Source organism: Gorilla gorilla, chromosome X, assembly GCF_029281585.2.
Source record: "Gorilla gorilla gorilla isolate KB3781 chromosome X, NHGRI_mGorGor1-v2.1_pri, whole genome shotgun sequence".
In the NCBI taxonomy this organism is placed as follows: Eukaryota; Metazoa; Chordata; class Mammalia; order Primates; family Hominidae; genus Gorilla; species Gorilla gorilla.
In genome coordinates this window covers 104,565,854-104,710,032 of record NC_073247.2, presented here as the reverse complement: position 1 = coordinate 104,710,032, position 144,179 = coordinate 104,565,854, and positions in this window count along the sequence as shown.

The window sequence follows — 144,179 nt, the reverse complement described above, 5'->3', positions numbered from 1 at the left end:
GTGTGTATTTTTGTTAGAATGATTTACTTTCTTTTGTGTATATACCCAGTAATGGGAATGCTGGGTTGAATGGCAATGTTGGAAGTTCTTTGAGAAATCTTCAAACTGCTTTCCTCAGCAGCTGATCTAATTTAAATTCCCACCAAAGCAGTGTGGAAGTGCTCTTTTTTTTCCACAACCTCACCATCATCTGGTATATTTTGTTAATTTAATAATGGCTGTTCTGAATGGTGTGAGATGCTATCTCCGTGTGCTTTTGATTTGCATTTCTGCAATTATTAGTGATCCTGAGCATTTTTAATAGGCTTGTTGGCCACATGTATATCTTATTTTGAAAAATATCTGTTCATGCCATTTTCCGACTTTTTAAAGGGGTTGTTTGTTTTTTCTTGAAAATTTGTATAATTTCCATATAAATGCTGAATATTAGACCTTTGTCAGATGCATAGTTTGCAATTTTTTTTTTCTCCCATTCTGTAGGTAGTCTGTTTACTCTATTGGCAGTTTCTTTTGCTGTTCAGAAGCTATTTAGTTTACTTAGGTCCCACTTGTCAATTTTGTTTTTGTTGTGATTGTTTTTTGGGAACTTAGCCAAAAATTATTTGCCAAGGCTGATGCTTGGAATGGAATTTCATAAGTTTTCTTTTAAGATTTTTATATTTTCAGGTCTCAAGTTTAAATTTTTAATCCATCTTGAGTTATTGTTTGAAATGTTGAAAGGTAGGGGTCCTATTTTATTCTTCAGCATTTGGCTAGCCAGTTATTCCAGCACCATTTATTGAACAGGGAGTTTTTTCCCTGTTGCTTGTTATTGTCTCTATACTGAGGATACAGTTTTTAAATCTATTTTCCCCTTTACTAAATTATGGCAGGAGTGTTTAGTCCACTTACATTTAACATAATTACTGAAAATACAACATCAAAATATGTGAATAGTGCTAAAGCAGTGTAGAGATAAAAAATTATAGCATTGAATTCTTTCATCAACAACAAGAAAATGTCTTAAATTAATAATTTAAGTTCTTATTAAGGAGCAAAATCAAATTAAATCAAGCAAGGGGATGGCTATATTAAAGATAAACACAGTTATCAGTAAATCTGAAAGAAGGAAAACAATAGAGAAAATCAATAAAATAAAATGTGTGTCTTTGACAAAATAAATAAAATTAATTAATGTCTCACAAGCCTGATAAAATATAAATGAGATACAAATCACCAATATCATGAATTTAGTAGGAGCTTTTACTAGAGATTGTATAATCATTAAAAGAATAATAGATGGAGCACTATGAAAACTCCATGGTCGTAAATTAACATCTTAGAAGAAATAGATCCTCTTCCTTAAAAATCACAAACTACTAGAACTTAACCGAGATTAGGTAGAAAATATGAGTAGTTCAGGAACATTTAAAAGATGGAATTAGTTAAAATTCAGGTTGAAAATTTCTAAAAAAATATATATATATATACATATAAAAATAAACCCAGCAATGTATAAAAAGATGAATATGCCATGACAACATGAGCTTTATTCCAGATACGCAAAGCTGTCACTGTGAATGATATCATTTGTGTTTCAATCAAAATAGTTCAACCTATCAAAAGGCTAGCAAGGACAAATTATATGATCATATTAATTGATGAAGAAAAAAGGATTTGACAAAATCCAACACCCAAACTCAGCAAATCAGGAGAGGAGAAAAACTTATATTTGATATAAGTATACAATTTTACACACACACACACACACACACACACATATATATATATATATATCTGTGTGTATATATAGAGAGAGAGAGAGAGTGAGAGAAAAGAGAACAACTGTGTATATATGTATATAGAGAGAGAGAGAGAGAGAGAGAGAGAAAGAGTGTGACTAAAGCTAACATTATTCTTAATGCTGACATTCTGAATGCTTTTGCCTTAAGTTCATCAGAAACAAAGGTAAAATTGCTTATTCTCATCACTCTTATTCAACATAGTCCTGGGAGTTCTAGCTACTTCAATGAGTCAAGAAAAGAAAATTAAAATCATGTAGATTGCAAAGAGAGATAAAACTGTTCCTGTCTGCATGTGATATTATTATTTACATAGAAAATCAGAAGAAATAAGCAATAAAAACAAACAAATCTCCTGGAACTAATAAGTGAGTTCCTCAAGGTTGCAGGATACATGATCAATACAAAAAAATCAATCCCATACTTGTATACTAACAATGAACTTGTGGAAACAAAAATTTAAGACATAATACCATTTGCAATCTCTCCAAAATATAACATATTTAGATACAAAACTTAACATGTTAAAAACCATATGCTAAAAATTATTAAAGGCCAATTAATAAAATAAGATCTAAATAAATGAAGAAACATATCTGATTCATGAATTGGCAGTCTCAACATAGTAAAGATATTATTTTTTACCAAATTGACTTCAAATTATGCTTATGTCAGTACATACAATACATTTTCTTTATTTTAAGCATTGCAGATTATAAAATAATCTTTTTTCTTTTTTTAATTAATAAATAAAATTTATTATTTATTTAATAAATAATATTATCATTTTTCTTTTTTCTTGTCGATAAACATGTAAGGAGTGTTCATATTTCTGCTGAATTAAGCAATGCTGTTTTGACCTCTCCTTATACAGATATATTTTCATATATGCACAAGTATACATTTACAAGTGCTATCTATAATTGAAATTGCTTGCCCAGTGAGTGTGTGCATTTAGAATTCTGATAGATACTGAATTATGTTCCAGAAAGGTAGCATGTGTAAGAGTGCATGTTAGTTCATGCCATACTGGACTTTGATATTAACTTTCAAATTGTTGTTTTATTATTTTAATTATTTCTAAATGATAGACTTGAAATTGTATCTCATTACTTTGATTGGCACTCCCCTAATTACTGCATGGTTGAGTATCTTTCATGTTTACCGGCCATTTGTGTTTTCTCTTATCTGAAATGCTTGTTGATTTTTAGACCATTATCTAAATTTTAGATGTTATCTAAAAATTCTTTAAGTATTTGTGTATAGTATCTTTTGACATACAGACTATTTTGTGTTGTTCATTTAAATTTTATGCAATTAACCTTGCCCATCATCCCTTTTATATCTCACAAAGTAGTAAAGATTTATCCTAAATATTGTCCTAATAATTGTATAGACTTTTAAATAAAGTTCAGATCTTTATCTCCAATTAACTTTTTTGAATTCTGGAATGTAGGCTCTGTTGTAAAGCCTGCGAAATTGGGACTGTATTGGTCCATTCTCACATTGCTATAAAGAACTACCTGAGACTAAGTAATCTATAAGGGAAAAAAAGTTTAATTGGCTCACAGTTCCACAGGCTTTACAGGAAGCATGGCTGGGGAGGCCTCAGTAAACTTATAGTCATGACAGAAGGCATAGGGGAAGCAGATACATCCTACGTGGCTGGGCCAGGAGAAAGAGAGAGCAAAGGGGGAGGAGCGACACACTTTTAAACAACCAGATCTCATGAGAACTTACTATCACAACAATAGCAAGAGGGAAATATGCCCCCACGATCCAGTCACCTCCCAGCAGGCCCCTCCTCTAACACTGGAGATTACAATTTGACATGAGATATGGACGGGGACACAAATCCAAGCCATATCAGGGACTATTTAATATTCATTTTTTATATGTAAATACACAGAATCCTGATTATATTCCAGAAGAATATAAGGAAGAGCAAAGGATTATTTTATCCAATCCCTCTCGCATCTAGGGATGGCCAATGATAAATAAGTGGAAGTCATTTGTTGGGGTTTCTTTAAAATCTCCTCAAAAAGCACTGACTTTGCTCATACATATATATTTTTTTCCCCCTTTCTTTTCCTATTTCCTTTTATCTGTCTTGAAAGTCCATGTGATAACTGCATCTCCTGCAGTCACTTGAGAATATGAAACATTCTGGAGGATCAGTGCTAGATTTAAAGCTAGTAGAATAGAATGGTAGCAGGAGTGAAGCCACCATATTGAGAGGTGAGGCCAGCTGGACTTCCTGGGTCAAGTGGAGACTTGGAGAACTTTACTGTCTAGCTAGAGGTTTGTAAATGCACCAATCAGCACTCGGTATACACGCACCAATCAGCACTCTGTGTCTAGCTAAAGGTTTGTAAACGCACCAATCAGCACTCTGTAAAAATGCACTAAATAGCACTCTGTGTCTAGCTAAAGGTTTGTAAACGCACCAATCAGCACTCTGTAAAAATGGACCAATCAGCACTCTGTAAAAATGGACCAATCAGCACTCTGTAAAATGGACCAATCAGCAGGTCTTGGGCGGGGCCAAATAAGGGAATAAAAGCTGGTCACTGGAGCCAGCAGCTGCAATCCACTCTGGTCCCCTTAAGTGAGGTGGTTGGTTTGTTCTTTCGCTCTTCACCGTAAATGTTGCTGCTGCTCGCTCTTTGGGTCCGCACTACCTTTATGAGCTGTAACACTCACAGCAAGGGTCTGCAAGAGTCTGGGGCTTCATTCCTGAAGTCAGTGAGACCAGGAACGTACCGGGAAGAACAAACAACTCCAGAGGCGCCACCTTTAAGAGCTGTAACAGTAACTGGGAAGGTCTGCCACTTCACTCCTGAAGTCAGCTAGACCAGGAACCCACTGGAAGGAAGAAACTCTGGACTCATCTGAACATCTGAAGGAACAAACTCCAGACACACCATCTTTAAGAACTGTAACATTCACAGTGGGCTTTATTCTTGAAGTCATTGAGACCAAGAACCCACTGGAAGGAACCAATTCTGGATACAATATCAGCCAAGGGCAGCCTGAGTTCTTAATTAAGAAAGAAAAAAAAATTATTTAAGCCACTGTTATTTTATATATATGCAAATCAAAGTAATGAGATGCAATTTCAATTTATAGATACACATACATATTTTATATATATATACCTTTATATGCATGAGTCAATTCTGTCTGATACAGATTTTATACTTGTAAGTGTGATGCTGAAATTAATAGAACCTAATTATAGAATTTGCTAAATGGAAGAAATCTGGAGCTGCATATTAATATTTCAGATATAGATAGCAGGCTGGAAAGCCTTGTTAGACAGTGACAAAGCATTTAGTTAAATAATTGCCTGCTTTACGTTAGAAAATAGACCTATGTGTCAACTGACATTGTAGTATTAAAGGAGATGGTAAGAAAAATTCATGATGTTTACATATGCTAGCCTCTTTCTTGCTATTTTTAGCAAAGTTCTTGCCTGACATAGTTGAACTCGCACTAGAACTAGCCACTCAAGTAGCTCTGTTAAGAAAGAAGCTGGATGGCAGTGGCTCATGCCTGTAGTCCCAGCACTTTGGGAGGCCAAGGCGAGTGGATCATGAGCTCAGGAGTTTGAGACCAGCCTGGCTAATATGGTGAAAGCCCGTCTCTACTAAAAATACAAAAATTAGCTGGGTATGGTGGCGTGGGCCCGTAGTCCCAGCTACTTGGGAGGCTGAGGCAGGAGAATCGCTTGAACCTGGGAGGTGGAGGTTGCAGTGAGCCAAGATGGCACCACCACACTCCAGCCTGGGGTGACAGAGAGAGACTCTGAAGAAAAAAAAGAAGGAAGGAAGGAAGGAAAGATAGATCTGTTAAAGGAAAATCTCTTGCTGATGCTTATGTGTAATTTAACAAAAAGTCTTGAGATTTGAAACTCTGCAGGTTGAAATGCCAATTGTGTCTGAAAATTTCTAAATGGTGGTTGCAACACAGTTGCTTTAGCAGGAGATAATACTGAGGCACCAAATTTTTTAAGAGCACCTTCCGTCAAGTGCTCTCTAGCAGAAGAAAGTGGGAACTAGCTGAGCAGCGAATATTAGAATATGGATTTCTTTCTAATGTAAACGGGATTTTGTATTGCAGTGAATTTTCTGGTTGGTAACTATAGGTAAATTGAAAGCTATTTCCTGTATGCTAACTTTATATTTGGCTAGCTTATATCTTTCTCTTTTTCTTTCCTTACTATCTTCATATTCACTTTGGTTACTTCTTTAACCAAGAGTAGCTTAAAATAATTATTGTTAATTTCTAAGTGTGTATGTGTGTGTGCGTTAAATATATCTTGTTGGTCATTCAAATGCTATAATTTTGTGTAACTTCTCGATTTACTGGATATTGGTTAGAGAATGTGATCTGTAAGATATTTTACCTTTGGGAATTTGCTGAGATTTTCTTTGTTGCTTTATATACTCATTAAAAAAATCTGTTGAGGTATTAACTTGTGCCAGGTATTGTGTGAGATGCTACAGAAAGGAGGATGAAAATTATATGGTTGCCAATGCTGTTTACTTTGCCTCGTCATGTGGCCTAAATTTTCGCTTTTCCCATATGTCTATGAGGGGCACTCCTCTTCATTCTTCAAAATCCATGTAATATCTAGAGTGCTCTCATTCTTCCAGGTGAAAATCAATAATAATGTTTCAACCTTTGAGGTCTCCATCACACCTTATCCATAGATTTGTTACAATGTCATATTCATTTTCAAATCTTGAGAGTTTAGTAAATACTTCTGAAAAGATGACTATGATTTCAAATGGTTCAGATTACAGTTTAGCAAGAGAAGAAATACGTAAACAATCAATGAAAATGTGAGTCTGTTACATTCCAAAACCAAGGTAGATACAAAGTGCTACGTAAATATAGATAAAAGAGAAAACAGAATTGATTCTGCTTGGGTAATGGATACAGAACCTCTCTTCCCAGAGGAAGCAGTATCTAAGCTGGCATTTCCTAGGTGGAGGAGAGGTATATTCTCTGCCAAAAGAATGAAATGAGAAAGATAAGCGTCATGCTCGTGTTCAAAGGAGATAGGGTAGTTGGGAAAAACTGTGTTTTAGGGATGTTTGAAAGGGGTACTAAGCCATGTCTCAAAAGGTATCTCTAAGGAATTTGGAGTTTATCCTATAAACAAAATAGTTCCATAAAAATTGTTTAAGATTGGTTGTTAAACTACATAGGCAAATGAATACTCAAGATTTAGTGTACCTGATTTAGTGTACCTGATTTTACATTGATGATTTTACAGAGTGTAACACTGTTGTGTTTTTCCTTCAGTGTGTGTTTAAAAAGTATTAATTTACTGTTAGGCATAGGAATCTGAGTTTCAAACCAGAGCTTAGCTTTAGTGATGATAGAAAATAAGAAGACACATATTGAAAAATGACAAGTTTATGTAGTAAAGAATATTGTCATGCACTCTAGTATATTTAGTGAAGAGGAAAGCCCCTTGTTTTTATTTTAATTTAGTAAAACACTTCAGCTTGTGTCATGTAACGTCACTAAAGTGGATTTGAGTGTGGTGTGTACTTCCCCCTGGGAATCCATCCATAAAATGCATGTTTAATGCTTCTTTCCTAGTTTTACAATATGAACTAGAGAAGTGCATTTTAAAAATCAAAAACATAGTATTGCAAAGGATATTTGTTCTGAAACAAATGTATATGAGGGAGACAATTAAAAACATCCCTTCTCTGCCATCTGGGCTGACTTCCTGCCAAAACATAAAATATATGACTTCTCCTTAATGGTTCCCTATCTCAACTATTGATATTTCAGAGCTTTCAAAAAAGCCTCCATATTGTCGATTTTTGCTAATTTATCTTCCATCTTCCACCATTCCTCATAAACAAAAATCTCCTTTCCCTGTGTTTCATTCTCTTACATTCTACTTTGTGAGAGTGGATGTTCCTAATAATGTGCTGATTATTATATCAGGATGCATTCAATTGCAAGAACAGACAATTTGACTTAAATAATAAGGTAACTTGCAATCTCTCATAACCAGAATTTCAGAGTTTCAGAGTGTGCTCAGTGTCAACAGAGACCTAGGTTCTAATTCTCAGTGGGCTTTGCTATACTATGGATAGCATATGTAGTGGAGCTGTATTGTCAACTTAGCTGCTAAGTTGGAATTATGTTTCTCAGAATTTCATTCCCTGTATAGCTCTGAGTTATCAAGGGTCACAAGAGTCATTTTGTGTGAGATTTGGAAGGCAGAAATGAAATAGCAGCCAAATTACTTTTATACTTGGAAGGTGGGTACAGGGGCACCAGGTTCACACATGTCGTCACTTATGACTGATCATTTTGGCATGGAGGAAGGAACAGGCCTTCAGGTTTTTCTCCTCCCCATGGATCCTCAAGGTTCTCTGGCTCCTGGGTCAGATGTTTTTAACTCCTTGATGAAAAATACCATCTTCCGCATGGCACCAACATCATTGAATTTAGAAGCAGTGAGAGACCAACAGGAAATCCAGTCCATCTTCATATCATCTGGCTTATTCTTTTTATTTCCCACTTCACATTTATCCCTTTCCCAACTGCCTATTCTGCAGACTTCAAGCTCCAGCACCAGATGCAAAATCAATATACTTAAAAGAAACTGTTCAACAAGGTCCCACAATTGCATATAGAGAGTGTCAAATATCTATTTAAATTATATGCATATATATATATATGTTTATCTTATCAAACCCAAATACAGCTTTTCTTTCAACTTAAAATCATTGTAATTGTAATTACAAGTGAAACAAGAGTGGCGGTTACACAAGATTTCTCAAACTGTGTTATGCAACTCTAAAGGAGTAAGTAATACATGTAAGACTAAGAATATACAATTAATTTTTTATTGGTATTTGCAAAAGCCTAAATGATGCTGGCAAAATCCAAAGAAGTTTGAAGTTAAAAAAGTAGAAGTACTCTGAGGTAAAAGATCAGGTATCATAGAAAAGAAGCAGTGTAGTATGGGGGCAAACTCATATGCTCTCGCGAAAAATTGCTTTGGCCCTAACTCTGCCTCCAACCCTAGGGGCTATGTTACCTGGGACACATTATTTAAACTCTCTGAGCCTTAGTTTTCTCATTTTACATATGGAAATAATGAGAATAACTTCTCATTAAACTGTTGTGAAGATCATGTGAGATAATACGCATGAGATGGAGAAAGTGTTCAATAAATGCTTAGCTATCGTAATTATAATGATGATGGTGATGTTATTAATAACCATAATAACATGTATCCATGATTATGTTGGCTTGAGCAACCCTGAATGTAAGGTTATTGGGAGAACTTCCCAATATTATTTCAAAAATTAAATTTGAGAAAATTTAAAACCAGAATTCAAATAAGTAAAAACTTAGAATATGAATTTACTATTTTTTAAAAAAAATTATTACTTTAGGCTGAATTCATGCTCATGAAGAAGGTAGAGTCTTAATCCTGTAAAAAATAATGTTTCTTTAATAAAAAGCACAACAGTCCAAGTTGGATGTGGATAGTTTGAGAGTTTAGATAAAAGAAAGTTCTAAAACTTGAAGGTAAGCTTCATATAGTTACAAAATACATTGTTTAATGTTGAACTTAGGCCAGATAAAGTTACATTTTTATCACCCACATTTTCATGAGTATAAAGCATTTCAAAACAGATGCTAGCTTTTTGCATTTTAGAGAGATCAGAACCTATGTGAACTGTAGAAGAAAAGAGCAAGAAACTTCATGCCAGCTGTTTTTTGACTCAAGATCAGGCTCTGGCACTTGCTACCAATAACATTGAAGGGAATCATTTAGTATTTCCAGGCCACTTTTTGCTTTACTGTGAAATAAAAAGATGATAGATTCTTCACAAGTTTGATCAGAGGACCATATGAACAAATGTATGTGAACTGCAAACACTACAGTTATGTAAACTGCAAAGTTAAATTAATATTGTCTACCTGTATCTCTCCCACAAGCTGTTGCTACTGAGACAACCTTCTGCACATAGACTTGTCTGTGGAAGTGGCACAAATAAACGAATCCAAGAGGTAATTGTAAAACAGTGGAGGCACAAACAAAAGGTACTTTATCCAAATACAAAACAAACAAAATGACCTTGAATATTTATTTATTTATTTTTTATTTTTTTGAAATGGAGTCTGGCTCTGTTACCCAGGCTGGAGTGCAATGGTGCAATCTCGGCTCACTGCAACCTCCGCCTCCCGGGTTCAAGTGATTCTCCTGCCTCAGCCTCCCGAGTAGCTGGGACTACAGGCATGCACTACCATGCCCAGCTAATTTTTGTATTTTTAGTAGAGACGGGGTTTCACCATTTTGGCCAGGATGGTTTCCATCTCTTGACCTCAAGATCCACCCACCTCAGCCTCCCAAAGTGAATGTTTATTTTTAAAGAGACGATGGGTTTATGTAAAGTTTTTATCACGTGCTTTCCCATGTTGCCCTGGGGATCAGTTCATGAGACTTAGTTTGAGTAAAGAATATGGAATATTTTCACGAAGAGATGTTTCTCTGTGGAAACCCACTGGACTTAAGGGGTTCAGAATTGCAAGCTTCGTCTTATTAGCTTTATGCTGGAACCAGTAGAGGAAAAATGCGGGTTGCAGAAAGAATATAAGACAAGTGTGCTTGGATTTCTGTGGAATAAAAAAAAAAAAAAAAAAAAAAAAAACAGAAAAAACTCCTTATTGATTAAATTTCACTCTAGGAACTTTGAAGCTTACATCTTTTGTCCAAATTGTAACAGTAGGAAATAAATAGCTGATGCTTTCTTCTATACTAATAAAGATAATGATCTGTTTCTAAAGTACATCTAAATTTCAGTTTAAAAAAAAAACAAACTTCTCTACCACTATCGTAAGGAAGAAGACACCTGGTATATAGAATAAGCTCCTGTTGAGGCTTTTTTTGCTGATAGAATGTGCAAATTAATAAATGTAATTGGGGAGATAATGGATGTACAAAAAGTTTGGCTAGAGAGACGAAGAAGAAATTTTGGGGTTTTAGGAAGAATGTACTGGTGGGTTGTTTCTTTCCTTTCCTAAACTTGACCTCAATTTCTCTTTTAATTTCTTCATTGAACCATGTGCTATTTAGTAGTCTGTGGCTTAATATACAAACATTTGGGAATTTTCTAGGTAAATGTTTGTTAAACATTAGTTTGGATGATTTCTATTGACGTGCGTTTATCTTTTATTCTGTTACATTTAATCTGTTATTAAATCCAGCCAGTTTTGTTTTGTTTTGTTTTTTACAGTCAGATATTGAATACTTTGTCCCTGGAAGTTTCAACCAGTACTTTTTATAGTTTTATGTGAAATCCCCTATTTGCATCCTCATTATACTTACATTTTCCTTTAAAAAGTCAACAAATTCATAATAGCTATTTTAAAGTCCACATCTGCTAATTGCATTATCTCTTTCATTTCTGGATCAGTTTCTTTTGATTAATTATTTTCTTCTTCAGATCACATTTTTTCTGCCTCTTTGTTATTTTTTTATTGTAAATGAAAAACATTATGGTTGTTATATCGTTGAGTGTCTGGGTTTTAGTCATTAATCGAGTATTAAGTTTGTTTTGGCAGAAAGTTAAATTACTTGCATATCCCCTGTACCCTTTTGAGGCTTTGTTTGTTTGTTTGGTTTGTTTGTTTGTTTTTTGAGACAGAGTCTTGGTCTGTCACCCAGACTGGAGTGCAGTGGCACCATCTAGGCTCACGGCAACCTCCACTGAGGCTTATTTTTAAGATACATTATGGTGAGGCTAGGGTGGCCTTTACTCTAGGACTAAATTAACTCTACTCATAAATTGTGGCCTTTTGAGGTATCTACTGAATTCTCAAAGTGTTAAAAAAAAAAAAAAAAACTCCATTCTTACTGGTCAAAAATCAACCACTTCCCAACCCTTTGGGAGCTCTAGTGATTGCTTACTTTATAGCTCCCTGGTAATTATTCTCGAATATCTCTTCTTTCCTCAGTTGAAGTTCTTACTCGCCTTGAGGACTCTGGGCACATGTACTGCACAACTATGTATTTGTACATAGTAAAAAGTGAAAAAAAAAGGTCAAAGACTCAAAAGGTCTTCTGTACAGGTTTCTAGAGCTCCTTATGTGCACAGCTCTCCTCTCGGACAAACTGCCCCGAGGTTTCTAGACAATTTTAGTAGACTAGAGCTCCAATCTCTGTCTCTTGGGTGACAACTGGATTGCCATCTTAAAAAAAGTTGAACTGTATCTCTACCTCAATTCTTTTAAATTTATTTTTATTTTGGGGGGTACCCAGTAGGGGTATATATTTATGGGGCACATGAGATGTTTTGATATAGGCACACAATGTGTAATAAACACATTATGAAGAATGGGGTATCCAACTTCTCAAGCATTTATCTTTTCTGCTACAAACAATCTATTTATACTGTTTTAGTTATTTTAAAATATACATTTAAATTATTATTGACTATAGTCACCTTGTGGTGCTATCAAATAATATCTTATTCATTCTTTCTAACTATTTTTTGTACGCATTAACCATGCCCATATTATCCTGACCCCCGCTCCTCTATCTTTCTCAGCCTCTGGTAACCATCTTTCTACTCTCTATGTCCGTAAGTTCAGTTGTTTTGATTTTAAATCCTACAAATAATTGAAAACATGTGATGTTTGTCTTTCTGCACCTGGCTTACTTTACTTAACATAATGATCTCCAGTTCCATCCATGTTGTTGCAAATGACAAGATTTCTTCTTTTTTTTTTCCAGTGGCTAAATTGTACCTCAATTCTAACACTAAATAAATTTCAGATGAATAAAAATTTAAATGTAAATATATATAAATGTAAATATGTACAATTTTAAAAGTAGCAAAAATGAAAGAAAAATACTTCATACTGTGAAATGTTATTTTGAAACATATTTTAATATGAAAAATTTTAATATACACAAAAGTAGAGAGAATAGAATAATAAACCACTGTGCATCTACATCTCAGCTTCAACACTTTGCAACCTATAGCCAATCTTGTTTCAGGTATATTATCCATCAACTTCCAACCCCCATCATATCTCCCACCACACAGAGAACAGATTATTTTGAAGCAAAATCAGAAACCATGTAATTTCACCCACAAAATAGTTCAGTTTGTGTGTGTAAAATATGCATATTTATTAAAAAATCAACCCTGAAACTTTAATGTACCTAAAAAATAAATGTATCTGTTTTACAATTTATTTGCTCAAATCAGGTTCCACACAATGTCATTTGGTTCACATGTCTCTAGTTTCCCCCTCCCTATTTTTTCTCTTGGAATTTACTTATTGAAACAGCTAGGTAATTCACCCTAAAGTGTTTCTTTTTATTTTACAATTTATTGATTACATTCCTGTGATGTTATTCAACTGGATCTTCAGTGCTTTGTATTTTCTGTAAACAGGTAACTACTTCTAGAGTCTTAATCAGTTTCAGGTTGGAATTTTTGGCAAAAAGAGGATATAGTTGGTGTACTTCACCAGAATGCAAAGAATTCCTGATGTTAAGATTGATACATAGGTTGAACTGTTATTGGTCTAATCCATCCAATATTAAGTCCCTCATCAGCTTTTTACTCAATGGTTTTAATAGCCATAAATCATAATCATCTAGATTTATTATTTTATTAAATATTGAAGAATGGTGGTATTCTATTTCTATCATTCCTACACTTATTATCTGTAAAACTTCTCTGAAAAAAAGTTTCCATCCTCAGCTATTTGTTAAGGCTGAGGGACTCTTTGTATCACAGATATGGGATAAAGGCTCAATTTCTCCACCCTTGTCACATCTCAGAATAAGAGGTTGGTTCCCTGAAATCCTCCAAAACTGATCAATAAGATTGTAACACTATAATTATAAAATCATACATATTAACATATTGGATGTGCTGTAATCATTGCAGTCATTTTTTATTTGATGCTCAAATTTTACATTATTTATTGTTACAGCCCTTTCAAATTGGCTCAAGTCATTTTGACATGACCAAATAGTAATTACTAGTTTCCCTGCTTTTCTATTATGAAAACATGTTTTAAACTCATTTTATACATTTCTTAAAGCAGACTTGGAATTAACTATTTTTCCAAAGATGGTGCTTTCTTTAAATGAAAATGGTATTTAGAGACCAGAATCTATGAGGTGATAATGCTGAATTGGTTAATGTTTCTCGAATTTTTAATGGAAGAAATTTAAGAATCATTTCTTGAGTAATATGTATCATCGAAGAAAAAATACATCATGACATACATATAGACATACTGTAACTCAAACTCAAATTTAGAATTGCAACAATTTTCAGTTTGTTTTACTTAACTTCTTCAATTCCATTTTTATGTCTTAAGCCAAAAACTCTAACAACATCACATAATTATTGTTTGCACTTGCAATAGCTAACATTTCAGAATAACAGTATCAACGCTATTACTAGCAGTCTGGTTGCTAAAAAATTAAAATTTACTTTTAGTTATTTTTGTCGTTAAGATATACTCTCACAGTTATACAGTCAAAATATTCCCTAAATATTCCTACAATCTGCAATTCCTAGGAATATCTGTGTGTGTATGTATGTATGTATGTTTAGCCTTACATTTTTAAACTTTCCATTTATTTATTTATTATAATTATTTCTTAATTATACTTTAAGTTCCAGGATACATGTGCAGAATGTGCATATTTATTACACAGTTATACACATGCCATGGTGGTCTGCTGCACCTATCAACCCATCATCTACATTAGGTTTTTCTCCTAATGCTATCCCTCCCCCAGCCCCCCATCCTCTGACAGGCCCCGGGGTGTGATGTTCCCCTCCCTGTGTCCATGTGTTCTCATTGTTCAACTCCCACTTGTGAGTGAGAACATGTGGTGTTTGCTTTTCTGTTCTTGTGTTAGTTTGCTGAGAATGATGGTTTCCAGTTTCATCCATGTCCCTGCAAAGAACATGAACTTATCCTTTTGTATGGCTGCATAGTATTCCATGGAGTATATGTGCCACATTTTGTTTATCCAGTCTATCATTGATAGACATTTGGGTTGGTTCCAAGTCTTTGCTATTGTGAACAGTGCCGCAGCAAACTTACATGTGCTTGTGTCTTTATAGTAGAATGATTTATAATCCTTTGGGTATGTACCCAGTAATGGGATCACTGGATCAAATGGTATTTCTGGTTCTAGATTCTTGAGAAATCGCCACACTGTCTTCCACAATGGTTGAACTAATTCACACTCCCACCAACAGTGTAAAAGTGTTCCTATTTCTCCACATCCTCTCCAGCATCTGTTGTTTTCTGACTTTTTAATGATTGCCATTCTAACTGGTGTGAGATGGTATCTCATTGTGGTTTTGATTTGCATTTCTCTAATGACCAGTGATGATGAGCTGTTTTTCATACATTTGTTGGCTGCATAAATGTCTTCTTTTGAGAAGTGCCTGTTCGTATTTGTTGCTCACTTTTTGATGGGGTTGTTTGTTTTTTTTCTTGTAAATTTAAGTTCTTTGTAGATTCTGGATATTAGCCCTTTTTTAGATGGATAGATTGCTAAGATTTTCTCCCATTCTGTAGGTTGCCTGTTCACTCTGATGATACTTTCTTTTGCTGTGCAGAAGCTCTTTAGTTTAATTAGATCCCATTTGTCAATTTTGACTTTTGTTGCCATTGCTTTTGGTGTTTTGGTCATGAAGTCTTTGTCCATGCCTATGTCCTGAATGGTATTGCCTTGGTTTTCTTCTAGAGTTTTTATGGTTTTAGGTCTTATGTTTAAAGCTTTAATCCATCTTGATTTAATTTTTGTATAATGTGTAATTAAGGGGTCCTTTTTCTGTTTTCTGCATATGGCTAGCCAGTTTTCCCAACACCATTTATTAAATAGGGAATCCTTTTCCCATTGTTTGTTTGTGTCAGGTTTGTCAAAGATCAGATTGTTTTAGATGTGTGATGTTACCTCTGAGGTCTCTGTTCTGTTCGATTGGTCCATATATCTGTTTTGGTACCAGTACCATGCTGTTTTGGTTACTGTAGCCTTGTAGTATAGTTTGAAGACAGGTAGCGTGATGCTTCCAGCTTTGTTCTTTTTGCTTGGGAATGTCTTGGCTTTGTGGGCTCTTTTTTGGTTTCATATGAAATTTAAAGTAGTTTCTTCCAGTACTGTGAAGAAAGTCAATGGTAGCTTGATGGGGATAGCATTGAATCTATAAATTACTTTGAGCAGTATGGTCATTTTCATGATATTGATTCTTCCTATCCATGAGCATAGAATGTTTTTTTCCATTTGTTTGTGTCTTCTCTTATTTCCTTGAGCAGTGATTTGTAGTTCTCCTTGAAGAGATCCTTCACATCCCTTTTAAGTTGCATTTCTAGGTATTTTATTCTCTTTGTAGCAATAGTGAATGGGAGTTCACTCATGATTTGGTTCTCTGTCTACTATTGGTGTATAGGAATCCTTATGATTTCTGCACATTGATTACGTATCCTGAGACTTTGCTGAAGTGGCTTATCAGCTTAAGGAGATTTTGGGCTGAGACAATGGTACAATCATGTCATCTGCAAACAGATTGGTGTACCATTTGTTTTTAATATAAGGTAGTTTGTGTGCATATGTGTATATATATGACTCCATATCCCCTTTTATTTAATGTATAGTAGCATACCATGTACAATCTTCTCTGTCTTTTTTTCTCTCCTAATAGTATTTCCTAAAGATCACTGCATAGCAGTATATAAAGATAATTCTTATTCATTTTTTTGCAGTGCCATAATAATTCATTGTGTAGATGAATAGTTTACTCAACTAAATTACTCTAGATTAATATTTGAGTTCTTTACAGTCTACATAAAATAGGGCTATGATAAAAAGTCTTTGAATACATTTTTTTTTGCCACAACACTTTTGGGATGCTAGAATTGAGATTGTTATATCTAAGGGTAAATGCATAGATGACTGTTCCATGTAAGAATGCTTTTCTATTCATGATAAATAAAACCTAAAAGTAATGAAAAGAAATGTTTATTATGGTTATTATTCAGGGTTCTTCAGAGAAACAGAACCAATAGGAGATACACACACACAGATTTATTATAGAAATTGACCCACACAATTATGTAGACCAAAAAGTTCCAGAATCTGCTGTCTCTAAGCTAGAGAACCAGGAAAGCCTGTGTTGTAATTCAGTCTGAGTCCAAAGACCTTAGAACCAGAGGGACTGATGCTATAACTGCCAGTCCAAGTCTAAAGACGTATAAACTGTTTGTGGGGAGATGGGGGGAACAGTGGTATAAGTTAGGCAGTTTTGTATACAGTCCAAAATCCAAAGGCCAAAGAACCAGGAGCTCTGAGATCTATGGGCAGGAGAAGATGGATATCTCAGCTCAAAAAGAGAGAGAGAGAGAATGAATTCATCTTCCTCAACCTTTTTGTTCCATCCAATCCCTCAGTGGATTGGATGATGCCCAAAACATTGGTGAGGGTAGATCTTGTTTACTCAGTCTACTGATTCAAATGCTAATTTATTCTGGAAACACCTACACTGTCACACCCAGAAATAATGTTTTACTATCTGAATGTCCTTTACCGGAGTCAAGTTGACAAGTAAAGGTAACTATTACAAATACTATGAATAAATAAAATTAAAACCAAAGTTTGGTATGGCAAAACCACCGGATACAAAACCAAAGAGCAAACTATAAACTCATAAAAATATGGGTAGCTGGCCGGGCGCGGTGGCTTACGCCTGTAATCCCAGCACTTTGTGAGGCCTAGGCGGGCGGATCACAAGGTCAGGAGATCGAGAGACCATCCTGGCCAGCATGGTGAAACCCCATCTCTACTAAAAATACAAAAATTAGCTGGGTGTGGTGGCATGCACCTCTAACCCCAGCTACTTGGGAGGCTGAGGCATGAGAATCGCTTGAACCCAGGAGGCAGAGGTTGCAGTGATCCGAGATCATGCCACTGCACTCCAGCAGGGAGACAGAGCGAGACTCGGTCTCAAAAAAAAAAAAAAAAAAAAAAAAAAAAGGGTAGCTAAAATAACAGTCAAAGGACAAATATCTGTTCTATTTTAAAAAGTATATATATAAATGAAAATTCTAGTAGAAAAATGAGCCAAGAGAGTGAGCACTTTACAGAAAAGTAAATACAAATGGTATATAAACTCTGGATGGATTTATGCATCTGAAATATGACAGATTAGGTAAATGCATATTAAAACTGCAATAGCATACCACTTTTTTTCTGATCAGAGGGGAAAATATAATTTAAAGATGTGATCATATACTCTGTTAGAATCTTGCAAAGTAAGCACTCTCATGTGTTGTCAGAGGGAATCAAAATGCTCATAACCTCTGTGGACAGCACATCTGTTTCATTTGTAAATGTTAAAACTATATATATTCAGTGGCATATACACTTTATTTTAGCCTATGTTTCCTAGAAAACAGAGCCTGAGGGAAGGAAAAATTGCTAATGCTTATGTGGGAAGTATTATACGGAGACACTGAGTGAGGGGAAATGAAAACGAGGAAAGGTAAAACGTAATGCAAGGTGATTAATTTCTATTCTGCCTTCTGCTCCACAACAGACTGTGAAGCAGGTTTCCTATCAATTACAACTGATTAGCCACAGAGGCTCTTTTCAGACAGTTTTCAGGGAGAAATCATACCTCTGTAAGTTCATCGAAATGAAAAAGGGAGATGGAATTTTTCTGCCAGGTTTTTCCTCATTTTATATCTTCCACTGGTAAAATGTCACCCCTATTTTCTAACCTCCCAGGTTACATTATTCAGCTCCTCAGAAGCCATTCAGGAAAACATACCCCGAACCCTAAGGCGTTGCATTTAATCTGAATTCAGAAAAGGTAAGTGGAACCAGAAACCGCAGGCTAATGGCTAATTATCCTCAAGCAAAGTAACTGAAAGGAACTGGTTTTATCTGGTGCTAGTTGAGACAGATCAAGAAGTTGGGAATCCAAGAGACACAAGAGGCCAAGAGAATCTGAGGATGTGAATAAGGTATGTTTAATAGAGCCCATTCTTGTGCCACTCAACTCTATTTGTAATCTGCCATTGTATCTGGCTTCTACACTTCATTTCTCAGACCCTCGTTGTATGTGTGTGTCGAAGGGTGGGAGGTAACAAGCTGCCTTCACTTGTTTTCTGAGAAAGAAAGTATAAGTCTAGTGAGTCACAGAGTCTACTTCACGTAGGTAAATAGACATGATCTGTTAAAAACAAAACAAAACAAAAAACAAAGCTCAGACAAAAATAAGATTAGTGAAAGAAGCTGCAGTCCCCACTGCTAATAACAGGTAAATGTGTGCTATAACATGTAAGAATCTTCCTAATATAATACAGAGACAAAAAAGCCACATGTGTGACCACATGCTGCATAATTTGTTTTATACAAAGTTTAAACGTAGGGAAATCCACCATATGGTTTCAGAAGCACAGATAATGATTATATTTGGTAAGCAAAGGGTTTGGGGCCTTTTAATTTCCTTACGAACTTTAGAATTTCCGTGTTAATTTTCACCAAAATAATTCACTGAATTTTTACTGTGATCTCATTACATCTTGTCAGTGGCCTGTTTGAATTGCTGGAAGGTGCTAAATATTTTCAGAGGTATGTTTATTTATAAATATTAGCTTTGTTATACAAACATACTTAAGTAGTTGCATTTTTGTCTTCAATTACAAATCTTTTGGGGCAGTGTGTTTGTTTTAATTTGAGGCAGGCACAGAAATTATGGCTGTAGAGATTTCTCAAAGCTCACTTGACATTCTGTTGTAAACATGTGTTTAGGCAAGAAAAAGAGATTATTTTTTTCATTCAACACATGACCCAGTTGGTGGGTAGATTCCCACCAACCATAGGGTCAATCGTAAAACTCATTTCTGTCACCCACTCTGTGTCAAATATATGTGGAATATGTGTGGAAGTATATACAGATACTATGTTAATATGGATAATACATATGTATATCTATATATTTATATGGATTCCATATACATACATGTAGATTTATTACTGGATTATATTTGAGTAGATCAATTTGACTAGATTAAATGGATTTGATATACCCACTATATATGGAAATATATATTTTTGTTATTAATTCATATATTTTTGATTGACAAATCATAATTGTATATATATACAGGGTACAATGTGATGCTTTGATCTACTTATAGAATGAAGAATGATGAAATCAAGCAAATTAACATATCTCTCTTCTCACTTATCATTATTTGTGATGAGACATTTACTCTTATTTACTTTGAAATATACATTATTATTGCAATAAAAATAAAAACTTATGCCTCCTGTCTAACTGAAACCTTGTGTCCCCTGACCATCAACTCCCAACTCCCTCCCACCATTCCCCAGCCTCTGGTAACCATCATTCTACCCCCTACTTCTATGAGTTCAAGTTTTACAGATTCTATATGTAAGTGAGATAATTCAGTATTTGTCTTTCTGTGACTGGATTATTTCACTTAGCATAATGTCCTCCAGGTTCAAGCATAATGTCTTAAATTACAAGACTGCTTTCTTTTTTTAAGGCTGAATAGCATTCTTTTGTGTGCTTATACCACATTTTCTTTATCTATTCTTCCACTGATGGACACTTAGGTGGATCCCATATCTTGTCTGCTGTGAATAATACTGCAGTGAATATGGGAATCCAGATAACCCTTCAAAATATTGATTTCAATTCATTTGCATAAATACTCAGCAGTGGGATTGCTGGATCATATGGTAGTTCTATTTTTAGTTTATTAAGGAATCTTCATACCTTTCATAGTAGCTGGACCAGTACCAGTACATTGCCGATTTTGGTCACTATAAACATGCAGTATAATGAAGCCAGATAATGTGATGATTCCAGGTTGTTCTTTTTGTCTAGGATTGCTCTGGCTATTTGCAATCTTTTTTGTTCTATATAAATTTTGGAATTTTTTTTCCTAATTCTGTGAAAAAGTGAAATTGGTAATTCCATAAGTGTTGCTTTGAATCTGTAAATTACATTAGACAGTATGGTCAGTTTAATAACATTGATTTATCCAATCTATGAACAAGTGATTTTTTTTCATTTGTTTGTTTCATCTCTGATTTCTTTTATTAGTGTTTTGTATTTTTCCTTGTAAATACCTTTCATTTCCTTGGTTACATTTCTTGAGGTATTTAATTTTTGTCATGTGACTATTGTAATTGAAATTGACTTATTGATTTAGTTCTCAGCATAAATATTATTGGTTTATAGAAATGTTACTAGAGTTTGTAAAGTCAAAATACAGCAGATGTTGGTGAGAATGTGGGGAAAAAGAAACACGTATACACTGTTGGTGGGAATGTAAAGTAATATGTCTATGGAAGACAAATTTCTCAAAGAACTAAAAATAGAACTACCATTAATTCCAATCATCCCACTACTGAGTACGCAAAGGAAAATAAAATCATATCAAAGATACCTGTACTCATGTGTTTATCACAGCATTAGTCACAGTAGCAAAGTAATGAAATTGACCTAAGTATCCATCAATGATTGATTTATGTACTGTGCACATGTACTCCTTGAATCTATAAAAATAAATTTTATATATGTGTGTGTGTGTGTGTATATATATATATATATATATATATATATGCATCAAACAATAGGGCTCCAAAATATGTGAAGCAAATATTGACAGAATGAAAAGGGGAGACAGAAAGCTCTGCAATAATAGTAGGAAAGTTCAATAACCCACTTTCAATAATTGATAGAAAATAAGACAGATGATCCGGAAGGAAGTCAGGAACTTGATCAACACTATAATACATGTAGGTATAACAAGCATTTACCAAACACTCCAGCAAGCAACAGTAGAATATGCATTTTTCTTAATTACTCATGAAACACTCTTCAGGATATACCATATGTTAAGCCACCAAACAAGTCTTGATAAATTCTGAAAGACTGAAATTATACAAATTATCTTTTCAAATCACAATGGAGTGAATATAGAAATCAATAACAGAAGAAAAACTGTAAAACTGGCAAGTAGATAAAAAGTAAGTGACATATCCTTAAATAACCAATAGATCAAGGAATAAATCAGAGGAGAAATTAGACAATATTTTAAAACAAATTAAATCCAAAACACAGCATACCAAAACATATGAATGCAGCAAAAGTAGTGCTCAGAAGGAAAATTAATAGCTGGAAACACATCAAAAAAAGAAAAAGGTTAACTAAAATAATTAATTATACCACTTAAAATGTTTTAAAAAGAACAAATTAAACCTACTGCTAGCAAAAGGAAGCAAATAATAAAGATTATAGCAGAGCTAACTAAAACAGAGAATACAAAAAAAAAAGAAAAATCAATAAAATCAAAAGTTGGTTCTTCAAAATGAACTACAAAATTTTAAAATTATAGCCAAAGACTACATTGACTAAAACAAACAAAAAAATGACTGAATTTACTAAAATCAGAAAAAAAACGGAATAATTCTAACAATCTTACAGAATAGGATCATAAGAGAGTACTATGAGCAAGTGTGCACCAAAAATTGGATTACCTAGATGAAATAAACAAATTCCTTGAAACACACAACTTGCCAAGACTGAATCATGAAGAAATAGAAAATCTGAACAGATTCATAAACAATGAGGAGAAGAATCAGTAATCAAAAATCTCACAACAAAAAAAGCCCTGGAACAGATGGCTTCATTAATGAATTCTTTTAAAAATATTGGTAAATGAATAAACAGCAATTCTTTTAAAACCTTTCCAAAATAATAAAGAGAATGAACACTTCTTAACTCATTCTATGAGGCCAACATTTTCTTAATGCCAAATCCAAAGACACTACATAAAAGAAAACTACAGGCTACTATACCTAGTGAATGTTGATGTAAAAAATTTCAACAACATACTAGTAAATGAAATTATGAAGTATAATAAAAGGATTATACACTATGACAAAGTGCAATTTTTCTTAAATGTGATGTATTATGATAGCATTCCAAGAAAATGAAGGAGAAGAAACAGTTGTCTTGATGCAGAAAAACATTTCACAAAATTAAACGTTCCTTATAATAAAAACACAGCAAATTAGGAATAGAAGGAAACAACCTCAATAAATAATGGCCATATATGAAATATCTTGAAATATCCATATTTAGCATCATACTCAATAATGAAAGACTAAAAGCTTTTCATCTAAATTCTGAAAGATTATCCTTAGCAAACTAACATAGGAACAGAAAACCAAACACCTCATGTTCTAACTTGTAAGTGGGAGCTAAATGACGAGAACACATGGACACAAAGACTAGAACAACAGACACTGGCGCCTACTTAAGGGTGGAGAGGTGGGGGAGAGAGAGGATTAGAAAAAATAACTATTGGGTGCTAGGCTTAGTGCCTAGGTAATGAAATAAACTGTACAACAAACCCCAATGACATGAGTTTACCTTTATGACAAACCTGCACACGAACCTCGAAATTAAAATTTTAAAAAAAGAATGCTTGATTTCACTGGGTGTATTCAACATAGAACTGGAAGTTCTAGCCAGGGCAGTTAGGTAAGAAAAAGAATTAAACGTAATTGAAATTGAAGAAGTAAAATTATTTCTGTTTGTATAAGACAGGATCTTTTTAATAGAAAACATTGAGGATGCTATAAAATACTATTGGATCAAATAAGAGAATTAAACAAAGTTGCAGAATACAAAATTAACACAAAAATATGTCTTGTTTCTACACATTCACAATAAATATTATGAAAACAAAATTAGAAAAACAATTCAGTTTATAATAGCACCAAAAAGAGTAAAGTATTTAGGATTAACCATATAAAGAAGACAAAAACATATACACTGAAAACTACAAAAATCACTGGAAGAAATTAAAGAATTTATAAGTATATGAAGAGACCTTTTGTGTTCATGGGTTGTCAGATTTAATATTGTGAAGATGTCAGTACCACCAAAGAGATGTACAGATTCAATGCAAACCCAATCAAAAATCCAAATGACATTCTACGGCAAAATTAGAAAAATCTACCCCAAAATTCATGTGGAATTTCAAAGGACTCTGAATAGCCAAGAAGTCATTTTAAAGAGAGAGAGATTTGGAGGTGCCACACTTCCTGATTTCAAAACTTATTACAAAGCTATGGTAATGAAAATAGTGTCATACTATCCTAAAGACAGACACATAAATGCATAGAATAGAGAGCCCAGAAATAAATCCTCACATTCATAGTCAAATGATTTTTGGCAAGATTCCAAGACAATTTAGTAAGAAATGAATAGTCTTTTCAATAAGTGGCCCTGGGGAAATTGGATATAAATATGCAAAAAAAATGAAGTCGGATTAATTAATTACTATGTAAAGAATTAATTCAAAGTGGATCAAAGTCCTAAAAATAAGAGCTAGAAGTAGTAAACTCTTAGATAAAAATATATGAGAATATTTTCATTACATTGGATTAGGCAAGATTTCTTGAATATGACACCAAATATAGACAATAAAAGAAAAAAATAGATGAAATGGACTTCACCAAAATTTAAAAACTGTTATACACCCAAGGACACTAACATAAGTGTGAAAAGGGAGAATATATTTGCAAATCATATATCTGATAAGGGATATGAGTATATAAAAACCTCACCTCTACAATTGAACTACAACAAAAACAATTGAAAAAATGGGCAAAGCATTCGAATAGACATTTCTCCAAAGTAGATATACAAATGGCCAATGAGCACATGAAAAGATACCCGACATCACTAATCATCAGGGAAATTCAAATCCAAAACTACTATCAGGGCCGGCGCGGTGGCTCATGCCTGTAATCCCAGCACTTTGGGAGGCCGAGGTGGGCGGGTCACAAGGTCAGGAGATGGAGACCATCCTGGCTACCACGGTGAAACCCCATCTCTACTAAAAATACAAAAATTTCGCCGGGCGTGGTGGGGGGGTGCCTGTAATCCCAGCTACTCAGGAGGCTGAGGCAGGAGAATGGCGTGAACCCGGGAGGCGGAGCTTACAGTGAGCCAAGACCGCGCCACTGCACTCCAGCCTGGGCGACAGAGCACGACTCGGTCTCAAAAACAAACAAACAACAACAAAAAAAGACGATCAGATACTCTTCACACACAGTAGGATGGTTCTTAAAACAAAACAAAACAAACAAAAACAACCAAACAGACAAACAAGAATACTAAGTAAGTAACAACTGTTGATAAGTATGCACAGAAATTGAAAGCCTGTGCACCGTTGGTGGAAATGTAAAATGGTGCAGCAGCTTTGGAAAACAGTGTGGCAGCTCCTTAAAAACTTAATGTACCATTGCTATGATTTAGAAATTCCACTTCTTGGCATATACCCAAAATAATTGAAAGCAGATACTTGAAGAGATATTTGTATATCAATGTTCATAGCGACATTATTTATAATAGCCAAATGTGGTTACAACCCAAATGTCCATTACCAATGAATGGATAATCAAAATTAGTATACACCTGCAGTGGAATATCATTCAACCTTGAAAAATTGAAATTTTGAAACATGCTACAACATAAATGAACCTTGAAAACATTATGCTAAGTGAAATAAATTATACAGAAAAGGACAATTATTGTACGATTTCACTTATATTAAGCACCTGGAATAATCAAATTCATAAAGACAGAAAGTACACAATAGTGGTTACCAGGGGTTGAGGGAAGGGGAGAATGAGGAGTTATTTATTAATAGGTATGTTGCTTCGGTTTGGGATGATGAGAAAATCTCGAGATGGATATTTACAATGTTTTCACAGCAATGTGAATACAATTCATGCTGCTGCTAGCTACACTTTAAATGGTTAAAAGGTGAATTTTTATATTATGCGTATTTTACCACAAGTAAAAACATATTAAGCACTTTCTATACCTGCTACCATATATTGTATTGGACAATACGGCCAAAGAGATTACAGTCTTTGCAATAAAGTAGAAGTGTATGTCTCTAATATACTTTCACGTATTATTTTTATGGTATCATCTTAAGAAATTGATGTTTAGAAAAGGATAAAAATGGTATGAAATGGTATGTATCAATTTGATTATTTCCTATTTTTTTCTGTTACTTATATTTTCTGACTGAAGGAGTTTTATGATAGAGCTACCTTTTGTTTACCATCAGGTTTATAGTTATTAGGTGCCCAGTCGGCTTTTTGTTTTCATTGGAAATATTCTTACTCTGAATTTTGTGTAGATGTTTCTTTGGGGAACTGGTGCTGAAGGAAAAACATAATAAACTTATTGGTCAAGCAATTAAAATATAGGTGTTTTTACTGCACACAGACCCAGCATATTTATACAGGTATATGAGACTATATTAAAGCAATACTTTCTCCATAGTATTTGGCACTAATCAAACTAATGTAAACATATTGTGAAGCTGTAACATTTACTATTCAAGATAGAACACTTATAAGCTGACATAGTCACACTACCACAATAATTAAATATTTTAGGAGATAATTGCATCTTAACAACTTAAATAGTACATTAATTAGAGCTAAAAATGTCATCAGATACAGAAAGGGCAGGTCTTAGGAAAAGCAATTATTTGAATAATACCTGACTAATTTGATAAATTTAGACAGTCTTCCCAAATCTGAACAAATCAACACCTTTGAAGTATGAATTAGCTGGTCTGGCTATCTACATTGATCAAACTAATCACTGTAGTCAGTGTAGACAAAGTCAATCACTCCTGCTCCAAGAGGAAAGAATGTAATTTTTAAATGACACTGAAAGTTAAATTCAACCGAATCCAGCAGATAAGGAGCAGAACAACTAAACAGATATATTACCAACCCGTTATACCATGAAAGAAGTCATAGAAGGATTTCAAAACTTGCCTTAGAGGATTTTTGAAATATAAGTTTCTGCTTTCTGCTTAATAACTACAAGTAGGCTCACAATACTGTAGTAATCAAGTTTTCCCCATAGTTTTATATTTTATAAATTAAATGATGTACTCTTTTATTTAGCAATTATAAATATTGTAAATAAATAATGAATTTGATGAGTGAGAATAAGCAGCAGCACATTTTACTTTGCAAATCTTAGTGCTGCACATTTATAACTTCTACTTGTGATTTCATAAATATGTATAGCTCCACAGGAATTGAGCTAACAGATGACACTGGGTCCTGGCATATTCATAAACATATGACATAATCTCTCTGTTGAACAATCAACTTGATTTTTTTATGAGTCGCAGGTGGGAAGTACTTTGTAACTTATACTCTACGATTTAAATTATCCTTCAAGTAATAGTATACACATATTATTATACATAAAAATGTTACAAAAAGTTTTTATTTGATGAAGTATATTCCTCAACCCAGTAGTTTTTACATTTTTAAAAACCTCTCTTGCCTCAAATGTGATTCCTAGCCTAAGAAATTCTTACCATTAGGAGAAAATAACATTGTCATCATGCCATAGGACTTTTTCTTCTAATACATGTGGTAAAAAAAAAAAATGCAAGCTTTATAGAAGTTATTCAACAAAAATAAAATCAGTTCCTTGGTTGGTTTCTTATATATTTATCTGGAGGTAGCCTATGCGTATACAAACGTATTAGAACATAGATTTTTCATTTATTTTACACAAATTGCAGCATATTACATATATTAGACTCATTGCCCTATGCTTGGCTTTTAAATTGATCCCAAATATCTTGAAAGTCTTTCTATGTCAGTAAATATAGGTCTCCGTCATTCCTTTCAAAAATAAATTAGAACCCTATTGTATTTACTACAATTTATTTAATGAGTCCTATAACCCTGTTTGTCAATGTTTAGGTGAGTTTGTTCAGTCATATCAGCAGAGGACAACATAAAACAATGTCAAGAGTACAGAACTTAGTATTAAAATAGTTGTGTTCAAATCTTTGCTAGATTACTTAATAACCATGTCACTTTGAAAAGTTCACGTACTATATAGTTACAGAGATGAGGACTTGTTTGACGTAATCCCTGTCCTAAATGACCTCTTCCAAACTACTGAGAAGAAAAAATAGTAGATAAATATAATGGCTAATAATACCATATTGTACTGCTAAGTAATAAATATATAAAAGCATATTTACTATGTAGATAAAACAATAAGGGTACTATATGTGGTTAACAATGATTATCACTGTTGGTTGAATTTATTTTTCCTGACGGAGATTAAATTTGAAATGGTACTTAAAATGAACCTGAAGAAAGAGGGGCTTTAAATAGATATGGAAGAGGAGAAAGACACTCACTCTGGGAAAGGTAATCAATCATTTACCATATTACATATTATGATATTTAAATAATTTACATTGTGAAATGTAGTTTCTTCCCCCTCTTTTTGAAGACTTTCACTTTAACATTTTTATTTGCAAGTAAGATATATTTCCAGTGTTTGACTCAGAAACTGATAGGCTGTTACCAAAATCCTCTCCCTCTCTCTTTATTAACCATTGCAAATGTCCTTACTTGGGACAGGAATCAAGTAACAATTCTAAAGTACAATTGGAAATGTTTACAAACTTTCTTTATTATTATACAAATCACACTGTTCTATGCATAATGTCATTATAAATAAAACCCCCTGAATAACAAAAATATTCAAACAGTCTAAGTAACATGATACATGCATATAAGGATAAATAAAACATTTATGATAGATTAACTGTAATGCAGCTACCTATTTATACTCAATTGTTGGTGATATTAGATACAACACTTTCAGTATTACATGCTGTTTCTAAAAATCACAGCCTTTCTCTAAGTCCTACAAAATCTCAGTTTTCTATATAGTGACTCAAAAATTAACCTAGGCATGAGCAGGTCTGCATATTATGTATGGTTATTTTGGCAATGGTCTTTGTTTTCTAGACTTTATTCCATTTTTATTATCTAAAATATAATAAAGTGTAGCTTTTTAAAAGATAATATGAACTACAGGAAATTAGTTATATGGAATATTTATATGACCATATCAGAAAAACAGGTGTTTTTTTTTTAGCTAAGGAAATTTTGGAAATTATGGGTTAGAAAATTATGGGTTAGAAAGTTAGAGTATTTATTACTTTTAATCCAACTTTTCACTATGAGATACTTAGAAATTGCATGCAGTCTTAAAATATAACACAGAGATCCCATGTACTCTTTATCCTACCCTGATGGTAATATTTACAAAACTACAGTACAATATCAACCAGAGTATTAACTTTGATACAGTCAAGATACATAACAGTTCACTCACTACAAGGCTTCCTCTTGGGTTTTTTTTTTTTTTGTCTGTTTGTTTTTGTTTTTGTTTTTGTTTTTTTTGAGATGGAGTCTCGCTCTGTCGCCCAGGCTGGGGTGCAGGGGCGCGATCTCGGCTCACTGCAAGCTCCACCTCCCAGGTTCACACCATTCTCCTGCCTCAGCCTCCCAAGTAGCTGGGACTACAGGCGCCTGCCACCACACCTGGCTAATTTTTTGTATTTTTTAGTAGAGAAGGGGTTTCACTGTGTTAGCCAGGATGGTCTTGATCTCCTGACCTCGTGATCCACCTGCCTCGGCCTCCCAAAGTGCTGAGATTACAGGCGTGAGCCACCCCACCTGGCCTTTTTTTTTTTTTTTTTTTTTTTTTTTTTTGAGACAGTCTCACTCTGTCACCCAGGCTGGAATGCAGTGGTGCAATCTCGGCTCACTGCAAGCTCCACCTCCTGGGTTCACACCATTCTCCCGCCTCAGCCTCCCGAGTAGCTGGTACTACAGGCGCCCGCCACCACACCTGGCTAATTTTTTGTATTTTTAGTAGAGACAGGGTTTCACCATTCACAGGATGGTCTCGATCTCCTGACCTTGTGATCCGCCTGCCTCGGCCTCCCAAAGTGCTGGGATTACAGGCGTGAGCCACCGCGCCCAGCCAAGACTTCCTCTTGTTGATCCTTGATAGCCAAACCCTCCTCCCTTTTGTCTGCCTCACCCCTTATCATCCCTGACTTTTGACAACCACTAATCTGTTCTTCATTTCTATAATCATATTTCAAGAAAGTTGTATCAATGGAACTATAGAGCATGTGACCTTTTAAGATTGCCTTTTTTTCCCCACTCAGTGTAATTCCCCAGAGATTCATCGAAGTTATTGTGTGCATAAATAATTTGTTCATTTTCATTGCTGAAGAGCATTCCACAGTATGCATGTACTACAATTTGTTTAAGCATTCACCCATTGAAAGAAATATATTTTATTGCTTCAAAGCTGGCAAGGATGCAATTGCATTACTGGGTATATACCCAAAGGAATATAAATCATTCTATTATAAAGATACATGCACATGTATGTTCATTGCAGCACTATTCACAATAGCAAAGACATGGAATCAACCTAAATGCCCATCAATGATAGACTGGATAAGGAAAATATGGTACAAATACACCATGGAATACTATGCAGCCATAAAATGGAATGAAATCATCTCCTTTGCAGGGACATGGATGGAGCTAGAGGCCATTATCCCCATCAAACTAACACAAGAACAGAAAACCAAATACCCCATGTTCTCACTTATAAGTGGGAGCAGAATGATGAGAACACGTGAACACAAGGTGGGGAATAACACATACTGGGGCCTGTCAGAGGGTTGACATGGGTGAGGGAGGGCATCAGGAAGAATAGCTAATGGATGCTGGGCTTAATACCTAGGTGATGGGATGATCTGTGCAGCAAATCACCATGGCACACATGTTTACTGTGTAACAAACCCTGGGAGTATAAATTAGTTCAACCATTATGGAAGACGATGTGGCGATTCCTCAAAGACCTAAAGACAGAAATTCCATTTGACCCAGCAATCCCATTACTGGGTATATACCCAAATGAATATAAATCATTCTATTATAAAAACAGATGCACACATATGTCTATTACAGCACTTTTACAATAGCAAAGACATGGAATCAACCTAAATGCCCATCAATGATAGAGTGGGTAAAGAAAATGTTGTACATATACACCCTGGAATATTATGCAACCATATAAAAAAACAAGATCATGTCGTTTGCAGGGATATGGATGGAGCTAAAGGCCATTAACTTTAGCAAACCAACACAGAAACAGAAACCCAAATACATGTTTTTGGTTATAAATCGGAGCTAAATTATGAGAACACATGGAAACATAGAGGAGAACAACACACACTGGAGTCTATTAGATGGTGGAGGGTGGGAGGAGAGGAGGTTCAGAAAAAATAACTAATGGGTACTAGGCTTCATACCTGGGTGATGAAATAATCGGTACAACAAACCCCCATGACACACGTTTACCTATGTAACAAACCTGCACCTGTAACCAGAACTTAAAATAAAAGTTAAACAAAAAAAGGAGAGAAAGAAAAGAAGAAAGACATCTAGATTGATTTTAGTGTTGGGTTATAATGAATAAAGCAGAAATAAACATTAATGTACAGGTATTTGTGTGAACATAAGTCTTCATTTCTTTGGGGTAAATGCTCTGGAGTGCAATTACTGAGTAACATAGTACTTGCAAAATTAGTTTGAAAGAAACTGCCATATTCCTTACCAGTGACTGTACCATACTGCATTTATGCCAGCCATATATGAATGGTCCAGTTTCTCTGCATCTTTGCTAGCACTTGGTGGTGTCATTATTTTCTATTTTAACCTTTATGATAGGTCTGTAGAGATATCTCGTTGTGGTTCCAATTTACATTTTCCTAATGGGAAATTATGCTGAATATATTTTCATGTACTTATCTGCCATCTGATTATTCTCTTTAGTAAAATGTCTGTGTGTATTTTGTCAATTTTCTATTTGATTGTTTTTTCACTGTTGGGTTATGAAGGTTTTGATAAGAGGCTTTTTTCTTACAAATTCTAGATACAAATCTTTGATAGATACATGGATTGCAAATACTGTGTCTCAATTTGTAGTTTGTATTTTCATGCCTTCAAGAGTCTTTTTTTGTAAAGCAATAATGTAGGAAAGTTCCTTGCTAGCCTGTAAGAATGCCATTCATTTTGTGTTTTGATCTTGTGTCCTGCAACCTGATGAAAACTGGAAAGAGTTTTAAAAAAAAAAATTATTAACACTTTCTATGTAGATGATCATACCATCTTCAAATAGGGACGGTATATTAGCTCTAATAGATTTTGCTGAATTTCTTAGGATTTTCTATATACAAGATCATGTCATCGCCATGAAGAGTTTTTTCTTCCTTTCCAATATGGATGTCTTTTACTTCTTACTTCTTGTTTTATTGCAGTGGTTAGAAATTCCAGTAGTATGTTGAACAAGAGTGGCAAAAGTGGACATCATGTTCTTCCTGATCTTAGGGGGAAAAAGCACTAGATTTTTCACCAATAAATATCATGTAACCTCTAGATGTTTTTTAGATACTCTTTATCAAGTTGAAGATGTTCCCTTGGTATTCCTAGTTTTCTGAGAATTCTTATCATAAATGGGTATTAGGTTTTGTCAAATGCTTTTTGTGTGTCAATTGATATAATAATACAGTATTCTTTCATAACCTATTCATTACATGGACAGCTTTTCATATTTTGAAACAGTCTTGACACGTAGAATAAATTCCTTTTGGTTATAGTGTATAAATATTTTGTACATTACTGTGTTCAATTTGGTAAATTTTTATTGAAGATTTTGCATTTATATTTATAACAGATATTGGTCTGTAGTTTTCTTCTTCTTTATACTTTCTTTGTTTGATTTTGGTAGCGGGGTAATAATGGCCTCATAAAATCAGCGAGAAAATGTTCCCTCCTTTTCTATTTTCTAGAAGAAATTCTATACAATTACCAATTAATGTCATGCCTGGTGATGTTTGACTCATAGCTGTGGAAGTTGTAGCAACTACACTTGGCTTCACGACCTTAGAAACAGCAAGAGCCGGCCGGGCGCAGTGGCTCACGCCTGTAATCCCAGCACTTTGGGAGGCTGAGGCAGGCAGATCACTAGGTCAGGAGATCGAGACCATCCTGGCTAACACAGTGAAACCCCGCCTCTACTAAAAATACCAAAAATTAGCTGGGCGTGGTGGTGGGCACCTGTAGTCCCAGCTACTCGGGAGGCTGAGGCAGGAGAATGGCATGAACCCGGGAGGTGGAGCTTGCAATGAGCCGAGATGGTGCCACTGCACTCCGGCCTGGGCGACAGAGCGAGACTCTGTCTCAAAAAAAGAAAAAGAAAGAAAGAAGAAAGAAAGAAACAGCAAGAGCCATTGCTAAGGCTATGCCAGACAAATTCATGGCTTTGGGATAATGCTTGAACTGAGTGTGTAACACGTGGTTTGTAAGGTTTTAACTGATTTGATCTCTGCCTTTTTCTTGACCCTCATTACAACTATTCACTTCACACAGTATACTTTGGCTACATGGTTCCTCAAAGTAGTAAAGTTTTTAACTTCTTTAGAATATTTGCATTTCTTTTTTTCTCTGCATAAAATATTTGCCAAATATGTGCAAGTCTAGCTCCTTTTGGTCTCTTACAACTCAGCTCACCTATCACCTCTTTAGAGATCATCTCTGATTCTATTAATAAAAACAGATTACAGGTAACTCTCCAGAACGTTGCCTTGGTTTGTTTTATCTGAAGTACTTATCACAATCTTGTTTACTTACTTGTTTACTTATTTGTGTTTTTTTCTTTCCAACTCTAGAACATAACTGCATGTAAGTAGTGATATGATTTTTCTTGTTTACTGCTGCATTTATACTACCTATAATGGGTCTGGCACATTGTAATTATTATCATAAACGTCTTTATTTTAAAATATTAGTAACGTATTTCCTAATGGACATGTGATGAGCAACTTAGATTTCCCTTCAAGACCATGACACTCAGGCTTTCAGCTGCTGGGCTTTCTCTGTGTCCCTCTCTGGGAATTGCCCTCTGCTAAAAGAAGATACCTCACCAAAGTCATGTCCCTTCCTTAGAGGTAGCTTGCATCTTCTCACAGGTCAATGCAGTAATGAAAAGGCCTCGCTCTATTGCCTCAATGCCACACATTTCTGAGGGGCCACACCAAGCTCAGAGCTGCTTTTAAGATGCGCTGAGGTCTCTGTTATAAAAGCATTGCAGTTTTATTTCGCCTTCTACCCAGTCCTGCTTCCTTCAGGGCCTTACAGAGTTGGTTCCAAGAGCTCTCCTCAACAATCTTTTGAATGCAAATTTCTATCTCAGAGACTGTTTCCTAGGGTACTTGACATAAAGCAGCTACTTCAGAAATATTTCTCAAATCTAACCTTTTCATCCAACTACCACTGACGTATTATCAGCCTTATTACTTATTATTTGGATTATTTCAACAGTCTTCTTTCGCATCTCTTGTCTACCAGTTTTAGAATTCTTAGTCCTGAATCCCTTAAACTTTATTGAGTCATGGCTCCCTCCGGAAATCTGATAAAGATTTGTCTTCTTCCTCTATCCCCATCAAATACATGTACTTTTGCACCTATATACAAATTGTTGCATATAATTTTCATGGGCTAGGACTTCTTGAAACTCATCTACAGAACCTAGTTGAAGAAGTTCTGTTTGAAAGGCTTAATTGGAACAACTGAGTAGGCAAAATATATAATTATTTACACACTTTTTTTTTAAGAAAAAATAGAATATAATTTTTATATATCTTTATTTGCTCTTACAAACTCTTAGAGGCTCTTTCTCTTTGAAGGGGTTTGGTTGTACAGTAGTAGTTCTAATATGAAGTAGTAAGTAGTTCTTACTTCACATGAGTAAGTAATCTGTCCCCATTAATTTTGTATAATATAAAATGAAGAGAATTTTTTGAATGCAAATGGACTACTAATATGCATCATTTTAAATTGCTGATTAAATTAGCTAAAATCAAGAGAGTCACGATAAACAGCAAGCCACATGTGCTTTCCAGAAATGTGAATGCAGAATAATTTATCTACTAAAGTTAAAATAATGATATTTAAAACACTGAAATATATGTCTGATTGACTCATGGTCATTAACTCGATACAAATGAAAATCTTCTAATTATTTTATAATGATATTGAGGCTCAATTTGTTATTTTTCTATGCAGAGGAATTTTTTAGACGACGAATTTCATTACAAAATCATTCATTTCATTACACACAGTCATTACAAAAAACATTTTTTAACATTCTGTGAAATTTTATTGGTAATGCAGATCTTAATAACTTCATGTTTATTCAGCATTTTTTAGGTATCAGGCAGTTTGTTACATACTTTAAATCAATTAGTCCATTTAACCTTCAAAACTACCTTAAAAATGATTTTGAACCCCATATTGCAAATGAAGAAAGACAGAGCAAGCTTGTCTCACCCAGGGCCTGCTGGCTGCATGCAGCTCAGGACAGCTTTGAATGTGGCCCAACACAAATTCGTAAACTTTCTTAAAATATTTTTTTTAACTCGTAAGCTATCATTAGTGTTAGTGTATTTTATGTGTGGCCCAAGACAATTCTTTCAGTTTGGCCCAGGGAAGCCAAAAAATTGGACACCCCTGACTTAGAGGTTCTGTCATTAGCCCAAGGTCACACAGGTAGTAAGTGAAGAACCAAGACTCAAACTCATGACTAGTGTATCTTTATAATGTAAAAATTACTTTAAAAGGATCTATATTTAAATTCATCCCCAGTAGTGTAATGTATATTTCTATTATCCCTATATTAGATAACTATTGCTGTATAGAAAACCACCTCAAAAATTAATGGCTTAAAACAATAATCATTCATTTGCTTGCAGCTCTGTGGGCCAGCAATTTGAGCTAGTCTCAGCCAGGATGGTTCATCTCTACTCTGTGAGGTGTTGGCTGGGGTCAGTGTTCAGTCTAAGGCCACAGTTTGCATAGATGGAAAGGCTGGGATTACCAGTCCTCTCTCACTACATGATCTCTCATCTCCCAACAGACTAACATGGTCTTAGTCAAATGGTGACAGCATTTCTAGGAGAGAATGGAGCTATTAGGCCTCCTGAGGCCTAAGTTTAGAAAATGCACCACATCAATTCTGTTTCATTCGGTTGGTCAAAGCAAGTCAAAAAGCCAGTCCAGGTACACAGACTTTAAAACTAGATTCCATCTTTTGATAAAGGGAGATGAAACTAATTTTTGATAATTTGAGATTTTTTTCTATTCCCATTAATAGTAATAATAAAGGCCTATTGTTTAATAATTACTTAATTGTTATTATTTACTAACTACTCTATCATATTTAATGTAGTAATCAAAATAAAGATTCTTGAAATTATCAAGATAAAAGTGAAAATACTGAAAAAATGGTATTATTATTGGTAAATTAATACGGTAGATTCAAGTGTAGTTAGTTTGTTCGGTAGAAGCAATAGAGGTTCTTTAGAATATACTGTAAAGTAAAATTCTTTTTTAAGTTTAGTGTCTTATTTTTGAAGCAACTCAGGAACATACATCTTTTGACTTTTTTTATTAATAAATAAGTAGTTTCTAATAGTTTAAAAGAGCCATAGAATTTAAATTTATCACTGTTTTCTGATAAAATCAAAGTTATTTAAAAATATTTTATCTTTGGAATACCTAAATGAATACATTGAAACATTCAGATAACAGAAGCAGAAAGATTCAACAACTGATGCAATTATCTTGTCAACAAGTTACAGAAAATTATGCCTCTAGCTAAACACATTAATGCTTGGAAATTCATTTTTCTTTTAAAACTTTCTAGTAGGTTAAAAATAGCGGTTGATGAAAATGTATTAAAAGAAATATAATTCATAATTATTTGCAGAATTATAAAATGGTTAAAATGTTAGTGCAAAAATATTATCAGCCTTTATTTTTGTTTTAGAATAATTTTCTCCTAAAATAAATGAAAACATTAGGTACTAAGTACTTTAGCAGTTGGCAAGGCAATATTGCTTTGTGTGTTTTCCAATGATTAAGACTAATCATTCAGACGATTTCTATTAGAACTTCTCTTTCTGTGTTAAAAAAGAACTTTGTTTATAAAGTCAAATACTGAGCTTTCTTTTCAACCTGAGTATTGACTTATTCCTTTGTCTAATGGAGAGCAGTAACTTCTACATTCCAGGAAGAATACCAAGCATAGGATACCCAAACTGATAAACTGCTGTACTATTCTTTATTTATTGACTGCCAAAGTCCAGTTAAGATCCAATTAAAGCCCAAGATAAAAGAAGAGGAAAAATTAACAATAGATCAGCAAACACACAAAACTTCTTGTGGAATAAAAGTAGAAATATTTGGTTCTAGAATCATGAGCTTAACTATTCCTGAAAAATATACAAGGTACCTTCCCACCTCACCTAATGAATAGGTTTTACTCTATAGAATGATTATTTCCTAAGCTTGATTAACATTGGTGATTTCTGACTAAAATCATCCATGCCCACAATACACATCCTCTCAGGTGGCAGACACCCTGATAATTTACCTTGTTTTTTGCTATCTTGTATAGTTGGCACGAAGGACATGAGAGGGCTAAATAAAGACTTGATGTAAACATTTTTTTCAGCGAACATAGCTTACCAAAAACCATCAGACATTTTCCAAACTTGGTCGTGGTAACAATCATAGTAAATGCAATGCAATTAACACTCATAGAATACCAGGCCTATAAAATTACATTTGATTTAATGTTTACAACTCTCCCTCTTATACATTACTATTTCTATTCCCCAGGCAAGTAAATTGAGGTTCCAAGAATTTAGTGGGGGATAGAGATAAGATTTAATTAATTCTTTTTCAAAACTTAGGAGTTCTGTGAACAGTAAATGAGATCAGAGTCTAGGAGATCTGAATTCACAAGGGGGCTTTATCCATAGAAAACATCATAAAGCAGGCTATGCCTATTCGTACTGACCTAAGTCTCAAAAGGGAATTGAGTTAAATGTAAGCTCCATACCTCACTGAGTTCTCAAAACTGACCAGCACACCGTCTAATTTTGAATGCACATTTCTATATATGTCTTTGTGCGCATACGTTGATTTCTTCTGATGGAGCAAAGTATTTCATTATCTACGTCTGAAGCATGCACAAAGAAAATGAAATGACTGGGATAAGAATCAGATCATATTTTTTAATTTGAATTCATTTAAGTTAATTAAAGATGTCATATCTTCGTATGAATTGGATTTAATTCATGTATTGAGTTCAAGCAGTTTCTTAAGGGAAAAAATTATTTCCTGAAGTATTCAGATAATAGTAGCAAAGGTCATTTAAAAGTTATAGTGATCTAATTTTTTGTGTTCACTGTTGTTTACATACATTAGTATATATTAAACTTAGGCACACAAATCTGCCTATAAAGTATTATTTTATAACTTTTCTCAACACATATAATTCTTAATGCTGACTTTGCATGTAGAACTTGCTTCGATATTAGTTATACTTTGATATTTTAAATGTCAGCAGTTCATCTTTGATGAGCAGCTTAACAATTCTAAAATAGCATGTATATTCTTTTAATGAAGGAGAACCAGTTTTCAAACTCGTGTCAACATTTTATTCTACTGCATACAAAGTGTCTATTGTTAAAAATGGTGAGTTGAAAATCAGCTAGCTGGTGTCCTTTTCAAACCCATAATGTCCTAGTAAATTTGACTGTAATATATTTAAGCTACTAAAGACTCACTTATACCCAAACATGAAAAGAATATTAATGTAGCACTGGAAGTCTGAATATGAGCATCAGAATGATGTTCTTTTCCTGTAGACATTATATCATATTAACAGATGGCTTGCTTTTTTGCAAAGGAGATTTTTTTTACTGCTACAAAAAACACTCATGGTATAACTGAAAAGACAGTTGGGCAGGGAGTGAGAAGATTGGGTTTTAGTCTAAGCTTTTTTATAATTCCACTTACATGACCTGAGATAAGTCAGTTTTAGAAACTGAAAAAATTTTTTAGAAGTTTATGCTAACACTGTGGATATTAAAGAGGAAATTTGAAATAGGCATTTAGTATCAACCTTAAAGAAGAGGAAGAGAGGACCACAAAATACCACTTTCTTTAAAGTACCATTAGAGGATCACAACCCATTAGAGAATTTTTAAATAAATTAAGTGGACCAAAGCATTTTTAAAGAAATAATTAAGAATACAGTAGAGTAGAAAATATTTGTGTCTCACAGATAGCAAGTGTACATACTCTGTGAGAGTTCTCTTTCAGTTATATAAATGTCTTGTGGTTTGCCATTAAATGTTAGATCAACTTTTCCCCAAATAAACTTAGTTTAAGTATTGAGATACCAAGAGGATATAGGAAAAGGCATATCGTTAACATAAAGAGGCTTCCTATGAAGAGCAAGGAAGGCACAAAAGTTGGTTCAAATGATTTGAGTGAAGGGATGGGGCCAGTGGCTTTATTTTTTATTATGATTTGGAAGTGGGGCTGGCTGGAGTGAGGGTTTTTAGAGTTTGAGTGGTTCGCACTTCTCTCTGGCACCAAAAAAGCGAACTAGAGAATGTACATGTCGTTTCATTAATTTTCTCAGCTTTGAGAAAAAGAGGAAAATGGAGTGGTTGAGGTTTGAAGCTTTCATGGTCAAACATCAAAAACGAATTCAGAATCTTTGTTATGAGAGATATGCATGTGTATAACTGGTCACTTCTTGAGAAGGGCTATCAAAAAAAATTAAAGTTTCTATCCTCATGCAGTTTTACCACTTAAAATTGAGGAAAATTAGGCTAAACACATTTCAAAATATTAGAAATTTGGAAGTTATCTTGTGAGGGAAGAGTTCCAGTTTATATGGTTTCTATCTACTTATTTATCCCCAGTGCAAGGGGACTTCTGCAAGTGGAAAGAGACCTTCTTTGCTAATAGATATATAGGTTGTACTTATACAAGAGTCATGGTGTGTTAGCCATCGCTTGAATTACAATCGATAATCTGAAACTATGTCCATTGGTAGGCCTGTAGGAGTATTCTATCCACTAGTGTCACAGGACAGTCAACCTATCAGAGAATATGTCAATATCTCTCAACGAGGCATTAGAGTCTCCTTAGAAATTTATACTCCTAGCCCTGGTGGATATCATTTTCCAGAAATATATTCCTGACTTGGAGCAACCCCAGCTGTTTTTGCACCTCACTTGTGCCCGTGGATGACAGCTTTGAAGTAAGTGGTATTTTGTGGCCCTTTCTTTCTTCATTTTTTAAAGTTAATACTAAATACATATTTCAAATTTCCTCTTTAATATTCACAGAATTAATATAAACAACCCATATCTCAGACTTTTAGCATTATTGTGTAATATGCCTTACCATGTAAGTTATAATTTTACTAATAAAATCATAATGTTTTATTTCTAATTTCTCTGTTTTGTGAAAGATTTAAAAGATTCTCCTTCCTAAAATATTTCTATACCCTAACTTATTGTATACCAAATATTAACTAAGGATTCATTGACCAGTAAAATCTGGTTAGAATGAACTTGAATCCCTTTTCAGGTCTTATGAAAGTGTCAAACTATTTCCAGGAGTTCCATGAATTCCTAGAAAAACCTAGGTTCTCATAGTCATCAAAGCTCTAGGTTTCTACTTCTGCTGAATTACTTCCGTTTATAGATAATTTCTCAAAGCTATATTTTTCCCATTCCTGTTTTGCCTTGCATTATATGAAGAAAGAAACAATTTGTGTGTGTGTGTGTGTGTGTGTGTGTGTGTGTGTGTGTGTGTGTGTGTGTGTGTGGAGTCGGAGTCCCACTCTGTCATTCAGGATGGAGTGCTGTGCCATGATTATAGCTCACTGCAGCCTCAAACACCAGGACTCAAGTGATTCTCCTACCTCAGCCTCCTAATTAGCTGGCAGTACAGGTGCATGTCACCATGCCTGGCTAATTGTTTTTGTAGAAATGGGGTCTCAGTATGTTGTCCAGACTGGTCTTGCATTCATGGCCTCAAGCCCTCCTCCTGCCTTAGCCTCCCAAAGTGCTGCAATTACAGGTATGAGCCACCTTGCCTGGTGTGATTAGCATGATTTACTTAAATTTTTTAATTTTAATTTTAGTGGGTACACAGTAGGTATATATATGTATGGGGTAAATATATATATATATATATAATGAGATGTTTTGATACAGGAATGCAATGCATAATGATCATATCATGTGAAATGGGGTATCTATACCTCAAGCATTTATCCTTCATATTGCAAATAATCCAATTATACTATTTAAGTTATTTTTAAGTGTAAAATTAAATTATTATATGGTTTGTGGAAAAGTGTTTTTTTAAATGTATTAAAACATTGCAAATATATATTAGTATTATCATTAACTAAACTCCATGATTTATTCAGGTTTCTTTGGTTTATTTTCCAGAGTTCCATCCTGGATCCTCTAGAATATAACAGTTTCTCAGATTTACCTTGGTTTTTTATAACATTAACAGTTTTAAGGCATACTGGCCAGGTGTTTTGTAGAATTTCCCGTGATTTTGGGGTGTCTTCTGTTTATCTCATAGTTAGATTGTGGTTATGAGTTTTGGGAGGTAAAGTGCTATTTTAATCATATGATATCAAGGGTAAATCCTACCAACATGACTTAATACTGATGATGCTAACCTTGATCAACAGTTGAGGTAGTTTTTGAAAATTTCTCCACTATAAAGTTACTTTTCCCTCCTTTCTTTTCCAGTCAGAAAGCCAGTTCCACACTTTAAGGGAAGGGGAGTCATGCTCCACTTTCTTGAAGTATATTTTATTGCTTAAATTACCCCAACTTTGGCCATTAGGAGCTCTTTCAGTTGGTTCTGGTGTCTCCTTGACAAATCTTCACCATTGTGGGCTTGATTTTTTTTAATCTCTCTCATTTTCCTGCCCTATAAACTTCTCCAGGCCAATCCTATATATTTTCTGCCTCAGGCCTAGTTCCATCCTTTTCTCCAAGAATCCTCAGTTCTTTTTGTTGAAGAATGGAATTAGACAACAACTCCTGGGCACCAGATGTGTTTGTTGTTACTGGCATCTCATTGTTTCTAAGGCCTTTCAACAGATAGTGCTAATATATACTAACCCCAGTATATACACAGGTTTATAATTATATATATGTATATGTATAATTATATATATATACACACAAATGTATTTATATTGAAATAAAAATGAATTGATACTTATATCTCCAACTCTAATCAGTACTGAAAGGTTCATTCTGGCCTCTCTCCTTGCTTATCTGTAATCTCGAACTCCCACAGTGAAAAAACCTAGTCCCCACCATCCATGAATCATTTCTATTTGTTCAATTTTATTATACCCATATAGATATAATAAGAGTGCATTGCTCATATATCACTTCTTTGTCTTTAGTCTTATAGATTCTATTCATTTCCAAAACTACTCAGGTCAGCATCTCTATCCCCTTCCCTGTTTCAGTGAGGTTATATTATACATTTATAATACAGTTAGGTTCTGTTGTCATAATCTACTTTTTATTCTTGGATATCCTTCCCTTCTAGTTGATGTTTTAAAATTTCCATACTTAAAGGTTTATTCTTCTGTTGTAAAGTTCTGTGAATTTGACAAAGGTGTAGTGTAATATATTCACCACTGGAGTACCATATGAAACTGTTTCACCATCCTGAAAAAAATAAAATTTCCTGTGTGTCATCTAGACCCCCGTTTCCCTTTCTCAAACCCTTGACAATTCTTGATCTGTTTACCATCTTTACTGTTTATTATTTTCCAGATTGTTATATAAATGGAATCATGCAGTATGTAGCCTCCTCATACTGGCTTCTTTCAATTAGCAATAGACATTTAAAATTTATCCATATTGGCAAGTGAATTAATAGCTTTTTCCTTTTAATCAGTGAAAATAGTATTATATACTATGGATGTACAAGTTTATTTATCTGCTCATCTATTGATGACATCTTTGTTGCTCCTAGTTTTTAGTGATCATGAATAAAAACTATAAGCATTCGCATGCAGGGTTTTCTATGGACATAAATTTTCAAATCACTTGTGTAAATACCTAAGAGTTTAATTGCTGCATGGTATGGTAAGGCTATGATTAATTTTGAAGAAACTGCCAGACTGTCTTACAAAGTAGCTGTACCATTTGCATTCCTACCAGGAATGAATGAGAGTTCTTGTTATTCCACATCCTTGATAAAACTTGGTATAGTTAGACATTTTGTATTTTAGTCATTTTAACAGGTGTTTAGTGATATCTCATTCTTGTAATTTGCATTTTCCTAATAGAAAATAATGTTAAGCATCTTTCTATGTCTTTATTTACTATCTATAAATCTTCTTTTGTGAGGTTTAAAATTATTTTCTCAGGTCTTAGAGGAAAGACTTTAAGGTTTTCCTGTTTTTAAATGGGTTGTTTTCCAGTCGTTGACTTTTACGAGTTCATTGTATATTTTGGATACAATTTCTTTATCAGATATGTATCTTCCAAATATTTTCTCCCAGTCTGTGATTTGTCTTTCCACCTGAGGAGAGGAGAGGGAAGAGTGGTGAGGATGTTGTATCATGGATACCAACTCAGGCACAGCAGGATAGAAAACCAGTCAGAATCATAAGGCCCTCCTTCCAGGCTCCCAACTAACATTTCTAGACATACCCTGGGCCAGAAGGGAACTTGCTTCCTTGAAGAAAAAAAAAAAATACAGTCCTGGAAGGATTAATCATCTGCTAATTGAAGAGCTTTTGGCCTTGAATTACCAGCAGTGATACAAAGGTATGACATTGAGGGCCTTGGGTGGGACTCTGAGACTTGCTGACTTCAAGTATCAGCTCAGCCGTGGGGAGGGTAGAGTAACAAGTGAACCCTTGAGATTGGCAATTTCAGGACTTGGCTCTTGGATGGAATTTCCAGAGATTCCCTGGGCCAGAGGGGAGCCCACTTCCCTGAAAGGTAAGTCCCAGGCCAGATAGCATCCACCACAAGCTGACTGAAGAGCCCTTGGGCATTGAGGGAACATTCATGGTAGTCTGGCCGTACTCCCCATGGGCCTGTTGTAGCAGTGATCACAGAGTGAGGTGCCTCTGCCTTTGGAAAGGGTAGGGAAGAGTGGAAAGGACTGCATATTGTGATTTGAGTGCCACCTCAGCCACAGTACAATAGAATACCAGGTAGACTTCTAAGGTATTTTACTCTTGCTGTTAGGAGTTGCCTCCTAAACAGCAACTCTGGACCCAGCAAGAGCTTGGAGGAACTCACTGTCCCAAAAGAAAAGAGACAGACCTTACTGGCTTTGTGTACTGCTGATTATAGAGTCCCAAGGCTTAGAACAAACATAGGCAGTAGGGTGGTTACAGGAGGCCTTTGATGAGACAGAGTGCTATGATGGCTTCAGGTCTGACCCAGTGCAGTCTTAGTGGTGATGGCCATGGGGTGCTTGTGTCACTCTACCTCAAGCCTCAGGTAGCTCAGAAAAGAGAGAGACTCCATTTGCTTGAGAGACCGAGAAGAGAACAAGAGTCTCTGCCTGGTAATCCAGAGAATTGTCTCAGATCTTGCCCAAGACCATCAAGAGGATACCTCTAAAATTCTGGAAGAACTACAGTGTTAATAGGCTTTGGGCACACCTTAAAGCAGATACAGCTTAGATAAAACACCCAAGTCCTTCCTAATATCTGAAAAGCCTTCCCAAGAAGGATGAGTACAAACAATCCCAGACGGGGAAGACTACAATTACCTAAGTCTTCAACGTCCAGATACAAATGAAGATCTATAAGTATCAAGATAACCCAGGAAAACATGACCTCATCATACGAAAGAAATAAGGCACTAAGGACTAATCCTGGAAAAACACTAATATGTGAACTTTGAGACAGAGAATTTAAAATAGCAGTTTTGAGGAAATGCAAAGATATTCAATATAATACAAAGAAAGAATTCAGAATTACATCAGAAAAATTTAACAAAGGGATTAAAATGATTACAAAGACTCAGGAAGAAACCCTGGAGTGAAAGAAATGCAATTGGAATACTGCAGAATGCATTAGATTTTTTTTTTTTTTTTTTTTTTGAGACGGAGTTTCACTCTTGGTCCCCAGGCTGGAGAGCAATGGCATGATCTCGGCTCACCGCAACCTCTGCCTCCTGGGTTCCAGCGATTCTCCTGCCTCAACCTTCCCAGTAGCTGGGATTACAGGCATGTGCCACCACGCCCGGCTAATTTTGTATTTTTAGGAGAGATGGGCTTTCTCCATGCTGGTCAGGCTGGTCTTGAACTCCTGACCTCAGGTGATCAGCCCGCCTCGGCCTCTCAAAGTGCTGAGATTACAGGCATGGGCCACCGTGCCTAGCAGCATCAGATACTTTTAATAGCAGAATTCATCAAGCAGAAGAATTAGTGAGCTTGAAGACATGCTATTTGAAAATACACAGAGGAGAGAAAAGAAAAAATAATAAAAATCAATGAAGCATGCCTGTAGGACCTAAAACATGACCTCAAAAGAGCAAATCTAAGAGTCCTTGTTCTTACAGAGGAGGTAGAGAGAGAAACAGGTAAGAGTACAAAGTTTACTCAAAGGAATACAGCAGAGAACTTCCCAAATCTAGAAAAAATTAATATCGAAGTGCAAGAAGGTTACAGAACATCAAGCATATTTAGCACAAAGACTATATCAAGACATTTAATAACCAAACCCCTGAAGTTCAAAAATAGAGAAAATATCTTAAACGCAGCAAGAGAAAAGAAATAACATAAAATGGACGTTAAATAATCAAACTTCCAAAAGTTTGCTCTTGCTAAAATCAACAAGAGAAAAAACAAACTACAAATAACAAGCAACGGAGCTTTAAAATGTCTAACAGCAGACTTTTTACTGGAAACTTTACAGGCTAGGAGAAAGTGCAATGACCTATGTAAAGTGCCGAAGGGAAAAAACAAACAAACAAACTAACTTCTACCCTAGAATCACATATCTGGTGAAAATATCCTTTGAACATGAAGGAGAAATAAAGACTTTGTCAGACAATCAAAAGCTGAGGGATTTCATCAACACTAGACTTGTCCTAAAAGAAATGGTAAAGGGAGCCTGGGTGCGGTGGCTCATGCCTGTAATCCCAGCACTTTGGGAGGCCAAGGCAGGTGGATCATGAGGCCAGGAGATCGAGACCATCCTGGCTAACACGGTGAAACCCCGTCTTTACTAAAAATACAAAAAATTAGGGCTTGGTGGTGGGCGCCTGTAGTCCTAGCTACTGGGGAGGCTGAAGCAGGAGAATGGTGTGAACCCGGGAAGCGGAGCTTGCAGTGAGCCAAAATTGCGCCACTGCACTCCAGCCTGGGCGACAGAGCAAGACTCTGTCTCAAAAAAAAAAAAAGAAAAAAAAAAAAGAAATGGTAAAGGCAGTACTTCAATCAAGAATAAAAGGATGTTAATGAGCAATAAGTAATCACATGCAAGTAGAAAACTCTCTGATGATAGTAAGTACACAGAAAAACAGAATATTATAACACAGTAATTGTGGTGTTTTAATTACTCTTTTGCTAAGTAGAAAACTAAACAATGAACCAATGAAAAATAATAACTACAACAACTTTTCAATATACAAACATGAAGTTTGTATAATTTATAAATAGAAACAACAAAAAGTTAAAAAAAATGGGTGGACAAAGTTAAGATGTAGTCATTTTGTTAGTTTTATTTTTGCTTTTTTTGTTTTTATGAACTAGTTATTAGGTTAAAATAATGGGTTATAAGATAGTATTTGCAAGTCTCCTGGTAACCTCAAACCAAAAACTATACAAGAGATACAAAAATAAAATAAAATTCAAGAAATAAAATCTTGCCACCAGAGAAAATCATTTTACCAAAAGGAAGACAGAAATGAAAGAAGGAAGAGAAGACCAGGAAACAAACAGAAAACAAATTAAAAAGTGGCAGAAATTGGTCCTTACCAATAATAGCATTTAAGGTAAATAAAATAAACTCTCCAATCAAAAGACATAGACAGGCTGAATGAATTATGAAACAAGGCCAATTAATACTTGGCCTACAAGAAGGATGCTTCACCTATAAATACACACATAGATTGAAATTAAAGAGATGGAAAAAGATATCTCATGAAAATGTAAACCAAAAAAGAGCAGGAGTCACTCTACTTATATAAGACAAAACAGATTTCAATGGCTAGATGTGGTGGCTCACACCTTGTAATCCTAACACTTTACGAGGCCAAGGCGGGCAGATTGTCTGAGCTCAGAAGTTTGAGACATGCCTGGGCAACAAGGTGAGAAACCCTGTCTCTACTAAAAATAAAAAATAATAAAAATTCAAAATAGATTTCAAGACAAAAACTATAAGCAGCGACAAAGAAGCTCACTATATAATGAAAAAGGGGTCAATTCAGCAAAAGGATGTAACAATTGTAAATATATATGCACCCAACAATGGAGCACCCAGATACATAATGCAAATATTATTAGAGCTAAAGTGAGAGATAGGCCTCATTACCATAATGCCCCACTTTCAGTATTGGACAGACCTTTCAAACAGAAAGTCAACCAAGAAACATTGGATTTAACATGCACTGTAGACCAATTAATATTTACAAAATTGAATACATATTTACAAAACGTTTTATCTAACAGCTGCAAAATATACATTCTTTTCTCAGCACTTAGATAATTCTGAAGAATAGACCATATGTTAGGTCACAAAACAAGTCTTAAAACTTTCAAAACAAATTAAAATAATATCAAGCATCTTCTCTGACCACATGAAATAAAACTAGCAATTAATACCAAGAAGAATTCAGAAACTGGGCAAATAAATGGACATTTAAAAAGATGTCCCTGAATGACCAGTGGGTCAATGAAGAAAATAAGCAGAAAATAGAAAAATTTCTAGAAACAAATGATAATGAAAACACAGCATACCAAACCTTATGGATGCAGGAAAAGCAGTACTAGGAGGGCAGTTCATAGCTATCAGTGCAAACATCAAAAAAGAAGAAAAACTTTAAGTAAATAACCTAATGATGCAGCTTAAAAAACTAGAAAAGCAAGAGCAAACCAAACCAAACCCAAAATTAGTGGAAGAAAGGAAATAATAAAGATCAAAGCAGAAATAAATGAATTTAAAATGAAGGAAACAATACAAAGCATGAATGAAACAAGAAGCTGATTTTTGGAAAAGCTAAACAAAATTGACAAACCTTTAGCAAGACAAAGACAAAAAGGTAAGATTCAAATAAACAAAATAAGAGATGAGAAAGAAGATATTACAACTGATACTGCAGAAATTCAAAGGATAATTTGTGGCTACTATGAGCAACTATATGCCAATGAATTGGGAAATCGAGAAGAAATGCACTAATTCCTAGACACATAAAACCTACTCAGATTGAACCATAAAGAAATAAAAAATCTAAGCAGCCCAATGACATGATACAAGATAGAAGCCATAATAAGAAGTCTCTTAGTAAAGAAAAGCTTGGAACACAATGGCTTCACTACTGAATTCTACCAAACATTTAGAAAATAATACCAATTCTACTCAAATGACTCTGAAAAATAGAGGAAGAAATACTTCCAAACTCCTTATACGAGGTCAGTATTACTCTGATACAAAAACCAAAGATACATAAAAGAAGAAAACTGTAGGCCAATATCTCTGATGAATATTGATGCAAATATCTTCAACAAAATGCTAGCAAATTAAATTCAACAATACATTAAAAAGATAGTTCATCATGACCAAGTCCAGTTTATCCCTGGAATGCAAGGATGGTTGAACACAAGCAAATCAATCAATGTGACACATCATATGAACAGAAAGACAGACAACAAATGTATTAGCATTAACATTGATACTGAAAAAGCATTTGATAAAATTTAGCATCTCTTCATGATAAAAACTCTCAAAAAACTGGGGATAGAAGGAACATACATCAACACAATAAAAGTCATATATTACAGAACCATAGTTATGCTTCTGTAACCATAACTAATGATATGGTTTGGGTCTGTGTAGGGAAAAATTGAAAGCCTTTCCTTCAAGATTGATATGGTTTAAGTCTGAATGGGGAAAAACTGAAAGCCTTTCCTCTTAGATTGGAAACACAATAAGGATGCCCACTTTCACCCTTGTTATTAAACATAGTACTGGAACCCCTAGCTAGAGCAATCAGACAAGAGAAAGATATAAAGGACATTGAAATTGCAAAGGATGAAGACAATTTTTTCTTGTTTGCAGATGTTATGATTTTATATTTGGAAAAACCCAAAGACTCCACAAAAACAATGATTAGAACTAATAAATTCAGTTAAGTTTCAGGATACAAAATCAATGTACAAAAATTAGTAGCATTTTTATATGCCAATGGTAAAAATTGTGAAAGAGAAAATAAAAAGTAATCCCAATTACAATAGTCACAAATAAAATTAAATACCTAGGAATTAACAAAAGATGTGAATGATCTCTATGATAATGAAAACTATAAAACACTGATGAAAGAAATTGAATAGGAAACCAAAGACATGAAAAAATATTCCATTTTCCTGGATTGGAAGAATCAATTTTATTAAAATGTCCATGCTATCCAAAAACAGCTACAGATTTAAAGCAACCCCTATCAAAATACCAAATACATTCTTCAAGAAAAAGAAAGCACCATCCTAAAATTTATATGCAGTCACAAAATATTCAGAATAGTCACAGCTAAGTAAGTGAAAAACAACATCAACAACAAACTAGAGGAATCAAATTACCTGATTTCAAATTATACTACGGAGCTTATAGTAACCAAAACAGAATGGTACTGGCATAAAAACAGACACATAGATCAATGGAACAGAATAGATAACCCAGAAACAAATCTACAAACCTGAAGTAAACTAATTTTTTACAAAGGTGCCAAGACCATGTGCTCGAGAAAAGATACTCTCTTCAATAAATGTGCTGGGAAAATTGGACATCCATATGGAGAAGAAGGAAACTTGAACCCCATCTCTCATGGTATACAAAAATAAAATTAAAATAGATTAAATACTTTAAGATCTCAAACTTTGAAACTACTACAAGAAAACTTCGGAAAAATTCTCCAACACATTAGTCTGTGCAAAGATTCACTGAGTAATCCACCACAAGCACCAGCAACCAAAGCAAGTGTAGACAAATTGGATGACATCAAGTTAAAAAGCTTCTGCATAGCAAAGGAAATAATCAACAAAGTGAAGAGACAACCCATAGAAAGGGAAAAAATATTTGCAAACTCCCCAACTGGCAATGGATTCATAACCAGTATATATATACTGGTTTTATGCTGTATATATACATACATATATATAAAAGGAACTCAAACAGCTTTATAGGAAAATATATAATAATTCAATCAAAAATGAGTAAAAGATTTAAATAGACATTTCTCAAAAGAAGACATACAAATGGCATGCAGGCATATGAAAACGTGCTCACCATCACTGATCATCAGAAAAATGCAAATCAAAACTACAATGAGGTATCATTTCACCCTAGGTAAAATGGCTTATATTCAAAAGACAGGCAGTAACAAATGCTGGCAAGGATGTGGAGAAAAGAGAATCCTCATACACTGTTGATTGGAATGTAAATTACCACAGCCACTATAAAGAAACAGCATGGAGGTTCCACAAAAAAGCTAAAAATAGAGCTACCATATGATCCAGCAATCTTGCTGCTGGGCATACATCCAAAAATAAGGAAAATCAATATGTAAAAGAGATATCTGCATTCCCATGTTTGTTGCAGTACCGTTCACAATAGCCAAGATTTGGAAGCAACCTAAGTGCCATCAAAAGATTAATGGATAATAAAATGGGGAACTTATAAAAAATGGTGCATAAAAAATGAGATTCAGGCATTTGTGAGAACATGGATGGATCTAGAGATAATTATGTTAAGTTGAGTAAGACAGGCATGGAAAGAAAATCATCTCATGTTCTCACTTATTTGCGTGATTTAAAAATAAAAATAATTGAACTCATGGGCAGAGAGGGTAGAAAGATGGTTAACAGATGCTAGAAATAGTGGCTGATGGATTTGATATTAGGTGTGTGATATGGTTTGGGTCTAGGTCTCCACCCAAATCTCATGTAGATTTGTAATCCTAAAGTTGGTAGAGGGGCCTAGTGGGAGATGATTGAATCATTGGAGTCTCTTTTCTCCTTGCTGTTCTCATGACAGTGAGTGAGTTCTCATGAGATCTGGTTGTTTAAAAGTTTGTAGCACTTCCTCCTGCTCCCTCTTTCTCCTGCTCTGGCCATGTAAGACATGTATCCTTCATCTTCACCTTCTGCCATGATTTTAAGTTCCCTGAGGCATCCCAAGCCATGCTTCCTGTACAGCCTAAAGAACCATGAGCCAATTAAATCTCTTTTCTTTATAAATTACCTGGTCTCAGTTTCTTATAGCAAAGCAAGAATGGACTCACATTGCTCAATACAGAAAATCAGAGGCAGAAAGTCAGGCATTCCTATAAAGATACCTGAAAATGCAGAGGCCACTTTGGAACCTAGTAATGGGCAGAGATTGAAACAGTTTGGAGGGCTCAGAAGAAGATAGAAAAATGAGGAAAATTTGGAACTTCCTTGAGACTTATTAAATTGTTGTGACCAAAATGCTGATAGTGATATGGACAAACAAGTCCAGGCTGAGGTGGTCTCAGATTAAGACGAGGATCATATTGGGAACTGGAGTAAAAGTCATCCTTTCTATGCTTTAGCAAAGAGCCTGGAAGCATCGTGCCCCTCTCTAGGTATCCGTGGAACTTTGAAGTTGACAGAGATGATTTATAGTATCTGGCAGAAGAAATTTCCAAGCTGCAAAGTGTTCATGAAGTGACTGGCAGCTTCTAACAACATGTGCTCATATGCATTAGCAATGAAATGATCTGAAACTGGAACATATATTTAAAAGGGAAGTACAACATAAAAGTTTGGAAAATTTGCAGTCTGAACAAATTGTCAGAGAGGAAAATTCATTTTCTGGGGAATAATTTAAGCCTGCTAGGGAAATTTGCATAAGTAAAGAGGAGCTGAATAAGAATAGCAAAGACAATGGGGAAAATACCTTGAAGGAACTTCAGAAACCTTCCTGGCAGCCCCTGCCATCTCAGGCCCAAAGGCCTAAGAGGAAACATTGGTTTTGTGGGCCAGGCCCAATGCTCTTCTGCATTGCACAACCTTGGGGCACTGCTGCCTCTATCCCAGTTCCTTCAGCTCCAGCTGTGGCTCAAAGGGCTCCAGGTACATCCAAGCCACTGCTTTAGAGGGTGCAAGTCATAAGCCTTGATGGCTTTCACGTGATGTTAAACCTGTGGGTGCACAGAGGGAAAAAGTTAAGGCTTGGAAGCCACTGCCTAGATTTCAGAGGATGTATAGAAATGCCTGGATGTCCAGGCAGAAGTCTGCTGAAGGGGCAGAGCCCTCATGGAGAACCTCTGCTAGAGCAGTGTGAAAAGGAAATGTGGGATTGGAGCCCACATATAGAGTCCCCACTGGAGCACTGCCTAGTGGAGCTATGAGAAGAGGGCAACCATCTTCCAGACCTCAGAATGGTAGAACTGCCAACAGCTTGCACTGTGCACCTGAAAAAGCCACAGACACTCAATGCCAGCCCAAGAAAGCAACCAAAGTGGCTTTACCCTGAAGAGCCACAGAAGTGGAGATGTCCAAGGCTTTGAGAGCCCATGCCTTGAATTAGTGTGGCCTGGATGTGAGACATGGAGTTAAAGGAGATCATTTTGGAGTTTTAAGATTTGATGATTGCCCTGCTGGGTTTCAGACTTGCATGGAACCTGTAGCCTCTTTGTTTTGGCCTATTTGTCCCTTTTGGAATAGGTGTATTTACCCAATGCCTGTACCCCCATTGTATCTAGGAAGTAGCTAAGTTGCTTTTGATTTTAGAGGCTCATAGGCTGAAGGGACTTGCTTTGTCTCAGATAAGACTTTAGACTTTGGACATTTGAGTTAATGCTGGAATAAGTTAAGACTTTGGGGGACTGTTGGGAAGGCATAATTGTGTTTTGAAATGTGAGAAGGACATGAGATTTGGGGAGAACCAGCGGTGGAATGATAGGGTTTGTGCCTGTGTTCCTGTCCATATCTCATGTCAAATTTTAATCATAATGTTGAAGGAGGGGCTGAGGGAAAGGTGATTGGATAATGGGGGTGGATATGCCCCTTGCTGTTTTTTTTTTTTTTATAGTGAGTGAGTTTTCACAATATCTGTCTGTTTAAAGATGTATATCCCTGTTCTACCCCCTCCTCCTGCTTTGACAATGTATGATGTACCTCTTTCATCTTCACCTTCCACCATGATGGCAAGTTTTTGGGGGCCTTCCAAGCCATGCTTCCTGCCTGCAGAACCGTGAGCCAATTAAACCTCTTTTCTTCATAAATTACCCAGATTCATTTTTTATAGCAATGAGAGAATGGACTAATACAATGTTACAGAAAGGCAGCAAGAATGGCTTTGAAGATTTTGGCCTGAACAGATGGGTGATTAGATGTTATTTACTATGCTGTACAATGCTTCAGGGTAAGAAAGTTTTTATTGTTGTTTTTTTTTTTTGTGTGTGTGTGTGTGATGGTGGAATAACAAATTTACAATGAGACTCTCCAATCCTTCTAAAATCTTTGTAAGTATTTTCCCATATTAAATCTCATATTTTTAAACAAAAAAAAAAAAACAAAAAGAATATTTATATTCCAAAAGTGTTAAGAGAATCATATAGATCTGCTTTCCTATTAAAATACTGTATGAAAACAAAACTATTTACCAAATTCTGGAATGGAGATTAAAAACAAATTAAGAACTAAAAAATATACACTAAACTCATACTACATAAATATGTAAAGTATATATATTTAGGTTGGGCTCCCTAAAAGCATATGCTGGAATTGGAGATTATTTTTTAAGGACTGCTTATAGGGGATACCTGTAAGGAAGTGAGGGAGGCAGGATAGGGAAATAAAAGAGGCTATGCAAAGATGTGTTTTCCAGATGAAGTCCAGCCTCAGTCTGATCCCACAGGGAAATCTGAAATGCAAATTTTACCTCACATTTGGCCCCATCATCTTTTGGGGCAAGGGAGTGAGTTTTGTTCTCCTGTTCCACTAATTAAGTGCTGATCTGGGTGGAAGACACAACTCAGTCACTTCTGCTGGAGTTGGCTCCAATCTTTCAAAGACAATCTTCCAGTTAGGGTTATAAATAAGAGTTGTTAGCAGCACAGGCAGTAGCTGTGAAAAGGTATTTCCAGGCTGTCAACAAAGGCTGCTACAAAAGCTAAAGATAATTCAGTAAAGAGAAAATATATGGAAAAAAATAACTCTACTAGAAAAAAGTTAATTAAAATGATAATGTAGTGTCTTTACTTTTCACCAATTACATTAGCATATATTTGAAAATGTTTATCTGCATTACTGAAATGTGGCAAAGCACGTGCACTTATACATTGCTGACATCATTGTAAATTATTAGAAATATTTTGGAACTATGTATATTTGGAATCCTAGAATGCTTAATACTTTCAATCTGACAGTACAACCTATGGCATTATTTATCAAACTATCATATGGATGAGGTTGTTCATCACAGTGTTATTTATGGTAAGACCAATTGGAAAGCATTTGAGTCTTTAACAACATAGAGTATCACTACATAAATTTTTTTTTGTACATTCACTGGACATACTATTTTTAATTATTAAAAACACAGTTTTGTAGGCTATATTGCAAAACAGAATAGTGCTTATTATACAAAATAAAATTAGAAAAAAAACAGCCTATAAAAGCACAAGTGCACTATGAGTTCCATAATATCAGTGGCTATGTTTGGGTGATTTTATTATGAGTGACTTGTTTTTGTTTCTCAAATTGTCTGTTATGTATTTCTATTTCTATGATATAAATAAGTGTATTTTGAAAGGAAACAAGAATTATCTTTTAAAAATAATATATGGTTCTTAGATGTTTAACCCCTGGGCCTATTAGTGAGCAATTAAAGATTTGTTTACAAAACTTTTCCAAAATAGTTTGCTCAAACTAGTTTTTTTATAAGCACTGTACTGCGTGATGATGAGAAATAGGATGCTTTCTAGGTTCAGTCTAGTACTTGGGAGTTCTCACTTCTCTGAATGTTCACATTACTCTGTTAATGCACCTTCATTCATTTAACCATTCAAAAACACTTCCACGGGTCTACCATGTGCAATATATTGTGGTCACTGTTGAAAACATAAAGCAAAATATGACGGACTTTACCTTGAGGAGCTCATAGATCAGTGGAGGAAAAACAACTAAATGGGGTAAGTGCTAGAGGAGAAATAAGACCAGATATTACTGGAACAAAGGAAAAAGAGCAAGGATGCTCAGGTGTCATGTCTTTGAATCTCTGCAATTCTGTTATCCAATGTCTCTATCATTGTATGTGTCTGATATAGCAGTTCTTTCAGGAATCTCACTTGGCAACTTTCTGGGTGCATGATTCCATAAGTAAGTTTTGTAATCAGATAATATTCTAATTCTTTAACTTTATAATTTTTAGGTTAATGAGTAAATTTTTCTAATATTCTATAACTGCTACCAGGTGATTCTCTCTATTTGTGTTTCTTGAAAATACTGTTGTCTTTCTATTAATATTATCTAAAGATACATGAAATGGCATTAAAATACTGTTAGATTAATAGCAAATGAAAGACTGAGACGCAAAGGGAAGGGTAGTTTCTTTGGTTTACAAGTCATAAAAGCGCAATTCAAAATTATTTTAAAAGTAATTATTATATATGGGTTTAGAGTTAGGACGGGATGCAGGATTGGTTGGATCCAGAGATGTGTGATACTACCAGGATTGTAGCTAGGTTTTTCTTAATTCTCTTGGCTCTTCCCTTCTCTCATGTGGGCTTTATTCTCAGGCTGACTACTCTCATTGCAGTGAGGTGTCAGACAGCAGCCCCCAGGTCTACATGCTTTCTTATGAAAGATGAGGGCACCTCTCCTCCAAATAATGAACAAAAAGTCTTATGATTAGATTTTCTCAGTCACGTTGTGATATGGTTAGGCTTTGTGCCTCACCTGAATCATATCTCGAATTATAATCTCCATAATCCCCGCATGTCAAGGGTGAAACGAGGTGGAGGTAATTGAATCATAGGGGCAGTTTCCCCCATGCTGTTCTTGTGATAGTGAGTGAGTTCTTATGAGATCTGATGGTTTTATAAGGGGCTCTTCCCCCTTCGCTCAGCACTTCTCCTTCCTACTGCCTTGTGAAGAAGGTGCCTTGCTTCTCCTTCACCTCCTGCCATGATTGTAAGTTTCCTGAGGCTTCCCCAGCCATGCTGAACTGTGAGTCAATTAAACCTCTTTGCTTCATAAATTACTTAGTCTCAGGCAGTTCTTTATAGCAGTATGAAAATGAACTAATACATACTGTAATCACCGAATGGGCTTACCTTCCCCACTGCTCAGATAAAGCTGATAACCAAGAAAGGGAAATTGCAATAGAGAAAGAGTTGAGCTAGCTGAGAGACCAGAGTTTTATTATTACTCAAATAATCCTCCCCCAAAATTCAAAGTTTGGTGGGCAGGGGGCTAGAAAATGGGGAATCCTGATTGGTTGGGTTGGGGATGAAATCACAGGGTGTTGAAGCTGTCCTCTTGCACTGAGTTGGTTCCTGAGGGTGGGGAGCATAAAACAAAACAACAAATGAGCCAGTTTACCATTCTGATTGACACCAACTTATCCAACAAAATGCAAGATCTGAAAACTACCTTAAACACAAATCTTAGATTTTATAATAGTAATGTTATCTATAGGATCAATCGTGAGGTTAGGAATCTTGTGGCCTCTGGCTGCATGACTCCTGAGCCATAATTTTTAGTCTTCTGGCTAATTTGTTGGTTTTATAAAGGCAGTTTTGTCCCCAAGTAAGGAGGGCATGTGTTTTGGGTAGGGACAGTTATATTTGTTTTGAAGTTAAACTATAAACTAAATTCCTCCCAAACTTAAGTCGGCCTACACCCAGGTATGAACAAGGGAAGTTTGGAGGTTGGAAGCCAGATGGAGTTGGATAGTCCAGACCTTCTTTCACTGCCATAATTTTTTCACTGTTAAAATCTTTGCAAAGACACTTTCTATGTACCCACACTGAACAAGTAATATTGGCAAAATAAATTACTTGAAAAAATAAGTTCCCACTGTTGTTACTGGGTATAGGGTTAATCCAATCTATATTAAATAGCTATGACAAAATGGAAAGGGACAAAACAAATGATAGAGTGGTGAGCAATCTGCCCAATAGAAGCTGACCTAGTATATGATACATATTATGTGCTCAATAAATATTTGTTTTACTTTATTTAGTTTTTCTTACATAGCTAATGCTTTCAATAGTAAGGGGGAAAAATCTACACAAAGGTTTTGATAGAAGGGAAAAAAAGATCTTCAAGGCAATGAAATTCTTTATACAATGATGCATAAATGCAAAATATTAGTTAAAACGCTATGGCTTGATTTATAAATGTTATGTTCACCTTGTATTTTAAAGCCAATACATTTTAAGTATAGAAGAAAAAGATTCTGAAAGAAGTGTGGAAAAATGGTGGGTGGCATAGTGTTTCCTAAGTGGAACATATTTTTAACCTGTTCTATCTACCATGTGTGGAAATTATATTTCTGACTAGAATTTCTCAATTTGCTTTTCAATGTATGCATTTAAGCAATATTCTTTCTACCTTTCTACATCAAATTGAGATTTGACATATTGAATTTTCTTTGTTAAGTTTTTTATATTATATAATGGTCAATAGAGTTGTGAACTCTAATGAACCATAGGAATGCCTGGCAACTCTCTGTATATGTGAGAATGCTTTTAATACCACATTATTACTCAACATTCATTTCCCTGGAGTTTCCTGCTAATTGACTCTCAAATCATTAAGAAAAGAATAGTCATTAGTTGATTGTACTTTTATTTTCTTGATATAATTGCTTAAATGTGTCACTTATTATTTGCTTAAGGCTAAGATCAAATAAAATATTTTTTTTCACTTTTCCTGATGACCCAGTTCTGAAAACTTCAAGTCTATGCAAATATAGTATTTATAACAAATTCTTTTAGACAAGCACCTTCTGAAAAAGATGCAATCAATTTCAGCCTTTAGGAATTTTGAGCTATTAGGAAGTCTGGCATAGCACTAATAAAATAGAACTACTTATAGTCAAATCTTATTTCCGATGCTGCTGAATGACAACTTACAGCTTAACATAATAGACAATTTAGCATATAAATGTTTCCCATAAAAGCAAGATGTTGGCAGTTCAAAACAGTAAATGCTAACCTTCAGGCAAGCTGTTAGTGAGGTGTTAAAGGCCCCTGAAATTGTAATGAATTAGCTTATACTAAGAATTTCCTATACCGACTATCTTTTCTGATTTTATCCGTTCCTGCTCTAATGCCCAACTACAGAAGGAGAAATTCAAAAAATTCATCCTGAATAATTGAACTTTTCATTGGATTATTTTCACAAGAGATTTAATGCATTCTTTTCCCCTTAACATTTGTGTTTGCACCTGTCATCTATTCTGATAACTCTCTAAGTTCTAGTGGCAGTCTATTCCCTAGGACCAAGAGGAGGAATGAATTATCTTTCTGAACTTGGAGAGCCACTTTCAGTAAAACCATAACACAGCATTTTTATAATCCAAATAGTACAAGGATGGCTGTATTTCCTCCTCATTTTTGTAAGCAGATATAGATCATGGTCACATCTACCCAGGAGAACTTTGCTAGTTGCTGTAAGCCTCAGGGGAGATAAAAACGTCTTGGTAGTGAACTTCATTGAAATGGAAACCCAGTTTAAAGTAGGCTTGATCAGGTCTCCAGAAGAGATTCTTGCATGTGGATAGAAGCTCTGAAAACTCAAGGGCTTCCAAAATATAAAGAAAAAAAAAAAAAGTCCATGCTCTCTGCAGCCATTCATACTGTTGTCTGACCTTTTCTTGTAAAATTCTTCTCTTGTTTGTCTGAGTCTTCATCATCCCGTTAGTTTTCTTAACAATTTTACTGATCTTTGTCTGTGTCTTCTTCTCCATGGTCTTCGACTTCATAAATTTAAATACTCTCTCAACTTTACCGTTTTCTCACTTTGCCCCTCCTTACTTTTTCTTTCTTTTCCTGTGTTTATTCCATTCACTGCTAGACTGCTTCAGTTATACCTGTAAAATTGACCCCAAATTGTATATCAAGCCCTTCTTATAATTTGAGCTTTGGAAACCATTTTTAACTCCTCATACCTGAATAATTAATAAACTCAACATTTTAAAATTTAAAATGTCATCTTTGATTTTTGTCTTTTTTTAAAATACATTTTTTCAACTTTTATTTTCTATTCAGGGGGTACATGTGTAGGTTTGTTACTCCGGTATATTGCCTATATTGCATAATGCTGAGGTGTGGTTATGTATGATCCCACCACCCAGGCACTGAACATAGTACCCAATAGATAGTTTTTCAACCCTTGCCCCTGCCTTGTAATCCTCATTTCTATTGTTGCCATCTTTATATCCATGAGTACTCAATGTTTACCTCCCACTTATAAGTAAGAACATGTGGTATTTGGTTTTCTGTTCCTGTGCTTAATATAACAGCCTCCAACTGCATCCATGTTTCTGCAAAGGACATAATTTTATTATTTTTATGGCTGCATAGCATTCCATGGTGTATATGTACCACATTTTCTTTATCCAGTCCACCATCATGGACAGGTTGATTGTACATGTTTGCTTTTGTGAAAAGTGTGACAATGAACATGCGAGTAAATGTGTGCTTTTTGTAGAACAATTTGTTTTCTTATGGATATATACCCAATAATGGGATTGCTGGGTTGAATGGTAGGTCTGTTTTAAGTTCTTTGAGAAATATCCAAATTGCTTTTCACAGTGACTGAACTAATTTATGTTTTCACTGATAGCATAAAAGCATTCCCTTTTCTCTGCAGTCTCACCAACATCTGTTTTGTTGTTGTTGTTGAGATGGAGACTCGCTCTGTTGCCCAGGCTGGAGTGCAGTGGCATGATCTCGGCTTGCTGTAACCTCCACCTCCCAGGTTCAAGCGATTCTCCTGCCTCAGCCTCCCGAGTATCTGGGATTACATACGTGTGCAGCCACACCTGGCAAATTTTTGCATTTTTAATAGAGACGGGCTTTCACCATGTTGGCCAGGCTGGTCTCAAACTCCCGACCTCAAGTGATCTGCACACCTTGGCATCCCAAAGTGCTGTGATTACAAGCATGAGCCACCGTGACTAGTCCTGTTGTTTTCTGACTTCTAATAGTAGCCATTCTGACTGGTGTGAAATAGTATCTTACTGAGGTTTTGATTTACGTATCTCTAATAATTATTGATATTGAGCATTTTTTCATGTCTGTTGGCTGCTCGTATGTCTTATTTTGAGAAATGTCTGTTCATGTCATTTCCCCAGTTATATTTTTTGTCTTTTGCTTGTTCAATTATATAAGTTCCTTATAAATTCTAGATATTAGACCATTGTCAGATACATAGTTTTTAAATATTTTCTCCCATTCTGTAGGTTGTCTGTTTACTCTGTTGGTAGTTTCTTTTGCTGTGCAGAAGCTGTTTAGTTTAATTACGTTTCATTTGTCATTGTTTGTTTTGGTTGCAAATACTTTACAGAACTTAATAATAAATTATTTCCCAAGGCTGGTACAGAATGGTGTTTCCTAAGCTTTCTTTGAGGATTCTTACAGTTTCAGTTCTTACATTTAAATATTTAATCCATCTTGAGTTATTTTTTGTATATGGTATAAGGAAGGGGTTGAGTCTCATTCTTCTGCATATGGCTAGCTAGTTAAACCAGCACAATTTATTGAATAGGGAGTCCTTATTCATCATTTATTCTTGTGGACTTTGTCAAACATCAGATGGTTGTAGGTGTGCAGCTTTATTTCTAGGTTCTCTATTCTGTCATTGGTCTATGTATCTGTTTTTGTAGCAATAGCATGCTGTTTTATTTACTGTAACCTTATAGTATAGTTTGGTAATGTAAAGTCTGGTAATGTGATGTCTCTGGCTTTGTTTTTTTTGCTCAGGATTCCTTTGGCTATACAGGCTCTCTTTTGGTTTCATATAAATTTTAGAACAGTTTTTTTCCTAATTCTAGTTCTACGAAAAATGACATTGGTAGTTTGATAAAAATAGTGTTCAATCTGTACATTCCTTTGGCGATATGGCCATTTTAATGATATTGATTTTTCTTATCCATGAGCATAAAATATTTTTCCATTCATTTGCATCATCTATGTTTTGTAGTTCTCCTTGTAGAGATATTTCACCTTAGATTGCAAGGGACTCAATAAGATCCAGGAGAAGTTTGAAAATCAACACAAAAAAAGTTCTAAAGCAATCAGGGAAATGAAGGAAATGAAGGAAAAAATAGACACTTTGAAAAGGAATTCATCAGAGCTTCTGGAATTGAAAAAACTAATGAAGAAATTTCAATATACAATTGAAAGCTTTACCAATAGACTATATTTTTTAGAGTTTTAGGTTCATGGCAAAATTAAGTGGAAGGTACAGAGAGTTCCCATATACTCTGTGTACCATATATGCACTCTCTCTACCATTATCAATATCCCCCATCACAGTGGTACATTTGTTACAATTGATGAACTTACATTAAAACATCATTATAACCAGAGTACATAGTTTAAATTAGGGTCAACTCTTGGTGAAGGGCATTCTATGGGTTTGGTCAAATTTATTATGACATGGTTCCACCATCATAGTATTATAATGAGTAGTTTTACTGCCCTAAAAATTATCTGTGCTCTACCTATTGATCCCTCCCTGCCCTCTAACTCCTTGAAACCACTAATATTTTTACCATCTCAGTAGTATTGCCTTTTTCACATGTTAGAATCATAAAATATGTGGGAATCATAGAATATGTAGCCTTTTCAGGTTGGCCTCTTTCACTTAGTATTACACATTTAGGTTTCCTCCATGTCTTCTCATGGCTTGATAGCTCATTTATTTTTAGCCTTGGACAATATTCCAATGTATGCATGTGTGGCAGTTTATTTATTCATCCATCTACTGAAGAACATCTTGGTTGCATCTAAGTTCTGGTAATCATAAACAAATCTACTTATAAACATCCATGGGCAGGTTTTTGTGTGGATACACATTTCCAACTCTTTGGGTAAATATCAAGGAGTGTGATTGATAGATCATATGATAAGAGTATGTTTACTTTGGTAAGAAACTGCCAAACTGTCTTCCTAAGTGGTTGCACAATTTTGCATTCCCATCAGCAATGAATGAGAGTTCCTTTTGGTCTCCATCCTCACCAGCATTTTGTGCTGTCAGTGTTCTGAATTTTGGCCAATCTAATAGTGTGTAGTGGTATCTCACTGTTGTTTTACTTTGCATTTCCCTGATGACATATGATGTGGAATATCTTTTCATGTGTTTATTTGTCATCTGTATTTTTTTATGGAGGTATCTGTTAAGATCTTCATCAGTTTTTAGTGAGGTCATCTTTCTTTAAAAACCAGTAAATAATAGTAAAGTGCCAAGCAGTGTTCTAGGTGCTTTACATAAATTAAGGTGTACATTCTTGCAACAACCTTCTGAAGATACTATTTCTTAAAATCATTCCTATTTTAGAGATGGGAAAACAGAGCCACAGAAAGTTTTGGTGGCTGTGATCACACAGCTGGCAAATAGTAGAGCCAGGATTTTAGATTGAGCAATCTAGTGCTACAGTTCTTGGCCTTAACTACTTTGCTTTGCTGTAGCTCACGATTTCCCTTACCATTTTTTTTAACTGATTTTATTGTCATTGTCCTCACACCAACCCTTATAATCATTTTTGATTTTTTTCACATCTCACCCCACTTCTCACATCAAATCAGTTGCAAGTAAACAAGTTTTTTACTTCTACCACTTCAGATTTGTTTTCATTTTTTTTTATTAGTAGCAGAACTCCTTTCCTGACTCCAATTTAGGACTGAAGAGATTAATGTTTCTACAGCACAGTTCTAATGCACTTTCTGCTTTTTATTTACCATAGGGTGGAAAAAGACTTTCAATCTTGAATTTATGGCTCTCCACAATATGGTCCCTAACTACTTTTCTAAGATTATTTATTATATTTCTAATACACTAGATCCATATATCAGCCATACTGAACTGAACTTTTCATTCCTGTGTGGAAACCTTCTCATTGAAGTCTATCCTAATCTCAGAGCTCTTCATTTTCTGGTCCTCATGCACAGAAGTATAATCTCTTTGTTAATTCTTGACTTTCTTAATTACAACTCAGCCACTAGCACTATTGATCACCAATATGCAGGGTCAATCATGATCATTTTAGGTGTCAAAATTAACAAACTAACTGATATATAAAGAGTGTTATTTTGTGATAAGAAATATAAATAATTAATAAAAAAGAAACATAAATGGTCATAAGCCAATGAAATATTCAACATTGTTTATAATAAAATAAATTTATGTTAAAACAATTGGCAAGGGTATATGAGATAGTCAGCCCCATAAGCATATGATAGTACTTACCATCTAAATTGCTTCAGCCTTTTGGAAATCAGTTTATGAATCTGAAACAAAAGATTATAATAACAAACAAAGAGGAAATGTGTAAATATCCAACACTATGACAGTCACCATATTAAACATGGTATATATATTTTATTCAGTGTTATATGATATTTAAAAATAACAAACTACATTTATACGTTCTGAAATTGAAAGGTCTCTGAGATAGACTGTCAAGTGGAAAAGGAGAATGATACACATCATATTTGTATCAATAGATACAGACAAAATACCTGGTACCCTGTTACTGTGACTACATAAATTGGCATATAAATACACCAAAAACTCTTGCATTGTTGAAATTATATTTTAAAATGCTTATGTACTTTTTTGTGGTTGATCCTCTTCTAGGATGACTTTTTGGGCAGATAATCAGGAAATATACAAAATTGCATATATGTTTATGGTTTAATTATAATATACTAACTTTAAGTCCCAATATTGGACCAATGTTGATATGGTTTGGCTGTGTCCCCATCCAAATCTCATCTTGAATTCCCACATGTTGTGAGAGGGACCCAGTGGAAGGTAATTGAATCATGGGGACAAGTCTTTCATGTGCTGTTCTCTTGATAATGAATAAGTCTCACTAGATTTGATGGTTTTAAAAAGAGGAGCTCCCCTGCACAAGCTCTCTCTGTTTGCTTGCTGCCATCCATGTAAGATGTGACTTGCTCTTCCTTACCTTGTGACATGATTGTGAGGCTTCCCCAGCTACACAGGACGGTAAGTCCAATTAAACCTCTCCCTTTTGTAAGTTGCCCAGTCTCAGGTATGTCTTTATCAGCAGTGTGAAAACGGACTAATACAAATGTTAAATGAATTTTAGTACATTCTTATTACGCTTTGAAAGTTATATTTTTTTAATTATTTAATAACAGTGTAAGTGCTTATAATATAATGCTATAAAACTATGGTTGTAGTTTTTATATCCACTGTCAAACATATGGCCTGGCACTGTTGAATAAAAATTGAGTGAATAAATTTGCATATATTATATTTTTAACTGGAAAAAGAAGAGAAAGTCTGCATGCTTAGAATTTAGAAGGAAGTTAGCTAAAAATTAAACAGTAGTCATTAATGGGTTTTGGACGTAAGAATATATTTTGAATATTGCCTCATTCATATACATGTTTCTTCCAGAAATGGCCATTTGTCATGGTAGGCAAAATAATAGTCGTACAAATATGTCCACATCCTAATTCTCAGAACCTGTTAATATCTATCTACATGGTAAAAGAAACTCTACAGATGTGATTATGGTTAAAAACATATTGGTGTGTAGATTATCCTGTATTATCCAGGTTAGCTCCACCTAATCATATGCATCTTTAAAAGTGAAGAACTTTCTCCTGCTATGCTGAAAGAGAAATTTGTGACAATGTAAAAAGGTTCAGAGACACATTAGATTCCTGGCTGTAAAGAAGGTGGAAGGGATCCTCAACTCAAGGAATGTGGATGGACTTCAGAAGCTGGGAATAGCAAAGAAATGGATTCTCTTCTGGAGCCTCCATAAAGGAATACAGCCATGCCAAGACCTTGATTTTAGCTCAGTCAGAACAGTATCAGACATCTGACCTAAAGAACTAGAAGATAATAAACTTATATTGTTTTAAGATAGTAAGTTCATGGTAATTTGTATGACTGTAATAAAAGCCAATGCATTTCTGAATAAAAATAATGCCAAATATAGATATGCAAAAAGAAAAAAATCTCTAATTCCACACATAGATGTAACTACTGTAACTGTATGATACATACATATACTTCAAGTCATTTTCATACATACATATATATGATACACATCTCAGTAGTTAAAGGCAACTTCATTCTTCTTCATGTTGTGCAGGTCAAATTCCCTAAAATGGTCAATGACTTTGTCTTCCCTTTTCAGATACCACATTCAATTAATCAGATATAACTTTGTAATAATCTGACCACTCTCATCATCTCCCTACACTACCTAGTCAAAACCACTATTATTCTCTCATTCAGATTATTTTTCAGTAGCCTCTTAATGCTTCTCCATGAATCCACACTTACTTTTTTACAGTCTATTCATCATATTGTCCCAGATTGATCCTTTACAGATATAGGTTAGTAACCTACCAAAAATGACCCCTCTCACTCAAAGTAAAAACTAAATTACTTACAGTGGCTTACAGGGCCCTGTAAAGATGACAGCCCTCAGCTGCTTTTCCTATCACATATTCTATTACTCTCACTGTTGGTCAGTCTCCTGCAACCATAATATGTTCCATGTTTTGTTATGCAAATATCGATCATGTTTGCAAAACAGGGAATTTTTACTTTTGATTCTTTTGCCTACAACATTTTCCTAAAGAATCTTTGTGAGTCACTCTCGTCTCTCAGGTACATGCTCAAGTATTATCCCGTCACAGTAGCCTCCTCTGACCTTCTTATATAAAATAACACCCCCTCTTTTGTTGGTGAGCCGGTTCAGGTTCTTGTCTTCACTGCACAAAAGAATTTGAGAATTAAATCAAAGTTAAGGTAAGCAAAGAAGCTTTATTGCAAGGCAAAAATAAATTCTGAAAGCAAAGTTAGAGTGGGCCGCTTGAGAATGAGACAGCACCAACTGGCACTAGGGAAACTCCATTTATGGGGGTCTTACATGATTATTTATACAGAGGTGGGAAAGAAGTGCTGCTATAATATTAAGCATGTTGCGGGTGGTTTTCAGGCCTGCATGTGCAGTGGTGGTACATAATAGTACATTATATCGTGTCTCATTAGCATCTTAATTCTCCATCCAGGGGTGTGCTTCTTACTATTAGAATGAGCACAAGTTAGCCCAAAGACGCTAATCATAGGTTACGATGCTTGCACAAATTTGGGAATTTTCCCTTCTGCTCCTCATCTTTCTCCTTGCTGCAGGATGTTCTAACCCCAAGACCTTGATGCAGTTTTTGCACTGTCAGGTGGTTTGTTTTCTCCATCAATTTGACATGTTTCTTGTTTTTGTCCAAGGGCAGCTAGGACCACCCTCTGTAATCTACCTCACCATCACCATAGTCTCCACCTGTTTACCCTGCTTTATTTTTCTTCACCACACCCACCATGCTGTGTAATATATTATGTATAATTTCAGGTATTTTGTATGAAATTATATTTTTTATGTATTTTATAAGCATATGCATGACTCTTTCTAGGATGTGCAATGTTGTCAACAACATAGATATTTGTCTCATGTTTTTGGAAGAAATTGTGAACATGTATATGAAATGGTCTCTTTCTAATATTTTTGTTATGTGTACTTTTTTGAGTTTGGGACTATTACATCAAATGCCACCATGAACACTCTTGTTTATGTCTTCTGATACACATAGTTATGTGTTTCTACTGCATATATACCTAGACTCACTCATTTACTTTACATACTGTGGCCTTCTTCTACATAGACTTTTTATCTTTAATACTTTTCCTACACAAAGTCTATTTTAGTACATAATGGTATATTTATTGTTTCACTATATATATTTGATATTATATATGTCATTTAAATTTCCATCCTATTTTATTTTTATTTGAATTTTTAATTTTCTGTTAGTGTTTTTTTTCTTAGACTTGTACCTCTATTCAAAATTATAAAACTTATTTTAAGTGTTGATAATCATATCAGTTACCTTCGTTGGCTGTAAAGAATAAAACTTGTGTCTCACTAGTTTGGACAGAATAAACAATTTTTGGGAAAGGTATCAGTGGGATCATAGGACTGATAGGAAGGCTACAGAACCAGAATCAGAAAAAAAAAATGTAGCTTCCAGGGAAGAAATAGGGGTCCAGGTATCAGAGAATATTCATCATGATACCACCAATAGAATAAATTAACTTAAAATGATTTTTCCGTTTTTTGTGTTTCAGGTATGAATTCACTAGTCTGGGACATACAACTACTCCTTGGCTAAGGAGAACAGGATGTTTTATTTACAGTCCTACAATGAATATATATGACTAGAAAGACAGAATTATTGTGTGTTCACCAATGTACATGTAATAGATATTGTGTGTAAAGACAAAAGCAATATTGGCAAAGAAACGTATTTATTCATATAAGGTCCTAATTTTAATTTTTAAATAATTCCTAAATCTATATTTACTTGATGATCAGCATTAGAATGAGACAGTAGTTATGTAAAATGAGAACATTTTTACACATCCTCCTATCTCCTAATTTGAGCTGGTATGATCCAGAGTCTATTATTTTAAATATGCTCTCCAAAAATATAATATACTCATAAGAAGTGTAATATATTCTGAGGCCATGTTTACCATTGCTTTTAGATTTTCAAAACTCTCTTCAATCCTTTTATATTCCAACATCCTCATCTATGAGTATTTTTATTGCTTTTAAATAACATGAAATATGTCGATAATTGTTTTCCACATCTTCAGTCTATGTACATGCAAGAAATTATTTTAAATACCTTCACACATAAATGAAAACTCCGGAGTATAAAATTCATGGGTGATACCTTTCACTCATCAAAACCCTGTAAGCATACACTATGCATCAAATATCTTTATTATTTTAAATAACCTAATTTCATAATTTTATAGCAATACTATACTGTTTTAATTATAGTGGCTTTCTGATACATTCTATAGCTACTAAGGCAAGTTCTATTTGCCTTTTCTACTATTTTATTGTATATACTCAGGCATTTATTATATAATCTTTTAAATTATTTTTAACCAATTTTAAGAATTCTAGCTCTCAGTAGTTGTATTCTAACTGAAAGTTCATTAAATTTGTAAATTAATTTTGGCATGGTTAATATTTTTATAATATGTACTTCATTTTTAAAAACTTTTTTTCAAGTTGTTCAGGTATTGTTTTATGTCCTTCACTTTGATTCTTTTGTAGCAGTTTTATTGAGACATAATTCACATACCAAACAATTTACCCACTGAAATTATACAATTCAATGGTTTTTAGTGTATTCCCAAAGTTGTGAAATCATTATCACAATCAATTTTAGAACATTATTATCATCCTAAAAAGAACCATGATACACTTAAAGTATTTCTCCCCAATCCTCATTCACCCCAGTCCTAGGCAACCATTAATACTTTATGTCTCTACACACTTGCCTATTCTGGATACTTAATATAAATAGAATCATATTATATGTGGTCTTTTGTGACTGGCTTCTTTCACTTAGCATAATGTTTTCAAGGTCCATCTGAGTTTAAACATCTGTTAACATTTCATTCTTTTTATTGCTGAATGATATTCCATTAAATGGATTTACCACATACTGATAATTCATTCATTGATAAACATTTGAGTTGTTTCCACTTTTTGGCTACTGTGAATATTATAAACATTCATGTACAAATTTTTGTGTGAACATATCTTTTTATTTCTCTTGGGCCTATATCTTGGAATAGAATTGCTGGGTCATATTATAAACCTATGTTTAAGCATTTTAGAAGCTTTAGACTATTTTCAAAGTGGCTACACCATTTTACATTCCTACCAGCAGTGTATGATGATTTCAATTTTTCCACATGCTTGTCAACACTTATCTTTTGGATTATAGCCATTCTATTTGTAATGAAGTGGTACCTCATTGTGGTTTTGATTTGCATTTTTCTAATGGCCACTGATATTAAGCATCTTTTCACATGCTTATTGTCCTCTTGTATATATTCTTTTGAGAAACATCTATTCAAATATTTTGCCCATATTTTAATCTGATTATTTGTCTTTGTATTATTAAGTTCTAGGAGTTATGATTTGCAAATATCTTCTCCCATACTTTTTCCCATTCCGTGGTCTATATTTTTCCTTACTTCATGGTATCATTTGTAGCACAAAAGTTTAATTTTGATGAAGTCCAATTTATCTATTTTTTCTATGCTCTTTCACAATAGGTACAGAAGAGTTCCAATTAGCAAAAGAGGGCTTGCTCTAATGTGCAAATACTTTTAAAGTCTCTGCTTGTATTATATTTAATAATATTCAAATAGCCAAAACAATTCACATGACCAAGGTGAAATTCAAAGGGTACAAATATAGATTTAACTTCTTAATGGGAGAAGCTACATAATATTGTGGCTGATTGTGATAATCTATCACATCCTTTAAAAAGTGAAATTTCCACTCTGATTTTTCATTCCATAACTGACAACCAGGAAATTGATGTTTCTTTTAGCCCAGTTCACTATGCCTTTTTGGAAACTAGAAATCATACTTTTGGCTTTTCACTCTCAAGAGTCAAAAGAACAGTTATATTGCCTTTGGCTCATCTATAACTAGCTTGTCCTATTACCTACCGCTAAGAATTCAGCATACTTTTAGAATGAACCACTTCAGATATAACATTTTCCTGTGACTATACCTTTTTAAGGATACCTATTTAGCTTGTCTTATAGTTATATATAAATACTTTCCTCTGCTATTAGATTATAAATAACTTTGAGGGAGGAGATCACATATTATTTCTCTTTCTATGACTTTCACAAGATCCTTTCTCTTGTACTTTTCCTATATTTGTGGAAAACACTTGTCTTTTTATTCAGGTATAAGGTTTGGGTATGCAGGTGTTTAATAATTATTCGTTCACCACAATTAAGTTTAGGTTAAGCTTGTGGGTGTTACTATAGATTTCTCATACCTGTGCAAACTCCATTAATTACCAACTTCTTTCAACAGACTGGTCTAGTAGGAAGATCCAACCAGTGATCTTGAATTGTATATACAGCTCTTCTGTATGTTTACTTGAAGCTGTCAACACATTGTAGCTATATTCAGATGAAGGGCATATGAAAAACATTAATGGGTTTCTAGTTTCTCCATTATTTCTTACTGATGACTCTCTCTTTCGCTTTCTCTCTCTACACAGTCATCCTCTGATATCCATCAGAGATTGGTTCTATAACCCATCCCCACAGATATGCTCCACAGATACAAATATCCACAGGTGCTCAAATTCCATATAAAATGATGAAATACTTGCATATAATCTATGCACATACTTCCATATGCTTTGAATCATTTCTAGATTACTTATAATACCTAATACAATATAAATACTATGTAAATAGTTGTTTTAGTGTATTGTTTAAAGAATAATGACAGGAATTAGTACAGATGCAATCATCTATTTTTTTTCCCAATGCTTCTTCAGCCACAGTTGGTTGTATCTATTAATTTGAAACCCACAGATAAGGAGGGTTGACCATGTGTGTGTGTGCATGCGTGTGTGCACGCACACGTATTAGATCAAGCTTATTAATTTTGTTGCTCCAATATTCCATATCCTTACTAATTTTAAATGTTCTCTGAATTATCCAATTAGAAAGAAAAAACAGGTAGAAGTAATATTTCTATACCTAAGGAAAAATATGTAACATGAGTCTTATTTATTAAAATGATATGAAGAGTCCTTCAAAAATCAGTAAGTAGGTGATTGGTGAGTGTGATATGGCATGTTTTAATTAATATTAAAGTTTTATGCAGTATAAAATGATATACAGTATTTATCACAATTTATTGCCTAAAGCTTATGCTAAAAATAATTACAGTATCATTATCATTATTACTGTTATCATCATCATTGACATGATTATCATCATAATCATTGATACCATTTATTGAGTTTTATTCTATAGTAGACACTGTGCTGAATATTTTATATATACTACATCATTAATTTCTATAAAAGTCCTCTGAAAAGGTACTAAGATAACAGCTATTTTTAGACGAGGAAACTAAAGCTAAGTGATTATGTGGCATGTTCTAACTCAAATAGCTTACTGTTCCAGAGCCAAGTCTGAAAATAAGTGTGTCTGATTTTAAAGCCTACACATACTTCTGTACCTAGCCAGGTTGGTTTTTACACATTTTCCCACAAAGATCATCCTTCCATTTATAGCAGTAGTGTCGCATGTGTGTGTGTGTTTGTGTGTGTGCTTGCATGTTTCTCCCTGTGACCATATTCTCAAGCCACAGACACCTTTCCTTTCTTTGATCCTCATACCTGAACCTGGTTCACACAGACCGGGCTGATCTATTCAATCTCTGCTTTTCTTTCACGGTTGCACACAGAGGTAAAACTGCAGAGAATGCAGTTTTTCTTGCTCCCTCTGTCTGTCTACCTGGAAGATTTCCTTCAGGCTATAGCCATTTCACTGGGGTCCAAATCCAGCAAAGAATCATGACCTGAAGTTACAACCTGAGAAGAAAACAAAGAAGGTCCAAATAAGGAATTTGTTTCAAAACTGTTCTTTCACACTTCTGCAAATAACCCCAAATAAGGAACTATTTATTTTTTCCCTCTAGGGCAGAATATCATTAATTCACAATATAGGCGAAAAGCAAGATTCTAACTGTATCAGGGTAGATAACCCTAACCTCATATCGAGGTTCCAACAAAAGGGTAAAAAGATCCAAACCTAGTATTTCTGGACCTCTCAGGCTTTGCGAGACATTTTTCTGCTGAATTTGACTTCTATGTGCTTTCTTAAGTTTAAGAACCTATTTTCCCCTAATATTGCATATGTTTTACTCAGTGTCATTATTACCCAGAACCTCTTTTGATCTATTTTTCTAACCCTAACAAATACATGCTCAATTAATTACATCATACGAAGATAAATTTATTCATAACTACTTGATGTATTTCCAACCCAAGTGTATCTGCATGTTAATAAAAATCAACATTCATTGCTTACAGGCAAATTACAAAATTTCAAGTGTTAGCCTCCCTGTAAGTATTAGTCTTCTTCCTGACCCTCAAATTGCATCATTTAACTGCATCGCTTCCAAAGTTTACTGACAAGACTATTCCATCATAACACACATAACATTTTTAGTTGCTCTTATATTTGTTCTTTTTTGCACCCTGCAAAGATTCTTACCATTCGATCACCAGAGATTAATTAATGTAGTTTTCTTTCATTATCTGTTTCATAGACATATCTATCTTTATGGAATGAACAGCTTTGCTCCAGGGCTAGTGGAAAATAAGGTTTTGTATATATTAATTTTGGTGAGTCTCTGTTATCACTATTTCTTCATGGAAAATGTAGGAAAGCCTCTTAGGAGACTGAGAATGAGATGCAGTCTAGTTTAGTAAACATATGCTTGGAGCTGGAAACCATCATTCTCAGCAAACTATCGCAAGGACAAAAAACCTTGCGATCTTTACCTGAGATCAGGTAAAGATTGAAACTATATCACTTGTTCTCATTAGAGGTATGGCATTAAATAAGTCAATTTAACTCTCCTATTCTCATATGATAGTTTAATAAAGTAATGTATGTACAGTGCTTGGCACACAATAAAAACTCAATAGTTGCTCACCAAAACAAAGCAAAAACAGCCACAATGAAAGGTTAGAGGGCACATGGATTTCATACCCTTATCGAAAACCAGATTGTGTCATCAACCAATTAAACTTCACTGTCCACAGCTAAAATTATATTTGTACATTAATTGTATTTTTAAAAAGTAAAAACTGAGATAATGACTAGAACAATTCAGATTCTAGATACAAGTTCTGTTGATTTTAAGTGTTTAAATTTTTCATATAAAATTTGTGCCAGAACTTTGCCAATGTTTGTGTAAATCACAAACTAGCCTTCATGGTTCAGTTTCCATTCTTGATCATTCATTCAATGAATATTTATATATCATTTACTATGCACCATGACTGTACCAGTTACAAGTAGTATAAGGTTGCACAGTACATTGCTCCTTCCTTCAAGGAATGCAAGATTTAGTAGAGGAGACACATACGTAAACAACTAATAAGAAAAAGTTGTGTGTATTCAAATTACTTGTTACAGAAAGTGCAAATGACAAATGTCATAAAACAGGTTGACCTGAGTCATGATAATGATTGTTGTGAAACAGAAAGATTCATAAAATTAGAGGCTGAGCAAGATGGTTGAAAGGAAAGCTTCACCGATTGTCCCCCACTGCAAAGAAAACTATTTAACAAATATCTACACAGAAAAATCACCTTCACAAGAACCAAATGTCAGATGAGCACTTACAGTAACTGGTTTTAACTTCATATAGCAGAAAGAGGCACTGAAGAGATAGAAAAAAACAGTCCTGAGTGGCCGGAGCCACCCCCACCCCCTGCAGCTTCAGCATGGTATGGAGAGCATCTCTGGGCACTGGGGGAGAGAGAACACAATCGTGAGGCGTGGAACTCAGTGCTGTCCTATTAGAACAGAAAGGAAAATCAGACCAAACTCAGATGATGCCTGGCTACCAAGGGAGAATTTCAACCAGCCTTAGCCACAGGGGAATTGCTGATTGCTGAGGTCTGAACTTGTATGCCTGCAAACCTTTCCACCAAGGGCTACAACACTCCAAGTAAACTTGAAAGGTAAGGTACTCTAGGCAATTCTTTTTTGGACTGCAAAAAAATAAGGACTGCAATTCTTTTTTTTTTTTTTTTTTTTGATTCCTCAGATTTTCTTTTCTTTCTTTTTTCTTTAATTATACTTTAAGTTCTAGAGTACATGTGCACAATGTGCAGGTTTGTTACATATGTATACATGTGCCATGTTGGTGTGCTGCACCCATTAACTCGTCATTTACATTAGGTATATCTCCTAATGCTATCCCTCTCCCCTCCCCCAACCCCACGACAGGCCCCAGTGTGTGATGTTCCCCTTCCTGTGTCCAAGTGTTCTCATTGTTCAATTCCCACCTATGAGTGAGAACATGCGGTGTTTGGTTTTTTGTCCTTGCGATAGTTTGCTGAGAATGATGGCTTCCAGCTTCATCCATGTCCCTACGAAGGACATGAACTCATCCTTTTTTATGACTGCATAGTATTCCATGGCGTATATGTGCCACATTTTCTTAATCCAGTCTATCATTGTTGGACATTTGGGTTGCTTCCAAGTCTTTGCTATTGTGAATAGTGCCGCAATAAACATACGTGTGCATGTGTCTTTATAGCAGCATGTTTTATAACACTTTGGTTATATACCCAGTAATGGGATGGCTGGGTCAAATGGTATCTCTAGTTCTAGATCCTTGAGGAATCGCCACACTATCTTCCACAATGGTTGAACTAGTTTACAGTCCCACCAACAGTGTAAAAGTGTTCCTATTTCTCCATATCCTCTCCAGCACCTGTTGTTTCCTGACTTTTTAATGATCGCCATTCTAACTGGTGTGAGATGGTATCTCATTGTGGTTTTGATTTGCATTTCTCTTGATGGCCAGTGATGATGAGCATTTTTTCATGTGTCTGTTGGCTGCATAAATGTCTTCTTTTGAGAAGTGTCTGTTCATATCCTTTGCCCACTTTTTGATAGGGTTGTTTGTTTTTTTCTTGTAAATTTGTTTGAGTTCTTTGTAGATTCTGGATATTAGCCCTTTGTCAGTGAGTAGACTGCAAAAATTTTCTCCCATTCTGTAGGTTGCCTGTTCACTGTGATGAGCATTTCTTTTGCTTTGCAGAAGCTCTTTAGTTTAATTAGATCCCATTTGTCTACTTTGGCTTTTGTTGCCATTGCTTTTGGTGTTTTAGACATGAAGTCCTTGCCCATGCCCAGAACAGAGCCCTCAGAAATAATACCACACATCTACAACCATCTGATCTTTGACAAACCTGACAAAAACAAGAAATGGGGAAAGGAGTCCCTATTTAATAAATGGTGCTGGGAAAACTGGCTAGCCATATGTAGAAAGCTCAAACTGGATCCCTTCCTTACACCTTATACAAAAATTAATTCAAGATAGATCAAAGGCTTAAATGTTAGACCTAAAACCATAAAAACCCTAGAAGAAAACCTAGGCAATACCATTCAGGACTGCAATTCTTAGGTGAGTCCTAGTGCTGAACTAGGCCCAGAGACAGTAAACTGGGGAGAAACACGACCTACTGAGACACAAGTTGGGGCAGCCCAAGGAGTGCTGTCATCACCCCTCCCCTAACCCCAGGCTGCATATCTAACAGCTCCAAAAGATATTCATTCCTTATACTTGAGGAGAGAAGAGGGGAGAATGGGGAGAATTTTGTCTTGCATCTTGGATACCAACTCAGCCATTACAGGACAGGGCACTGGTCAGAGTCATGAGACCCCTGTTATAGGCCCTGGTTCCCATATGCCATTTCTAGACACATCCTGGGCCAGAAGGAAACCCACTGCCTTGAAGGAAATGACTCATTCCTAGCAGCATTCATCTGCTAACTGAAAAGCCCTTGGACTCTGAATAACCACAAGTTTTACCTTGGTGTTACACCAAGGTCCTTGGATGAGCCTCTAAGACTTGCTGGCTTCAGGTGAGACTCAGCACTTTACCAGTTTTGGTGGTTATGGGCCAAAACTCTTTCTATTTGAGAAAAGCAGAGGGAAAAGTAAAGGGGACTTTGTCTTGCACTTTAGGTACCAGCACAACCACAGCGGGTAGAGGAATAAGCAGGCCCTTGGGATCTCTGATTCTAAGATGTGACACTTGGATGGCATTTCTGGACATGCCCTGGGCGAGAGGGGAGCCTACGACCATGCAGGGGAGTCCCAGGTCAGGCAAAATTCACCACAAGCTGACTTAAGAGACCTTGGACCTTAAGAGAATATCCAGGGTAATCTGAGAGTACTCCACATGGCCTGAGGTGGAGATGGCTTCAGGGTGAGGCTCCTGTGCCTTTGGAAAGGGGAAAAAAGTGTGGAAGAACTACATCGTATGGTTTGAGTGCTAGCTCAGCTGAGATACAATAGAATACCAGGTAGACTCCTAACATTTTTTACTCTAGCCCCTGATGCCAGGATGGTGCTTTTGGACTTACCTGGGGCCTGGGGATCTCACTTCCCAGAAGGGAGAGACACAGGCCTGGCTGGCTTTGTCACCTACTGATTATAGAGCCCCAGGGCCTTGAGGAAACATATGCAGTAGCTAGGGAGTGGTTACCACAGGCCTTGGGAGAGACTCCGTGCTGTGCTGGTTTCAGGTCTGACCCAGTACAGTCATAGTGTTGGTGGGCACAAGGGTACATGAGTAAGTTCACCCTCAGCTTTAGGAGGTTCAGAACAGAGAAAGACTATATGTTTGGGAGAAAGTAAGGGAAGAGAATAAAAGTTTCTTAGTGGTAATCCAGAGAATTCTCTTGGATATTGTCTAAGACCATCAAGAACCACAGCATTAGTGTGCTTGGTGCGCCCCCAAAAGCAGATAAAGCTTAGATCACAACATCCAAGTCCTTTTAAACATCTGAAAATCCCTCCCAAGAAGGAGGAGTACAAACATGTCTAGTAGTGAAGACTACAATAAATACATATCTCTTCAATGCCCAGATATTGAAGAACATCTATCAGCATTATCACCATCCAGGAAAACATGATCTCACCAAATGAACAAAGAAGGAATTCAGAATCCTATAAGACACATTTAACAAAAAGATAGAAACAATCAAAAATAATCAAGTGGAAATTCTAGAGCTGAAAAATGAAATTGGCATACTGAAGAATTCTTCGGCATCCTTTAATAGCAGAATTGATCAAGCAAAAGAAAGAATTACTGGGCCTAAAGACAGGCTGTTTGAAAACACACAGTAAGCGGAGATAAAAGAAAGAAAAAATGAAGCATGGCTACAGGATCTGGAATTCAGCCTTAAAACTGCAAACTTAAGAGCTATTGGCCTTATAGAGGAAGTAGAGAAAGTGATGGGGGAAGAAAGTTTGTTCAAAAAGATGATAACAGAGAATTTCCCAAACCTGGAGAAAGATATCCATATCCAAGTAGAAAAACATTATAGAACACCTAGCAGATTTAACACAAAAAGGACTGCATTAAGGCATTTGATAAACAAACTCAAATCTTGAGTTAATTTTTGTATAAGGTGTAAGGAAGGGGTCCAGTTTCTGTTTTCTGCATATGGCTAGACAGTTTTCCCAACACCATTTATTAAACAGGGAATCTTTTCCCCATTGCTTATTTTTGTCAAGTTTGTCAAAGATCAGATGGTTGTAGATGTGTGGTGTTATTTCTGAGGCCTCTGTTCTATTCCATTGGTCTATATGTCTGTTTTGGTACCAGTACCGTGCTGTTTTGGTTACTGTAGCCTTGCTGTGTTGTTTGAAGTCATGTAGCTTGAGGCCTCCAGCTTTGTTCTTTTTGCTTAGGATTGTCTTGGCTATATGGGCTCTTTTTTGATTCCATATGAAATTTAAAGTAGTTATTTCTAGTTCTGCAAAGAAAGTCAATGGTAGCTTGATGGGAATTGCATTGAATCTATAAATTACTTTGGGCAGTATGGCCATTTTCATGATATTGATTCTCCCTATCCATGAGCATGGATGTTTTTCCATTTTTTTGTGTCTTCTCTTATTTCCTTGAAGAGTGGTTTTGTAGTTCTCCTTGAAGAGGTCCTTCATGTCCCTTGTAAGTTGTATTGGTGGGTATTTTACTCCTTTGTAGCAATTGTGAATGGGAGTTCACTCATGATTTGACTCTTTGCTTACATATTATTAGTGTATAGGAATGCTTATGATCTTTGCACATTGATTTTGTATCCTGAGACTTTGCTGAAGTCGCTTATCAGCTTAAGGGATTTTTGGGCTGAGATGATGGGGTTTTCTAAATATACAATCATGTCATCTGCAAACAGAGACAATTTGACTTCCTTTCTTCCTATTTGAATACCCTTTATTTCTTTCTCTTGCCTGATTGCCCTAGCCAGAACTTTCAATATTATGTTGAATAGGAGTGGTGAGAGGGAGCATCCTTGTCTTGTGCCAGCTTTCAAAGGGAATGCTTCCAGCTTTTGCCCATTCAGTATGATATTGGCTATGGGTTTTTCATAAATAGCTCTTATTATTTTAAGATATGTTCCATCAATACCTAGTTTATTGAGAGTTTTTAGCATGAAAGGATGTTGAATTTTATCGAAGGCCTTTTCTGCATCTATTGAGATAATCACATGTTTTTTATCATTGGTTCTGTTCATGTGATGGATTATGTTTATTGATTTGTGTATGTTGAACCATGCTTGCACCCCAGGGATGAAGTCGACTTGATTATGGTGGGTAAGCTTTTTGATTTGCTTCTGGATTTGGTTTTCCAGTATTTTATTGAGAATTTACACATTGATGTTCATTAGGGATATTGGCCTGAACTTTCTTTTTTTGTTGTGTCTCTGCCAGGTTTTGGTATCAGGATGATGTTTCCCAGAACTTAAAGTAAAATAAAAATAAATACATAAAATAAATAAACAAACTCCCAAACACCAAAGATAAAGAAAGTATCCTAAAAGCAGCAGGAGAAAAAAAGAAGTACCATACAATGGAGCTCCAATATGACTGTCAGCAGACATTTCAGTGGAAACCTTACAGGCCAGAAGACAGTAGCATGACATATTTAAAGTACTAAAGAAAAAAAAAAAAAAAACAAAAAGAAACTTTTACTCTAGAGTAGTATATCTGGTGTAATTATTCTTCAAACATGAAGGAGAAATAAAGCATTTCCCAGACAAACAAAAGCTGAGGGATTTCATCAATACCAGACCTGTTCTACAAGAAATGCTAAAGGGAATATTTCAATCAGAAATACAAGGACATTAATGAGCAATAAATAATTACCTGATGGTACAAAAAATTACTGGTCATAGTAAGTACACAAAAAAACATAGAATGTTATAACACTGTAACTGTGGTATGTAAACTACTCTTATCCTAAGCAGAAAGAGTAAACAATGAAAAAAATAATAACTATAAAAATTTCAAGACATAGTACAATAGGATATAAATAGAAACAACAAAAAGTTAAAAAGCTGGGGGTGGGGGATGAAGTTAAGGCATAGAGTTATTATTAGTTTTTCTTTTGCTTGTTAATTTGTTTGCTTTTGCAAATAGTGCTAAGTTGTTATCAGTTTAAAATACCGGAGTTATAAAATAGCATTTGCAACCCTCGTGGTAATCTCAAAGCACAAAACAAACAATGGATACAAAAAATATAAAGCAAAAAACTAAATCAAATTACCAGATCAAATTACCTACACTAGAGGAAGACAGAAAGGAAAGAAAGAAGAAAGTGAAGACCATAAAAGAACCAGAAAACAAATAACAAAATGGCAAGAGTAAGTGTTCATTCGTCAATAATAACATTGAATGTAAATGGGTAAAACTCTCCAATCAAAAGCCATCAGCTGGCTGAATGGATGAAAAACAGGAAGTATTTATCTGTTGCCTACAATAAACACAGTTCACCTATAAAGACACATAGACTGAAAATAAAGGGATAGAAAAATTATTCTATACCATTGGAAACCAGAAATGAGCAGGACTCATGGCACTTATATCAGACAAAATAGATTTCAAAACAAAAACTATAAGAAGGGACAAAAATGGTCACCATATGATAATAAGGGAGTAAATTCAGCAAGAGAATATACAAATTTTAAATTTATATACACCCAACCCTGGAACACCCAGATGTGTAAAGTAAATGTTATTAGAGCTAAGGGGAAAGACAGACCTCAATACAATAATAGATGGAGACTTCAACAATCAACTTTCAGCATTTGACAGATCTTCCAGAGAGAAAATCAACAAACATTAGACTTAATTCATACTATAGACCAAGTGAATCTAATAGATATTTATAGAATATTTCATCCAAGAGCTGCAAAATATACATTCAACATCATTTGATTATAAGCTCTCATTATGTCTTCTGTAATTTTTGGGTAATAAAGTTTACACTTCAATGCTTGTTTTGATAACTTGTATAATCCAACAACTATTAAATTTTTAATCTGCCAGGCAATGTGGAAGGTACTGGATTAAATAAGACAATGTCAATAATGCATTTGATACATGGAAGGTCCTCAATATAAGCTATTTAAATGGGCCTCCTGTATTAATACTAAAGTAACAACAACAGTTAAAATGTATTAAACATTTTCTATGTGAGACATGTTATTTTACTTTGAATACTTGCAATGGGCCAAAGGATATGGTTAACAGATATATTTGATGTGCTAATCAAGCATTTATCTTTATTATCTGGAAATGGTTTCCCACAACTTCCAATAAAGGGACAGATTTATGTAGGGTCCTTTGTATGAGGTGACCCTGATGCCTAGTTACCACTGATTGAACAAATAACGGATTCTTAACTCAAAATAAGCCAATCAGATTATCTCTGTCATTGATTGAAATAAAAGTCAAAATTTATAAAAATTTTGGTAAATACTGGAGGTGTAAACTTATGAAGGCTGAACTGTCAGTTATTTTAGCTATATGCATCCACAGAAGTCAATTCAGTATAGAGTAGCAGGAAAAGCAATAGCTGCAGAGAGGGAATCAGTAAGAACACAATATGCGGCAGTTGGAAGACAGAATAGTGGTGAGGGGAGCTGGGAGAGGTATTCAAAGAAATTAGGTTGTGAAAATTCCTTATAGATTCCTATGATAATGTCTTTTCAATTGAAACTAGTTTGGTGCCTGTAACCAAACATGCTCTATTATAGGTAGGTTTACCTTGTTTTTATAGATAAAGAAAGAGGATAACAAAATTTAAGTCAAATTTCTCTAAGTCACAAAGCTAGCATATGACATATATATGACTCAAAGTAAGATTTGCCTGGCACCAAGACTTTTTTTCTTCTAACTCAATTGTACTGTTATCTGCCTTTTCTGTACTGTATTTTGCTATAAGCAAAATAAGAACATTTTCTATTTTGCATGTCTCTTTTGAGGATTAGACGTCATAATGTTTATAAACTGCATAGAAAAATGCCTGGCATTTAGTAGCTGCTTAATAAATGTTATTTCTCTTCTCACCTTTGAGATGGGTAAAACAGGTATGGATATTCTCCTTATACAAGTAAACTAACTGAAAGATATGTCTCCCTAAAGTAACATAAGGCTCAAACACTTGTTTAAGTTGAACTGAATGTTTCTCCTAATGAAGCATGCTGCTTTTGATTAATAAAATGTTTATCCTCTTAATTAAGAACAGAGACACTAGTATAAAGTTTAATTTCATGTTTAGAAGCATAAAACTTGGGATATTGTTTGTTGTAAATGCTTACTTATTTCTCCTTGAATCTATCACTTAAATGGATGATCTAGAGGAAAAGTAACTGAAAAATAATTTTACCCTATCAAATATTTCACTGTTTTTAGTGATTACTTTCTTGTTTAGTGGTTCCTTGCCTTTTTATTTTAAATATTTAATGGATGAATAAAGATTGTATTTGTTCAAGGTAAACAACATGATAATTTGATACAAATGCATTGTATGATTACCACACTCAAATTAATTAACACATCTATCATGCTGTACCTTAGACCCTCAGAACTTGTTCATCTTATAACTGAAAGTCTGTACCCTTGGACCAACATCTCACCATTTCCCCTTAATTTCCAGGCCCTGGCAATCACCATTCTTTCTGCTTCTGTAAGTTATATTTTTTTAGATTCCACATTTAAATGAAATGATATAGTATTTGCCTTTCTGTGTCTGGCTAATTTCACTTAGAATAATGTCTTCAAGGTTCATCCATGTTGTTGCAAATGGCAGGATTTCCTTCGTTTCCATGGCTGAATAATATTCCATTATGTGTACGTACCGTGATTTCTTCATTGATTCATTAGGCAGTAGATACTTAGGCTGTTTCCACATGTTGGCTGTTGCAAACAATTCTGCAATGAACATGAGGGTGCAGAAATCTCTTTGAGATACTGACTGCTTTTCCTTTGGGTATATACCCAGAAGTGAAATTGCTATATTATATGGTAGTTCTATTTCTAATTTTTCGAGAAATATCCATACTGTTTTCCATGACTGTATCAATTTACATTCCCACCAACAGTATACAAGGGTTCTCTTTCTCCACACCCTTACCAACATGTATCTCTTGTCTTTTTGATAATGGATAATGGATATAATAATACGTGTGAGGTGATACTGTGGTTTTGATTTGCATTTCCTTTTATAATTTTTTAAAATTTATTGTTTGTTGAGGTACATATATATACAGATAATTTGCAATGTTTACCAATTTTAAGTGTAAAGTTCAGTGGTGATAAATACATTTATGTTCTTCTGTTTCCCTTCATTCATCCCTCATCTTTTCCCTTCCAACCTCTAGTAACCACCAATCTACTTTATCTTCATGTGATACAGGTTTTTAGATCCCACATGAGTGATGACATGAAATATTTGTTTTCTGTGCTTGGCTTATTTCACTTCCACTTAATAGAATGACCCCTAGTTCTATCCATGTTGCTGCAAATGGCAGGATTTCCTTTATTTTATTACTGAATATTATTTTATTGTGTGTATATATACGTGTAAATATGTGTGTGTATATATACACACATATATACATATATACACATATGTAACATATATACACATATACACATATGTAATATATACACACATATACATATATGTATATATTACATATATACACACATATACATATGTGTATATATATTTTTTATATATATATACACACACACACATATATATACCCTGATTTATTTATTCATTTATTTGTTGATGGAAACAGGTTGTTTCTGTATCTTCGTTATTGCAAATACTGCCGCAATGAATGCATTTCCTTTGGGTACATACCAATAAGTGGGATTGCTGTATAGAATGGTAGCTTTATTTCTCATTTTTGAGAAACTTCCACACTGTTTTCAATGACTGTACTAATTTACATTCCCACCTACAGTGTACAAGGGTTCCCTTTTTTCACACCCTCATCAACACATCATCTCTTGTCTTTTTGATAATAGCCATTCTAACAGGCATGTTGTGATATCTCTGTGGTTTTTATTTGAATTTCCCTGATAATTAGTGATAGTGGGCACATTTTCATTTACCTGTTGTCATTTGTATGTCTTCTCAGTAAGGTTATTTGATTTTTTTTTTTTTTGCTATTGAGTTACTTGAGTTATTTATGTACTTTGGATATTAAATGCTTATCAGATATACGATTTGCAGAAGTTTTCTCTCATTCTGTAGGTTTCCTTTTCATTTTGCTGACTGTTTGCTTTGCTGTGTAGAAGCTTTTTAGTTTATTGTAGGACTACTTGCTTATTTTTGCTTTTGCTTCCTGTGCTTCTGGTGTCATTTTAAAGAAATCCATTGCTGAGAAAAATGTCAAGGAACTTTTTCTCTATGCTTTCTTCTAGGAGTTTTACAGTTTCTGACATTACATTTAAGCCTTTAATCAATTTCTAGTTAAATTTTGTATATGGTGTAAAAAAAATCACCCAATTGGGAAAATAAGTAATTAACTTCTGTTTGCAGATGAATGATGTTCTATATAAAAAACCCTACATACTCCACCACAGAACTGTCAGAATTAATAAGTGAATTCAGTAAAGTTGAAAAATATAAAACTAACCCACAAATATTTGTTATGTGTCTATTCACTAAAAAGAAACTGTCTGAAATTAAAAACCAAAAAAAAATCCCATTTATAACAGCATCGCTAAAGAGGTGAAAGATCTGTACATTGAAAACTATAAAGCATTGATAAAAGAAATGGAAGAAGGCATGAATAAATGGAAAGATAGTCTGCATTCATGAATTAGAAGAATTAATATTGTTGAAAAGTCTATACTACTAAAAGTGATCTACAGATTCAATACAATCCTTATCAAAAGTTCAATGTCTATTTTTTGCAGAAGTAGAAAAACAATTTTAAATCTTGTATGGAACCACAACAGATCCTGAATAGCCAAAGCAAATTCGAGAGGGAAAAACACAGATGGAGGCATCACACTTCATTTTTTCAAACTATATTACAAAGTAATCAAGGAGTATGGTACAGGCATAAACACAGACACATAGACCAATGGAACAGAATAGAGAGCCCAGAATTAAATCCAAAAAGGCATGTTTAACTAATCTTTCACAAAGGTGTCAAGGATACACGTGAGGAAGGGAAATTTTCTTCAATAAATGGTGTTGGAAAAACTTGATATCCACATGCAAAAAAGATAAAAGTGAACCCTTGTCTTATGCCATATACAATCATTAAATCATTTGCTTTTTCCACATACTTTTCAAGTAAGAAATTTAAACCAATTTTCAAACAGAATAGAGGCTATTTAGCATTAGAATTATCTATTTTTGCTGTTCTTAACTTCAAATATATTACTGCTAACTTTTTTTCTTGCCTGTAGGCAAATCAAGGCCTTACACAATATGTTCAATCTTTTAAAAAAATAAAAATGCTATTATTGCAATATATTCACATTGAGTTGTACAAGATAATTTAATTCAATTATAATTTCAAAATAAGCAAAAGAAAACATAAATTTCAAATATTTGCACAAGCAAAATTAAAGACTTCTAGGCTCTCTGAGGATTTCCTTCTTAATATTAAAACATTGTGCTGGAAATACAGTAATATCAAAGACAATTTTATTATGATTCCTCTAAAATCCACTGTTGCTGATTGTTTGTTATATTTAAGGAATCAAAATTAAATGGTGATACGAGACTAATTTTAAATCCCAATTATTACAAAAAACAGGTATCATCAATCAACTTCTAGCTTTAAAAATAAAATGTCATCACAAAATATTCAGTTTATTTGATTACGAACAGTGAAAACATTCATCATTTAGAGCAGGAGTTGGCAAACATTTTCTGTAAAGGGGATGATAGTAACTGTTTTAAGTTTTATAGACCACACTGTCTCTGTTGCAAACTATTATTCATCTCTGTCATTGTAGTGTGAAAGTAACCAGATACAATATATAAATGAATGGGCATGGATATGTTCTAATAAAATTAATTTATTGACATAAAATTTGAATTTCATCTAATTTTAATGTGTCAAAAAATTCTTTAAGAGCTTTTTCTTCAACCACTTAAAGATGTAACAATCATTCTTAGATTGAACACTGCAGAAAAATAAGTAGAAGGCCAGATTTATCCTGTGGCTATACTTTCCTGGCCCTTTATTTAGGTAACTTTTGCTACCCGTAGCTGCATATCCTCTATTAAGTGGAACAGTAGCTGATGGAAATTAATATAATCTCATACAATTAACTATAAAGAATAATTTATAACGATGCTAACATCTCATTAAGTTATAATAGTAAATAAAGTGGAGATACGACTACAGTCCCAGGGCTAGCAACATCTCCCTAATAAGAACACAAAAAAACCTAATTGTAAACTTCTGTTTTTCTAAGAAATAGCATGGGTAATAGAAATTTCTAGACCTTTTATATTTTTACTACAGCCAAAATTTAAAATCTTTTCCTGAAGACATTTTAGAGAAGCTGCCAACATATAGAGAAAGTAACTAATTCAAACACCATTTCTTCTTCCCAACTTTCATGAAAATGCCAATAAGTGATATACCTAATAAATGGGCAGTATAGAGAGAAATTGAATTAAATGCCCAGATATATTTATCATGAGGTCACTCAACTGATCAAAAGTGGGCTATGTATAAATATATCTGTAGCAAAACATTAAACCATTATGCAACATTTTTAGAAGATTTTTTTTATGCTGTGTGCTGATCAGGAATGACTGATTTTTGTTCCAATACCAAGCAATCTTAAGACCTCATTTACTTAAAGCAATAAAGGTTTATTTTTTCCTCATAGTACATGTGTTTCACAGGTTGGCTAGGAGCTGTGTTACATTTTGTCTACCCTGAGACCAAGGCTTAAAAGAGGAGCTACCGTTCAGGATGCTGCAAGCAATTGAGATGAAGGTAAAGAGAACATGGAAAAACGCACTACCTCCCAAAGATTTCACTAAGAGATAAAATGCAGCATGTCTCCTCACATTTCATTGGTTACAGCCAGTCTAGTGGCCATGATGAACTTTGCGGGGTTGAGGAAGTACAATCTCATTGTGTGACTGAACCTAATGAGGAGAGCCAAAGGTAAATGGTGAATAACAATAATGACTACCACAGTCTGCCCTTTTGGTCACAGAAAATTCAGTTCACTCCCTTTATTCACACAGAATATTATCACTTCTTGCCCAGGGAGAGCAACACAGAAATCTCATCTGGTGACTGTGTGGAGCTCAAAATCCAAGATCTCTGAGTCAGGCACAGGATTCCCGATATCAGATCCAGATATGACTCCTCCTTATCTGAAGACCTATGGAATATAAAGAGAAATGATCTACCTCCCACACATATACAATATACAGTGTTCAAAGAGACAAAATAATCCAAATAAATACCTTCATTAGGAAGGGGAAAGGATGGGAAACATACACATACTGGCTGTTAAAGCTTCTACCTATAACTGATATACATCAGTTCTGCTCATAGTTCATTGCCCAAGCCAAGTCACATGGCTTTACATAACTTAAAAGTATTTGAGAAAATGTATTTCTAACACAACCCTGGAAGTAAAAGAGTATGAAATAGTGAAGAACACTCATGATTACCATAAATGTACACATAGGGTTGTCTGAAACCACAACTATCCATGTTAAAAAAAAGCGACTATTTTCTTCTATGCTCTGAAATGCAAGCTTTGCTTGTCAAACTGTGAGTATATCCAATATTTTGTTCAGGCCACAGGGAGAGGTGACAAGTTTACTTTATTACTTAAGGGCAGACACTAATCAATTTTTACATCTTGTATTAGAGGCAATATTTACAAAAGATGAAGTGTTGTGATAATTACAACAAAGGAAACATCAAGTTTAAGATGTATCATAAATTTGTTTTTTGTGTTCAGAAGAACATCATATTATTCTGTATTTGATGCATCCTGTTTCTAACATGTCAGAGTTTTCAAATTTCATAAAGCATACAATTTCACTGTGCATAAAAATTACCATGAATCTTTAAAATGGAAGGGAGAGGGGAAGAAGAAAAAAAAATTACCATGGGTCCTTGTTAAATATTCAGTTAGCCCTGTTCCTTATTAGGTCTGTGGTGGATTTAAAGAAGCTACATATTTAAGAAGCATTTCTGATTCTTCTGAAGTAGGTGGTCTCTGAAAACATCATTTAAAAATGTATGAAATGGAGTAACAAGAAGGTGGTAATCAGGAATTTCTGAACTACTTTGCAATGAAAATCTATATTAGTAATATAATTTATATCTCATATACCTAAATAAATAACTTACAGAACACACTTCATGCTAAAATAGATAAATCAGTTATGAGTAATATTAATTACTCACTGGAAAAAATGAATCACATTTGATTCTGATATATTAGCTATTGAATTAAATATATCACCTTCTGTATCAGATTCATCGTGCACTGAGTGAGGTATATCATCTGCTGAATTAAGTCTCCTGCATAAATCTGATACTTCACCTCTCGAACCAAAAATCTAACCCTCTAAATTAGATACATAACTTGCTGAATCTAATATACCATCAATGAAATCAAAATTACCACCTACTAAGTCGTGAGTTTTGAAATGACTATTTTAGGTTGCATGTATCTATAAAGAAGTAGTACAATACCCTGCATCATTCTTAGTTTAGATTTTACTTGAGTAAACCCCTGGAGACCTTCATTTTGTTCTATAGAGTTTGATCAACTTTCTTCTACTTAGTGTATCTAAGGCCACCAGTAACCAGGAGAAAAGGGAAATATATCTCGGCATAAACTATGAAAATATATGTACAATATATATAATATACATAATAAAAATATAAGTATATATATTTAGCTAAGTAATCTAAACAAATACAATATTCACTGAGTTGTATTTACTGTTGCTACTTCTGCGTTATGCAAAGGCCATGGCTAAAATGAAGAAAAAGTTAGCAACTTGTCAGTTATCTGTTTATCAAGATCCATAGTGACATTCTAGTGGTCTGTAAAGATCTTCTCAGTAAGCTTGCGGTGGGTTTAAAACTCAAATTGAGTGAAACCGTTCTTATTATCTGATGAATGTATTTAAATTTATAAGTACAATTTTAATGTGAAAGTCATAAATGTAAACATAAATATGGTTGTAAACAAAGACCTACAATATAGGAGCTGAATATAATATATGAAATCATACCTCATGGCCTCTGTATATCACACTTAATTATTTTCCAATTATGTAAACTATTTAGGCTTAGCATGAAGTTCAGTAACATCTTGTTACTCTTGTGTGATCTTTGGTTATGTATAAAATTAGTTCATTTAAATAAAGTTATCATTCTAAATATTTTCCCAAATATATCACCTGCTATATAATTATTCTGTTACAGTCAACGTTTCCATGATTTTTAAATTTGTGAACTATTTTCAAATATCATTTTAAATAAGAAACAGGATCAACATTTTTATAAAAAATTAACTCAAGTGCAGTAATTTAATCGTTAATTACCCCCTTTTATTTTTGAAAAAAATTATTTTTTATAGAAAAATAGAAATACAAGTAAGAAACTTTAAAATTACCAAAAATCAAACGACTCTGAGATTACCATTGTCATTACTCAGATATTCCCTATACAAATATATGCATTGAACTCACATTCTTAAAGTCATTTTAACCGACATAGCAGTGTGCGGCTGATTTGAAGCATTAAAACTCAGCATATTTATATTTTGTTTGCTTAATTACTTCTCTTAGCAGTCTTGTAAGATAAGATAGAAAGGTCTCATACTGTCTTTTCCATTTTATAGATGAAGAAGAAATAGAGACACATTTTCATGTTGGCACATTGACAACATTTTAAATAGGCTGTTTGATCTGTTAAAATAAACTTTTATACATGATTAAACTATAAAAAGTCAAAATGAATCATTTATAATTGTATGTCAAGCCCAATATTCTTTGCCCTTCACCAGGTTTTGTGGCTTTAAAAATATTCTGTTTAGCTTATTTCTTTATGATAAGTGTAAGAATACTGACCTTCATTTCATCTTTCCTGAATTAACTCCATAGGCAAACCTTAATGTTACCATAGCTTTATGTCACTTTGTAGCCATTTTCTTCTAGTCTATGGGTTCTCTGAACCCCTCTTGTATTACCTGAGAAATGTAGCACTGGGTCTGTATCACGATTAGTGGAAACCAGTGGCATGAGATATTAGAATCCAAAGCACTAGTGGAAATATTCATCAACTCCTGTATGATTTTTTTTCAGGAATGGCAAGAAAAGGCAGTACATAATCTACCTATATAGAAAATAAATTGCAGAGAGGGCTGATATAGACAGACATGGATCAAAGTGAAGACAACCAAAGTCAAATCCATAGCAGCAATGACCTCTCTCTGTTAACCATTTTCCTGCACAAAAATAACCTGTTTTGATTGAATCAATTTGCTTTCTTATCCCATTTTTTAGTCCTCAAGATTAACATTGAAATTGCACATCAGCTGAGTGTTTGAAATGTCCCTGGATTCCCAGAAGATAAAATACTACAAAATATTTAAACATAATGCTGAGTCAGCTGGGAAGGTCACTAGAATGAGTTAGAGTACTTGGTTCCCTTTTTAACATGAAGGGATGTTAAATTTTACCGAAAGCCTTTTCTGCATCTACTGAGATGATCTTTTTGTTGCTCTTATTTTAAGTTTTGTGCATTTTGCTTTATGGGTTTTGGTGGGTTTTTTTGAGACAGGGTCTTACTCTGTCACCCAGGCTGGAGTGCTATGGCACAGTCTCGGATCACTGTAGCCTTAACCTCCTGGGCTCAAGTGATCCTCCCACCTCAGCCTCTGGAGTAGCTGGGATGACAGGCTCACACCACCACACCCGGCTAATTTTTGCATTTTTTGCAGAGACAGAGATTTGTCATGTTGCCCAGGGTGGTCTCTAATTCCTGAGCTCAAGCTATATGCCCACCTTGGCCTCCCAAAGTACTGGGATTACAGGCATGAACCACCATGGCTGACCTGAACATGTGGTCTTTGTCTTCAGTTCCGTTTATGTGATGAGTCACATTTACTGATTTGTGTATATTGAATGAGCCTTGCATTCCAAGGATAAAGCCTACTTGATTATGGTGGATTAGCTTTTTAATTTGCTGCTGAATTCCCTTTGCTAGTATTTTGTTAAAGATTTTCATGTCAATGTTCATCAAGGATATTGGCCTGAATTTTTCTTTTGTTGTTGTGTTTCTGCCAGATTTTGGTATCAGGATGATGCTGGCCTCATAGAAGAAATTGGAGAGGAGTCTCTCCTTCTCAGTTTTTTTGGAATAGTTTCAGTAGGAATGATACTAGCTCTTCTTCCTATGTCTGGTAGAATTCAGCTGTGAATCTATCTGGTCCTGGGCTTTTTTTTTTTTTTTTTTTGGTTGGTAGGCTATTTATTACTGATTCAATTTTAGAGCTTCTTGTTGGTCTGTTCAGAGAATCAATTTCTTTCTGGTTCAGTCTTGGAAGGATGTATGTTTCAAGGAATATATCCATTTCTTCTAGATTTTCTAGTTTGTGTGAATAGAGGTGTTCACAGCAGTTTCTGATATTTATTTGTGTTTCTGTGAGGCCAGTGGTAATATTCCCTTTGTCATTTCTAATTGTGTTTATTGGGATCCTCTCTCTTTTCTCCTTTATCAGTAGAGCTAGCAGTCTATCTATCTTATTATTTTTTTCAAAAAGCCAAATCCTGGATTTGTTGATCTTTGAATATATGTTGTGTCTCAGTCTCCTCCAGTTGAGCTCTAATTTTGGTTATTGCTTGTCTTCTGTTAGATTTGGGGTTAGTTTGCTCTTGCTTCTCTACTTCTTTTAGTTGTGATGTTAGGTGGTTAATTTGATATATTTTTTTAAATTTTGATGTGGGTGCTCAGTGCTATAAATTTCCCTCTTAAAACTGCCATAGCAGTGTCCCAGAGAATCTGTTATCTTTACCTTGTTCTCATTAGCTTCAAGTAACTTCATGATTTCTGTCTTAATTTCATTAATTATCCAAAAATCATTCAGGAGCAGTTTGCGTAATTTCCATGTAATTGTACAGTTTTGAGCTATTTTCTTAATGTTAATTGCCAATTTGATTACATTATGGTTTGAGAGAGTGGTTGGTGTGACTTTGGTTCTTTTGCATTTTCTGAGGATTGTTCCATGTCTGAATGTTTGGTTAATTTTAGAGTATGTGCCATGTGGTGATGAGAAAAATGTATATTCTGTGTTTTGTTGTTGTGGGGAGTTCTACAGATGTCTATCAGTTCCATTTGTCCAGTGTTGAGTTCAGATCCTTAATATCTACGTTAATTTTATGCCTCAATGATCCGTCTAATACTCAGAAAACTAGGTATTGAAGGAACATACATGAAAATAATAAGAGCCATCTATGACAGATCTACAACCAACATCATACTGAATGCACAAAAGCTGGAAGCATTCCTCTTGAAAACTAGCACAAGTCAAGGATGCCCTCTCTCACCACTCCTAGTCAATGTAATATTGGAAGACCTGACCAGAGCAATTAGGCAAGAGAAGGAAATAAATGGTCTCCAAATAGGAAGGGAGGAAGTCAAAATATCCTTGTTTGTGGATGGTATGAGTCTATGTCTAGAAACCCCATAGTTTCTGTCCAATAGCTCCTTGAGCAGGTAAGCAACATCAGCAAAATTTTATGATACAGAATCAGTGTATGAAAATCACTAGCATTTCTATACACCTACAACCAAACCAAGAGCCAAATCAGGAACATAATCCCATTCACAATTACCAAATAAATAAATAAATAAAAAATAATAAAATGCCTAGGCATACAGCTAACCAGAGAGGTGAAATATCTCTAAAGTGAGAATTACAAAACACTGCTGAAATAAGTAAGAGATGACACAAACAAATAGAAACATATTCTATGTTTATGGATAGGAAGAATCAATATAATTAAAATGGCCATATTACAGCAATTTACAGGTTCAATGTTATTCCTATCAAACTACCAATAACATTCTTTATGGAAGTAGTAAAAAACTATTTTTAAATTAACATTGAACCAAAAAGAGCTTGAATAGCTAAGACAATTGTAAGCAAAAAGAACAAAACAGGAAGCATCATGTTACCTGACTTCAAACTATGTGACAGGACTATGGTAACCAAAAGAACATGGGTACTCGTACAAAAACAGACACATAGACCAACGGAACAGAATATAGAGCTTAGAAATAAGGCTGCATACCTACAACCATCTAACTGTCAATAAAATTGACTTTATAAAACAACAATGGAGAAAGGATTCCCTATTCAGTAAATAGTGCTGGGATAACTGGCTAACCATATGCAGAAGATTGAAACTGGACGCCTTCCTTATACCATATACAAAAATCAACTAAAGATAGATTAAAGACCTACATGTTAAACCCAAAACTATAAATCCCTGGAAGACAACCTAGGCAACACCATTCAGGACATATAAACAAGCAAGGATTTTATGACAAAGATGCCAAAAGTAATTGCAACAAAAGCAGAAATGACAAATAGGTTCTAATTAAATGAAAGAACTTCTGTACAGCAAAAAAAAAAAAAAAAAAAAAAAAACCTATGAGTAGAAGAAACAGATGACCAACAGAATGGGAGAAAATGTTTGCAATCTATACATCTGAAAAACGTCTAATATCCACCATCTATAAGGAATTTAGACAAATTCACAAGAAAGAAACCAACAACCTCATTAAACAGTGGACAAAGGACTTGAACATTTTTTTAAAGAAGACATACATGTGGCCAAAGAAGCATATGAAAGAAACTCAATATCACTAATCATTAGAGAGTTGCAAATCAAAACCACAATGAGATACCATCTCACACCAGTCAGAATGGCTATTACTAAAATATCAAAAAATAACAGATGCTCGTGAGGTTGCAGAGAAAAGGGAATGCTTATACACCATTGGTGGGAGTGTAAATTAGTTCAACCCTTGTGGAAGACAATGTGATTCCTCAAGGACATAAAGACAGAAATACCATTTGACCCAGCCCATTACTGGATATATATCCAAAGGAATAGAAATTGTTCTATCATAGGGACACATGCACACATATGTTGATTGCAGCACTATTCACAAAAGCAAAGAAGTGGATTAAATCTAAATGCTAATCAGTGGTAGACTGGATAAAGAAAATGTAGTACTTATATACCCTGGAATACTATGCAGCCAAAAAAAGAGTGAGTTCATGTCCCTTGCAGGAACATGGATGAAGCTGGAGGCCATTATCCTCAGAAAACTTATGCAGTAACAGAAAACCAAACACTACATGTTCTCCCTTATAAGTGGAAGCTAAATGGTGAGAACACATGGACACAGAGAGAGGAACAACAGACACTGGGGCATACCTGATCGGGGAGGATGGGAGAAGGCAGAGGATCAGATAAAATAACTACTCGGTACTAGTATTAATACCTGGATAACAAAGTAATCTGTACAACCAACATGAGTTTACCTATATAACAAACCTGTGCATGTACCACTGAACCTAAAATAAAAGCTTTTCTAATAAAGAATATTTTGTTCCTAATGTGGAACCCATAACTATATAGTCTTAGGGACATCATATCACTTTTCCTGGCCTCATCTATTAAACACCATTACACATCTATTCATATCAAACATTATAGAATGTTATGAATGTTAATTATTTTCCATTAGGTAAAGATTTTGGAGTTCTTACAAAGAAAGGGAGGAGATATATAAGAACAAAAACTACTTTTATTGTATTTATACTTTTAATTTTGTTTCAAGACAGGGTCTTGCTCTGTTATCCACGCTGGAGTTCAGTGGTGCATTAGTAGCTCACTGCAATGTCGAGCTCCTGGGCTCTCAGCAGTACTTCCACCTCAGCTCCGCAAGTAGTTAGGACTATACTCATGCACCACCATGCGTGGCTATTCTTTTTTTACTTTTTGTAGATATAGGGTCTTGCCTTTTGTAGAGGCTTGTCTTAAATGTGAGCCTCAAGCAAACCTCCCATCTTGGCCTCCCTAGTGCTGGGATTACAGAAGTGAGGCATCATGTTTGGCCCCAAGAACAAGGACTACTTTTAAAATAACATGACAGAAAAAATAAAACAGCCTGACAAAGCTTTAGTTGAAAATCGAATTTTTATAAATTCTATTCTTCTATTTTTCTGAACTTCTATAACATTTCTCATCATAATTTATAACGGGAGGGAGCATTATTGAGAGAATGAAAAAACACCTGTGTGACTAGTGCTCAGAAAAAAAGAAAGTATGTATAAAAGACAAGGCTGGAGAAATAGAGAGGGACAAATCAAACAAGGGGTTGGGAGCCATGCTAAAGATATTGTTCTTTAGCCTAAGACACAATTGGAAGTAATTGAGAAGTTTGGTTTTTTTTTTTTTTTCTTTTTTTTTTTTGAGGTGGAGTCTCACTCTGTCGCCAGACTGGAGTGCAGTGACCCGATCTCGGCTCACTGCAACCTCCGCCTCCCAGGTTCAAGTGATTCCCCCGCCTCAGCCTCCTGAGTACCTAAGATTGCAGGCGTGTACCACCACACATAGCTTAATTTTTGTAATTTTAGTAGAGACAGGGTTTCACCATCTTGGTCAGGCTGGTCTCAAACGGCTGACCTCAAGTGATACGCCTGCCTCGGCCTCCCAAAGTGCTGGGATTATAGGCATGAGCCACCGCGCTCGGCCATAATTGAGAAGTTTTAACCTGAAAAATAAAATGATCAGACTTGTATTAGGTTGGTCACCGTTACTTTTAATGGCGAAAACCGCGATCACTTTTACACCAACCTAATATTTTATGAAGCTCACTCTGTTTGCAGTGTGGAAAGTTGATTTGCAGTGGACAAAAAGCAGATATAGTAAAACTAATGAGAAAATTACAGCAGTTGTTCAGGTAGGAGATGATAGGGAATTTGTCTTAGATGTTATTAATTGAAATGATACAAAGTGGGCCAAATCGTAGTTTCTTTAAATCCAGGGAGTTAGTAATGGAATATAGGAGAAATACAAAGAGATACATGAAATATCAACGTTCTTGGATTAGGGAGGTAGCTGATTTTTGTGTTTTATTTTATAAATTAGCAAATAAATTAAAATAGAACAATACATAGAACAATGGTGAATAGTTTTCATGAGGCAAAGATTGTGACTAATCTTATACTAAGCAACTGACACCCATAAGAAATAAGAAAGGAAACACAAAAAACTTTACTAAATAGAAAATGTGAATTTCATTGACAAACATGTCCTAATGTAACAGTAATTTCAATGCATGTAAATGGATTATAGTGATTAATGAAGCAAAGAAAATATACAGTTTTGAAAAAAAGAGAAAGAATAACCAGATGTTCTTTTAAAGGACACAGAATAATCAGAAATAGAGGAGAAGAAAAAGAAATACTAAGCAGTATGAATCAAAGAAAGCTAGGAGTAAGGCAGATATAATTTAGGGAAAAATAATGTTATGTTATGGCAAAAGGGACCATTGCACAAGGAGATAAAACTATTATAAATATATATTCCTAACAGTGCCAACTCTAAATGTGTTAATTAAAAAGAGACAGAACTTTAAGGAAACATAGATAAACAATTTTAATTAGAGACTTTAGCACACTCTTCTAGAGAACCAAAAATAAAGATTTTTTAATATATGCTCTCTGTGTGTTCACACATATAACTGTACAAACAACTGAAAATTATTTTCAATCACACATAGAACATTTAAAATAATAGACCATATATTTTGTCATATGGAAAGTCTGTAAATTCCAAAAGATCAGTAAAATGAAATAACATTGGACATCAATAGTAATGAAAGAATAGCTTAAAATCAGAAGTTAGAAAATAAAATAACATATTTATAAATAACCCATAGTTTTAAAAAAGAATCACAAAAAATTACAATAAAGAAATTTTTAGGTGAGTGATAAGACACCGATTGTCAGAAATTGTGGTTCACAGAGAAGCAATAATTAGTGGAGAATGTGTACTCTTTGTGTTTTATAAACAAATAAGGATAATTTTTAAATTACTAAGAACTTAGTTCAATATTTTGGAAACATTGAAACTAAAACCAATGAAACTAATAGAATAAAAATGATAATGGGCAGAAATAATAGTAATAGTAATAATGATAATAAAACTCAGAAACAACTTTCTTCAAATTACAATATTTTCTTAAAAGGAGTAACAAAATTGTTAGACTTCTCTCAAAAATGTTTAATAAACTAGAAAAAAATACAAAAATAAATACAATCATAAAAAAAGAAAATAGCTACAGACCTAACAGAATTCTAATAAATAATAAGGAACAAAATTAGCGACTATAACATCAATTTGAAAACCTAGATTAAATGAATACATTTACAAAATAATATAAAACAGCAAAATTGGAAGAAGAAAAAAGGGACTTAAGTATATCTAGAAGCATCAAACAATAGAAATAGTAGTCAAAACCTTTGTTCCTCAACTCACACGCCCAGTGATTTTACAAGTGAGTTCTATCCAACTTTCAAGTAACAGTTAATCTATATTTTAACATATTTTCCTGAAAATACTTTAAAAAACTGTACTTTCTCAGCTCTTTTCATAATGCAAGTGTAGTATTTATTCCTTAAACAGATGTGAACAATTCAAGATTGAAAGCATATTGAACATTTAACTTATGAAAGTAAATGCAATTAGCCAGGCTTCATGGCACATGCCTATAGTCTCAGCTACTCAGGAGGCTGAGGCAGGAGGGTCCCTTGAGCCCAGGATCTCCAAGCTGCAAGTGAGCTATAATCCCACCACTGTACTCCAGTCTGGGTAACAGAGCAAGACCCTCTCTCTAAAAACTAAATAATTAATTAAAAATAAAAAATAAAGTAAATGCAAACATTCAAAAACAACCTACTGAATCATAAAATATATTTTAAAAACTTTATGATTAATTATCATAAACGCAAGGATATAGCTACAGTAGAAAATTAATAAATGTTGAGGATGGCAGAATAACAAAATAGGCTACCCTGGGCCTCCAGCAGAATGCAACCACTATTCTGAACTGCTTTTGCTCAGATTGTTATTGGAGAGAAAACAAAGCTTCTGTCTTGTTAAGCCACTACATTTTTGTTGTTTGTTATGGAATCTAAACCTGTACCCTAACAATAGCACCACTGTCTCCCAAATTCTGTTTAAACTGTCCTCATTGCCAGCTGGCTGAAAAGTGACACAGTACCAAAATCCCATTTTAGAGTTTGCTTCCTAGGCTTACACCTGCCACCAATTATGTTAATTATTTTCCCTAGCAGACTGAGATGGGAATTAGCAAGCAGAAAATGTATTGAAAAGTGTTTCACTTGTAGTGAATTGAGATATCCAGGATTGAGTAGTGGGAGAAAGTTAGCACAATTCCCTCATAACTAAGTTCTCAACTGATATTCAGGTAGTGTATTCAAGAGATAGTAACTCTGGAGGTGGGATGGCCCTTCAGGGTTGCTCCAGTTGAAACAAAGGCCTGGGCTTTTGTGTCCCTGCATTGGCCAGTCATTTACTGCAGACTGCTTCCTTATAGAAGGTATAATTTTAAACGAAGCAATTCTCTAAGGGCAATTGCAATTTCCCATGAGAAATGCAGTTGTGGCAAGCAGGTAGGGGATGGATGCAGCAGGCCTGAAGAGGGAATCTGCTCAGGGGATCATAATATTCACTGTAATGCTCTATCATAATACCAGGCTTCCATTTAATTATCTTCTCAACTACAAAATATCTTACTTTGTTGGTGCAGAATTTAAAATGACCTGCAGAATTTAAAGGGATCTTTTGCTTTTAAACCTGTAAAAAAATCAAGTTCACTTATAATAAGATAAATGTAAAAGAAATTACAATGAGATATTTTCAGAACTTTTGACAACCTACGGCATTGGGTAGTATGTAGAGGTAAATTTACTCTAATATTCTGTGGAGGCTAAAGCAACTCCATCTTGGAAGTAATTTTACCATGTTGGCTTCTGATTAACCCCTGTTCTTGGAAGGGCTCTAAGATTTTCAAGTTATCTATTGTTTCTTGTGTAAGAGTGGAAACTTACCGTAAATCCTGCCCTTAGGCCAAACAACCTTGATGTTATCATACTTTAAATTGCCCTACACATGCTTTCTGAACCACCCCTCCCTTATGGTATAAACCCTGGGTCTGGGGGGTAATGCTGCAGGAATCCACCATCTTGTCTCTCTGTCACCCAAGACACAGACATAGCTTCTATTTGTAAGTCCCTATTAAATGTCTCTGTAAGAAATTGCATTTGTCATTCTCTTTCTTCAGCCTCTCAGCTTCCTCAAACTTTGGGGTATGTTTGCATAGAACTGCCTACCATGAAACATTATTTTGCTGGGACTATAAAATTTTACAGTTCTCTAGGCAGAATATCTGCATTGCTTTTACTCAGTAATTCATATAAAAATGTATTTAATAACTAAGTCATGATGTTAGACTCAGCAATGATTCTTGGATATCACATCAAAAACACAGGCAACAAAAGAAAAACAAAATTAGATTTCATCGAATATAAAAACTTTTGTGCCTCAAAACAATCAACAGGTGGAAAGGCAACTCACAGAATGGGAAAAATATTTTCAAATCATATATTTGATGAGGAATTAATATCTAGAATATGTAAAGAACTCCTATAACTCCACAACGGAAAAACAATTCAATTAAAAATGGTCTGAATAGATATTTCTCCAAAGAATATACACAAGTGGGCATACAGATTGCCATCAAAAACATAAAAGATGTTCAACATCACTAATTATTGGGGAAATGCAGATCAAAGCTACTATGAGATTCCACTTCACACCCATTAGGTTAACTATTATCCAAAAAACAGAAAATAGCAAGAGTTGTTGAAGATATGGGGAAATTAGAAGTCCTGTACATTTCTGGTGGTAATGTAAAATAATGCGGCTGTTGTGTAAAACAGTATGGTAGATCCTCAAAAAGCTAAATTAGAATTACAATAAGATGAAGCAATTTTAATTATAGATATGCACCCACAAAATTTGGAAGCAAGGACTAGAACAGACATTTGTACACCCATGGGCACCATTGCTGTTCACATTACAAATTATCCTTAAAATATAGTTAATATATTTTATTTCTTACTATGCCACTTAGCATTTCTCTTTTATTCAGTGAATTGTTATTTATATTGATTCACATATTAGCTCTTTTTTCTTAATATTCTTTCTCATATCCTTTCTACTCTCTGAGTTTAACTTCATTCTTTCTGAGGTATATTTATCAGCAGGACTTTAACCAAGGGTCTGTCTCAGTTTTTCTTTAGCTGAGTTTATAATTCTAAGTTAAATAATTTTACCTGGAGATTTTTTGTGTGTGTGTTTTGCTTTTGCTATTGAAAATGTTATTTTTGTTATCATTCTTCCTGTGTAGGCAATCTTTTGTCTATGTTTGCTGTTAAGATTTCCATTTTTTCTTTGATGTTGCACAGTTTCACTTTGCCATAATATTAAATTGGTATGTTAAATTATGTTCTCTTCCACAGAAATTTTTATGCTTTTTTAACCAGATTTGTGTCCTTTATCAGATCTTGAAAAAATTTAAAGTCATTATATCTATAAATCTTACTATTGCTCGAAAATCTATTCTAAATGATCTGTTTATTTGATTTCCCTTTGATTAACTGGTCTTTGAATTTCTCTGTCCTGCCTTATGGGTAATTTCCTCAAAACCATATTTCAGGTTACTAATATCTCTTTAGATGTGGCTAATATACTATTTAGATCATCATTAATTTTTCCATTTCAACAACTTTATTTTTTAAAGTAGGCCGGGTGTGCTGGCTCACACCTGTAATCCCAGCACTTTGGGAGGCTGAGGCGGGTGGATCATCTGGGTCAGGAATTCAAGACCGGCTGGCCAACATGGCGAAACCCTATCTCTACTGAAAATACAAAAACTTAGCCGGGCATGGTGGCGTGTGCCTGAAATCCCAACTACTCAGGAGTCTGAGGCAGGAGAATTGCTTGAACCAGGGAGGCAGAGGTTGCAGTGAGCCGAGACCACTCCACTGCCCTCTAGCCTGGGCAACACAGTGAGACTCCATCTCAAAAAATAACAATAATTTAAAAAGTAATGTTTCGCTTCAGTCTTTATTTTTATTTTCTTTTACGTACAGTGAAATTCACATTTTATGGCCTATAGTTTTATGAGTTTTAACAATTGCGTAGAGTCATGTAACCATCACAATAATCAAGGTACAGATCAGTCCCATAACTCCATGTTTTCATTTCACTGCTTCATTTGCTCGTTAATTTGTTCAAGTTTCCTAAAGATTCTGAATATTAGACTATTGTCAGATACATAGGTTGCAAATACTTTCTCCAATTCTGTAGGTTGTCTGTTTACTCTGTTGATAGTTTTGTCTGCTATGCAGAAGCTCTTTAGTTTAATTAGATCTCGTTTGTCAATTTTTGCTTTGGTTGCAATTGCTTTTGGCATCTTTGGCATGAAATCTTTGCTGCTTCCTGTGTCCAGAATGGTATTGCCTAAGTTGTCTTCTAGAGTTTTCATAGTTTTGGGTTTACATTTAAGTCTTTCATCCATCCTAAGTTGATTTTTGCAGATGGTAAAAGAAAGTATTCTAATTTTATTCTTCTGCATATGGCTAGCCAGTTATCTCAGCACCATTTATTGAATAGGGAGTCCTCTCCTCATTGATTGTTCTTGTCCACTTTGTTGAAGACCAGATGGTTGTAGGTGTGCAGGCTTATTTCTAAGCTCTATATTCTGTTCCATTGGTCTGTGTGTCTGTTTTTGTACCAATATGATGCTGTTTTTGTTAACTGTAGCGTTGTAGTATAGCTTGATGTCAGGTAGTATGACGTCTCTGGCTTTCTTCATTTTGCTTGGGATTGCTTTGACTGTGTAGGCTCTTTTTGGGTTCCATATGAATTTTAAAATTGTTTTTTTCAAATTCTATGAAATATGTCACTTGTAGTTTGATAGGAATAGCATTGAATCTGTAAATTGTGTTGGACAGTATTGCCATTTTAGTAATATTGCTTATTTCTATCCGTGAGCATGGAATGTCTTTCCATTTGTTTGTGTTGTCTGATTTATTTGAGCAGTATTTTGTAATTCTTCCAGAGATCTTTCACCTATCTGGTTAGTTGTGTTCCTAAGTATTTTATTCTTCTTGTGGCTATCGTGAAAGTGATTACATTCTTATTTTGGCTCTCAGCTTCGACATTGTTGTTGTGTAGAAATGCTACTGATTTTTGTCATTGATTTTGTGTCCTGAAACTTTGCTGGAGTTATTGATCAGATCTAGGGGCTTTTGTACAGGACCTGTGGGATTTTTTAGGTATAAAATAACATTGTCTACGAAGAGAGATAGTTTGACTTCCTCTCTTCTTATTTGGATGCCTTTTACTTCTTGCTCTGATCTGATTGCTCTCGCTAAGACTTCCAACACTATGTTGAATAGGAGTGGTGAGAGAGGGCATTCTTGTCTTGTTCAGGTTCTCAAGGGGAATGCTTCTAGATTTTGCTCATTCAGTATGATGTTGGCTTTGAGTTTGTCATAGATGACTGTTAATATTTTGAGTTATATTGCTTCAATGCCTAGTTCATTGAGAGTTTTTATCAAAAAGGGATGTTGAATTTTATCAAAAGCCTTTTGTGTGTCTATTGAGATGATCATGTGCCTTTTGTTTTTAGTTATATTTATGTGATTAATCAAATTTGATTTGCATGTGTTGAGCCAAACTTGCATCCCAGGAATAAAGCCTGCTTGATGGTGGTGGATTAGCTTTTTGATGTGTTTCTGGATTCAGTTTGCAAGTATTTTGTTAAGAATATTTGCATTTATTTTCATCAGGAATATTGGCCTAATTTTTTTTTCTATATCTGTCAGATTATGGTATCAGAATAATTCTGACCTCATAGAATGAGTTAGGTAGGACTCCCTCCTTCTCGAGTTTTTGGAATAGTTTCAGTAGGATTCGTGCCAGTTGTTCTTTTTACGTCTGGTAGATTTCAGGTATGAATCTGTCTGGTTGAGTGGTTTTTCTGATTGGTAAGCTTTTTATTACTGATTCCGTTTTGGAGGTTGCTATCGGTCTGTTCAGAGTTTCAGTTTATTCCTGGGAGATTGTATGCTTTCAGGAATTAATCCGTTTGTTCTTGGTTTTCTAGTTTCTGTGCCTAGAGGTGCTCCTAATAGTCTCTGAGGTTTTTTTTTTTTTTTTGTATATTTATATGTGGTTGTTGCTAATGTCGCCTTTGTGATTTCTGCTTGTCTTCCTTTGAATCTTCTTACTTTTTTATCAGTCTAGCTAGCAGTCTATCAGTTCTGTTAATTATTTCTAAGAACCAACTTTTGCTTTCATTGATCTTCTGTAAAGTTTATCACTTCTCAATTTCATTCAGTTCAGCTCCTATTTGTTTTGTTTTTTCTTTTTTTCTTCTTTTGCTAGCTTTGCCATTGGCTTTCTCTTATTTCCCTAGTTCCTCTAGGTGTAATATTAGGTTGTTAATTTTAGACCTTTCTAACTTTTTGATGTGGGCATTTAGTGCTATAAACTCTCCTCTTAACATTGTTTGAGCTGTATCCCAGAGATCTAGGTATGTTGCATATTTGTTTTCATTAGTTTCAAAGAGTTTCTTGATTTCTGCATTAATTTCATTGCTTGCCCAAAAGTCATTCATGGGGAGGTTGTTTAATTTCTATGTAGTTGTATGATTTTAAGAGACCTTTTTCATATTTATTTTTATTTTTATTGCATTGTGGTTCAAGGGTGTTGTTGGTATTTTTTTTTAATTTGTTGAAAATTGTTATATGACTGATTGTGCAGTCAATTACAGAGTATGTGCTATTTACAAATGAGAATAATATATATTCTGTTGTTCTTGGGTGGAGTGTTCTGTACTTGACTATTAGGTCCTTTTGGTCGTGTGTCGAGTTTAGGTCCCAAATATCTTTGTTAGTTTTCTGCCTTGATGATCTGTCAAATACCATCAGTGGGGCATTGAAGTCTCCCATTATTATTGTGGGATTATCTAAGTCTCTTTTTAGGACCCCAAAATCTTGCTTTATGAATCTGGTTGCTCTTGTCTTGGGTGCATATATATTTAGGATAATTAAGTCTTCTTGTTGATTTGATCCCTGTATCATTACGTTATTCCCATTTTTGTCTTTTTTGATCATTGTTGATTCAAAGTCTATTTTGTCTGAAATTAGAATTGGAATCTCTGCTTTTTGTTTGTTTGTTTTCCATTGGCTTGATAGATTTTTGTCCATTTTTTTTAAGTCTATGAGTGTCTTTTCATGTGAGATGAGTCACTTGAAGCATGCAGTCATGTCTTGCTTCTTTATCTAACTTGCCAGTCTGTGCCTTTTTTGTGGAGCATTTAGCCAGTTTATGTTCAGTGTTAATACTGATATGTGTAGATTTGATCCTTTCATTGTGTTGTTAGCTAGTTGTTATGCACATTGTGTCACTGCTTTATAGTGTCAATGGTATATGCACTTAAGTGTGTTTTTTGTGTTGGCCAGTAAAGTTTTCATTTACATGTTTAACACTCTTTATTGATCTCTTGTAAGGCAGATCTGGTGGTAATGAATTCCCTTAGCATTTATTTGTCTGAAAAGTATCTTATTTTTCATTCGCTTATGAAGCATAGTTTGGCTAGATATAAAATTCTTAGTTGGAATTTCTTTTATTTAAGAATGTTGAATATAGGCCCTCAGTCTCGTCTGGCTCTTAGAGTTTGTGCTAAGAAAAGTATGCTGTTAGCCTGATAAGGTTCTCTTTGTAGGTGAACTGCCCCTTCTCTCTAGCTGCCTTTAATATCTTTTCATTTATGATGACCTTATAGAATCTGATGACGATGTGTCTTGGGGATGGTCGTTTTGTATAGGATCTCACAGGGGTTCTTTGCATATGCTGAATTTGAATGTCAACCTCTTTAGTGAGGTTGAGGAAATTTTCATGGACAATATACTCAAATATGTTCTCCAAGTTGCGTGCTCTCTCTCTTTCTTTCAGGGATTCCAATGAGTTATTCGTTTGGTCTCTTTACATACTCTCATATTTCTCAAAAGTTTTGTTCTTTCTTTACTTCTTTTTTCTTTACTTTTGTCTGACTGAGTTAACTTGAAGAACCAGTCTTCAAGCTCTCAGATTCTTTCTTCATCTTGGTCTATTATCCTGTTAATATTTTTATTGTATTTAATATTATGAAATTATTGTAGTGAGTTTTTCAGCTCTATCAGACAAGTTTGTTTTTTTCATGCAATGGATAATTTATCTTTCAGCTCTTGTATCATTTTGCTGGATTCCTCAGATCCCTAGAGTTGGGTTTCAACTTTTTCCTGAATCTCAATGATTTTCATTCCTATCAAGATTTGTAATTCTACGTCTGTCCTTTCAGCCACATTAGCACTGTTAAGAACCGTGGCTGGGGAGTTAGTGTAATCATTTGGAGGTAAGAAGACATTCTGGCTTTTTGAGTTGTCAGAGTTCTTGCGCTGATTCTTTCTCATCTCTGTGGGCTAATATTCCTGTAATCTTTGAAGCTGCTGTCCCTTGGAAGATTTTTTTTGTCTGCTTTTATGTTATTTGATGCCCTTGAGGTTTTGATTGTGGTATAAACTGAGTTTAGTCAACTGGCTTTATTTCTGGAAGATTTCAGGGTGCCAAGTCTCAGTTCAGCACTCCTGGGCTGCATGCTCTAACCCTGGGGGGCTAATACCAGTCCCATGGCTTTGTTCTCTGACCCCTTGTGGTTAAGCACCTACTACACTGGAGGGCCCAATGTGCTCCCGGTCCACTGATAAAAACACTCCAATGGGAGCTGATGGCCAAAGTGCTTCACTGGGGTAGTGGAAACAGGGTCCATGCTCATGTGCACATGCCAGCAGCAGTGATGCAGTGGTGTCCACACCTGCGTGTGTATCAACAGTAGTGGTACAGCAGAGTACCTGAATGTCAGTAGGGTTTGGGTGCCAGCAGCGAGGTTCATTTTCACATGAGCTTGTGGCAATGGTGTGGTGAGGTCCACATCCATGTGTGTACTGACAAAGTGTGGTGGGGACTGTGTGCAAGTGTGTGATGGCAAAGTGGTGGGGAAGAGCTATGGATGGGTGAGTACGTGTTGGTGGGGTCCCCTCTACTAAGGTTCTCTGATGATTAGGCATGGTCTGCTGGTGAAGAAGCTATTGTGGTGGCTTCCATAAAGTGCTCCAGTTGGGCATCCCAGGCTGCACTACAAGCTGGCACAGTAAGGCAAGAACTCCAGGAAAAGCTGGCATCCAGTGGTGTGCTCAGTTCAGACTGTCCCTATCCCATGAGCAAGACTGTCCAGCCCTGTCCAGATCCAACAGTCAACAAAGACCAAGGCCACCTAGAGGATCACAGCAAGCCTTAGGGGATGGGCATTCCTGGCCAAGCTCCACTGCTGCCATTACCATGCCAAACCCTCTGGGCTGGAGTTTCGTCCCTGCCACCTCTCTGAGCAAGTCTCCCTGTAAGCTCAAGTGTCTGTGAGTGTCATTCAGTCTTCTGCAGCTAGGATTCTGTAGGTTCATGATGAGAGTGGGCCACTCCTTGCTTATTTAATTTACTCCTTACCCTGGAGTTACTGGAAGCCAGGAAAAAGTCTTGGTGCTCAGCAGCCCTGTGCTTGGTTCCTAGCTTCCTATCCCTTCAGCTCAGGGTCTGCATCCTCCCCCAATCCATTCTCAATGCCTTTCTTCTGAAGATCTGCTCAGAATTTGCCAGTCTTATTGATGGTCTGGTCTCTCAGTGGGAGATGCTCTTCCTGGCTGCATCTAGTTGGTCATCTTGGCTCTCCTCCCAACAAATCTGTCAATATTGTCTTCTTAAAAATATTAACTTTCCAATTCAAGAACATGAAACGTCTTTCCATTTATATGTGTTAACGTAAATATTTTTTCTGGAATATTTTGTAGAATTTAGTGCACAAGTCTTTCACTTCCTTAGTTGAGTTTATTATTTAGTAGTTCATTTTGATGTTATTATAAATGAAATGTTTTCACTGTTTCCTTTTTTAATTGTTCATCATTAGTTTATAAAAATGCAGCTGCCTTTTAAGTGTTGATTTTGTATCCTGCAACTTTGCTGAATTTGTTTATTTGTTCTAACCATTTTTTTTTTATTTTTGGTGACATATTTAGGGTTTTCTACATATAAGATTATGTCCTCTGTGGATAGATATAATTTTACTTTTTAATTTCTGACTTCAATTCCTTACTACCTTTTTCTGCCTAATTGACCTGACTAGGACTTTTAGTACTATTTTGAATAGAAGAGATGAAAGTGAGCATCCTTGTCTCATTCTTGGTATTAGAGGAAAACATTTCACTCTTTCACAATTGAGTATGATATTGGCTCCGGGATTTCCATATAGGACCTTTAATATATTAAGGTGGTTTTATTTTACTCCTAGTTTGTTGAGTGTTTTTATCATAAAAGTGAGTTGAATTTTGTCAACAGATTTCATTGAATCAAATGAGATGATAATGGGCTTTATTCCCTTCATTCTGTTTATATGGTGTATTGCAATGATTGACTTTTGAATGTTGAATCATCCTTGCACAACTGGAATTAATTTCACCTGATCATGATGTATAAATATTTTAATGTGCTGTTGAATTCACTTTGCTTGCATTTTGTTCAAAAGTTTTGCTTCAATACTAATCAGTGATATTGGTCTTGTAGTTTGTTTTTTCCTTGTAATGTCTTTGGCTATGGTATGCTAACTTCATAGAATAAGATTGTAAATTGCTATAGACTGAATGTTTATGTCTCCAAAATTTATATCTTAAATCCTTATCCACAATGGGATGGTATTTGGAATGGAAACTTTTGAAAAGTGATTAGGTCATGAGGTCAGAGTCTTCATAAATGAGATAAATACCTTTATAAAAGAGGCTTCAGAAACACTAGCTAGACTAATAAAGAAGAAAAGAGAGAAGAATCAAATAGACACTATAAAAAATGATAAAGGGGACATCACCACCTATTCCACGGAAATACAAACAACCATCAGAGAATACTATAAACACCTCTATGCAAGATAAAATAGAAAATTTAGAAGAAATGAATAAATTCCTGGACACATGCACCCTCCCAAGACTGATCCAGGAGGAAGTTGAATCACTGAATAGACCAATAACAAGTTCTGAAATTGAGGCAGTACTAAATAGCCTACCGACCTAAAAAAGCCCAGAACCAGATGGATTTACAGCTGAATTCTACCAGAGCTACAATGAGGAGCTGGTACCATTTCTTGTGTAATGATTCCAAACAATTGAAAAGGAGGGACTCCTCCCTAACTAGTTCTGTGAGGCCAGCATCATCCTGATACCAAAACCTGGCAGAGATACAACAAAAAAAGAAAACTTCAGGCCAGTAGCCGTTATGAACATTGATGCAAAAATCCTCAATAAAATACTGGCAAACTGAATCCAGAAGCATAACAAAAAGCTTATCTACCAAGACCAAGTCAACTTCATCCATGGGATGCAAGGCTGGTTCAACATACACAAATCAATAAACATAATTCATCACATAAACAGAACTAAAGACAAAAACCACATGATTATCTCAATAGATGCAGAAAAAGCCTTTGATAAAATTCAACATCCCTTCATGTCAAAAACTCTCAATAAGCTAGGTATTGAGGGAACATAACTCAAAATAATAAGAACCATTTATGAGAAATCCATAGCCAATACCATGCTGAAGGGGCAAAAGCTGGAAACATTCCCCTTGAAAACCAGCACAAGACAAGAATGCCCTCTCTCACCACTCCTACTCAACATAATATTGGGAATTCTGGCCAGATTAATCAGGCAAGAGAAAGAAAGAAAACATATTCAAATAGGAAGAGAGGAAGTCAAATTGTCTCTGTTTGCAGATTACATGATCCTATATCTAAAAAATCCCATTGTCTCAGCCCAAAAGCTTCTTAAGCTGATAAGCAACTTCAGCAAAGTCTCAGGGTATAAAATCAATATGCAAAAATCACAAGAATTCCTATACGTGAGTAACAGACAAGCAGAGAGCCAAATCGTGAATGAATTCTCATTCACAATTGCTACAAAGAGAATAAAATACCTAGGAATACAACTAACAAGGGAAGTAAAGGACCTCTTCGAGGAGAACTGCAAACCACTGCTCAAAGAAATCAGAGAGGACAAACAAATGAATATACATTCCGTATTCATGGATAGGAAGAATCAATATCGTCAAAATGGCCATACTGCCCAAAGTAATTTATAGAATCAATGCTATTCCCATTGAACTACCATTGACAGTCTTCACAGAATTAGAAAAAACTACTTTAAAATTAATATGGAACCAAAAAAAGAGCCCCATAGCCTAGACAATCCTAAGCAAAAAGAACAAAGCTGGAGGCATCATGCTAGCTGACTTCAAACTATACTACAAAGCTACAGTAACCAAAACAGTGTGGTACTAATACAAAGACAGACACATAGACCAATGGAACTTTATTCTCCATTCTAAGAATAGAGAACTTAGAAATAAGACCACAAATGAAGAACCACCTGATCTTCAACAAACCAGACAAAAAAAGAAATGGGAAAAGGATTCCCTACTTAATAAATGCTGCTGGGAGAATGGCTAGTCATATGCAGAAAACTGAAACTGGACCCCTTCCTTACACATTATACAAAAATTAATTCAAGGTGGATTAAAGACTTAAATGTAAAACCCAAAACTAGAAAAACCTTAGAAGAAAATCTAGGAAGTACTGTTCAGGACATAGGCACAGGCAAAGATTTCATGACAAAAATATTGAAAGCACTTGCAACAAAAGTAAAAATTGACAAATGGGATCTACTTAAAGAGTTTCTGCACAGCAAAAGAAACCATCATATTATCAGAGTGAACAAACAACCTACAGAATGGGAGAAAATATTTGCAACCTCTCCATTTGATAAATGTCTAATACTTGGAATCTGCCTTAATTTCAGAATTAAGTTCCTGTGTCCAAGAACTTATCCATTTCTTCTAGATTTTCTAGTTTATTTGCATAGAGGTGTTTATAGTATTCTCTGATGGTAGTTTGTATTCTGTGGGATCAGTGGTGATATCCCTTTTATCATTTTTTATTGTGTCTATTTGATTCTTCCCTCTTTTCTTTTTTATTAGTCTGGCTAGCAGTCTATATATTTAAAAAAAAAAAAGCTCCTGGATTCATTGATTTTTTTGAAGGGCCTTTCATGTCTCTATATCTCCTTCAGTTCTGCTCTGATCTTAGTTATTACTTTTCTTCTGCTAGCTTTTGCATTTGTTTTCTCTTGCTTCTCTAGTTATTTTAATTGTGATGTTAGGGTGTCGATTTTAGATCTTTCCTGCTTTCTCCCATGGGCATTTAATGCTATAAATTTCCCTCTAAACACTGCTTTAGCTGTGTCCCAGAGATTCAGGTACTTTGTGTCCTTGTTCTTGTTGGTTTTAAATAACTTATTTATTTCTGCCTTAAGTTTATTATCTATCCAGTAGTCCAGGAGCAGATTGTTCTGTCTCCATGTAGTTGTGTGGTTTTGAGTGAATTTCTTAATCCTGAGTTCTAATTTGATTGCACTGTGGTATGAAAGACTGTTTGTTATGATTTCCACTGTTTTGTATTTGCTGAGGAGTGTTTTACTTTCAATTATGTGGTCAATTTTAGAATAAGTGTGACATGGTGCTGAGAAGAATGTATATTCTATTGATTTAGGGTGGAGAGTTCTGTAGATGTCTATTAAGTCCACTTGGTCCAGAATTGAGTTCAAGTCCTGAATATCCTTTTTAATTTTCTGTCTCCTTGATCTGTCTAATATTGACGGTGGGGTGTTAAAGTCTCCCACTGTTATTGTGTGGGAGTCTAAGTCTCTTTGTAGGTCTCTAAGAACTTGCTTTATGAATCTGGGCACTCATGTATTGGGTGCATATATATTTAGGATAGTTAGCTCTTCTTGTTGCATTGATCCCTTTACCATTATGTAAAGGCCTTCTTTGTCTTTTATAATCTTTGTTGGTTTAAAGTCTGTTTAATCAGAGACTAGGATTGCAACCTCTGCTTTTAAAATTTAATTTTACTTATTTATTTATTTATTTATTTATTTATTTATTGCTTTCCGTTTGCTTGGTAAATCTTCTCCATCCCTTTATTTCGAGCCTATGTGTGTCTTTGCATGTGAGATGGCTCTCCTGAATACAGCACACTAACAGGTCTTGACTCTTTTTTTTTTTTTTTTTTCTTGAGACGGAGTCTCGCTCTGCTGCCCAGGCTGGAGTGCAGTGGCATGATCTTGGCTCACTGCAAGCTCCGCCTCCTGGCTTCATGCCATTCTTCTGCCTCAGCCTCCTGAGTAGCTGGGACTACAGGTGCCTGCCACCACGCTCGGCTAATTTTTTGTATTTTTAGTAGAGACGGGGTTTCACCATGTTAGCCAGGATGGTTTTGATCTCCTGACCTCGTGATCTGCCTGCCTCGGCCTCCCAAAGTGCTGGGATTACAGGCGTAAGCCACCGTGCCTGGCCAAGGGTCTTGACTCTTTATCCAATTTGCCAGTCTGTGTCTTTTAATTGGGGCATTTAGCCAATCTACATTTAAGATTAATATTGTTATGTGTGAATTTGATCCTGTCTTTATGATGCTAGCTGGCTATTTTGCCCATTAGTTGATACAGTTTCTTCATAGTGTTGATGGTCTTTATAATTTGGTATGTTTTTGCAGTGATGGGTACTGGTTTTTCCTTTCCATATTTAGTACTTCCTTCAGGAGCTCCTGTAAGGCAGGCCTGGTGGTAACAAAATCTCTCAGCATTTGCTTGTCTTTAAAGGATTTTATTTCTCCTGTTTGCCTGGATCACCAGTGGAGGCTGCAAAACAGCAAAGGTCACTGTCTGTTCCTTCCTCTGGAAGTTTCGTCCCAGAGGGGCCTCTGCCAGTTGCCTGCCAGAGCTCTCCTGTATGAGATGTCTGTTGACTCCTGCTTGGAGGTGTCTCCCAGTCAGGATGCATGGGAGTCAGGGACCCACTTGAGGAGGAAGTCTGTCCCTTAGCAGAGCTCGAGTGCTTTGCTTGGAGATCCTCTGCTGTCTTCAGAGCCAGCAGGCAGAAACCTTTAAGTCTGCTGAAGCTGTGCCCACAGCTGCCCCTTCCCCCAGGTGCTCTGTCCCAGGGAGTTGGGAGTTTTATCTATAAGCCCCTGACTGGGGCTGATGCCTTTCTTTCATAGATGCCCTGCCCAGAGAGGAAGAATCTAGAGAGGCAGTCTGGCTACAGTGGCTTTGCCAAGCTGTGGTGGGCTCCACCCAGTTTGATCTTCCCAGTGGCTTTGTTTACACTGTGAGGGGAAAACCTCCTACTCAAGCCTCAGTAATGGCATATGCCCCTCCCTCCACTAAGCTTGAGCATCCCAAGTGGACTTCAGACTACTGTGCAGGCAGCAAGAATTTCAACCCAGTGGATCTTAGCTTGCTGGGCTCCATGGGGGTGGGATCTGCTGAGCTAGACCACTTGGCTCCCTGGCTTCAGCCCCCTTTCCAGGGGAGTGAATGGTTCTGTCTAGCTGGCATTCCAGGCACCACTGTGCTATGAAGGAAAAAACAACTCCTGCAGCTAGATTGGTTTCTGCCCAAGCGGCCGCCCAGTTTTGTGCTTGAAACCCAGGGCCCTGGTGGCATAAGCACCAGAGGGAATCTCCTGGTCTGCAGGTTGCGAAGACCATGGGAAAAGCATAGTATCTGGGCTGGAGTGCGCTGTTCCTCACGGCACAGTCCCTCACAGCCTTCCTTGGTTAGAGGAGGGAGTTCCCTGACCCCTTGCACTTCTTGGGTGAGGTAATGCCCCACCCTGCTTCAGCTCACCCTCTGTGGGCTGCACCCACTGTCTAACCAGTCCCAATGAGATGAGCCTGCTACCTCAGTTGGAAATGCAGAAATTACCCACCTTCTGCATTGATCTTACTGGGAGCTGCAGACCAGAGCTGTTACTATTTGGCCATCTTGCCAGCCATCTAGAGGTTTCCATATATATCTTTTACATCCAATTGTTGTAGTGATATTTAAGTCCTCCCTTTTCTTATTGATCTTCTGTCTCATTTTCCATTATTGAAAGTGAAGTATTGAAGTCTCCTCCTATTCCTATTTCTCTGTTTGATTCTGTCAATATTTGCATCACATATTTTGGAGTTATGATATTTGGTGCATGTGATAATAATTGTTATATTTTCTAGGTGAATTGATTCATTTATCATGATTTAATGTCCTTCTTTGTCTCTTATAAAAGTTTGTGACTTAAAGCCTGTTTTGTCTGCTATTATTATAGCCACCCTAGTTTTCTTTCTCCACTATTTATTCAATGGAATATTTTTTCTCTCTGTTTTTTTTCTTTTTCTTTTTCAGAAACATGATCTCACCCTGTCACCCAGGCTATAGTGTAGTGCCATGGTCGTAACTCACTATAACCTCAAATTCCAAGGCTCAAGCACTCTCCATATCTCAGCCTCATATGTAGCTGGGATTATAGGCATTTTCCACCATGTCTGGCTTTTTGTTGCTGTTGTTTGTTTTTTAGAGACAGTGTCTCACTGTGTTGCTCAGGCTGCTCTCTAACTCCTGGCCTGGCCTCAAGTGATCCTCTTGCCTTGGCCTTGCAAAGTGCTGGAATTACAGGCATAAGCCACAGTACATTGTCTGGAATATATTTTTCGATCTTTTCACTTGCCCTGAGGTAAGTCCTTAGACCTAAAGTGAATCTCCTGTAGACAGCATAGTGGAATGGATTCCGGGTTTTTGTTTATTTTCCATTCTGGCAATCTGTCTTTTGATTGGCATTGAAAGTAATTTACATTCATGTTTAATGTACATGTAATGTAATTACTAATAGGAAAGTACTTACATGTAAAATAATTACTAATAGAAAAAGACTTACTAATGCCATTTGGTAATGGTTTTCTGTATGTCTTATGGTTTTTTTGTCCTTCACTTCCTCCCTTACCGTTTTTGTGAATATTTAGTTCATTTTTGTAGTGCCACATTTTGATTCCCTTCTTATTTTCCTTTGTGTATATTTTCTTTGTAAAAATTTTCTATTCTTTGTTTTTAACATAGATATTACATAAAATATTTAAGTTATAACAGTCAATTTTAAACATAACAACTTAACTTTAATTTCATACAGAATCTCTACTTGTTTACCACTCCACTTTCCATTTTGTTATTGATGTCACAAATTACATCTTTATAGATTGTATACCAATTAACATAGATTCATAAATGTTTCTTAGCTTGTGTTTTAAATTCTATTAAAAAAAGTGAAGTTATAAACCAAAATCTTAATAATATAGGTTTTAATATTGTTCATCTATTTATGTTTAGTGGGTTACTTTATATTTTTGTATTGCTTCAAGTTATCCTCTAGTGTCCTTTCATTCCAACTTGAAGGATTCCCTTTAGCATTCATTGTAGAGTAGGTCTAATGATAATGAATGAATGAATGCTATTCTTTGTTTATCTAGGAATGTCTTAATTTCTCCCTCAATTATGACGGACAGTTTTTCGAGATACAGAATTGTCCTTTGACTTTTTTTGTTCTTAATATCAGTACTTTAAAAATATAATCCAATTTCCTCCTAGCCTAAAATATTTCTGCTGAGAAATCTACTGATAATCCTACTGAGGAAAACTTGTCTCTATTTGCTTTAAAGATTCTTTCTTCTTCTTTGACATTCAACTCTTTTATTATTATCTCTCTTAGTGTGGGTGTCTTTGAACTTTTCATGTTTTGAGTTTTTTAGCCTCTTGAATTTGTATGTCTTTCTCCAAATTTGGGAGATTGTGGTAATTATTCCATCAAATAACCTCTCTTTCCCTTTCTTTGTATCTTCTTCTGAGACTTTGATAATGCATGTATTAATCTACTTGATGATGTCCCATAAGTCCCTTACTCCGTTTACTTCCTTATTTTTTCTTTCTTCTCCTCAGATCCATACTTTTAAATGATCTGTCTTCATGTGTGCTGATTATTTCTTTTACCTGTTCAGGTCTGCTGTTGAGTTTCTCTATTGTATTTTTCAATTCAGTTATTAAATTTTACAGCTCCAGAATATTCATTTGATTCTTTTTATTAATTTATATATTTTTATTAAAATTTTTATAATGCTAAGGTATTATTTTTCTAAGTTCCTTAATGCTTAGTCTGTGTTCTCCTTTAGCTTTTTGAGCATATTTAAGACATTTGTTTTAAAAACTTTGTCAAGTAACTTCTAAGACTGTTTACTTACGGATGGTTTCTGAAGATTTAGTTTGTTATTTGAAATGGGACATCATTTCCTGTGTCTTTTATGCATTGTGATCTTTTGTTGAAAATTGGATTTGAAAAAACAATCACTTCTTACAGTGCTTGTAGATTAACTCTGTAGAGAAGACACCTTCACTAACCACTCCTGCATGAAAGCTCAAGATCTTCTCTGGCCTTTTCTGAGGATACATGTTCATGGGGCCTGTGCATGTGCTCTATTACCCAATTCCCCATGTACATGGCTGATTTTAAATATCTTCATTCCTTTAAAAGCCTCATCTCTGTTTCTTCTCTGGTCCTTAGATGTTCTATTATTCTGTTTGTAATCTCTTGCCCTCAGGCATCCACAAGTCTGCAGTTTTCCTGTAGTTTTCACACACCACTGTGCCCACTATTGTTTTCAGTACCTTACAATCTGATATTACATCTAGGCCACTGTCCCCATCAGCGCTCCAGTTAAGACAAGACAGAAACCATTACCTTGGGTAGGCCCAAGACAAGCCACATTATTGTGAACAAGTTTTACTGTTTTTCTTCTGTATTGAGAAACTAGGAATTAAAGAGGCTTCCTCCCAACTATGCCACAACACAACAGGGAGGGGGTAGGGACATGGGCAAGAAAAAATGCCACAAAACATATCACCATTTTGAGTGTGGCTTTTTCTTGGCTGAGGGTTCTCTTAGATGCTGCAGATTCTTAACTGATTTCCAGAGTTGTCATAAAGCTACTTTGGTCCATATGTTGTGTACTTGGTGTTTCTACAGGGTAGTGAGCACTTGGCTCTTCCTAATTCACCATCTTGCTGACATCGCTCACTTATGCTTGTTTTGAGTTATGAACATTGCATGATAGAAGTTGTCTTCTGTGTTTTGCTTTTTGAAGCAGAAATTATGTCTTTAATATTTATCATAGTTGTAAAATATAGTCGTAGATCCTCAAGTATCACAGTTGGATAATATTATGTAGGGTGAATATGCCAATGCATATATATCCATTATACTACTACAACCTTTATATTAGTCTATGTTTCTGCTATTACAAAATTGTTGCCATATACATTGTATTCTAGAAATGTTGAAGAAATATTTCCCAGTGTAATCTTTTTTAATTTTTATTTAAATAGGTTTTGGGGGAACAGGTGTTGTTGAGTCTCATGGACAAGTTATTTAGTGGTGACTTCTGAGATATTGATGTACCCATCACTGGAACAGGGTACACTGTACCCAATGTGTAGTCTTTTATGTTATGAATACCTTATAGTAGAATTGCTGGATCAAAAACAATATCAATATTCAACTTAAAAAAAAATACCAATTGTTTTCCAAAGTAAATTTGCTTGTTTAAACTATTATGAGCATGATATAACATTGGAGTTCCCACTGATCCACATTCTTGCTAACATTTCTTTAATATTTGCCAAATTAATGAATGTAAAATGATATAACTTCCTAGATTTAATATGCATTTCTCTGATTAATAATGAAATCTAGCACATTTTTCTAATCACATTTATTCCTGTGGTGTTCAGGCTGGTCCGTTGTTTTATCCTGTCTATGTGTCATTGATTTGGTTTGCAAAAACAAGCATCTCTTTCTTAATGTCAGTAATTTGATCCTGCATATCAGATGTTCTATGTAAAAATGCTAATTGAAAACCATTCTTTAAAATCAGAAATTTTACAGTTTGTTACAAATCAATCTCAAAACCTAAATTTAAAACAGTGAAATCTCTATTTATGTGTAAAAATCTTTCTTCTTAAGACATAAAATGCTTTAGATATTATTTCTCTTTTACCAACCAATTAATATAGTTTTTAGCAACAGTTGCTAAATATTGTCTCTCTTAGTTCTAAAAACAACTTCATGTATATATATATATATGTGTTCAAAAAATTTTAATATTGATAAAACCAAGCTACCTTCTCTTAGATAGTGTTAACCAAAAACGAACATTCTGCAGGCTATATTTTAGTATTGTTGAAATATTTTTGTAGATTTTTATAGGAATATAGTATAATTGTATTTTATTTATCTTTTTATTGTAGCTACTTTCAAAATCTTATCTTTATCTTAGAACTTCAATAGCTTTACTACAATGAGCTTATAAGTGAATTTATTTTTTTGTGTGTGTTTACATTTCCTCTTATTTCTGAGGCTTTAGTCATTTATTCTGCAAATATTTATTAATATTTATTACATATCTAATTTATGCCTGGAAGGGTTCTACATAATGACAGTAATGTAATAAATTAATAGACAAAAATCCTTGTTCTTTTGAAATTTAAGCTTTTCATCTCTCTCATAATTTCTGAAAAATTCTCAACTGTAGTATTTTTATAGATTGGTTCTCATTCATCCTCTCAGTTTTCTCATTTTGAGACTCTGATTAGATATATTTTAGACCTTTTCATTCTATCTTTCACTTGTATTATCCTCTCATATTTTCCAATTCTTTGACTTTCTGTACTACATTCTATTTATTCAGATCTATCTTTAGGTTTACAAATTTCTATTCAACTGTGTTTAATCCAACTTTCGTTAGTTCCTTAGAATTTGATATATTAAAAAGCATGTTATTGAGATAAAATTTACCTAAAATAAAATCTATAAAGGTTTATTTGTTTATTCAGATACATTTTGACAATTGTTTATATTTGTGTAACCCCCTCTCAAGGTCAGTTATAAAACATTCCCATACCTCAGGAAGTTTCTTTACACATCTTTCCAGTCAAGTTCTCCCTGAGAAGCATTATCATAGATTAGTCTCACCTATTCTTATATTTTACATAAATAGAATAATACAGCGTGTATTTGAGGGAAGGGAGTTTGGGAGTGGTGAGTATACATTGGATGTGGTGGGATATAAATAACTTATAATCAAAGAGCAGAATACGGCAAATTAAAAATGGCTACTGATACATTTTCACAACTGTCATCATGATATAAAGCCTAGTATAGCTCCATTTTAATATAGTCTGGTCCTGACACTTACTTGACCAATAAATTGCAGCAAAAAAGACATGGCATATCTTCAGAGGCCAAGGGTTAAGTAGCTTTTCTGACTTTTTGATGTATCAGCTTGGCTAAGCTGAACTACAATTTCAATAATTTCCATTCTGGTTTGATTTTGTTTCGGGAAGATGACAAGGGATTTTTCTTTAGGAGATTTGGAGAACTAAGGGAAGGCAATGGCCGTTTCGTAGCAAACACATAACTTCAGTTCTTCCATCAAACATTAATCTAGCTGTTGCTAGGTATGGATTTTTCAATCACAAATTTTTTGTAGGGTGATTAATATTCCTAATATTTTGACTTTAATCTATTGACTTTAAATTCATCAAAAGAGAGATTATCCAGGGTAGAATTTACTTAATCAGTCCGAAATATTTAAAGGTTTTCATAGATCTCCTGTATGAGTGAGATTTTAGACACTGAGTCTAGAATTTCTCCCTTACTCTAGAACTTTCTTTCCAACTGCCATCTATGGACCAAAAACTTCAACCCATGCCTATGGAATTTCATCCTGAGTTTGATCTTCCCTTCTTGACTGCTTGTTCAATGGACTTCAGACATGCTTAGTCAATTCCCTCAATTGAATAAGATCCCTTTTAAGAAATACATATAAATGCATACATAATCTACCAGTTCAGCTTCTCTGGTAACCTGAATAATACAGAATTTAAGTAGCAATAGATAGCTAATACAAATTTTGTTATCTTTATTGCAGTGCTGCTTATGAGAAAAGCAATGGGCAGAATCTGGAAGATTTATTAAGGGCATGACACAGCAAAATTAAATCACTCTTAATAGTTAGAAACTTGGACTTGGAGGACGCTAGGGGTGAGAGCTCAAAAAGTAGGGAAGGATATATTAATGGAAATTGGAGGAAGAAGGACCATTGTTTTATAGTGTTGGTGAACTTAGCAGAAATGTGACTTTCAGTTATGTGGAATAAAATGTAAATGATCACCTTAGATATTTAGATGAGATCTCCAAACAAAGTGTTGAATGCATGGCATAGTTTTGTCGCTTATTAGTAAAATGTGAGAGGAAAGATATAAATTGAAGAAAGCAGTGTTATATGAAAAGCAAGCAAGACTTGATAATTTTGGAAATTTTCAGCTTATCAAGTTGCCCAAAGAAACTGAATTAGGAGATTCACTGTTAGAAAATTGTGTTCTAGAGAAAAGGCTGTGGGTGACTCTACAACTATTGGGAACAGGCCCCCAAAATCTGGTCATAAACTGGCCCCAAAACTGGCCATAAACAAAATCTCTGCAGCACTGTGACATGTTTGTGATGGCCCTGACGCCCACGCTGAAGGTTGTGGGTTTGCCGGAATGTGGGCAAGGAACACCTGGCCCACCAGGGCGGAAAACCGCTTAAGGCATTCTTAAACCACAAACACTAGCATGAGCAATCTGCCCCTTAAGACATGTTGCTGCTGCAAATATCTAGCCAGGCCCATCCCTTTATTTCGGCCCGTCCCTTTGTTTCCCTGTAAGGAATACTTTTAGTTAATCTATAATCTATAGAAACAATGTTTATCACTGGCTTTCTGTCAATAAATATGTGGGTAAACCTCTGTTAGAGGCTCTCAGCTCTGAAGGTTGTGAGACCCCTGATTTCCCACTCCACACGCTATATTTCTGTGTGTGTGTCTTTAATTCTTCTAGCGCTGCTGGGTTGGGGTCGTGGGGGTTAGGGTCTCCACTACCGAGCTGGTCTCGGCATACAACCCTTTCCTGAAACCTCAGAAAGATAAAAACATTACAGTATCAGTCTCACAAAAGTTTATTTGAAAAGATTTTTTACCTCATTGATCTCTTAACCAAATCAGAAAATTACTTGGAACTGTAAGGGCATTTTCCCTCATCCAACTTAGCAGGAGCCAGAAAGAATTAGAGAAGCAGTTATCTTGAAAAGATCAGTGGGTTTGTCTTTTGTCTAATGAAATGAATCCCTATTAAATACATGAAGGCTCACTAGCTTCTTAAGAAATGTATTTTAGCAGAAATGCTGTCAGCTTGGACTAAAAAAAAGACACAGAACTGAAAACAAAACATGTTTCTTGGATTTCCAAAATTCTACTGGCAGGAAGCAGACTGAGCTGCAAACACAAGCTACTTTCCGTGAAAAAGGAAGAATGATTTGAAGGGCAGAAACAAAAAAACTCATAGAGCAGAGCTAAATGTTCCAAAGATTATTCCTTATCATTGAAACCCGATCAAGGAGCTTTGGTTAGAGTTTGCCTGTCTAGATTTCATAACTTCCATGAACCAGTGACTTAATTTCACCTTTCATTTTCTCCCTCATTCAAACTGAGATGTCTATAGCTATTATCTTGTATCTATCGTACTACAGTATGTTGAGTGTTGTATTAGTCTGGGTTGGCTCATGTGATTATGGAGGCTGAGAAATTCAAGATATGCAGCTGGCAAGCTAGAGATCCAGGAGAGTTGATGGAGTTGTTGTTTGAGTCCAAAGGCCTGAGAACCAGGAGAATAGATTGTGTAACTTCCAGTCTGAGTTTGAGTCTGAAGGTAAGATAAGACCAATGCCCCAGTTTAAAGTCAATCAGGCAGAGAGAAAGAATTCTTTTTTACTCGTATTTTTTTCTATCCAGGCCTTCAATGGATTGGATAGAGCCCACTCACACCGGGAGGGTAATCTGCTTTACTCAGTCTACTGATTCAAATGTTAATCTCATCCAGAAACACCCTCACAAACACACCCAGAAATAATATTTAACCAAATTCCTGATTACCACGTGACCCAGTCAAGTCAGTACCTAAAATTAACCATCATAGTACACTTTGTGTACTATGCAGATAACTTGTCTCTTTACTTTCACAAATCCACAATACAAAGAAATATTTTGCCTCACAAGAAAAATTGATTAAATCTATAAGTGTCACTTGCACCTGGTCCATATATAGTTGATGATATTTTGAAATTTGAGCTGATGCTGTAATGGAATATGAGATTTGGGTGGTATTGGGGTGGGATGAGTATATATTGAATATAAAAGAGACATAGATCACTGGGGAATCAGAGGGTAGCCTTTTGTGAGAACTTCCTAAGGTGACTCTCCCCACCAATGATTTATGCCTTTTATAATCCCTTCCCATGAAGTGTGGTCAAACCTTACTTGCTTCTAGCCAATAGCATATAGCATAGCTGATGTGGCAGTCACTCCCGTGATTATGCTATATAAGACTACCTTAGCTGAGCAGAAAGAAATATTCTCCTGCTGCCTTTTTAGTATAAGAGTTTGGTATATAGCAACATATTACTGATATTCAGATATACATAGATAAACATGTACTTTTTGAAAAGTATTTTGCATTTATCCATATAGTTAATCTTTCCACATTTCTTCTTGAAGATCTGGAATTCCATATGTTTCCATCTGGTAGCTTTAGCCTGACAAATCTCTTAGAATTTCCTATAGGGAAGATCAGCTGGAGACAAATTGTCTTATATTTCATCTGTCTGAAAATGCCTTTACTTTTTCATTTTATAAAAATAAACTATAATAAAGTATAATTTTATTTTATAAAATGCACATATTTAGTTTATGGTTTGGTGATTTTAACATATGTGTACGACCATGTAATGTATGACTGTAATCAAGATATATTTTTTAATCATCTCAAAAGTTGCCCATATGACCCTTCCCAGCATATCCCTGCTCCCTCTCCCAGGACGTAGGCAACATTGATTTGTTTTCTATCATTGGATTACAGTCATATTTCCTGGAGTTTAATATAAATGAAATCTCATGGCATATTCTCTTTTGTGACTAGTCCATAGTGATCCTGAGTTTCATACATGTTGTTGTGCATATCAGAGGTTTGCTGACTTTTATTACTGTGTAGTGTTCCTTTGTGTGGACATCTCACAATTTGTTTATGTATTCTCTTATTGATGGATGTTTAGGTAGTTTCTAGCTTTTACTTATTATCAATAAAACTACTATTGCCATTTGTGAACAAGTCCATTGTGGACATATGTTCTATATACCTTGGGTAAGCATGTAAGAATAACATTTCTGGGTCATTGGTAAGTGTATATTTGAACTAAGAAGTCAGTAAACCATTTTTCAAAATAGTTGTATTATTTTCTGTTCTCCCCAGCATTATTGTAAGGCCCAGTTCCTATATATCCTTGTTAACGTACGGTGCAGTACTGTATTTACAATTTTAGCTCTTCTAGTGGGTACATAGTGTCATCTCATTTTTATTTTAATTTATTTTTTTGATAACTAATAATGTTGAGCATTGTGATAGGCAGAATAATGTTCTTCCAAAGATGTCCACATTTTAATACCTAGAACCTATGAATATGTTACCTTACATAGCAAAAGGGACTGTAGAAATGTGATTAAACTTTAAGGACTTTCAGATGAGTTTATCCTGGATTAGCTATGTGGATCCAACCTAATCTCATGAGTCTTTAAGGATGTCAAATCTTTCCCAGATAAGCCAAGGGTCAAGGGAGATGTGGCTATGGAAGAATGATCAGAGAGAGGCAAAGGTGCTAGCCTTGAAGATGGATGAAGGGGGTCATGATCCAAGGAATGTGGGAGTTCTTTAGAACCTGAAAAAAGAACAATAAATGACTCTTTTCTAGAGTCTCCAGAAAGAAATGCACTCCTGCAGACAATTTAATTTTAGCCCAGGTAGAGCCATGTAATTTCTATCCTAAAGAACTGTAAGATGATAAATTTTGTTGCTTTAAACCACTAGATTCTTGGTAATTTGATATAGCAGCAATAGAAAATTATTATAAACATATTTTATTGTGCTCACCATTAATATATCATTTTTGGTCAAGTGTCTGTTCAAATATTTCATCCAGATCTTTGATTGCTTGTGTTTATATGGTTGAATTGTAGAAATTGTTTATAATTTCTAAGTCTTTTGTCAAAAATATTGTATTCATTTTCTATTCCTGCATAATGATGTATCACAAAGCTAGCAACTTAATACAAATTCATTATCTTACAACACAGACTTACTCTTCTACAATGGGCCAGGAATCTGTGGATGGCTTTAAAATAAATCCACTGATCACGCTATAATGAAGATTATATAATGGCACTGTGATTTGCGTCTGAGGCTGAGTGTTCTCTTCCAAGCTCATTGATTATTGGTATAACTCATTTCCTTGTGGCTATATGACTGAAGTCCCTGTTTTCCTGCTAACCATTTGCTGAGGAATACTCTCTGTGCCTAGAGACCACCCATATTTCCTTGCTATATGGCATTCATAGGCAGTTGTAAACATATATGGTTGTTTTCTTTGAGGCCAGGAGTAGCATATTTGGTGCTGCTTTTTGTTTCTTGTTAGGCTAGACCCACCCAGTATAGTCTCCCTTTTGTTTAACTCAAAATTCACTGATTAGTAATCTAATCAAAGGAATAATATCGTATCCTATTTGCTTGTCTTTCCCACACTTAAGGGAAAGAGATAATACAAAGTGTGTACACCAGAGAGCAGAAATCTTGGGGGAGGCACCTTAGAATTCTACCTATTACATATATGTATTGCAAAAACTTTCCCCCCAATCTATGGCTTCTCTTTTCATTTTAAATTGGTATTTTTCTAAGAGAAGACACTTCTAATTTTCTAGAGTACATCTTTTTTTCATTTATGGTTTATGTTTATGTGTCCAATCTATAAAATCTTTACATATCTTTTGTCATAAATATTTTTTGTTTTCTTTTAGAAATCTTAGAATGTTAACACTTAGTTTAGATCTATGAATCATTTCAATTTGGCTTTTTCTGTATGGTGTGAGGTAAGGATTGAGTTATATTCTTAAAAATATGAATAATCTGTTATCCAGGACTAGTTATTGAAGAGACAATAATTTTCTCATTGAATTATCTATACTTCTTTGTGGAAAATTAATTAACTTTTTTTTGAGATGGAGTCTCGCTCTGTCACCCAGGCTAGAGTGCAGTGGTGTGATCTTGGCTCACTGCAAGCTCTGCCTCCTGGGTTCACGCCATTCTCCTGCCTCAGCCTCCCGAGTAGCTGGGACTACAGTTGCCCATCACCACTCACAGCTAATTTTTATGTATTTTTTAGTAGAGATGGGTTTTTGCCATGTTAGCCAGGATGGTCTCAATCTCCTGACCTCATGATCCCCCTGCTTCGGCCTCCCAAAGTGCTGGGATTACAGGCATGCACCACTGCACCTGGGCAATTGATTTTTTTAATAAATGCTAAGCAAAAAACAGCCAATCTGAAAAGGCTACATATATTTCTACTATATGACATTCAATAAAAGACAAAGAGAGAGAAACAAAAAGAAAAACAAAAACAAATGCCAGGGTTTAGGAAGAGGACAGAGTGAGAAATTAATAGGTTTAGGACATTAAAACTATTCTGTATAATACCATAATGGTGAATACATGTATATTAACCATGTGTTTCTGGTGCTTTGACATGTGGATCCTTACTAACACTGGAGAGATTGCCCTTCCAGAGCCAGCCAATTCCTAGAGAGAGTAAATATCTCACTTATAAGCACACTTTCCATATGCCAACTAATTAATCCAGAGCTCATACCCTAACACCACCTTTGTCAGTCTTTCACAAGATTCTCACACTCCAGGCAATTATTTATCTGCCCTAATCACACCAGAGCCAGGTACCAGACAACTAGGGATAGCCACTATGTCTCAGAGCCAGCTGAAGTTATTCAAATTAGTCAATCCTAAATCTGCTTACCCTGCCTCATGTGTTTCTTCTCATGGAAACCACAATAAAGGCTCTTGTCTATGTTTTCCTCCATTCTCTCTGCCTCCTGACTGAATCTGCTGATTTTTTTTTTCTTGAGATGGAGTCTCGCTCTGTCACCCAAGCTGGAGTGCAGTGGCACCATCTCTGCTCACTGCAAGCTCTGCCTCCTGGGTTCACACCATTCTCCTGCTTCAGCCTCCAGAGTAGCTGGGACTACAGGTGCCTGCCAGCATACCCGGCTAATTTTTTGTATTTTTTAGTAGGGACGAGGTTTCACTATGTTAACCAGGATGGTCTCAATCTCCTGACCTTGTGATCTTTCCACCTCAGCCTCCCAAAGTGCTGGGATTACAGACATGAGCCACTGCACCCAGGCGAATCTGATGCTTTTTAGTGTAGCTCCCCTGTGTACCCTCCTCTTGAAAACTCCTCTTTAGTGTACCCTCCTCTTTAGTGTACTCTCCTCTTAAAAACTATGAGTTACAAACAACCTTTTCAATGGCAGATAGTAACCTCAGGAGACCTGTTGACATCACCATACCTGCATAATAATTAAAAACTACATTTTGAAATATGTCATAATACATGTCATAATACATTTGTCAAAGCCAAATGTCAACACAGAGTGAACTCTAAGGTAGAGACTTTGGTTAATAATATTGTGTCAATATTGACTCATCAATTGTAATAAATATATTACACTAATGCAACATGTAAATAACAGGAAACTGTGTGCAGGAAGCAAGTGAGTATGTGGGAACTCTATATTTTTACACTAAATTTTTCTGTAAACCTAAAACTGCTCTAAAAATAAACTCTATTAATATTTAAAAATAGGTTTATTTCAGCATCTTTCATCTGTTTCATGGATATATATGTCTCTCCTTAAGCTAATGCCACCTTATGTTGGTTAAAATAGTTATTTAGTAATTTATGTAATTAGTTATTCCAAGTGTTCTAACTTTGTTCTTCCTTTTCAAAACTGCTTTTGCTTTGTTGCTTCTTGTATCAAATTTTAGAATCAGCTTGATGATTTAAAAGAATTAAATATAAAATGTTGAATGCAATTGTATCATATAAATTGTTCAATATGGAAATAATTGGTATCATAAAAAACATTGCATCTTCCAATCAATTAATATGGCATACCTGACCATATATATAGGCCCCCACACTTCCTGGATTTTTTTTAGATTTCTTTGTGTCCTCAGCAATCTGATGGGTTGAAAAAGTAAAACTTTCATTTTGTAACTTATTTGGATTTTTCTCATTGTTTTTTGAAAGCAATAATTTCTCAACTTTTTACATAGTACCAGAAGTAGAAGAACCTATTGAGTTCAAAATTTCAACAAATACATATGGGTGCTTATGTGTATATACACACTTTTCTAACCTTTTTATTTGGCTGTTTTTAAAATACCACTCTATTTTTCACAGACTTGTATTGCTTGTTCCTTTTCCAAAGTCCATATTTTATTTTGTTTAACATTTAATGAATAATTTACAGTCTGTTTTTAATAATTCCAATTTAAGTATTAGGTATATAAATCCCTTGCTGTTGTTTATTGCCTGCAGAGTCTCACTTCTGTCAATTCATTTGCTTCACTGTTCAGTAAATTTATATCTCTGATTTTTGGCTGTGGTAATATAAAGGCCTACATAGGACATGTTTTGAATGCAGCTGTCTCAATATCCTTGATAAAATGGTCTCAGGTTTATCTCCCTTCTTTGAGACTTTTTCATGTTTTAATCCATGGACTGCAATGCTGAATTTGGCAGTTGTTTCTAGAGTAACTACATTTTTTTTTCTTTCAATGGCTGCTCAGAACTCGCTTTTCTGGTTTCATTTCAAACTCAGTACTTTGTCATTTTTGGTGATGGCGGTTGTGCTTAGAGGTTTCTTTTTTCTTTGCTAGTCTAGAAATGCACTAAAATGTGTATTTTATGGAATTTTCCTCTGTTTTATAGAGAGAGGTCTTTTGAAGTGTCTATTCTACCTTACTGCTCAACAATACATTATTTTACCACCTCTCCAAAAGGCTGCAGAAGCCTTATGCCAATAGGATAATAAGGCCCTTGGTGACCTATCCCAATGTCTTAGTACTTTATGTTGTGTATAACAGAATACCAAAAGTGAGAAATTTATATAGAAAAGATAATTTTTTATTGTAGTTATGGAGGTGGAGAAGTCAAGGTTAAGGAGTTGCATCTGGTGAGAGTTTTCTTGCTAGTGGAGATTCTCATAAAAGTTCTAAGGCATTACTTCTCTACGCAAGTTCACAGAAAGAAAGAAAGAAACAAAGTGAGTCCCACAGCAGTGCATGATATCATGGTAAGGGGGCTGTGAATGCATACTTGCTCAAGTCTTTCTTCTTCTTCTTTTAAAGCCACTAGCCCCACCTTCGATGAAAACCCAGTAATCCATTAACCCATTAATTTTTGAATGAATTAATATGTTCATTAGGACAGAACATTCATGAACCAATTACCTCTTTCAGGCCCTACCTCTCAATATTGTCATAGTGGGGATTACATTTCAACATGAGTTTTGGAGGGTACAAATATTCAAACCATAGTGCCCAATTGTATTAATCCATTCTCATGCTGCTATAAAGAACTGCCTGAGACTGGGTAATTTACAAAGAAAATAGATTTAATTGACTCACAGTTCTGTATTACTGGGGAGGCCTCAAGAAACTTACAATCATGGTGGAAGGCAAAGGAGAAGCAGGCACCTTCTTCACCGGGTGGCAGAGTGGAGTGAGTGAAAGTAGGGGAAATGCCAGACTCTCGTAAAACCATTAGATCTTCTGAGACTCACTCTCTATCATGAGAACAGCATGGGGAAAACTGCCTCCGTAATCCAATTACCTCCACCTTGTCCCACCCTTGACATGTGGGGATTATGGGGATCACACTTCAAAATGAGATTTTGAGTGGGGACACAGCCAAACCGTATCACCAATACTCCATGGGTTTTTTTGTGTATATGCATATATTAGATGCTCATCATGATCCCTGTTTATATATATAAATGACAATGAATTTTATTAGATTTGAATTTTAAGTCATCATATTACACATTATCATTACCAACTTCTAGAAATGAAATGCTGCAGGAATAGTTTGCTTATAGTTTTTGCCTCAATTTTTTAGCAATATAAACTAAACAATAAAAATATGGAATACTCATATTTCAATTGTGTGTATTTAATGTAATTTAAGTGTGCTAAATTTGGCCCAAATATTTTTGAGAAACAAAACAGAATATAGTTATTTGAGGGCTCGCCACACTGTTTTTCACAATGGTTGAACTAATTGACACTTGCTAGCAGTGTATAAGTGTTCTTTTTTCTCTGCAGTCTTGTCAGCATCAGTAATTTTTTGATTTTTTAGTAATAGCCATTCTGACTGTTGTGAGATAGTATCTTATGTGTTTTCCTGGTTTCCTATGTATTATTAGTTGACGGATTGTATTATTAGTTATTTATACTTTTTTATGACAGTTTCTTCTAAATATCATTTATTTAGGCATGCTGTTCTTCACTGCTAAATCATACACTGTATCAGGCTCCTAAATAAAATGATAAATGAATTAATAAATGATTATCCTGTAAAAAAAGAATATAAATACAGAAAATGTAATATAACTGTCATAATGGATGGAAAATTGAAAAATTCTCCCTACATATTTGTATATCCTATTGAAAGAATGAAATGTAATTATATTAGTCTGTATGTCTCTGTAGTGCTCCATGAGTAACATCAGAAATAGCTCTACTGGCTCTTGTATCTAGTGCAAAGATATGGAGAACCTGAATAAACTAAACTGGGCTTCAAAGGTTATCAACACCAAAAGTAATATATTTCCTCACCTGTACACTCTGTTGATTTTTGTTTTCTGTTTAGTTACTTTCTATACCCTTCTTTCACAGAATTGTCACTGTTTCCTTACACAAATTTCTTTGTCAGGAAGGGTGAATTCATATTAGAATTTTTAGAAACCAATGATTTCTGCCACTGTTCTTCTACTCATTTCACATTTCCAATAAATTGAAATTCAGGAAGAATTTAAAGAGAAAGAAACTTATTTATTGCCATTTCCAACCTTATGCATCTCCTTTTCCCAGCAGTATAAATTTATATTGAAGTAATTTTCCATTAGGTGAGATTGCACTTCGCAAAGTCTCCATGGAAGTTCTAAGATACTATAAATTTTGTGTACAAGGCATAAATTGTAGAAAAATGCTAACTAAACTTTTTACAGATATGGAGTGTTCAGTGAAACTGAATATATAGAAATCAATTACTAGGAATGGTTGAGACATAGTTCTAGTACAATGAGGATAAAGAAATATATTATAATATCCATACAAATATTTCATCACCATGAAGTGATACACCTTATAAAACTAGAAAGAAGGGTATTACATTCTTTGGATAATTGGCCTTGGGAATAAATATTAATTATTGGTAAATGAAATTGCATTTTCTAAAAAAATGTAAATAAGCATTCTTAGTGAAGTACTGAAATAAAAAGTTATTGTATTACATTTGCTTAAGCCTGTTTTAAGGACATAAAGTGCTATGTTAAATATATATTTATTGATAAATTGAAATATGAGAACAATTTTTAGATATGTGGACAGTTTGGAAATAAGATATAATAAACCTGGTTTTCCACAGATTTCCTAACATGGAAATAGTACTAAGTGAATAGGAGTCTTCTCTTTACACACCCAGATCCTGTCCTAGGTCAGAACTGAAGTTTAGGACAGAAATGTCGATCTGAGAGCCAGCAATCTATTTGTTTCAAAGACGCACTAGAAAAACACACTGTAACTTGTCATTAGGGACAATTATTTTGTCCCAAAAGGGGAATACTAATTATAATTAATTATAGGAAATGAGGCTGGAGAAGGTATAAGGAGCAGACAAATTTAACCCCTGTGTTAGATCCATAGAGTAGTCTCTCTACACTTCTCTCAGTCTAATCTGATTCATTGTAAAGACTAAATTTCTCCAAGGTGTAAAATGTGATGATTTTATATACATATACATTGTGTAATAATTATTAAGAAGGGAAAATTCTTTGAGGCGAGACTATAATAGAAAAAGTTTCTAAAGGAAGACACATTAGACTGAGCCTTGTATAATGAGTAGGTATCTAAAACATATCTAAATGATTGATGAAAATAAAAAGAAGACTGAACAATAATATGGATGTAATGTATCAGTTAACTATTAACATAAAAATACGACATGTAACAAAGCACTCCAAAATTCAGTGGCTTAAAACAGCAACAATAATTTATTCTCACTCAAGGATCCAGGGGTCAGCTGGGGGTGGGCTGATTTTAGCTGAGCTCGACTGGACTTGGTTTGGCTTTACTTGCCTTGGTCATAAGCTGCATCTTCCTTATACCAGCAGGAAAATTAAATTGTCATGGTATTGGTTGAAGCACAAGAGGAAATTCTAAATCTTGCAAGAACATTTGAAGTCTCTGCTGACGTCAAGTCTGCTTAAGTCACATCTAACATCTCTTAGCCAAAGCTAGTTATATGACCAAGCCCAAAGTCAAGTGGTAGGCAAGTATACGCTGAATGTAATGTGAGGAACTGCAAAAGTTACATGTTAAAGACATGGATTCAGGGTGGGTAAAAAGTAGAGCCACTTAGTCAATCTACTACAGGTAAGAATGCATAACTTATTTGGAGGCTTGTGATTTTTTAGAACATTTTGTATAATGCCAAAGATTCTTATAAGGAAGTATTTGGAAAACCATTTTGAATGATAAGTTGAGGCTGCAAGGTGAAAATCTATGGATAGAAGGCTAAGGAATTCATATCTTTTAAATAATAGAGAACTAATGAAGATTTATGAGCATTGTAAGGGCTCTGTGAAGGTGATGTTTTATGAAGATTACCCCAGATGTGTTATTTAGACATGTTTAGAATGGAAAGAGACAATGACATTGGACATGAGATAGGAATCAGCAAACCTAATTGTTAGAAATCTGGAGTGGATATATTGATATCTGAGAAAGTAGATTTCAGGACAATACACATGAAAATAAAGAAAGAGAAATATTTGACAATGATAAAACCATAAATCATCAATAAAACAAGCATCCTAAAAGTGTATTAAACAAAAGAGTTTCAAAATACGTGAAACAAAATATAATTTAAGTAAGGCGAGACATAAACAAATCTGCCATTAAATTTCAAAATTCCCACATTCTTGTCTCAGAAATTGACAGAACAAGTAGAAAGAAAATCATAAACATATAGAGGACTTGAGCAACACAATCACCCACTTCAAACTAATTTTTATTTATAGAACAATAATCCCAATGAAAGAAAATATGCATTCTTTTCAAGGAAACATGGAGTATTCATCAAGATAGACCATGTAATTCACCATAAACTAGGTTAATTTTAAAGGATTGCAATCATGAAGACTCTGTTTGCTGAACAAAATTTAACTAAATTAGAAATCAAATCACAACAAAACGTCAGTAGAAAACATGAATATTTTGAAATTAAGTAACATACTTTCAAATAACCCATGTATCAAACAAGAAATTAAAAGATACATTAGAGAAAAATCTGAATTGAGTGATTATGAAAACACCACATATCAAAATGTATACAGTGCAACTGGAGCAATAATTAGAGTTCTTCATGCTTACATTAGAAAAAAAATGTTTTTTATTTCAATTGTTTTCGGGGTACAAGTGATTTTTGATTATATGGATAAGTTCTTCAGTGGTTACTTCTGAGATTTTGGTGCACCCATCACCAGAGCAGTCTACACCATACCGAATATCTAGAATTTTGCAACTCATTCCCTCCCATCCTTACCTCCCTGAGTCCCCAAAGTTTATTATATCATTCTTATGCCTTTTCATCCCCATAGCTTAGTTCCCACTTATAAGTGAGAACATACAATATTTGTTTCCTGACTTCACTTAGAGTAATGACATCCAGCTCCATCCAAGTTGGTGCAAAATACATTATTTTATTCATTTTTATGGCTGAATAGTATTCCATAGTGTATATATACCACGTTTTCTTTATCCACTCATTGGTTGCTGGGCACTTAGCTTGGTTCTATATTTTTTCAATTGAAAATTGTGCTGCTATAAACATGCTTGTGCATGTATCTTTTTCATATAATTACTTATTTTTATTTGTGTAGATATCCAGTAGTGAGATTTCTTAATCAAATACTAGTTCTACTTTTAGTACTTTAAGAAATATTGATACTGGTTTCCCCTAATGGTTGTACTAGTTTATCTTCCCATCAGCAGTGCAAAAGTGTCCCCTTTTCGCCACAGCCATGCCAATGTCTCCTATTTTTTGAGTTTTAAAGTATAGCCATTCTTGCAGGAGTAAGGTGGTATCTCATTGTGGTTTTAATTTGCATTTCCCTGATAATTAGTGATATTGAGCATTTTTTCATAAGTTTATTGGCCATTTGTATATTCTCTTTTGAGAATTGTCTAGTCATGTGATTGCCCACTTTTTTATGAGATTATTTGTTTTTTTCTTGCTGATTTGTTTGAGTGCCTCTGGATATTAGTCCTTTGTCAGATGCATAATTTGTGAATATTTTCTCCCACTTTGTTGGTTGTCTGTTTCCTCTGCTGATTATTTATTTTGTTATGTATAAGCTTTTTAGTTTAATTAGGTCCTAACAATTTATTTTTGTTTTTGTTGCATTTGCTTTTGGTTCTAGGACATGAAGTCTTTGCCTAAGCCAATGTCTAGAAGAGTTTTTCTGATGTTATCTTCTAGAATTTTTTTGGTTTCAGGTCTTAGATTTAAGCCTTTGATTCATCTTTAGTGGATTTTTGTATAAGGTGGGAGATGAAGATCCATTTTCATTCTTCTACATTTGGTTTGCAAATTTTCCCATCACCATTCATTGAATACGGTGTTCTTTCCTCACTTTAGGTTTTCATTTGTTTTGTCAAAGATCAATTGGCCGTAAGTATTTGGCTTTTTTTCTGGGTTATCTATTCAGTTCCATTGGTCTATGTGCCTATTTTTTATACCAGCACCATGTTGTTTTGGTAACTATAGCCTTGTAGTATAATTTGAAGTTAGGTAAGGTGTTGTCTCCAGTTTGGTTCTTTTTGCTTAGTTGCTTTGCCTATGTGGGCTCTTTTTTTGTACCATATGAATTTTAGGATTGTTTTTTCTAGTTCTGTGAAGAATGATGATGGTATTTTGATAAAAATTACCTTCAATCTGTACGTTGCTTTGGGCAATGTAGTCATTTTTACAATATTGATTCTATCGATTCATGAGCATGGGATGTGTTTCCATTTGTTTGTGTCATCTATGATTTCTTTCAGCAGTGTTTTGTTGTTTTTCTTGTAGAGATCTTTCACCTCCTTGGTTAAATACATTCCTAGTTTTTTTTTGTTTTTGTTTTTGTTTTTTTTTCAGCTGTTGCAAAAAGAATTGAGTTCTTGATTTGATTTTCAGCTTAGTTGTTGTTGGTGTATAGCAGTGCTACTGATTTGTGTAGATTGATTTTGTAACCTGAGACTTTACTGAATTCATTTTTTCAGATCTAGGAGCTTTTTGAATAAGTCTTTAGGGTTTTCTAAGTATACAATCATATTATTGGTGAACAGTGACAGTTCAACTTTTTCTTTTGCAATTTGGATGCCCTTTATTTCTTTCTCTTCTCTGATAGCTCTGGCTAGGACTTCCAGTACTATATTGAATAGAAGTGGTGAAAATGGGCATCCTTGTCTTATTACAGTTCTCAGGGGAGGATGCATTCAAGTTTTCCCCCTTCAATATGATGTTGGCTATGAGTTTGTCATGTATGACTCTTATTACTTTGAGGTAAATCTCTTCTATACCTATTTTTTTAGGGTTTTTATAATAAAGGGATGATGGATTTTATCAAATGTTTTTTCTGCATCTATTAAGATGATGATATGGTTTTTGTTTTTAATTCTATTTATGTGATGTATCACATTTATTGACCTGTGTATGTTAAATCATCACCGTATCCCAGGGATGAAACCCACTTAATCATGCTGTATTATCTTTTTGATATGCTTTTATATTCTGTTAGCTAGAATATTTTTGAGGGTTTTTTTTATTATTATACTTTAAGTTCTGGGATACATGTGCACAACGTGCAGGTTTGTTACATAAGTATACACGTATCATGGTGGTTTGCTGCACATATCAACCCATCATCTACATTAGGTATTTATCCTAATGCTATCCCTCCCCTAGCCCCCCACCCACCAACAGGCCCTGGTGTGTGATGTTCCCCTCCCTGTGTCCATGTGTTCTCATTGTTCAACTGCCACTTATGAGTGAGAACATACAGTGTTTAATTTTCTGTTCCTACGTTAGTTGGCTGAGAATGAAGGTTTCCAGCTCCATTCATGTCCTTCATAGGACATGAACTCATCGTTTTTTATGGCTGCATAGTATTCCATGGCACATAAGTGCAACATTTTCTTTATCCAGTCTATCATTGATGAGCATTTGGGTTGGTTCCAAGTCTTTGCTATTGTGAATAGTGCTACAGTGAACATATGTGTGCATGTGTCTTTATAGTAGAATGATGTATAATCCTTTGGGTATATATCCAGTAATGGGATTGCTGGGTCAATATTGGTCTGTAGTTTCCCTTTTTTATTAAGTCCTTTCCTGGTTTTGGTATTAAGGTGATACTGGCTTCATAGAATGATCTAGGGAGGATTCCCTTTTTCTATATCTTTTGAAATAGTTTCAGTAGGATTGACACCAATTATTTGAATATCTGATAGAATTCACTGTAACTCCATCTGGTCTTGAGATTTTTTTTAGGCAATGTTATTATTACTGATTCAATCTTGCTGCTTGTTATTAGTCTTTTCAGGGTTTCTGTTTCTTCCTGATTTAACCTAAAAGTGTTGTATATTTCCAGGAATTTATCTATCTCTTCTAGATTTTCTAGATCGTGTGCATATAAGTATTCAAAGTAGCCATAAATTATCTTTTACTTATATGGTATTGGCTGTGGTATCTCCAGTTTTATTTCTATGTGAGCTTATTTGGATCTTCTATCTTCTTTTTTTGGTTAATCTCAATAATGGTCTATCAATTTTGTTTATATTTTCAAAGAATTACCTTTTGATTTCATTTATCTTTCATACTGTCTTCTTTGTTTCCATTTCATTTAGTTCTGCTTAGATCTTTCTTATTTTTTTTTCTAATAGGTTTAGGATTCATTTGTTCTTGTTTCTCTAGTTCATTGAGGTGTGACATTAGGTTGTCTATTTGTGCTCTTTCAGAGTTTTTGATGAAGGCATTTAATGCTATGAACTTTTCTCTTAGCATCACTTTTGCTGTATCCCAGAGCCTTTGATAACTTATGTCACTATTATTATTCATTTCAAAGAATTTTCAAATTTCCATGTTGATTTCATTGTTAAACCCCAAATTATTCAAGAGTAGATTATTTCATTTCCATGTATTTGTATAGTTTTCAGAGTTCTTTTGTAATTGATTTCCATTTCTATTCCACTGTGGTGTGAGAAGATATTTGATATGATTTTGATTTTTTTTAAATTTCTTGAGAAGTGTTTTGTGACCTATCATATGGTCTACCTTGGAGACTATACCATGTGCTGATGAGAAGAATGTATATTCTGAGGTTGTTGGGAAGAATGTTCTGTAAATATCTCTTAAGTCCTTTTGTTCTAGGGTATAATTTAAGTCCATTGTTTATTTGTTGACTTTCTTTCTTGATGATCTGTCTAGTACTGTCAATGGAGTATTAAAGTCCCCCACAATTACTGTGTTGCCATCTGTCTCATTTCTTAGGTGTAGTAGTAATTGTTTTATAAATTTGGGAGCTCCAGTGTTAGATGCATATAAATTTAGGATTGTAATATCTTTCTTTTGAACTGATCCTTTTATCATGATATAATGGCCTTCTTTGTTTTTGTTTTTGTTTTCATTTTTTTCTGCTGTTGCTTTAATGTCTCTTTTGTCTGAAATAAGAAATAGCTACCCTTGCTCACTTTTGGTTTCCATTTGCATGAAATATGTTTTTCCACCCCTTTACTTTAAGTTCATACGAGCTCTTATGTGTTAAGTGAGTCTCTTGAAGACAGCAGATATTTTATTGGTGGTTCTTTATCCATTCTGCCATTGTGTATCTTTTAAGTAAAGCATTTAGGCCACTGACATTCTACATTAATATTGAGATTCAAGATACTGTTCTATTCATCATGTTAGTTGTTGCCTAGATACTTTATTTTTTCATTGTGTTGTTGTTTTATAGGTCCTGTGAGATTTATGCTTTAAGAAGGTTCTATTTTGGTGAATATTGAGCTTTTGTGTCAAGATTTAGAACTCCTTTCAGCATTTCTTGTAGGGCTGGTTTGGTAGTAGCTAGTTCACTCAGCATTTGCTTGCCTCAGCATTTGTTTGTGCTTCATTTATGAAGCTTAGTTTTGCAGGATACCAAATTATTTGGTGACAGTTATTGTTTATGGAGGCTAAAGATAGAACCCCAATCCCTTCTGGCTTGTGAGGCTTCTGCTGAGAAATCTGATGTTAACCTGACTGGTTTTCTTTTATAGTTTACCTTATGCTTTTGTCTCACAGCTGTTAAGATTCTTTCCTTCACCTTGACTTCAGATAGTCTAATGACTATGTGTCTTTGTGATGATCTTTTTGTGATGAATTTCTCAGAAATTTTTTTAGCTTCTTGTATTTGGGTGTCTAGGTCTCTAGCAAGGCCGGGAAAGCTTTCCTTAATTATTCTCTCAAATAAGTTTTCTCAACATTTATACTTGACTTCTCCCTCAGGAACACCAATTATTCTTAGGGTTGGCTGTTTTACATAATCCCACATTTCTTAGAGACTCTGTTCATTTTTTAAAATTCTTTTTTTAAAATTTTTGTCTGATTGGGTTGATTCAAAAGCCTTGTCTTCAAGCTCTGAAATTCTTTCTTCTACTTCTTCTGGTCTATTGGTGAAAATTTCCACTGCATTTTGTATTCCCCTAAGTGTGTCTTTCATTTTCAGAAGTTCTGATTGTTTTTCTTTATAATGTCTGTTTCTCTGGAAAATATTTTATGCACATCCTCAATTTTCTTTTAATTAAAGTTAGTTCTCACCTTTCTCTGGTAACTCTTTGAGTAGCTTAAAAATAAATCTTCTGAATTTTTCATCTGGCAATTCAGAGATTTATTCTTGGTGTGGATTTATTTCTGGAGAGCTAGTGTGAACATTTTGGGGTGTTACAGAACCCCGTTTTGTCTTATTACCAGAATTACTTTTCTGGTTTCATCTCATTTGGGTGGACCATTTCTTCAAATTGTTCTTGAATTCATTTTTTTATTGAACTGTCTTTTATATTTCTTTTTTTTTCCTCTTAAGAACCAGTCTTTAATGTTCATATTTTATTTTAGCCTAATTTGATTTTTGGTGCTTTTAGTGGTGAAAGTGAAGACTCTGTATGAGTTCCTCAGTTATACAAAATATTTGTGCACCAGCTTTCCCAGATGCTGGTTGTAGTATTTATGTACTCGGTGTGTGGGCAAGTTCATTATCTCTTATGGGGCTGGAATGCCCGGGATCTCTTGAAGCTTATCTCATTCTCTCGTGGTGTATACTTTATTTATTTATTTCCCCCCCAGTATTTTATTTACTGGGTTGATGATTTAAGCTTCAGGCCAATATGGGAGGTATCCTTGAGTAGGCACTGGCTATAGCTAAGACAGGTAGGTAGATGTAATACCCAGTGGTGGGCAGAGGTCCCAGGCTTGATAAAGTTTCCTGGAGGAGCTCTCACTTAGAATTGCTGAGCTTTTATTGGGGTAAGTAGTGGGAGCTACCGCAGCTCCCCTGCAAGGCCAGCAGAAAAGCTGTCTACCTCACAGCCTCATTCTTGTCCAGGTGTTCTGACTATTCAGATGAGACAGGCAACTTTTTTCATCTGTAAGAAATGTTGATGTTCTAAGAAGGGAGGAAATATGGCTCTGCCTTTTATGCAGGCCTGAATCTGTGGCATGCTCCTCTTGAGGGGCTGCAATCACCCTGGATTGTTCCAGGAGGGCTGTCTATACGTGCAACAGTGCTGCATTCCTAGAGGAGAAGCCCCAGCTGCCTCTGCAGTGGTGTGCCAAGGGGAATAAGGACCACTTCTCGAAGGCCTTTCATAATCACAGAGGCTGCCTGCCTGTTGGAGTAGAGGTGCAAAGTTTCTCTACTGTTTCCAGCACTACAGTTGTGTCTGTGCTATAAGAATCTACCCACAAGTGGAAAGATCTGGGACTCACGTCTTACTCTTCGGATTATCATGTCCCATGGGGTGATGCCTTGATGTGGTGCTCTCACCCTTCCCTTGGAATGGGGCATCCTGAGAGCCAGACTGCAGTGATTGTTATTGCTCTTCTGGGTATAGCCACCCAGTGGGGTACCAGACTCTGAGCTGGTGTTGGGAAATGTATGCAAAGGATCCAGTGATGTGACCTCTCTTCAGGTCTCCCAGCAGTGGATGCAACCACCTGCTCTGATGGAGGTGGCAGGGGAGTAATGTAGACTATGTTAGGTTCCTTTGCTATAGATAAGCTTAGTGTGCTGGCTTTCCCGAATGCTTGTTATGCTAACAGTGAAGTTCTCATGTGGACAGACTCAGGACCTCTGGTTAGCCGGGGTGCTGCAGGCAGTGCTGTTAGCAGCCATTTTCTTTTTCTTGGGTGCAGTGTTATTCTACCAAGAGGTGCTGTAATGGCCTGAGTTGGTTGGCCTCCAGCCAGGAGGTGGCACTTGCAAGAGAGCACCAGCTGCAGTAGTAGCAGTAGAATTTTTGCTTGCTCTAAGTTGTTCAGGGGAAGTATTCTGTTTTCTCAGCTGATGGCCGAGGCCATAAAGCTCCCAAGAGTTTATGTCCTTTTTGTTAATCTATTAGGGCAGGTAGAGATATAGCATCAGGTTTGGGGAGGGTCAGGTCTGAACTCAGACTCTCTTTGGGCAGGGCCTGCCACAGTCACTGTGGGGGACGAGGGATGAATCTCAGGCCACTAGGGTAGTGTTCCAGAGGGTAGAATAACTGCCTCTGCTGTGGAGAAGACTTTTCAAGGGGAGTGGGGAATAGCCAGCAATAGTAGGCCTCACCTAGCTCCGACACAGTTGGCAAAGCGAGTGTCACTCCTGCAGTGCCCTGCTAAGAGCGCCGGGTTTAGATCTAGGTAGCCTGAGTACAGAAATGAACCTGCCCCAGGCTATAAGCTTCCCTACAGAGATAGCAAGCATGATTTTCAGGACATGCCCCTCCCGGTCTGTCCGCAAGACCGGAAGCCCAGCTTCTGCTCCCATATCTGCAGCACACTTCCTGCTCATCCCCAGATTCTGTTCAAGAGAGCTTTTCCCCAGTCAAAATTGTATCACAAAATTAAATTGGGAACTTCTTTCACCCTGCAACCTCTCTCTGAATTCATTGTCTGACTTACCTGAGGGTTCCTGTGAGATATAGTCACAAATAGCTTCCCTGGGCTTGTGCTAGAGACTGGGAATGCTTACAAGGCACTATCCACTGCTGCTTCTACTTTCATATTTCACACCACTCCATAAATCTGTTCCAGCTCTGAGTAGGGTAAAGGGCTTCTTCTGTGATCTGAATTTTCACATTCCTCAGTGGGGATGTGTGTTTGGAGGCACGTTGTCTACTTCTCACATTCTGGAAACTGATAGTTTTTTGCTTGTCTCATGGAGTAAGTTGCAGCCTGCCATTTCTTTCACAGGATCAGTGAATTATTTTGGTTTTCCTGGTGAGTTTCTGTGGTGGTTCTTCAAGAACACATTCACAGTGTGAATCTCTGCCCAGTATTCTGTCCTTCCAAGTGGGAGAGACACACCAACACTGCCTCCTATCCACCATCATTTCTCAGCTTATATTAGAAAAATATTAAAACTATATGATCAATAGACTTCTGCTTATGAACCAGACACAGTAATAGGTACCAGATTTATCCTCTGAATACAGCTGAAAGAACAAGAACAGAAAAAAACAAAAACAGCCAAAAACATATGAATGGTACCGCTTCCCATCTGCCAGATTGAAAAACCTTCAAATTCACAAGTAATTTGGTAGTGTCTTGCCTCAGTACTGGGAAACAACTCATCCAACACTGAACACTGTTCTAGTCAGGCCTACCTGGATATTAATAGCAAATATGCATAGGAAAAAATCTCATGGTGAGATTTTATGACGCTTAGAATTAAAAAATAATAAAAACACTAAATGTTGATAAATGTTATGGTCTGGATATTTATGTCTACTCAAAATCCTCACCCTCAAGGTGATGGTATTAAAAGTTGGGGCTATTGGGAGGTGATTATGTCATGGAGGCAGAGCCCTCATAAAGATTAGTACCCTTATAAAAGAGGCCTGAGAAAAACCTCTTGCTCATTCTACTCTGTAAGGTTAGTGTGAAAAGAAGGCTATCTATGAGGAAGTGGGCCTTCACCAGACAGTGAATCTGCTAGCTCCTTGATCTTTGACTTCCTTGCCTCCATATCTCACTGATATATGAGAAACACATATCAGTGGTTTATGTGCTATCAGGTCTATGGTATTTTGTTATAGCAGTCCTAATGAAATTAACAAGTTTGTGGAACAACTAGAACTATCATACTTTGACCCTGGGAGTTAAAATTGTTTAATCACTTTGGAAACTCAGCTGTCAACTTCTCCTAAAATTAAACGTATTCCCACCTTATGACTCAGCAATTTTTCTTGATATTTACCTAACAGAAGTAAAATAATGTACAAAAAAAGATTTGTACAAGAATTTATTAAAAAGCTTTATTCTTAATAGTCTCAGACATTATTATTCATAGTAGCCCTAAAGAAACAACTCAAATATTCATCACCAGGGGAATAGATGAAAAAATTGTGGAATATTCAAACAATGAAATGCTACCAAGTAATGAAAAGGAACAAAGTATTATTACATGCAACAATCGGGCTGAATGAAAAAGTCTGAACCAAACAAGTACAGACTTTGTGATACCATTTATCTAAACTCTTACAACAGGCAAAACTTATATCTGATGAAAAAAATAAAAATAAAAACAGTGGTTGCCTGGAAGTGAGAGTAGAATCAAATGAGAGGGGGCAGAAGGGAATTTTCTTAAGTGATAGGAATGTTTAATAACTTAATTGGGATGATTATGCAGTTGTAAGATCTCATCAAACTACATGTGTAAGATGTCTCCTTTTCTTACACATGTAAATTATAGCTAAATTTTAAAAATACTTTAAAAATAGTTGACAGAATCTCTTTTAGATATGTGATAATTGAAAATATGACAATGAGTCACAGAAATAAAGTCAAGAGTCAGTATAACAAAGTTGAGGTATCCATCAGGATCAAATATCTCACCATTACCATCATGAAATGCACACACAAGAATAACAGCTCTATGAGGGAAGAATTTGTTATTAGCTTTGTTATTTGATTTAACCCTGATGTGGGATTGACATACAGTTATTTCTCAATAAATATCTGTTGAGTAAATCAATATCATCAAAGTTGAAAGAGACAGAATATGAGGAAAGGTCACTGGATTTTCAAGTTTTGTTACCAATGAATTTGAAAGAGTAGTTTAAATAGAATAATGTATTTAAAATAAATCTCTTCTTTATTAAACAATCCTTGGATATTGAATCTACATGGAGAAGAAAGAGATGCAAAACATGGATTCCAGTAGCATTGAGAAAAATGTTTCCTGTTTTAAGGTATTTAATTGGTAAAACAAATTAACTTCAAGTGTTGAGTAAGAGAATAATGATTTTTGTCTCCCATGTGAAGTTACAGAATGAAAGAAGAAGATTATATGTTCACACATATAATTACTGTGGTAGATTGTAAATGCAGTTTGGACTGCAATTATGACAGCTGCAAACTTATGGTTACAAATTTGGTCCAACTGAAGAGACTTTGTAGAGATTCTTTTGTTTAATACTAAACTGCTTCTAAAACAAGAATATGTGATACCAAATTCCATGACAGTATGATCCAAAGGAAGAAGCAGTTGTGAATTTTCTTGATGTCCATAAGTATAGAGATATTACTTAAATAAAACCATGTATTTTGTAAGATTTTATAATTCCAAATATGTTCTATGTGTAAATAAAGAAAAAGATGAATTGTAAATAACAAATATAGCACTTCAACTAATTGGTACTTGCAGGCCTAAAAGGAAAAAAAAAGAATGATGGTGGTGTTTTGATGGGGATTGTGTTGAATTTGTAGATTGCTCTTGGTAGTCCTTCTAAACATTGGCTTAGGCAAGGATTTCATGACCAAGAACCCAAAAGCAAATGCAATAAAAACGAAGATAAATAGCTAGGACTTAATTAAACAAAAGAGCTTTTGCATGGCAAAACGAACAGTCAGCAGAGTACACAGACAACCCACAGAGTGAAAGAAAATCTTAACAATTTATGTAACTGACAAAGGACTAATATCCAGAATCTACAATGAACTCAAACAAATCAGTAGGAAAAAATACAAACAATCCCATCAAAAAGTGGAGGACATCAATAGACAGCTCTCAAAAGAAGATATACAAATGGCCAACAAACATATGAAAAAATACTCAACATCATTAATGATCAGGAAAATGGAAATCAAATCCACAATGCGATACCACCTTACTCCTGCAAGAATGGCCATAATCAAAAAATCAAAAAACAGTAGATGTTGGCATGGATGTGGTGATCAGGGAACACTTCTATACTGCTGGTGGGAATTAAACTAATATAGCCGCTATGGAAAACAGTGTGGATATTCCTTAAAGAACTAAAGTAGAACTACCATTTGATCCGTCAATCCCACTACTGGGTATCTATCCAGAGGAAAAGAAGTCATCCAAAAAAGATACTTGCACATGCATGTTTATAGCAGCACAATTCGCAATTGCAAAATCATGGAACCAACCCAAATGCCTGTCAATCAATGAGTAGATAAAGAAACTGTGGTATATTTATATGATGGAATACTACTCAGCCATAAAAAGGAATGAATTAACAGCATTTGAAGCAACCTGGATGAGACTGGAGACTATTATTCTAAGTGAAGTAATTCAGAAATGGAAAACTAAACATCATATGTTATCACTGATGTGTGGGTGCTAAGCTATGAGGACACAAAGACATAAGAATGATATGATGGACTTCGAGTAGTTGAGGGAAGGGTGGGAGGCAGTCTAGGGACAAAAGACTACACATATGGTGCAATGTATACTGCTTGAGTGATAGGTGTACTAAAATCTCACAAATCACCGCTAAATAACTTACTCATGTAACCAAATACCACCTGGACCCTAATAACTTATGGAAAAATGAAAAAATAAAAATAAAAATAAACGAAAGGTGTATCAGGAGAGGTGGTTAAAATCAAGGTTTTGAATTGACTGAAGATTTTAGTTATCTATGATATAATTGGAACACAGTGAGTTATTAATGATCCTTTAAATAAACAATGAAAGACTCAATCTCCTTACTCTATCACAGGGGGGAAAACAGAACTGGCTGTTGTGAAACAGGAAGGAATGCTCTTGTCATCACTGATTTGTAATCAACCCTTCCCCCTTCCAAAAAAAAGTGATGGCCCTGGAAAATTATCAATGGTTTAAACTGCAGCCTCAAGAAAAATGATCGTAAGCCATCAGATAGCCTTCATTTGTTAGTCTGAGTTCCACTGAGAATAGTGAAAGGGATGATAGGGTTGTGGAGATTAAGCAAATTTTTTTCTCAAAATTGAATTCAGTTTTGTGAATCTGAATTGACAAATCATTAAAAAGTGAATATTTCTCCTTACTAGAAAGAAAGGAGAAATAGGACTAGTATACTATGTACAAAGCACACTAACATTTATTTATATTTGAACGTACTATTGACAAAATTATTAAGATAGAAATATATTGATTTCTTACAAGAAATCCTAGATGGATATGATCTACAATTTTTTAAAAAATGTATAATAAAAAACTCCCTGTCTGCAAAAGGCCCTTTTCTTGGTTTGAAAAACAACCTGCTCATTATTATTGCATTTTATGAGCACTAGGCATAACTAGTAAGATGGGTACTTTGTATGCACAAAGCTCTAGACATACCCTTTTGTATTCTAGGTTAGTGTTTCTTCTCATACATTGGAAATCCATGATAAAGGTTGTCTTTGCTGGGATGGAATAAAACTTCAAATAGTTGCTTTCATTTCTTTCACAAATTGCTGGAAAATTCCAGGTTCATATCAGTATTTACTATGTTAAAGCAGTGACAAGATAAATGATACATTCCTGGAGAGAAATATGTCATTAGTGATAAACAGTCACAAACTCAGTCAAGCAAGTAACGCATTGCAGGTCAAAAACCACACCCCTGACAATACTGCACATCCAGGTAATACACCACATGTCATATTTGAAGGAGAAAATGCTTTTTCTACTGCTACAGCCTCAACAATTTATACTGTTTGCTAACGTAGAGATATGAAGGATTTGCAGAAGTAGAGGAATTCATTTACAAATTTTATGAACTGTAGGGATGCAATTAGCAACTGAAACTCATCAAGAATATTAGCCAAGTAATAAATCATGGTAGAATTTAACGACTAACTAGATTAAATGTTCATTGTAACTGAAGATTAGGTCCTATGGACAGACGAGACCCAAATTCAATGTTGATAAAATTACACTTGATGTTGGTTGAAACAGCAGGGA